Here is a 124,690-nt window from a genome sequence, read left to right as displayed (position 1 = left end):
TATCTGGGATTTGGGATCAGATATTGTCACCCAAAATACACATAAATAGGACTTATAAAATCCTAATCCCAGATCCGTAACTGCTGTCAACACGACATCTCCTAATTTTCGGCACCTATATGAACTGGTAATGTCAATTAATGGAGCACAAAGACCACGCCTGTTAAGGTATTGATTTGTTATTTTTTTTCATCGCTGGGTAACATAGCACAGTGATATAGATAATACGTCTAATTAAATGAACTGTTTCATTATTTCATTTACTAAAACTATTTTACTTCCAGGCCCAGGTGAACTCTCCACACAACTTAGAATTGAATAGTAAATAACAATCACAGATATGAACTCACCGACAAATGCATATGGGTATATTTTTTACACAAAACCATATTCTGTGGTTGCTCCTGGGCAGTCAACCCTGTCTCGCCTGCAGCTGGTCCAAAACACAGTGGCTAGGTTGGTACCAGAAAAAAGGAAGCATTTTCCACTCCTTTTTAAATTAGAGGTCCTCTGTTTACCAGTTTTAGCTACCGGATACAGTTGAATGATTTAATCAGGGGTGGCATCATAAAGCAGCCTGGGATTTGGATACACCAAATTCAAAGCGGTCCCTGCAGAGACTTTCTGAACACTTCCCTGCCTGACTTAGGAGAATCCCTTTTGTTAAAACAAATGCATAACACAAACATCATTAATCTTACATAAGCATCAATTTTCGTTGCATTTCTGAAATTCATGATTGCATATGAGGTGTTTTATGTTACTTGCCATTCATTTTTTTTCTTGCAATGCAGCAATAAATATCTTGAACGAAATAATCCAAGCTGATCTTCTGGCTTGTTGTTCAGAGGATAGGAAAAGGGCTATTTTGTGGAACCTACTCAATGTTTCTATGCTAATTAACTGTCCAAACTCATACCTACCTCTACTTCTAATTTACCAACACTCTCCTCTCGCTACCCAACATGCATCGCTGCCTTTTCGTTAACTTTACGCGGACTTTTCTAAATGAATGCTCGCAGTGTTGATTTGCACATTACTTTGGTTAAAAAGCTTCACCTGTTGTGTAGTCCCCTTGTTTAGTGGTTTGAGAGGGTTTTAAGCATGATTTGGGAACACACCGTCAGTGAGGTCAGTAGCGCAGACCCTAAAGTCTTCAACTCCACGGAACGTGAAGTCAGCTTTGCGCAGTGGCAGTATCGTAGCCTATGAGGTTTATCCGAGGCGCGATTATTGCTAGTTGAAAACTTTACCCAATACCCCGCCGTAACGACTTGCAATATAGTCGGTACTGGCAATTTTTGACAGTCTCTACGGGGACTGACAAGTCTGGTTAAAAATAGGTTTGTTAGAGTGCTTTTTGGTTGGCGTCATTAGGGATGAAGTACATGCAATGCAGTGTTTTATATACTTTCGGACTTAAAATAGAAGCGAGGTCTTTGAGTCTAATAAGCACGCAACCACAAGGGGGGAATCTGTTGTTGACCAGTTCATAGCTTGATCCTGTACAGCTAAAACTTAATGAAATAAGACTTTTACAATAGCATTGCTTTTTAAGACTCATATACATCGACTTCCAGTAATATCGAAGTGCATCACTAGGATTATATTGTTTTTAAACATGACCTCGCGTTTGTTATTACTGGTTCGTTTCTAGGTCAAATGTACAAGATCAAAGCTGACTAGTAATGAAGTAAGGGTTAAGCAGCAAAATGTCACATTATGCTTTGTAACGAATTCTGTTAAGTGCCAAGCTGCTTAGCATTAGCACCAAACTTACTCATTCATCTTACTTTCTGTTTCTTCCCGCTCGGAGTCACGGTGGGACCGGAGCCTATCCAAAATTATTGCACGTATGGCAGGAGAACCCCCTTGACAGGGCACGAGTCACAGGGTTACTGGATCAGTCAACTGCTGGAATCATCGCAGATTTCCTAATGTTTTCTTTTTGACCCAATAATAAAATTCAGTTTCAGTTGGATCAGTTTGTTTGCTTTCATTTGTTCTTTTTTTTTCGATTTAAATTCTCTTTACGGTTTCCCTCTGAATATTAAACCATCCATCTTCTCTGCGTTTTTTGTAGTTTACTGCAAGACAACCCTTTGTTATTTTTGCTCAATAGCGTGCAGGCTGCTGCTCTCTGTCGCTTTCTGTCCCGGGGTGTGCGCGACCGCCTCTGTGATGACGTCACAGAGAAACCCGTCTATACCCAGGGTCAAGTCAGGCAAATACAACAAATGAGTCACATAAACACCGAGGTTTATAAGAAGGACTAGGAAACCACGAATTATCTACAGTGGGGTGTCCACGTGTAGAACCCGCTAAGCCATTACAGCGACATTTGTTTTGATTGGATGTGGAAAGCTGTTAAACTCAGTGTTCACTATAGAAAGTACAGCGACAGCTCTTTTGATTATCGGAACAAGCTTCTGCGAAAACCTGTTACAGTCAGTGTTCACAATAGAAAGTATCCTAGCCTACAACAGCGTATATAAAACTCCCGTGCTTAACCCTCAGAAAGTTTCACTGCGTCACATTTCAAAAGGATAAAACATAAGCAAAAAGAAACCTATGAAGCGGATCTGGGATTTGGGATCAGATATTGTCACCCAAAATACACATAAATAGGACTTATAAAATCCTAATCCCAGATCCGTAACTGCTGTTAACACGACATCTCCTAATTTTCGGCACCTATATGAACTGGTAATGTCAATTAATGGAGCACAAAGACCACGCCTGTTAAGGTATTGATTTGTTATTTTTTTTCATCGCTGGTTAACATAGCACAGTAATATAGATAATACGTCTAATTAAATGAACTGTTTCATTATTTCATTTACTAAAACTATTTTACTTCCAGGCCCAGGTGAACTCTCCACACAACTTAGAATTGAATAGTAAATAACAATCACAGATATGAACTCACCGACAAATGCATATGGGTATATTTTTTACACAAAACCATATTCTGTGGTTGCTCCTGGGCAGTCAACCCTGTCTCGCCTGCAGCTGGTCCAAAACACAGTGGCTAGGTTGGTACCAGAAAAAAGGAAGCATTTTCCACTCCTTTTTAAATTAGAGGTCCTCTGTTTACCAGTTTTAGCTACCGGATACAGTTTAATGATTTAATCAGGGGTGGCATCATAAAGCAGCCTGGGATTTGGATACACCAAATTCAAAGCGGTCCCTGCAGAGACTTTCTGAACACTTCCCCTGCCTGACTTAGGAGAATCCCTTTTGTTAAAACAAATGCATAACACAAACATCATTAATCTTACATAAGCATCAATTTTCGTTGCATTTCTGAAATTCATGATTGCATATGAGGTGTTTTATGTTACTTGCCATTCATTTTTTTCTTGCAATGCAGCAATAAATATCTTGAACGAAATAATCCAAGCTGATCTTCTGGCTGGTTGTTCAGAGGATAGGAAAAGGGCTATTTTGTGGAACCTACTCAATGTTTCTATGCTAATTAAGTGTCCAAACTCATACCTACCTCTACTTCTAATTTACCAACACTCTCCTCTCGCTACCCAACATGCATCGCTGCCTTTTCGTTAACTTTACGCGGACTTTTCTAAATGAATGCTCGCAGTGTTGATTTGCACATTACTTTGGTTAAAAAGCTTCACCTGTTGTGTAGTCCCCTTGTTTAGTGGTTTGAGAGGGTTTTAAGCATGATTTGGGAACACACCGTCAGTGAGGTCAGTAGCGCAGACCCTAAAGTCTTCAACTCCACGGAACGTGAAGTCAGCTTTGCGCAGAGGCAGTATCGTAGCCTATGAGGTTTATCCGAGGCGCGATTATTGCTAGTTGAAAACTTTACCAAATACCCCGCCGTAACGACTTGCAATATAGTCGGTACTGGCAATTTTTGACAGTCTCTACGGGGACTGACAAGTCTGGTTAAAAATAGGTTTGTTAGAGTGCTTTTTGGTTGGCGTCATTAGGGATGAAGTACATGCAATGCAGTGTTTTATATACTTTCGGACTGAAAATAGAAGCGAGGTCTTTGAGTCTAATAAGCATGCAACCACAAGGGGGGAATCTGTTGTTGACCAGTTCATAGCTTGATCCTGTACAGCTAAAATTTAATGAAATAAGACTTTTACAATAGCATTGCTTTTTAAGACTCATATACATCGACTTCCAGTAATATCGAAGTGCATCACTAGGATTATATTGTTTTTAAACATGACCTCGCGTTTGTTATTACTGGTTCGTTTCTAGGTCAAATGTACAAGATCAAAGCTGACTAGTAATGAAGTAAGGGTTAAGCAGCAAAATGTCACATTATGCTTTGTAACGAATTCTGTTAAGTGCCAAGCTGCTTAGCATTAGCACCAAACTTACTCATTCATCTTACTTTCTGTTTCTTCCCGCTCGGAGTCACGGTGGGACCGGAGCCTATCCAAAATTATTGCACGTATGGCAGGAGAACCCCCTTGACAGGGCACGAGTCACAGGGTTACTGGATCAGTCAACTGCTGGAATCATCGCAGATTTCCTAATGTTTTCTTTTTGACCCAATAATAAAATTCAGTTTCAGTTGGATCAGTTTGTTTGCTTTCATTTGTTCTTTTTTTTTCGATTTAAATTCTCTTTACGGTTTCCCTCTGAATATTAAACCATCCATCTTCTCTGCGTTTTTTGTAGTTTACTGCAAGACAACCCTTTGTTATTTTTGCTCAATAGCGTGCAGGCTGCTGCTCTCTGTCGCTTTCTGTCCCGGGGGTGCGCGACCGCCTCTGTGATGACGTCACAGAGAAACCCGTCTATACCCAGGGTCAAGTCAGGCAAATACAACAAATGAGTCACATAAACACCGAGGTTTATAAGAAGGACTAGGAAACCACGAATTATCTACAGTGGGGTGTCCACGTGTAGAACCCGCTAAGCCATTACAGCGACATTTGTTTTGATTGGATGTGGAAAGCTGTTAAACTCAGTGTTCACTATAGAAAGTACAGCGACAGCTCTTTTGATTATCGGAACAAGCTTCTGCGAAAACCTGTTACAGTCAGTGTTCACAATAGAAAGTATCCTAGCCTACAACAGCGTATATAAAACTCCCGTGCTTAACCCTCAGAAAGTTTCACTGCGTCACATTTCAAAAGGATAAAACATAAGCAAAAAGAAACCTATGAAGCGGATCTGGGATTTGGGATCAGATATTGTCACCCAAAATACACATAAATAGGACTTATAAAATCCTAATCCCAGATCCGTAACTGCTGTTAACACGACATCTCCTAATTTTCGGCACCTATATGAACTGGTAATGTCAATTAATGGAGCACAAAGACCACGCCTGTTAAGGTATTGATTTGTTATTTTTTTTCATCGCTGGTTAACATAGCACAGTAATATAGATAATACGTCTAATTAAATGAACTGTTTCATTATTTCATTTACTAAAACTATTTTACTTCCAGGCCCAGGTGAACTCTCCACACAACTTAGAATTGAATAGTAAATAACAATCACAGATATGAACTCACCGACAAATGCATATGGGTATATTTTTTACACAAAACCATATTCTGTGGTTGCTCCTGGGCAGTCAACCCTGTCTCGCCTGCAGCTGGTCCAAAACACAGTGGCTAGGTTGGTACCAGAAAAAAGGAAGCATTTTCCACTCCTTTTTAAATTAGAGGTCCTCTGTTTACCAGTTTTACCTACCGGATACAGTTTAATGATTTAATCAGGGGTGGCATCATAAAGCAGCCTGGGATTTGGATACACCAAATTCAAAGCGGTCCCTGCAGAGACTTTCTGAACACTTCCCCTGCCTGACTTAGGAGAATCCCTTTTGTTAAAACAAATGCATAACACAAACATCATTAATCTTACATAAGCATCAATTTTCGTTGCATTTCTGAAATTCATGATTGCATATGAGGTGTTTTATGTTACTTGCCATTCATTTTTTTTCTTGCAATGCAGCAATAAATATCTTGAACGAAATAATCCAAGCTGATCTTCTGGCTGGTTGTTCAGAGGATAGGAAAAGGGCTATTTTGTGGAACCTACTCAATGTTTCTATGCTAATTAACTGTCCAAACTCATACCTACCTCTACTTCTAATTTACCAACACTCTCCTCTCGCTACCCAACATGCATCGCTGCCTTTTCGTTAACTTTACGCGGACTTTTCTAAATGAATGCTCGCAGTGTTGATTTGCACATTACTTTGGTTAAAAAGCTTCACCTGTTGTGTAGTCCCCTTGTTTAGTGGTTTGAGAGGGTTTTAAGCATGATTTGGGAACACACCGTCAGTGAGGTCAGTAGCGCAGACCCTAAAGTCTTCAACTCCACGGAACGTGAAGTCAGCTTTGCGCAGTGGCAGTATCGTAGCCTATGAGGTTTATCCGAGGCGCGATTATTGCTAGTTGAAAACTTTACCCAATACCCCGCCGTAACGACTTGCAATATAGTCGGTACTGGCAATTTTTGACAGTCTCTACGGGGACTGACAAGTCTGGTTAAAAATAGGTTTGTTAGAGTGCTTTTTGGTTGGCGTCATTAGGGATGAAGTACATGCAATGCAGTGTTTTATATACTTTCGGACTTAAAATAGAAGCGAGGTCTTTGAGTCTAATAAGCACGCAACCACAAGGGGGGAATCTGTTGTTGACCAGTTCATAGCTTGATCCTGTACAGCTAAAACTTAATGAAATAAGACTTTTACAATAGCATTGCTTTTTAAGACTCATATACATCGACTTCCAGTAATATCGAAGTGCATCACTAGGATTATATTGTTTTTAAACATGACCTCGCGTTTGTTATTACTGGTTCGTTTCTAGGTCAAATGTACAAGATCAAAGCTGACTAGTAATGAAGTAAGGGTTAAGCAGCAAAATGTCACATTATGCTTTGTAACGAATTCTGTTAAGTGCCAAGCTGCTTAGCATTAGCACCAAACTTACTCATTCATCTTACTTTCTGTTTCTTCCCGCTCGGAGTCACGGTGGGACCGGAGCCTATCCAAAATTATTGCACGTATGGCAGGAGAACCCCCTTGACAGGGCACGAGTCACAGGGTTACTGGATCAGTCAACTGCTGGAATCATCGCAGATTTCCTAATGTTTTCTTTTTGACCCAATAATAAAATTCAGTTTCAGTTGGATCAGTTTGTTTGCTTTCATTTGTTCTTTTTTTTCGATTTAAATTCTCTTTACGGTTTCCCTCTGAATATTAAACCATCCATCTTCTCTGCGTTTTTTGTAGTTTACTGCAAGACAACCCTTTGTTATTTTTGCTCAATAGCGTGCAGGCTGCTGCTCTCTGTCGCTTTCTGTCCCGGGGGTGCGCGACCGCCTCTGTGATGACGTCACAGAGAAACCCGTCTATACCCAGGGTCAAGTCAGGCAAATACAACAAATGAGTCACATAAACACCGAGGTTTATAAGAAGGACTAGGAAACCACGAATTATCTACAGTGGGGTGTCCACGTGTAGAACCCGCTAAGCCATTACAGCGACATTTGTTTTGATTGGATGTGGAAAGCTGTTAAACTCAGTGTTCACTATAGAAAGTACAGCGACAGCTCTTTTGATTATCGGAACAAGCTTCTGCGAAAACCTGTTACAGTCAGTGTTCACAATAGAAAGTATCCTAGCCTACAACAGCGTATATAAAACTCCCGTGCTTAACCCTCAGAAAGTTTCACTGCGTCACATTTCAAAAGGATAAAACATAAGCAAAAAGAAACCTATGAAGCGGATCTGGGATTTGGGATCAGATATTGTCACCCAAAATACACATAAATAGGACTTATAAAATCCTAATCCCAGATCCGTAACTGCTGTTAACACGACATCTCCTAATTTTCGGCACCTATATGAACTGGTAATGTCAATTAATGGAGCACAAAGACCACGCCTGTTAAGGTATTGATTTGTTATTTTTTTTCATCGCTGGTTAACATAGCACAGTAATATAGATAATACGTCTAATTAAATGAACTGTTTCATTATTTCATTTACTAAAACTATTTTACTTCCAGGCCCAGGTGAACTCTCCACACAACTTAGAATTGAATAGTAAATAACAATCACAGATATGAACTCACCGACAAATGCATATGGGTATATTTTTTACACAAAACCATATTCTGTGGTTGCTCCTGGGCAGTCAACCCTGTCTCGCCTGCAGCTGGTCCAAAACACAGTGGCTAGGTTGGTACCAGAAAAAAGGAAGCATTTTCCACTCCTTTTTAAATTAGAGGTCCTCTGTTTACCAGTTTTACCTACCGGATACAGTTTAATGATTTAATCAGGGGTGGCATCATAAAGCAGCCTGGGATTTGGATACACCAAATTCAAAGCGGTCCCTGCAGAGACTTTCTGAACACTTCCCCTGCCTGACTTAGGAGAATCCCTTTTGTTAAAACAAATGCATAACACAAACATCATTAATCTTACATAAGCATCAATTTTCGTTGCATTTCTGAAATTCATGATTGCATATGAGGTGTTTTATGTTACTTGCCATTCATTTTTTTTCTTGCAATGCAGCAATAAATATCTTGAACGAAATAATCCAAGCTGATCTTCTGGCTGGTTGTTCAGAGGATAGGAAAAGGGCTATTTTGTGGAACCTACTCAATGTTTCTATGCTAATTAACTGTCCAAACTCATACCTACCTCTACTTCTAATTTACCAACACTCTCCTCTCGCTACCCAACATGCATCGCTGCCTTTTCGTTAACTTTACGCGGACTTTTCTAAATGAATGCTCGCAGTGTTGATTTGCACATTACTTTGGTTAAAAAGCTTCACCTGTTGTGTAGTCCCCTTGTTTAGTGGTTTGAGAGGGTTTTAAGCATGATTTGGGAACACACCGTCAGTGAGGTCAGTAGCGCAGACCCTAAAGTCTTCAACTCCACGGAACGTGAAGTCAGCTTTGCGCAGTGGCAGTATCGTAGCCTATGAGGTTTATCCGAGGCGCGATTATTGCTAGTTGAAAACTTTACCCAATACCCCGCCGTAACGACTTGCAATATAGTCGGTACTGGCAATTTTTGACAGTCTCTACGGGGACTGACAAGTCTGGTTAAAAATAGGTTTGTTAGAGTGCTTTTTGGTTGGCGTCATTAGGGATGAAGTACATGCAATGCAGTGTTTTATATACTTTCGGACTTAAAATAGAAGCGAGGTCTTTGAGTCTAATAAGCACGCAACCACAAGGGGGGAATCTGTTGTTGACCAGTTCATAGCTTGATCCTGTACAGCTAAAACTTAATGAAATAAGACTTTTACAATAGCATTGCTTTTTAAGACTCATATACATCGACTTCCAGTAATATCGAAGTGCATCACTAGGATTATATTGTTTTTAAACATGACCTCGCGTTTGTTATTACTGGTTCGTTTCTAGGTCAAATGTACAAGATCAAAGCTGACTAGTAATGAAGTAAGGGTTAAGCAGCAAAATGTCACATTATGCTTTGTAACGAATTCTGTTAAGTGCCAAGCTGCTTAGCATTAGCACCAAACTTACTCATTCATCTTACTTTCTGTTTCTTCCCGCTCGGAGTCACGGTGGGACCGGAGCCTATCCAAAATTATTGCACGTATGGCAGGAGAACCCCCTTGACAGGGCACGAGTCACAGGGTTACTGGATCAGTCAACTGCTGGAATCATCGCAGATTTCCTAATGTTTTCTTTTTGACCCAATAATAAAATTCAGTTTCAGTTGGATCAGTTTGTTTGCTTTCATTTGTTCTTTTTTTTCGATTTAAATTCTCTTTACGGTTTCCCTCTGAATATTAAACCATCCATCTTCTCTGCGTTTTTTGTAGTTTACTGCAAGACAACCCTTTGTTATTTTTGCTCAATAGCGTGCAGGCTGCTGCTCTCTGTCGCTTTCTGTCCCGGGGGTGCGCGACCGCCTCTGTGATGACGTCACAGAGAAACCCGTCTATACCCAGGGTCAAGTCAGGCAAATACAACAAATGAGTCACATAAACACCGAGGTTTATAAGAAGGACTAGGAAACCACGAATTATCTACAGTGGGGTGTCCACGTGTAGAACCCGCTAAGCCATTACAGCGACATTTGTTTTGATTGGATGTGGAAAGCTGTTAAACTCAGTGTTCACTATAGAAAGTACAGCGACAGCTCTTTTGATTATCGGAACAAGCTTCTGCGAAAACCTGTTACAGTCAGTGTTCACAATAGAAAGTATCCTAGCCTACAACAGCGTATATAAAACTCCCGTGCTTAACCCTCAGAAAGTTTCACTGCGTCACATTTCAAAAGGATAAAACATAAGCAAAAAGAAACCTATGAAGCGGATCTGGGATTTGGGATCAGATATTGTCACCCAAAATACACATAAATAGGACTTATAAAATCCTAATCCCAGATCCGTAACTGCTGTTAACACGACATCTCCTAATTTTCGGCACCTATATGAACTGGTAATGTCAATTAATGGAGCACAAAGACCACGCCTGTTAAGGTATTGATTTGTTATTTTTTTTCATCGCTGGTTAACATAGCACAGTAATATAGATAATACGTCTAATTAAATGAACTGTTTCATTATTTCATTTACTAAAACTATTTTACTTCCAGGCCCAGGTGAACTCTCCACACAACTTAGAATTGAATAGTAAATAACAATCACAGATATGAACTCACCGACAAATGCATATGGGTATATTTTTTACACAAAACCATATTCTGTGGTTGCTCCTGGGCAGTCAACCCTGTCTCGCCTGCAGCTGGTCCAAAACACAGTGGCTAGGTTGGTACCAGAAAAAAGGAAGCATTTTCCACTCCTTTTTAAATTAGAGGTCCTCTGTTTACCAGTTTTACCTACCGGATACAGTTTAATGATTTAATCAGGGGTGGCATCATAAAGCAGCCTGGGATTTGGATACACCAAATTCAAAGCGGTCCCTGCAGAGACTTTCTGAACACTTCCCCTGCCTGACTTAGGAGAATCCCTTTTGTTAAAACAAATGCATAACACAAACATCATTAATCTTACATAAGCATCAATTTTCGTTGCATTTCTGAAATTCATGATTGCATATGAGGTGTTTTATGTTACTTGCCATTCATTTTTTTTCTTGCAATGCAGCAATAAATATCTTGAACGAAATAATCCAAGCTGATCTTCTGGCTGGTTGTTCAGAGGATAGGAAAAGGGCTATTTTGTGGAACCTACTCAATGTTTCTATGCTAATTAACTGTCCAAACTCATACCTACCTCTACTTCTAATTTACCAACACTCTCCTCTCGCTACCCAACATGCATCGCTGCCTTTTCGTTAACTTTACGCGGACTTTTCTAAATGAATGCTCGCAGTGTTGATTTGCACATTACTTTGGTTAAAAAGCTTCACCTGTTGTGTAGTCCCCTTGTTTAGTGGTTTGAGAGGGTTTTAAGCATGATTTGGGAACACACCGTCAGTGAGGTCAGTAGCGCAGACCCTAAAGTCTTCAACTCCACGGAACGTGAAGTCAGCTTTGCGCAGTGGCAGTATCGTAGCCTATGAGGTTTATCCGAGGCGCGATTATTGCTAGTTGAAAACTTTACCCAATACCCCGCCGTAACGACTTGCAATATAGTCGGTACTGGCAATTTTTGACAGTCTCTACGGGGACTGACAAGTCTGGTTAAAAATAGGTTTGTTAGAGTGCTTTTTGGTTGGCGTCATTAGGGATGAAGTACATGCAATGCAGTGTTTTATATACTTTCGGACTTAAAATAGAAGCGAGGTCTTTGAGTCTAATAAGCACGCAACCACAAGGGGGGAATCTGTTGTTGACCAGTTCATAGCTTGATCCTGTACAGCTAAAACTTAATGAAATAAGACTTTTACAATAGCATTGCTTTTTAAGACTCATATACATCGACTTCCAGTAATATCGAAGTGCATCACTAGGATTATATTGTTTTTAAACATGACCTCGCGTTTGTTATTACTGGTTCGTTTCTAGGTCAAATGTACAAGATCAAAGCTGACTAGTAATGAAGTAAGGGTTAAGCAGCAAAATGTCACATTATGCTTTGTAACGAATTCTGTTAAGTGCCAAGCTGCTTAGCATTAGCACCAAACTTACTCATTCATCTTACTTTCTGTTTCTTCCCGCTCGGAGTCACGGTGGGACCGGAGCCTATCCAAAATTATTGCACGTATGGCAGGAGAACCCCCTTGACAGGGCACGAGTCACAGGGTTACTGGATCAGTCAACTGCTGGAATCATCGCAGATTTCCTAATGTTTTCTTTTTGACCCAATAATAAAATTCAGTTTCAGTTGGATCAGTTTGTTTGCTTTCATTTGTTCTTTTTTTTCGATTTAAATTCTCTTTACGGTTTCCCTCTGAATATTAAACCATCCATCTTCTCTGCGTTTTTTGTAGTTTACTGCAAGACAACCCTTTGTTATTTTTGCTCAATAGCGTGCAGGCTGCTGCTCTCTGTCGCTTTCTGTCCCGGGGGTGCGCGACCGCCTCTGTGATGACGTCACAGAGAAACCCGTCTATACCCAGGGTCAAGTCAGGCAAATACAACAAATGAGTCACATAAACACCGAGGTTTATAAGAAGGACTAGGAAACCACGAATTATCTACAGTGGGGTGTCCACGTGTAGAACCCGCTAAGCCATTACAGCGACATTTGTTTTGATTGGATGTGGAAAGCTGTTAAACTCAGTGTTCACTATAGAAAGTACAGCGACAGCTCTTTTGATTATCGGAACAAGCTTCTGCGAAAACCTGTTACAGTCAGTGTTCACAATAGAAAGTATCCTAGCCTACAACAGCGTATATAAAACTCCCGTGCTTAACCCTCAGAAAGTTTCACTGCGTCACATTTCAAAAGGATAAAACATAAGCAAAAAGAAACCTATGAAGCGGATCTGGGATTTGGGATCAGATATTGTCACCCAAAATACACATAAATAGGACTTATAAAATCCTAATCCCAGATCCGTAACTGCTGTTAACACGACATCTCCTAATTTTCGGCACCTATATGAACTGGTAATGTCAATTAATGGAGCACAAAGACCACGCCTGTTAAGGTATTGATTTGTTATTTTTTTTCATCGCTGGTTAACATAGCACAGTAATATAGATAATACGTCTAATTAAATGAACTGTTTCATTATTTCATTTACTAAAACTATTTTACTTCCAGGCCCAGGTGAACTCTCCACACAACTTAGAATTGAATAGTAAATAACAATCACAGATATGAACTCACCGACAAATGCATATGGGTATATTTTTTACACAAAACCATATTCTGTGGTTGCTCCTGGGCAGTCAACCCTGTCTCGCCTGCAGCTGGTCCAAAACACAGTGGCTAGGTTGGTACCAGAAAAAAGGAAGCATTTTCCACTCCTTTTTAAATTAGAGGTCCTCTGTTTACCAGTTTTACCTACCGGATACAGTTTAATGATTTAATCAGGGGTGGCATCATAAAGCAGCCTGGGATTTGGATACACCAAATTCAAAGCGGTCCCTGCAGAGACTTTCTGAACACTTCCCCTGCCTGACTTAGGAGAATCCCTTTTGTTAAAACAAATGCATAACACAAACATCATTAATCTTACATAAGCATCAATTTTCGTTGCATTTCTGAAATTCATGATTGCATATGAGGTGTTTTATGTTACTTGCCATTCATTTTTTTTCTTGCAATGCAGCAATAAATATCTTGAACGAAATAATCCAAGCTGATCTTCTGGCTGGTTGTTCAGAGGATAGGAAAAGGGCTATTTTGTGGAACCTACTCAATGTTTCTATGCTAATTAACTGTCCAAACTCATACCTACCTCTACTTCTAATTTACCAACACTCTCCTCTCGCTACCCAACATGCATCGCTGCCTTTTCGTTAACTTTACGCGGACTTTTCTAAATGAATGCTCGCAGTGTTGATTTGCACATTACTTTGGTTAAAAAGCTTCACCTGTTGTGTAGTCCCCTTGTTTAGTGGTTTGAGAGGGTTTTAAGCATGATTTGGGAACACACCGTCAGTGAGGTCAGTAGCGCAGACCCTAAAGTCTTCAACTCCACGGAACGTGAAGTCAGCTTTGCGCAGTGGCAGTATCGTAGCCTATGAGGTTTATCCGAGGCGCGATTATTGCTAGTTGAAAACTTTACCCAATACCCCGCCGTAACGACTTGCAATATAGTCGGTACTGGCAATTTTTGACAGTCTCTACGGGGACTGACAAGTCTGGTTAAAAATAGGTTTGTTAGAGTGCTTTTTGGTTGGCGTCATTAGGGATGAAGTACATGCAATGCAGTGTTTTATATACTTTCGGACTTAAAATAGAAGCGAGGTCTTTGAGTCTAATAAGCACGCAACCACAAGGGGGGAATCTGTTGTTGACCAGTTCATAGCTTGATCCTGTACAGCTAAAACTTAATGAAATAAGACTTTTACAATAGCATTGCTTTTTAAGACTCATATACATCGACTTCCAGTAATATCGAAGTGCATCACTAGGATTATATTGTTTTTAAACATGACCTCGCGTTTGTTATTACTGGTTCGTTTCTAGGTCAAATGTACAAGATCAAAGCTGACTAGTAATGAAGTAAGGGTTAAGCAGCAAAATGTCACATTATGCTTTGTAACGAATTCTGTTAAGTGCCAAGCTGCTTAGCATTAGCACCAAACTTACTCATTCATCTTACTTTCTGTTTCTTCCCGCTCGGAGTCACGGTGGGACCGGAGCCTATCCAAAATTATTGCACGTATGGCAGGAGAACCCCCTTGACAGGGCACGAGTCACAGGGTTACTGGATCAGTCAACTGCTGGAATCATCGCAGATTTCCTAATGTTTTCTTTTTGACCCAATAATAAAATTCAGTTTCAGTTGGATCAGTTTGTTTGCTTTCATTTGTTCTTTTTTTTCGATTTAAATTCTCTTTACGGTTTCCCTCTGAATATTAAACCATCCATCTTCTCTGCGTTTTTTGTAGTTTACTGCAAGACAACCCTTTGTTATTTTTGCTCAATAGCGTGCAGGCTGCTGCTCTCTGTCGCTTTCTGTCCCGGGGGTGCGCGACCGCCTCTGTGATGACGTCACAGAGAAACCCGTCTATACCCAGGGTCAAGTCAGGCAAATACAACAAATGAGTCACATAAACACCGAGGTTTATAAGAAGGACTAGGAAACCACGAATTATCTACAGTGGGGTGTCCACGTGTAGAACCCGCTAAGCCATTACAGCGACATTTGTTTTGATTGGATGTGGAAAGCTGTTAAACTCAGTGTTCACTATAGAAAGTACAGCGACAGCTCTTTTGATTATCGGAACAAGCTTCTGCGAAAACCTGTTACAGTCAGTGTTCACAATAGAAAGTATCCTAGCCTACAACAGCGTATATAAAACTCCCGTGCTTAACCCTCAGAAAGTTTCACTGCGTCACATTTCAAAAGGATAAAACATAAGCAAAAAGAAACCTATGAAGCGGATCTGGGATTTGGGATCAGATATTGTCACCCAAAATACACATAAATAGGACTTATAAAATCCTAATCCCAGATCCGTAACTGCTGTTAACACGACATCTCCTAATTTTCGGCACCTATATGAACTGGTAATGTCAATTAATGGAGCACAAAGACCACGCCTGTTAAGGTATTGATTTGTTATTTTTTTTCATCGCTGGTTAACATAGCACAGTAATATAGATAATACGTCTAATTAAATGAACTGTTTCATTATTTCATTTACTAAAACTATTTTACTTCCAGGCCCAGGTGAACTCTCCACACAACTTAGAATTGAATAGTAAATAACAATCACAGATATGAACTCACCGACAAATGCATATGGGTATATTTTTTACACAAAACCATATTCTGTGGTTGCTCCTGGGCAGTCAACCCTGTCTCGCCTGCAGCTGGTCCAAAACACAGTGGCTAGGTTGGTACCAGAAAAAAGGAAGCATTTTCCACTCCTTTTTAAATTAGAGGTCCTCTGTTTACCAGTTTTACCTACCGGATACAGTTTAATGATTTAATCAGGGGTGGCATCATAAAGCAGCCTGGGATTTGGATACACCAAATTCAAAGCGGTCCCTGCAGAGACTTTCTGAACACTTCCCCTGCCTGACTTAGGAGAATCCCTTTTGTTAAAACAAATGCATAACACAAACATCATTAATCTTACATAAGCATCAATTTTCGTTGCATTTCTGAAATTCATGATTGCATATGAGGTGTTTTATGTTACTTGCCATTCATTTTTTTTCTTGCAATGCAGCAATAAATATCTTGAACGAAATAATCCAAGCTGATCTTCTGGCTGGTTGTTCAGAGGATAGGAAAAGGGCTATTTTGTGGAACCTACTCAATGTTTCTATGCTAATTAACTGTCCAAACTCATACCTACCTCTACTTCTAATTTACCAACACTCTCCTCTCGCTACCCAACATGCATCGCTGCCTTTTCGTTAACTTTACGCGGACTTTTCTAAATGAATGCTCGCAGTGTTGATTTGCACATTACTTTGGTTAAAAAGCTTCACCTGTTGTGTAGTCCCCTTGTTTAGTGGTTTGAGAGGGTTTTAAGCATGATTTGGGAACACACCGTCAGTGAGGTCAGTAGCGCAGACCCTAAAGTCTTCAACTCCACGGAACGTGAAGTCAGCTTTGCGCAGTGGCAGTATCGTAGCCTATGAGGTTTATCCGAGGCGCGATTATTGCTAGTTGAAAACTTTACCCAATACCCCGCCGTAACGACTTGCAATATAGTCGGTACTGGCAATTTTTGACAGTCTCTACGGGGACTGACAAGTCTGGTTAAAAATAGGTTTGTTAGAGTGCTTTTTGGTTGGCGTCATTAGGGATGAAGTACATGCAATGCAGTGTTTTATATACTTTCGGACTTAAAATAGAAGCGAGGTCTTTGAGTCTAATAAGCACGCAACCACAAGGGGGGAATCTGTTGTTGACCAGTTCATAGCTTGATCCTGTACAGCTAAAACTTAATGAAATAAGACTTTTACAATAGCATTGCTTTCTAAGACTCATATACATCGACTTCCAGTAATATCGAAGTGCATCACTAGGATTATATTGTTTTTAAACATGACCTCGCGTTTGTTATTACTGGTTCGTTTCTAGGTCAAATGTACAAGATCAAAGCTGACTAGTAATGAAGTAAGGGTTAAGCAGCAAAATGTCACATTATGCTTTGTAACGAATTCTGTTAAGTGCCAAGCTGCTTAGCATTAGCACCAAACTTACTCATTCATCTTACTTTCTGTTTCTTCCCGCTCGGAGTCACGGTGGGACCGGAGCCTATCCAAAATTATTGCACGTATGGCAGGAGAACCCCCTTGACAGGGCACGAGTCACAGGGTTACTGGATCAGTCAACTGCTGGAATCATCGCAGATTTCCTAATGTTTTCTTTTTGACCCAATAATAAAATTCAGTTTCAGTTGGATCAGTTTGTTTGCTTTCATTTGTTCTTTTTTTTTCGATTTAAATTCTCTTTACGGTTTCCCTCTGAATATTAAACCATCCATCTTCTCTGCGTTTTTTGTAGTTTACTGCAAGACAACCCTTTGTTATTTTTGCTCAATAGCGTGCAGGCTGCTGCTCTCTGTCGCTTTCTGTCCCGGGGGTGCGCGACCGCCTCTGTGATGACGTCACAGAGAAACCCGTCTATACCCAGGGTCAAGTCAGGCAAATACAACAAATGAGTCACATAAACACCGAGGTTTATAAGAAGGACTAGGAAACCACGAATTATCTACAGTGGGGTGTCCACGTGTAGAACCCGCTAAGCCATTACAGCGACATTTGTTTTGATTGGATGTGGAAAGCTGTTAAACTCAGTGTTCACTATAGAAAGTACAGCGACAGCTCTTTTGATTATCGGAACAAGCTTCTGCGAAAACCTGTTACAGTCAGTGTTCACAATAGAAAGTATCCTAGCCTACAACAGCGTATATAAAACTCCCGTGCTTAACCCTCAGAAAGTTTCACTGCGTCACATTTCAAAAGGATAAAACATAAGCAAAAAGAAACCTATGAAGCGGATCTGGGATTTGGGATCAGATATTGTCACCCAAAATACACATAAATAGGACTTATAAAATCCTAATCCCAGATCCGTAACTGCTGTTAACACGACATCTCCTAATTTTCGGCACCTATATGAACTGGTAATGTCAATTAATGGAGCACAAAGACCACGCCTGTTAAGGTATTGATTTGTTATTTTTTTTCATCGCTGGTTAACATAGCACAGTAATATAGATAATACGTCTAATTAAATGAACTGTTTCATTATTTCATTTACTAAAACTATTTTACTTCCAGGCCCAGGTGAACTCTCCACACAACTTAGAATTGAATAGTAAATAACAATCACAGATATGAACTCACCGACAAATGCATATGGGTATATTTTTTACACAAAACCATATTCTGTGGTTGCTCCTGGGCAGTCAACCCTGTCTCGCCTGCAGCTGGTCCAAAACACAGTGGCTAGGTTGGTACCAGAAAAAAGGAAGCATTTTCCACTCCTTTTTAAATTAGAGGTCCTCTGTTTACCAGTTTTACCTACCGGATACAGTTTAATGATTTAATCAGGGGTGGCATCATAAAGCAGCCTGGGATTTGGATACACCAAATTCAAAGCGGTCCCTGCAGAGACTTTCTGAACACTTCCCCTGCCTGACTTAGGAGAATCCCTTTTGTTAAAACAAATGCATAACACAAACATCATTAATCTTACATAAGCATCAATTTTTGTTGCATTTCTGAAATTCATGATTGCATATGAGGTGTTTTATGTTACTTGCCATTCATTTTTTTTCTTGCAATGCAGCAATAAATATCTTGAACGAAATAATCCAAGCTGATCTTCTGGCTGGTTGTTCAGAGGATAGGAAAAGGGCTATTTTGTGGAACCTACTCAATGTTTCTATGCTAATTAACTGTCCAAACTCATACCTACCTCTACTTCTAATTTACCAACACTCTCCTCTCGCTACCCAACATGCATCGCTGCCTTTTCGTTAACTTTACGCGGACTTTTCTAAATGAATGCTCGCAGTGTTGATTTGCACATTACTTTGGTTAAAAAGCTTCACCTGTTGTGTAGTCCCCTTGTTTAGTGGTTTGAGAGGGTTTTAAGCATGATTTGGGAACACACCGTCAGTGAGGTCAGTAGCGCAGACCCTAAAGTCTTCAACTCCACGGAACGTGAAGTCAGCTTTGCGCAGTGGCAGTATCGTAGCCTATGAGGTTTATCCGAGGCGCGATTATTGCTAGTTGAAAACTTTACCCAATACCCCGCCGTAACGACTTGCAATATAGTCGGTACTGGCAATTTTTGACAGTCTCTACGGGGACTGACAAGTCTGGTTAAAAATAGGTTTGTTAGAGTGCTTTTTGGTTGTCGTCATTAGGGATGAAGTACATGCAATGCAGTGTTTTATATACTTTCGGACTTAAAATAGAAGCGAGGTCTTTGAGTCTAATAAGCACGCAACCACAAGGGGGGAATCTGTTGTTGACCAGTTCATAGCTTGATCCTGTACAGCTAAAACTTAATGAAATAAGACTTTTACAATAGCATTGCTTTTTAAGACTCATATACATCGACTTCCAGTAATATCGAAGTGCATCACTAGGATTATATTGTTTTTAAACATGACCTCGCGTTTGTTATTACTGGTTCGTTTCTAGATCAAATGTACAAGATCAAAGCTGACTAGTAATGAAGTAAGGGTTAAGCAGCAAAATGTCACATTATGCTTTGTAACGAATTCTGTTAAGTGCCAAGCTGCTTAGCATTAGCACCAAACTTACTCATTCATCTTACTTTCTGTTTCTTCCCGCTCGGAGTCACGGTGGGACCGGAGCCTATCCAAAATTATTGCACGTATGGCAGGAGAACCCCCTTGACAGGGCACGAGTCACAGGGTTACTGGATCAGTCAACTGCTGGAATCATCGCAGATTTCCTAATGTTTTCTTTTTGACCCAATAATAAAATTCAGTTTCAGTTGGATCAGTTTGTTTGCTTTCATTTGTTCTTTTTTTTCGATTTAAATTCTCTTTACGGTTTCCCTCTGAATATTAAACCATCCATCTTCTCTGCGTTTTTTGTAGTTTACTGCAAGACAACCCTTTGTTATTTTTGCTCAATAGCGTGCAGGCTGCTGCTCTCTGTCGCTTTCTGTCCCGGGGGTGCGCGACCGCCTCTGTGATGACGTCACAGAGAAACCCGTCTATACCCAGGGTCAAGTCAGGCAAATACAACAAATGAGTCACATAAACACCGAGGTTTATAAGAAGGACTAGGAAACCACGAATTATCTACAGTGGGGTGTCCACGTGTAGAACCCGCTAAGCCATTACAGCGACATTTGTTTTGATTGGATGTGGAAAGGTGTTAAACTCAGTGTTCACTATAGAAAGTACAGCGACAGCTCTTTTGATTATCGGAACAAGCTTCTACGAAAACCTGTTACAGTCAGTGTTCACAATAGAAAGTATCCTAGCCTAAAACAGCGTATATAAAACTCCCGTGCTTAACCCTCAGAAAGTTTCACTGCGTCACATTTCAAAAGGATAAAACATAAGCAAAAAGAAACCTATGAAGCGGATCTGGGATTTGGGATCAGATATTGTCACCCAAAATACACATAAATAGGACTTATAAAATCCTAATCCCAGATCCGTAACTGCTGTCAACACGACATCTCCTAATTTTCGGCACCTATATGAACTGGTAATGTCAATTAATGGAGCACAAAGACCACGCCTGTTAAGGTATTGATTTGTTATTTTTTTTCATCGCTGGGTAACATAGCACAGTGATATAGATAATACGTCTAATTAAATGAACTGTTTCATTATTTCATTTACTAAAACTATTTTACTTCCAGGCCCAGGTGAACTCTCCACACAACTTAGAATTGAATAGTAAATAACAATCACAGATATGAACTCACCGACAAATGCATATGGGTATATTTTTTACACAAAACCATATTCTGTGGTTGCTCCTGGGCAGTCAACCCTGTCTCGCCTGCAGCTGGTCCAAAACACAGTGGCTAGGTTGGTACCAGAAAAAAGGAAGCATTTTCCACTCCTTTTTAAATTAGAGGTCCTCTGTTTACCAGTTTTAGCTACCGGATACAGTTTAATGATTTAATCAGGGGTGGCATCATAAAGCAGCCTGGGATTTGGATACACCAAATTCAAAGCGGTCCCTGCAGAGACTTTCTGAACACTTCCCCTGCCTGACTTAGGAGAATCCCTTTTGTTAAAACAAATGCATAACACAAACATCATTAATCTTACATAAGCATCAATTTTCGTTGCATTTCTGAAATTCATGATTGCATATGAGGTGTTTTATGTTACTTGCCATTCATTTTTTTTCTTGCAATGCAGCAATAAATATCTTGAACGAAATAATCCAAGCTGATCTTCTGGCTTGTTGTTCAGAGGATAGGAAAAGGGCTATTTTGTGGAACCTACTCAATGTTTCTATGCTAATTAACTGTCCAAACTCATACCTACCTCTACTTCTAATTTACCAACACTCTCCTCTCGCTACCCAACATGCATCGCTGCCTTTTCGTTAACTTTACGCGGACTTTTCTAAATGAATGCTCGCAGTGTTGATTTGCACATTACTTTGGTTAAAAAGCTTCACCTGTTGTGTAGTCCCCTTGTTTAGTGGTTTGAGAGGGTTTTAAGCATGATTTGGGAACACACCGTCAGTGAGGTCAGTAGCGCAGACCCTAAAGTCTTCAACTCCACGGAACGTGAAGTCAGCTTTGCGCAGTGGCAGTATCGTAGCCTATGAGGTTTATCCGAGGCGCGATTATTGCTAGTTGAAAACTTTACCCAATACCCCGCCGTAACGACTTGCAATATAGTCGGTACTGGCAATTTTTGACAGTCTCTACGGGGACTGACGAGTCTGGTTAAAAATAGGTTTGTTAGAGTGCTTTTTGGTTGTCGTCATTAGGGATGAAGTACATGCAATGCAGTGTTTTATATACTTTCGGACTTAAAATAGAAGCGAGGTCTTTGAGTCTAATAAGCACGCAACCACAAGGGGGGAATCTGTTGTTGACCAGTTCATAGCTTGATCCTGTACAGCTAAAACTTAATGAAATAAGACTTTTACAATAGCATTGCTTTTTAAGACTCATATACATCGACTTCCAGTAATATCGAAGTGCATCACTAGGATTATATTGTTTTTAAACATGACCTCGCGTTTGTTATTACTGGTTCGTTTCTAGGTCAAATGTACAAGATCAAAGCTGACTAGTAATGAAGTAAGGGTTAAGCAGCAAAATGTCACATTATGCTTTGTAACGAATTCTGTTAAGTGCCAAGCTGCTTAGCATTAGCACCAAACTTACTCATTCATCTTACTTTCTGTTTCTTCCCGCTCGGAGTCACGGTGGGACCGGAGCCTATCCAAAATTATTGCACGTATGGCAGGAGAACCCCCTTGACAGGGCACGAGTCACAGGGTTACTGGATCAGTCAACTGCTGGAATCATCGCAGATTTCCTAATGTTTTCTTTTTGACCCAATAATAAAATTCAGTTTCAGTTGGATCAGTTTGTTTGCTTTCATTTGTTCATTTTTTTTTTCGATTTAAATTCTCTTTACGGTTTCCCTCTGAATATTAAACCATCCATCTTCTCTGCGTTTTTTGTAGTTTACTGCAAGACAACCCTTTGTTATTTTTGCTCAATAGCGTGCAGGCTGCTGCTCTCTGTCGCTTTCTGTCCCGGGGGTGCGCGACCGCCTCTGTGATGACGTCACAGAGAAACCCGTCTATACCCAGGGTCAAGTCAGGCAAATACAACAAATGAGTCACATAAACACCGAGGTTTATAAGAAGGACTAGGAAACCACGAATTATCTACAGTGGGGTGTCCACGTGTAGAACCCGCTAAGCCATTACAGCGACATTTGTTTTGAAAGCTGTTAAACTCAGTGTTCACTATAGAAAGTACAGCGACAGCTCTTTTGATTATCGGAACAAGCTTCTGCGAAAACCTGTTACAGTCAGTGTTCACAATAGAAAGTATCCTAGCCTACAACAGCGTATATAAAACTCCCGTGCTTAACCCTCAGAAAGTTTCACTGCGTCACATTTCAAAAGGATAAAACATAAGCAAAAAGAAACCTATGAAGCGGATCTGGGATTTGGGATCAGATATTGTCACCCAAAATACACATAAATAGGACTTATAAAATCCTAATCCCAGATCCGTAACTGCTGTTAACACGACATCTCCTAATTTTCGGCACCTATATGAACTGGTAATGTCAATTAATGGAGCACAAAGACCACGCCTGTTAAGGTATTGATTTGCTATTTTTTTTAATCGCTGGTTAACATAGCACAGTGATATAGATAATACGTCTAATTAAATGAACTGTTTCATTATTTCATTTACTAAAACTATTTTACTTCCAAGCCCAGGTGAACTCTCCACACAACTTAGAATTGAATAGTAAATAACAATCACAGATATGAACTCACCGACAAATGCATATGGGTATATTTTTTACACAAAACCATATTCTGTGGTTGCTCCTGGGCAGTCAACCCTGTCTCGCCTGCAGCTGGTCCAAAACACAGTGGCTAGGTTGGTACCAGAAAAAAGGAAGCATTTTCCACTCCTTTTTAAATTAGAGGTCCTCTGTTTACCAGTTTTAGCTACCGGATACAGTTTAATGATTTAATCAGGGGTGGCATCATAAAGCAGCCTGGGATTTGGATACACCAAATTCAAAGCGGTCCCTGCAGAGACTTTCTGAACACTTCCCCTGCCTGACTTAGGAGAATCCCTCTTGTTAAAACAAATGCATAACACAAACATCATTAATCTTACATAAGCATCAATTTTCGTTGCATTTCTGAAATTCATGATTGCATATGAGGTGTTTTATGTTACTTGCCATTCATTTTTTTTCTTGCAATGCAGCAATAAATATCTTGAACGAAATAATCCAAGCTGATCTTCTGGCTTGTTGTTCAGAGGATAGGAAAAGGGCTATTTTGTGGAACCTACTCAATGTTTCTATGCTAATTAACTGTCCAAACTCATACCTACCTCTACTTCTAATTTACCAACACTCTCCTCTCGCTACCCAACATGCATCGCTGCCTTTTCGTTAACTTTACGCGGACTTTTCTAAATGAATGCTCGCAGTGTTGATTTGCACATTACTTTGGTTAAAAAGCTTCACCTGTTGTGTAGTCCCCTTGTTTAGTGGTTTGAGAGGGTTTTAAGCATGATTTGGGAACACACCGTCAGTGAGGTCAGTAGCGCAGACCCTAAAGTCTTCAACTCCACGGAACGTGAAGTCAGCTTTGCGCAGTGGCAGTATCGTAGCCTATGAGGTTTATCCGAGGCGCGATTATTGCTAGTTGAAAACTTTACCCAATACCCCGCCGTAACGACTTGCAATATAGTCGGTACTGGCAATTTTTGACAGTCTCTACGGGGACTGATGAGTCTGGTTAAAAATAGGTTTGTTAGAGTGTTTTTTGGTTGGCGTCATTAGGGATGTGGTACATGCAATGCAGTGTTTTATATACTTTCGGGCTGAAAATAGAAGCGAGGTCTTTGAGTCTAATAAGCACGCAACCACAAGGGGGGAATCTGTTGTTGACCAGTTCATAGCTTGATCCTGTACAGCTAAAACTTAATGAAATAAGACTTTTACAATAGCATTGCTTTTTAAGACTCATATACATCGACTTCCAGTAATATCGAAGTGCATCACTAGGATTATATTGTTTTTAAACATGACCTCGCGTTTGTTATTACTGGTTCGTTTCTAGGTCAAATGTACAAGATCAAAGCTGACTAGTAATGAAGTAAGGGTTAAGCAGCAAAATGTCACATTATGCTTTGTAACGAATTCTGTTAAGTGCCAAGCTGCTTAGCATTAGCACCAAACTTACTCATTCATCTTACTTTCTGTTTCTTCCCGCTCGGAGTCACGGTGGGACCGGAGCCTATCCAAAATTATTGCACGTATGGCAGGAGAACCCCCTTGACAGGGCACGAGTCACAGGGTTACTGGATCAGTCAACTGCTGGAATCATCGCAGATTTCCTAATGTTTTCTTTTTGACCCAATAATAAAATTCAGTTTCAGTTGGATCAGTTTGTTTGCTTTCATTTGTTCTTTTTTTCGATTTAAATTCTCTTTACGGTTTCCCTCTGAATATTAAACCATCCATCTTCTCTGCGTTTTTTGTAGTTTACTGCAAGACAACCCTTTGTTATTTTTGCTCAATAGCGTGCAGGCTGCTGCTCTCTGTCGCTTTCTGTCCCGGGGGTGCGCGACCGCCTCTGTGATGACGTCACAGAGAAACCCGTCTATACCCAGGGTCAAGTCAGGCAAATACAACAAATGAGTCACATAAACACCGAGGTTTATAAGAAGGACTAGGAAACCACGAATTATCTACAGTGGGGTGTCCACGTGTAGAACCCGCTAAGCCATTACAGCGACATTTGTTTTGATTGGATGTGGAAAGCTGTTAAACTCAGTGTTCACTATAGAAAGTACAGCGACAGCTCTTTTGATTATCGGAACAAGCTTCTGCGAAAACCTGTTACAGTCAGTGTTCACAATAGAAAGTATCCTAGCCTAAAACAGCGTATATAAAACTCCCGTGCTTAACCCTCAGAAAGTTTCACTGCGTCACATTTCAAAAGGATAAAACATAAGCAAAAAGAAACCTATGAAGCGGATCTGGGATTTGGGATCAGATATTGTCACCCAAAATACACATAAATAGGACTTATAAAATCCTAATCCCAGATCCGTAAGTGCTGTCAACACGACATCTCCTAATTTTCGGCACCTATATGAACTGGTAATGTCAATTAATGGAGCACAAAGACCACGCCTGTTAAGGTATTGATTTGTTATTTTTTTTCATCGCTGGTTAACATAGCACAGTGATATAGATAATACGTCTAATTAAATGAACTGTTTCATTATTTCATTTACTAAAACTATTTTACTTCCAGGCCCAGGTGAACTCTCCACACAACTTAGAATTGAATAGTAAATAACAATCACAGATATGAACTCACCGACAAATGCATATGGGTATATTTTTTACACAAAACCATATTCTGTGGTTGCTCCTGGGCAGTCAACCCTGTCTCGCCTGCAGCTGGTCCAAAACACAGTGGCTAGGTTGGTACCAGAAAAAAGGAAGCATTTTCCACTCCTTTTTAAATTAGAGGTCCTCTGTTTACCAGTTTTAGCTACCGGATACAGTTTAATGATTTAATCAGGGGTGGCATCATAAAGCAGCCTGGGATTTGGATACACCAAATTCAAAAATATTGGGGCAGTGGTGGCTCAGCGGTTAGAGCACCGGGATATTGATAACAGGGTTGTGGGTTCGATTCCCGGGCTCGGCAACCTTGAGCAAGGCCCTTTACCCTCTCTGCTCCCCGGGCGCTGGAGTTGGCTGCCCACCGCTCTGGGTGTGTGTGTGTGTGTACTCACTGCCCCTAACACATGTGTGTGTGTGAGTGTGTGTTCACTACCAGATGGGTTAAATGCGGAGGACACATTTCGCTGTACAGTCCACACTGTACAGTGACAAATACGTGCACCTTTACCTTTACCTTTAAAGCGGTCCCTGCAGAGACTTTCTGAACACTTCCCCTGCCTGACTTAGGAGAATCCCTTTTGTTAAAACAAATGCATAACACAAACATCATTAATCTTACATAAGCATCAATTTTCGTTGCATTTCTGAAATTCATGATTGCATATGAGGTGTTTTATGTTACTTGCCATTCATTTTTTTTCTTGCAATGCAGCAATAAATATCTTGAACGAAATAATCCAAGCTGATCTTCTGGCTTGTTGTTCAGAGGATAGGAAAATGGCTATTTTGTGGAACCTACTCAATGTTTCTATGCTAATTAACTGTCCAAACTCATACCTACCTCTACTTCTAATTTACCAACACTCTCCTCTCGCTACCCAACATGCATCGCTGCCTTTTCGTTAACTTTACGCGGACTTTTCTAAATGAATGCTCGCAGTGTTGATTTGCACATTACTTTGGTTAAAAAGCTTCACCTGTTGTGTAGTCCCCTTGTTTAGTGGTTTGAGAGGGTTTTAAGCATGATTTGGGAACACACCGTCAGTGAGGTCAGTAGCGCAGACCCTAAAGTCTTCAACTCCACGGAACGTGAAGTCAGCTTTGCGCAGTGGCAGTATCGTAGCCTATGAGGTTTATCCGAGGCGCGATTATTGCTAGTTGAAAACTTTACCCAATACCCCGCCGTAACGACTTGCAATATAGTCGGTACTGGCAATTTTTGACAGTCTCTACGGGGACTGATGAGTCTGGTTAAAAATAGGTTTGTTAGAGTGTTTTTTGGTTGGCGTCATTAGGGATGTGGTACATGCAATGCAGTGTTTTATATACTTTCGGACTTAAAATAGAAGCGAGGTCTTTGAGTCTAATAAGCACGCAACCACAAGGGGGGAATCTGTTGTTGACCAGTTCATAGCTTGATCCTGTACAGCTAAAACTTAATGAAATAAGACTTTTACAATAGCATTGCTTTTTAAGACTCATATACATCGACTTCCAGTAATATCGAAGTGCATCACTAGGATTATATTGTTTTTAAACATGACCTCGCGTTTGTTATTACTGGTTCGTTTCTAGGTCAAATGTACAAGATCAAAGCTGACTAGTAATGAAGTAAGGGTTAAGCAGCAAAATGTCACATTATGCTTTGTAACGAATTCTGTTAAGTGCCAAGCTGCTTAGCATTAGCACCAAACTTACTCATTCATCTTACTTTCTGTTTCTTCCCGCTCGGAGTCACGGTGGGACCGGAGCCTATCCAAAATTATTGCACGTATGGCAGGAGAACCCCCTTGACAGGGCACGAGTCACAGGGTTACTGGATCAGTCAACTGCTGGAATCATCGCAGATTTCCTAATGTTTTCTTTTTGACCCAATAATAAAATTCAGTTTCAGTTGGATCAGTTTGTTTGCTTTCATTTGTTCTTTTTTTTTCGATTTAAATTCTCTTTACGGTTTCCCTCGGAATATTAAACCATCCATCTTCTCTGCGTTTTTTGTAGTTTACTGCAAGACAACCCTTTGTTATTTTTGCTCAATAGCGTGCAGGCTGCTGCTCTCTGTCGCTTTCTGTCCCGGGGGTGCGCGACCGCCTCTGTGATGACGTCACAGAGAAACCCGTCTATACCCAGGGTCAAGTCAGGCAAATACAACAAATGAGTCACATAAACACCGAGGTTTATAAGAAGGACTAGGAAACCACGAATTATCTACAGTGGGGTGTCCACGTGTAGAACCCGCTAAGCCATTACAGCGACATTTGTTTTGATTGGATGTGGAAAGCTGTTAAACTCAGTGTTCACTATAGAAAGTACAGCGACAGCTCTTTTGATTATCGGAACAAGCTTCTGCGAAAACCTGTTACAGTCAGTGTTCACAATAGAAAGTATCCTAGCCTACAACAGCGTATATAAAACTCCCGTGCTTAACCCTCAGAACGTTTCACTGCGTCACATTTCAAAAGGATAAAACATAAGCAAAAAGAAACCTATGAAGCGGATCTGGGATTTGGGATCAGATATTGTCACCCAAAATACACATAAATAGGACTTATAAAATCCTAATCCCAGATCCGTAACTGCTGTTAACACGACATCTCCTAATTTTCGGCACCTATATGAACTGGTAATGTCAATTAATGGAGCACAAAGACCACGCCTGTTAAGGTATTGATTTGTTATTTTTTTTAATCGCTGGTTAACATAGCACAGTGATATAGATAATACGTCTAATTAAATGAACTGTTTCATTATTTCATTTACTAAAACTATTTTACTTCCAAGCCCAGGTGAACTCTCCACACAACTTAGAATTGAATAGTAAATAACAATCACAGATATGAACTCACCGACAAATGCATATGGGTATATTTTTTACACAAAACCATATTCTATAGTTGCTCCTGGGCAGTCAACCCTGTCTCGCCTGCAGCTGGTCCAAAACACAGTGGCTAGGTTGGTACCAGAAAAAAGGAAGCATTTTCCACTCCTTTTTAAATTAGAGGTCCTCTGTTTACCAGTTTTAGCTACCGATACAGTTTAATGATTTAATCAGGGGTGGCATCATAAAGCAGCCTGGGATTTGGATACACCAAATTCAAAGCGGTCCCTGCAGAGACTTTCTGAACACTTCCCCTGCCTGACTTAGGAGAATCCCTTTTGTTAAAACAAATGCATAACACAAACATCATTAATCTTACATAAGCATCAATTTTCGTTGCATTTCTGAAATTCATGATTGCATATGAGGTGTTTTATGTTACTTGCCATTCATTTTTTTTTTCTTGCAATGCAGCAATAAATATCTTGAACGAAATAATCCAAGCTGATCTTCTGGCTTGTTGTTCAGAGGATAGGAAAAGGGCTATTTTGTGGAACCTACTCAATGTTTCTATGCTAATTAACTGTCCAAACTCATACCTACCTCTACTTCTAATTTACCAACACTCTCCTCTCGCTACCCAACATGCATCGCTGCCTTTTCGTTAACTTTACGCGGACTTTTCTAAATGAATGCTCGCAGTGTTGATTTACACATTACTTTGGTTAAAAAGCTTCACCTGTTGTGTAGTCCCCTTGTTTAGTGGTTTTAGAGGGTTTTAAGCATGATTTGGGAACACACCGTCAGTGAGGTCAGTAGCGCAGGCCCTAAAGTCTTCAACTCCACGGAACGTGGAGTCAGCTTTGCGCAGTGGCAGTATCGTAGCCTATGAGGTTTATCCGAGGCGCGATTATTGCTAGTTGAAAACTTTACCCAATACCCCGCTGTAACGATTTGAAATATAGTCGGTACTGGCAATTTTTGACAGTCTCTACGGGGACTGACAAGTCTGGTTAAAAATAGGTTTGTTAGAGTGTTTTTTGGTTGGCGTCATTAGGGATATGGTACATGCAATGCAGTGTTTTAGATACTTTCGGACTTAAAATAGAAGCGAGGTCTTTGAGTCTAATAAGCACGCAACCACAAGGGGGGAATCTGTTGTTGACCAGTTCATAGCTTGATCCTGTACAGCTAAAACTTAATGAAATAAGACTTTTACAATAGCATTGCTTTTTAAGACTCATATACATCGACTTCCAGTAATATCGAAGTGCATCACTAGGATTATATTGTTTTTAAACATGACCTCGCGTTTGTTATTACTGGTTCGTTTCTAGGTCAAATGTACAAGATCAAAGCTGACTAGTAATGAAGTAAGGGTTAAGCAGCAAAATGTCACATTATGCTTTGTAACGAATTCTGTTAAGTGCCAAGCTGCTTAGCATTAGCACCAAACTTACTCATTCATCTTACTTTCTGTTTCTTCCCGCTCGGAGTCACGGTGGGACCGGAGCCTATCCAAAATTATTGCACGTATGGCAGGAGAACCCCCTTGACAGGGCACGAGTCACAGGGTTACTGGATCAGTCAACTGCTGGAATCATCGCAGATTTCCTAATGTTTTCTTTTTGACCCAATAATAAAATTCAGTTTCAGTTGGATCAGTTTGTTTGCTTTCATTTGTTCTTTTTTTTTCGATTTAAATTCTCTTTACGGTTTCCCTCGGAATATTAAACCATCCATCTTCTCTGCGTTTTTTGTAGTTTACTGCAAGACAACCCTTTGTTATTTTTGCTCAATAGCGTGCAGGCTGCTGCTCTCTGTCGCTTTCTGTCCCGGGGGTGCGCGACCGCCTCTGTGATGACGTCACAGAGAAACCCGTCTATACCCAGGGTCAAGTCAGGCAAATACAACAAATGAGTCACATAAACACCGAGGTTTATAAGAAGGACTAGGAAACCACGAATTATCTACAGTGGGGTGTCCACGTGTAGAACCCGCTAAGCCATTACAGCGACATTTGTTTTGATTGGATGTGGAAAGCTGTTAAACTCAGTGTTCACTATAGAAAGTACAGCGACAGCTCTTTTGATTATCGGAACAAGCTTCTGCGAAAACCTGTTACAGTCAGTGTTCACAATAGAAAGTATCCTAGCCTAAAACAGCGTATATAAAACTCCCGTGCTTAACCCTCAGAAAGTTTCACTGCGTCACATTTCAAAAGGATAAAACATAAGCAAAAAGAAACCTATGAAGCGGATCTGGGATTTGGGATCAGATATTGTCACCCAAAATACACATAAATAGGACTTATAAAATCCTAATCCCAGATCCGTAACTGCTGTCAACACGACATCTCCTAATTTTCGGCACCTATATGAACTGGTAATGTCAATTAATGGAGCACAAAGACCACGCCTGTTAAGGTATTGATTTGTTATTTTTTTTCATCGCTGGTTAACATAGCACAGTGATATAGATAATACGTCTAATTAAATGAACTGTTTCATTATTTCATTTACTAAAACTATTTTACTTCCAAGCCCAGGTGAACTCTCCACACAACTTAGAATTGAATAGTAAATAACAATCACAGATATGAACTCACCGACAAATGCATATGGGTATATTTTTTACACAAAACCATATTCTGTAGTTGCTCCTGGGCAGTCAACCCTGTCTCGCCTGCAGCTGGTCCAAAACACAGTGGCTAGGTTGGTACCAGAAAAAAGGAAGCATTTTCCACTCCTTTTTAAATTAGAGGTCCTCTGTTTACCAGTTTTAGCTACCGGATACAGTTTAATGATTTAATCAGGGGTGGCATCATAAAGCAGCCTGGGATTTGGATACACCAAATTCAAAGCGGTCCCTGCAGAGACTTTCTGAACACTTCCCCTGCCTGACTTAGGAGAATCCCTTTTGTTAAAACAAATGCATAACACAAACATCATTAATCTTACATAAGCATCAATTTTCGTTGCATTTCTGAAATTCATGATTGCATATGAGGTGTTTTATGTTACTTGCCATTCATTTTTTTTCTTGCAATGCAGCAATAAATATCTTGAACGAAATAATCCAAGCTGATCTTCTGGCTTGTTGTTCAGAGGATAGGAAAAGGGCTATTTTGTGGAACCTACTCAATGTTTCTATGCTAATTAACTGTCCAAACTCATACCTACCTCTACTGCTAATTTACCAACACTCTCCTCTCGCTACCCAACTTGCATCGCTGCCTTTTCGTTAACTTTACGCGGACTTTTCTAAATGAATGCTCGCAGTGTTGATTTGCACATTACTTTGGTTAAAAAGCTTCACCTGTTGTGTAGTCCCCTTGTTTAGTGGTTTGAGAGGGTTTTAAGCATGATTTGGGAACACACCGTCAGTGAGGTCAGTAGCGCAGACCCTAAAGTCTTCAACTCCACGGAACGTGAAGTCAGCTTTGCGCAGTGGCAGTATCGTAGCCTATGAGGTTTATCCGAGGCGCGATTATTGCTAGTTGAAAACTTTACCCAATACCCCGCCGTAACGACTTGCAATATAGTCGGTACTGGCAATTTTTGACAGTCTCTACGGGGACTGATGAGTCTGGTTAGAAATAGGTTTGTTAGAGTGTTTTTTGGTTGGTGTCATTAGGGATGTGGTACATGCAATGCAGTGTTTTATATACTTTCGGACTTAAAATAGAAGCCAGGTCTTTGAGTCTAATAAGCACGCAACCACAAGGGAGGAATCTGTTGTTGACCAGTTCATAGCTTGATCCTGTACAGCTAAAACTTAATGAAATAAGACTTTTACAATAGCATTGCTTTCTAAGACTCATATACATCGACTTCCAGTAATATCGAAGTGCACCACTAGGATTATATTGTTTTTAAACATGACCTCGCGTTTGTTATTACTGGTTCGTTTCTAGGTCAAATGTACAAGATCAAAGCTGACTAGTAATGAAGTAAGGGTTAAGCAGCAAAATGTCACATTATGCTTTGTAACGAATTCTGTTAAGTGCCAAGCTGCTTAGCATTAGCACCAAACTTACTCATTCATCTTACTTTCTGTTTCTTCCCGCTCGGAGTCACGGTGGGACCGGAGCCTATCCAAAATTATTGCACGTATGGCAGGAGAACCCCCTTGACAGGGCACGAGTCACAGGGTTACTGGATCAGTCAACTGCTGGAATCATCGCAGATTTCCTAATGTTTTCTTTTTGACCCAATAATAAAATTCAGTTTCAGTTGGATCAGTTTGTTTGCTTTCATTTGTTCTTTTTTTTCGATTTAAATTCTCTTTACGGTTTCCCTCTGAATATTAAACCATCCATCTTCTCTGCGTTTTTTGTAGTTTACTGCAAGACAACCCTTTGTTATTTTTGCTCAATAGCGTGCAGGCTGCTGCTCTCTGTCGCTTTCTGTCCCGGGGGTGCGCGACCGCCTCTGTGATGACGTCACAGAGAAACCCGTCTATACCCAGGGTCAAGTCAGGCAAATACAACAAATGAGTCACATAAACACCGAGGTTTATAAGAAGGACTAGGAAACCACGAATTATCTACAGTGGGGTGTCCACGTGTAGAACCCGCTAAGCCATTACAGCGACATTTGTTTTGATTGGATGTGGAAAGCTGTTAAACTCAGTGTTCACTATAGAAAGTACAGCGACAGCTCTTTTGATTATCGGAACAAGCTTCTGCGAAAACCTGTTACAGTCAGTGTTCACAATAGAAAGTATCCTAGCCTAAAACAGCGTATATAAAACTCCCGTGCTTAACCCTCAGAAAGTTTCACTGCGTCACATTTCAAAAGGATAAAACATAAGCAAAAAGAAACCTATGAAGCGGATCTGGGATTTGGGATCAGATATTGTCACCCAAAATACACATAAATAGGACTTATAAAATCCTAATCCCAGATCCGTAACTGCTGTCAACACGACATCTCCTAATTTTCGGCACCTATATGAACTGGTAATGTCAATTAATGGAGCACAAAGACCACGCCTGTTAAGGTATTGATTTGTTATTTTTTTTCATCGCTGGTTAACATAGCACAGTGATATAGATAATACGTCTAATTAAATGAACTGTTTCATTATTTCATTTACTAAAACTATTTTACTTCCAAGCCCAGGTGAACTCTCCACACAACTTAGAATTGAATAGTAAATAACAATCACAGATATGAACTCACCGACAAATGCATATGGGTATATTTTTTACACAAAACCATATTCTGTAGTTGCTCCTGGGCAGTCAACCCTGTCTCGCCTGCAGCTGGTCCAAAACACAGTGGCTAGGTTGGTACCAGAAAAAAGGAAGCATTTTCCACTCCTTTTTAAATTAGAGGTCCTCTGTTTACCAGTTTTAGCTACCGGATACAGTTGAATGATTTAATCAGGGGTGGCATCATAAAGCAGCCTGGGATTTGGATACACCAAATTCAAAGCGGTCCCTGCAGAGACTTTCTGAACACTTCCCCTGCCTGACTTAGGAGAATCCCTTTTGTTAAAACAAATGCATAACACAAACATCATTAATCTTACATAAGCATCAATTTTCGTTGCATTTCTGAAATTCATGATTGCATATGAGGTGTTTTATGTTACTTGCCATTCATTTTTTTTCTTGTAATGCAGCAATAAATATCTTGAACGAAATAATCCAAGCTGATCTTCTGGCTTGTTGTTCAGAGGATAGGAAAAGGGCTATTTTGTGGAACCTACTCAATGTTTCTATGCTAATTAACTGTCCAAACTCATATCTACCTCTACTTCTAATTTACCAACACTCTCCTCTCGCTACCCAACATGCATCGCTGCCTTTTCGTTAACTTTACGCGGACTTTTCTAAATGAATGCTCGCAGTGTTGATTTGCACATTACTTTGGTTAAAAAGCTTCACCTGTTGTGTAGTCCCCTTGTTTAGTGGTTTGAGAGGGTTTTAAGCATGATTTGGGAACACACCGTCAGTGAGGTCAGTAGCGCAGACCCTAAAGTCTTCAACTCCACGGAACGTGAAGTCAGCTTTGCGCAGTGGCAGTATCGTAGCCTATGAGGTTTATTCGAGGCGCGACTAATGCTCGTTGAAAATTTTACCCGATACCCCACCGTAACGACTTGAATTGGCAATTTTTGACGTTCTCTACGGGGACTGACAATTCTGGTTAAAAGTAGGTTTCTTAAAGTTGTTTTAATTGGTGTAATTAGAGAAGTATTACATGCAATGCAGTGTTTTAGATAACTTCGGACTTAAAATGGAGGCGTTGTCTTTGAGACTAATAAGCACGCAACCACAAGGGGGGGATCTGTTGTTTACCAGTTCATGGTTTGATCCTGTACCAAAAATCATTGGACGTATGGCAGGAGAACCCCCTTGACAGGGCACGAATCCATCACAAGGTTACTGGATCAGTCAACTGCTGGAATCAAGGCAGATTTCCCAATGTTTTTCTCTTTGACTCAATAATAAAATTCAATTTCAGTTGGATCTGTTTGTTTGCTTTAATTTTTTTAATTTAATTTTTTCTTTTGACATTTTTAAAGATTTTTCTAAAGGTATGCGATCTACTCTGAATATTAAATCATCCATCTTCTCTGCGGTTTTTGTAGTTTACTGCAGGACAACCCCTTGTTATTTTTGTTCATTAGCGTGTAGGTTGGTGCACTGTTGCTTTCTGTCCCGTGGTTGCGCATGCGTCTCATTGATGCTATCCATTATGGGGCACAAAGACGACGCCTGTTGAGGTATTAATTTTTTATTTCTTTATCACTCGTTAACACAACACAGTGATATACATTGGGGAAAAAAGTATTTAGTCAGTCACCAATTCTGCAAGTTCTCCCACTTAAAAAGATGAGAGAGGCCTGTAATTGACATCCTAGGTAGACCTCAACTATGAGAGAAAAAATGAGAAAAAAAATCTGCAAATCACATTGTCTGATTTTTAAAGAATTTGTTTGCAAATAATGGTGGGAAATAAGTATTTGGTCAATAACAAAAGTTTGTTATATATCCTTTGTTGGCAATGACAGAGGTCAAACGTTTTCTGTAAGTCTTCACAAGGTTGGCACACACCGTTGCTGGAATGTTGGCCTATTCCTCCATGCAGATCTCCTCTAGAGCAGTGATGTTTTGGGGCTGTCGGCAGGCAACACAGACTTTCAACTCCCTCCAAAAGTTTTCTATGGGGTTGAGATCTGGAGACTGGCTAGGCCACTCCAGGACCTTGAAATGCTTCTTACGAAGCCACTCCTTTGTTGCCCTGGCAGTGTGCTTGGGATCATTGTCATGCTGGAAGACCCAGCCACGTTTCATCTTCAATGCCCTTGCTCATGGAAGGAGGTTTGCACTCAAAATCTCACAATACGTGGCCCCATTCATTCTTTCATGTACACGGACCAGTCATCCTAGTCCCTTTGCAGAGAAACAGCCCCAAAGCATGATGTTGCCACCCCCATGCTTCATAGTTGGTATGGTGTTCTTTGGATGCAATTCAGCATTCACTCTCCTCCAAACACAACGAGTTGTGTTTGTACCAAAAAGTTCTACTTTGGTTTTATCTGATCAAAAGACATTCTCCCAGTACTCTTCCAGAACATCATACGTGCCCGGATATGTACTGGCTTAAACAGGGGAACACGTCTGGCAATGCAAGATCTGAGTCCCTGGCGGCGTAGTGTGTTACTGACTTTGTAATGTTGGTTCCAGCTTTCTGCAGGTCATTTACTAGTTCCCCCCGTGTGGTTCTGGGATTTTTGTTCACCGTTCTTTTTATCATTTTGACCCCACAGGCTGAGATCTTGCGTGGAGCCCCTGATCGAAGGAGATTAGCAGTGGTCTTGTAGGTCTCCCATTTTCTGATTATTGCTCCCACAGTAGATTTCTTCACACCAAGCTGCTTGCCTATTGCAAATTCAGTCTTCCCAGCCTGGTGCAGGTCTACAATTTTGTTTCTGGTGTCCTTTGACAGCTCTTTGGTCTTCACCATAGTGGAGTTTGGAGTGTGACTGTTTGAGGTTGTGGGCAGGTGGTTTTTATACTGTTAACAAGTTCAAATAGGTGCCATTAATACAGGTAATGAGTGGAGGACAGAGAAGCCTCTTAAAGAAGAAATTACAGGTCTATGACAGCCAGAAATCTTGCTTGTTTATAGGTGACCAAATTCTCATTTTCCACCATTATTTGCAAATAAATTATTTAAAAATCAGACAATGTGATTTTTAGAATTTGTTTCTCATTTTGTCTCTCATAGTTGAGGTCTACTTATGATGTCAATTACAGGCCTCTCTCATTTTTTTAAGTGGGAGAACTTGCACAATTGGTGACTAACTAAATACTTTTTTCCCCACTGTAGATAATACGTCTAATTCAAATAACTGTTTCATTATTTTATTTACTAAAACTATTTTGCTTCCAAGCCCAGGTGAATTCTCCACACAACTTAGAATTGCGTAGTAAATTGACAACTTTCAACTGTATGTTTAGAAGTAAACAATGAGCAAAAAACTGTTGGTTGGTTTCCAGCGGGAAAAAAAAGAAGAATCTTGGGAATTCACTGCGATACAATGGGACCATGCACCAATTTAAGAAAACGAAACAAGCAGTCTTTGTCAGTAAATACCTTTTTCTTTTCCAAATGTATGGAATGTTATACTAAATACTAAACATGATGTTTATGTTAGTGCTTTCTATAAAGCTACCCGCACTGGCTTGGCTTTGTTCATTTGGACCGTAAATCTGGGATGCTTTTGTGGCAGAAACCTTCATACGAAAATGGTCATGTAAAAACAGATTATAATGCACTTAAAATGTTTGTGTATGTCTCATAAAGTCACATTTATTAGCGAGCTGTTATCGTTATTGGTTCAGGATGCTAACATTAGCTTATGTAGTTAATTTAACTAGCTAGTTAATGCTACATAGTGTTGTACGCTCATGTTTTGAAGGAGGTTTATAAAGCGATCGGGTGAGCCGGGCAAAAAGCTGAAAAACATAGCTGCCACAATGTCGGTAAGAACTTTCAACTTCTTCCATCCCATAAAGTACATATGCATTGCATTTGTTTAGTGAAAGATTGGTATACTGTAACCATTGCATTGCTTACTTGGTGTGTGATTACTGATAATCTAATCTACCTGCAGTTATAAATAAAGTAGATTGAGTGAGTGATGGAAGGAGGGAGGGACTGAGTTATGAAGGGAGGGTAGGAGGGGGTGAATGGTGGAGGGAGTGAGTGAGTGAGTGAGGGATGGATTTTTGATTTCACTGAAATAACCCTTTAATTTTTATTTTGCATTCACTGTTCCACTGTGAGACATTTATCTTTTTTATATCATCAGGACATTATAAAAAGTCCAGTCCATAATGTTCAGGTCAAATGTACAGTTTTTATATTTTGTAGATGTTAGTGTCATATGATGACACTAGAGGACAATTATATCTCACACTTGCTCTCCGTTTTGGAGGTTGAATTTTCCGATGAACAATCAGCAATTCCATAAAAGTACATTTTCTTTAGTTGTTTACATTTGAATGACACTACCTCCTTGCTGTAAAATGCCTTTTTTTTTGTTGGAACAAAACTGCTCCTGTTAGGAAAATTTGCTCTTTTGTATGTGATGTGGTCAGCTCTAGGTGAGAGTACTTCTAAGTCTCAAACTTGCTCTCCTATGTTTTGGAGGTTGAATTTTTTTTTTTTTTTTTTTTTTTTTTTTTGGTGAATAATCAGCTAATCACAACAAATCAGAGTTCCTTGTTAGGAACTTGTATTAAAGTTTATTCAACTCTGTAACTGCCATGTTGATGGGGCCATTCCTCCCCCTGCCTCCTTTTTGTACAAGTTTTCTGATAGGCAGCACTTTTCAATTTCAGTTTATATTTTTCTTTAAAAGTGAAGAGCTGTAGAGTTTGGCAGTCTAGTCCCATCAGGACCATGTGAAGTGACATGTTTGGTTAAATTCAATTGGAGTGAAGAGTTTTGAACTTATGTCACAATATTGTTGCCATTTTTGACCCTGTATTTCTGTTTATAAATAAAGGTGTTGACATGCAACTGCTAATTTTTATTATTAACAGAGGTAAAATGGGTAATAATTGTTTACGAAAGTTATCAGGGTGTTCCTAGTAGTGTTTATTGTGTAGTAATAGTTTATTTGAATGTTAATGGCTACTAATGTCTGCATTTTAAATCAGTCCAGTAATTGCACTGAATTGTTTACAGTTGTAATATTTTCATTTAATCTAGACAATAGGGGTCTTAAGCAGAGGGTTTGTGTTGATTTTCCAAGATGGTTGCCTAAAAGAAAATGTCTAACTTCTGTGCTGCGACTGAGTCAAAACACTGTAAAACAGAAATTACTTCTTAATTGTTGATTTTTATCTCAGTGGAGCAGTAATGTTAGTTCAATTCTTTACCTATGGTCACTGCAGTGAAAATAGACATTTTGTTTTGAAAGATTACTAAGAGTTACTGGCAACCATCTTTGAAGAGAACAATACAATCTGTTGTAAGACCTCTATTTGTAAAATTTAGTATTTGACACTTGAATATAATATCAGCATTTAAAATGAAGATAACATGTAGTATTTAAGTGACCAGTAGTATTTAAGTAAAAGTTATCGAATAGGGTTGGAATAAAGTGAGAAAATTGCAACGGATTAAAGTGTTCTAGGAGCTCAAATCACTTCATCATAACATGTTTCAATCACACGTTATCAACACAAAATATACATGTTTATTAAATGTGAAAAACTTGTGTTCATTTAACTTATATGTTTAAGTTGCTGCTGAAGCAAAACAAATGTGTGCAACCAATGTCCACTATTGAATTAAGTAAATCCAACAAGTTCTTTTTTTCAGTGTATGGGCTCCTAGTATTGTAGTATTGTAGGCTTTATGAAAAATTTCAGTAAGATTTTTTTTGCAGATTTTGTGACATTTACCGAGATATGTCACATCCATGTTCAACTGGTACAAGAACTGTCCAGTCCTATCAAGAGAATCTGCAGGATAGAGAAGTGAATGGCAAGGACAGTGCAATTGGCATACAGTTTAAGTCAGTTTTCAACCAACTTAGATATTTTCATGCGTGTCAGCCTAGTTTACCTCTGTGTCTGGGTCATTATCTCTTTGAGGGTGTCGTATCATTTTACTTGGCACTGTTTATTAATCATTTAGTAACTCAGTAATGCATTTTACCTATGCAGAGTTAAACAAATGCATCAGTCGGTTTAAATATTTTGATGCTGATACTAATGACAAACCTCCTGAAATCAGCCATGAGAAGTTGTCTGGACATACTGTGCAACTGGTGTCCTTTAAGAGTACTACCTCTCTTAATTGGGGACAGAATTGAAAATCCAGAAGGTACAGTACAGTATGGCAGTTGCAACAAATAGTGGGTTACATATGTGCACCTGTTATTGCTTCAGATCAAGTGACCTATTTGAAAGTGCTCATTAATGAATATATTGATTTCAGAGCTCACACCTTTCCAGAGCGTCCACTAAAGCCAAAACAGAACTATCTGTGTTCATACCCTGCGCTCATCATTAAGTTTGGGCCTCTTATACGTTTGTGGACTTATTTTAAACAAAGTGCACAATTTTAAAAACCTATGTGCAACCCTGGCAGAGAGGCATCAGCTCCTCCAGGCATATTTGAATGCTGGCAGAATGTTTCCTCCTGTAATTCAGATTGATAAGGGAACTGAACTTTATTCCAGTGACGAGATAGCAGCTTCTCCATTTGAGTTTGTGTCTAGCAATATAATTGTTGTTAATTACATAACTGTGAAAGGCACAAAGTACAAACGGGGGATGCATGTAGTCATTGGGAGGGATGAGAAAGGATTGCTTGTTGGAAATATCAAGTTGATCTTGGTGCATTGTGATTTGCAAGTGTATTTTGTTGTAGAAAGACGGCAGGCTGTTCATCTTGTTCCTTTGGGTGTCTATTCACTGAAAGTAGCAGCTCAGACCTACTTTAATTTGCCTGAAATTGTGCCTTTAATTAACTTGTAGCTGAGAAATAAAATGTTTGTAGATTAGATTACTACAGTTACTTGTATATTTGAACAACGTGTCAGTAATATATCTTCTGAAAACATCATAACAATGCAGAAACAACAAGTGTCACAGGCTTGCAGTCAGAGACCAGCAGTTCATCACCTGTAGACATATTAAGGAGTCCATCTTTTCCGCCTTTAGCACACTAAGTCCAGCCAGCACAAACAGCAGGTCCAGCACAGTAGACCTCAATACATGGCCTGACAGCTTCAAGGTCCCATGGAGCAAGATGCCCCATGGAATAAAAATCACTATAACCATAGAGCAGCGCCCTACTCCTAGAGATTGTCAGGAGATGAAATGTGTCTTTATGAGCTCAATCCAACAAGATCAGATTGCTTTACTGTTGCCAAGGTGATAGTTAAGCAGTATCCCAAAAAAATGCTGAAATTCTGAAGGATGCCACCAGGATTGGGAGTGGTTCTGCCTCTCTTGTAAACCAGCTTAAAACTCGTGTTGAACACCTTTACCGTGACAGCATTATAGCAAGAGGCAGAAGGGTCAAAGGGGTCTCTGGTTTATCAGCTAAGAACAGTGCAAGAGGGCCATCAGACCAGTATGGATGCTTTAGATGGCAACCTGATTGTCCTCAAGCTGTCGACAAACTGAAGCCAGTCTAGAAGAGAAGCAAAAGGAAATGAAAGAGCTTTATGCTCGTGAGGGTCCAGCGGGAGCAGACAGAGGGCACCTTGCACAGCTCATGGCGTAAAGCCATCAATGCACGTCCAGCACCATCAGTAGTAGACTGAGAAGTGGCTGGCCTTATCTTTTCACACAGAATGAACTTTACAATCATTTCAAGTTACTTACAGATATCTCCATCCTTGAAAAAATGGATGAAGCAATTGAGGACAGAGGAAGAAGTTGCATGAATCTTTTCAAGGATTGATGCCATTGGTTCGACTATACTGGGCCCATGTGTGCTAATGGCACACTTCAAAGAGAAATCGAATGCACTGATTTTACAAGTTGATGTAAGTGTTCATTTGATTTGCGTTTACAATGTTAGGATTTAATTTGTTCAGAGTGAATCTCAAATTGTGTCAGTAATGTTATTCTATATACATTGATCAGCCATATCATTAAAACCAACATTGCCCTGAACGGATGTATTAAGAATGCACAAATGTTTTGGTAAGTGGTATGTATCAAAGTAACACCAACATGAATACCAGGACCCCAGGTTTCCCAGCACAACATTGTCCAGAGCATCACACTGCCTCTCCCAGCATCTTGTGGCCGTCTCTTCCCCAGTTCCTCATGATGCACACACACCTGACCGTCCACACAATGTAAAAGAAAACATGATTCACCAGACTAGGCCACCCTCTTATACTGTTCCATGGTCATGTTCTGATGTTCAAATTCCCATTGTAGGCCACTTCAGTGTTGAACAAGTGTTAGGATGGGCACTCCGGCCGGTCTGTGATAATGCAGGCCCATACGCAGCAAGCTGTGATGCAACATTTTGACACCTTTCTAGACGGCATTCACTTTTCCAGCAGCTCTTCTATGAGATCCAAATAGGCCGGCTAGCCTTCACTTCCCATGCACATCAGCGAGCCTTGAACACCTGGATATATAACCCTGTTATGGGTTAACTTGCTGTCCTTCCTTGGACCACCTTTGGTATATACTAACCACTGTATGTCTGGAACACTCCAAAAGATCTTTTTTTTAGGGGGTGGGGGGAGGGGTGTTGGTGCTCTGACCCAGTCGTTTATCCATCACAATTTGACCCTTGTCACGGTCACTCAGATTCTTACACTTGATCATTTTTACTATTTCTAACACATCAACTTGCAAAACTGACTTTTCACATGCTACCTAATGTATTCCATCTTTTGACAGGTCCCACTGTAACAAGATTGTCAACGTTATTCATGCCACCCTGTCAGTGGTTTTAATGTTTGTTTGGTGTAATAAATATATTTGTCCATGAATATTTATTGACTTAAGGTGAGAAACTCACTTTCAATCTTTCTTTAAGGTGCATTGTTTTTAAACATTTCAGTAATTTTCTCACATTTTTATTGATAAACTCGAGATCCTCTTGCCATCTTTGCTACTTTTGTACCAAACCATGATTACAATTACCTGTTTGGAATCACGCCATTATTAAGGTTTTTTTATGTTATTACTAGCCATAAATTGCCCTATCCCAACTTTTTTGAAATGTGTTGCAGGCCTGAAATGCAGGAATTGAGGTATATTAACAAATGAAATGAAGTTGACCAGACTTCATTCAGACACAGGTTATACTGTCTACAGTCAAATAAAAGTCAAAGTCAGTGTAAGGGAGACTGCATTTTAATTTTATTTGCATTTTTCATACTCTCAACTTTTTCTGCGCTACTATATGGTCAGTAGAGCTGATAAAATTGACAGTGAGTGTAGAAACAAGGAGGAGTACTTCATGAAATGACTGGTCATAATATAATGAATAAAATGGGGGGTTACAGTAAACTTATAATCATCTGATATTGTCAATGATTCACAAGTAACCCAATGACAATGTTTTAAAGGTTATAAAACCCATGTTGGGAAATTGACAGAGCTACAGCTGACCAATTTACGTTTTAAAAAACAGCTAAATAAGTATTTAGCCAGCCACTGATTGTACAAGTTCTCCTACTTAGAAAGAAGAGAGAGTTCTGTAATTTTCATCATAGGTACAAGAAAAAGAGACAAAAAAATAAGAAAAAAATCTAGGAAATCACATTGTAGGATTTTTTTAAGAATATTTTTTTGTAAATTATCGTGGAAAATAAGTATTTTGTCACCAACAAACAAACAAGATTTCTGGCTCTCACAGACCTGTAACTTGGTGTGAATAAATCTAGTGTGGGAGCAATTTTAAGAAAATGGAAGACATACAAGACCATTGATAATCACCCTCGATCTGGGGCCCCATGCAAAATCTCATCCCGTGGGGTCAAAATTGTCATGAGACCGGTGAACAAAAATCCCAGAACTACATGGACGGACCTGATGAATGACCTGCAGAAAGCTGGGACCAATATAACAAAGGCTACCATCAGTAACACACTACGCCGAGAGGGACTCAAATCCTGCAGTGCCAGGCGTGTCCCCCTGCTTAATCCAGTACATGTCCAGGCCCATCTGAAGTTTGCCAGAGAGCATATGGATGATCCAGAAGAAGATTGGGAGAATATTATGTGGTCATATGAAACCAAAATAGAACTCAACTTGTCGTGCTTGGAGGAAGAAGAATGCTGAGTTGCATCCCAAAAACACCATAACTGCTGTGAAGCATGGGGGTGGAAACATCATGGGGATTGGACGACTGATCCGTGTTAAGGGAAGAAATCACTTGATTATATTAAGAAATATGATATTAATTATTACTCTTGATAGTGTCTACATCTCTAATTTACTTTGTTGTGGAACATCATGTTCAATATTTTCTTCAAACCAACATTTTATGTTTTTTTTTATATTAGATATCAACTAAATAACAATAACCACAGCAAAAGAGAACCAGGATTCCAAAACACCAAGCAGTTACACAGTGACTGTCCACAGTACAACAGCTGCCATTTTTTCCTCAGAGGACTGATGACTGAACCAATACAATACAGAGCTCTACTTTGCCTTTTAATAGCTCACTGATTAGTGACTGAACAGCAGGAATGTTCAAGAATGAAATTAAAGTTTATTTGGAAAATAAACTAAAATAGCTTGAACTTCCTTTTAAAATTCCTTATAAAAACATTAGACATTAATGTTCTATCACCATCTCACTTTTTAAAGGAGACATTTTCTTCCATGTTACCTTACAAGTTTACTTTCTTCATTTTCAATCTCCAGGTAAAAATAAGCTTCACAGTGGTGGTCCTACTTTGATAGACACTTGGCACTCTTTTTCAGTTGCAGAATGTGCTCAATGAATTCCCGGAGTGCTCCACGGCCCGCTGGGCTCTGGCATGTGTAATTAGCAGCATTTAGCGCCACCATAGGAGCGTCTAAAGGCACTGCACTCAGACCAGCCAGGTTCAGGCAGTCCACATCTGGCACATCATTTCCTACAGGGTAAGAGTACAGAGAGAGGAGACAGGTCACAGCAGAAAAACATTTGAATTGTCTTTAATGATAGCTGTAGGCATATCCTAAAGTCTACACTTATATTACCAAGTCTCATTAATCAATTTAAATTTTCCATTTTCAGATCAGATTTAGCTAATGGTTCACAGTCAGAAAATCACAGTAAGGGATCTGTCTAATGTAACCAAATCTGTCTCTGAAATGGCATGCATACACACACTGTTTGAGTAACTGAATAAAATTACTTATTCATGAACAGAAACAACAGCAATGTGATAATCATAATCCGTTGTGCCCATACTGCTGCATGACCCACATGAACAAAAAGGAGAGTCCGAATTTGGCAGATTTGTCTCACATTAAGGCAAAGAGCATAGCATAACATTTTGTTTATTCTCATTTATTTTACATATGCATGTTTCAAGATGTTTGCCCAAAGTAAACATGATTCTTATTGGTCAAGAAAAGGCTGGCTGTTCCACTCACCTAGATAAGCCACCTCTTTCCACACCAGCTTTTTCTCCTTAATCAGTCTCTCCACCTCCACTTGTTTTTGCTCCTTCAAATGCCTCAGCTCACAGCCTGTCTTCTGGGACAATTTATCTACCAGGGCTGCTGGTAGTTGGTTCTCACTCGAGGAGATTAGAATCACCTGAGGAGGGGTAAGAAAATGATATAACACACCTGTTTTCCCCTTTTTATCCCCATTAATGTTGCAGTTAGTTGTACATATATATATATATATATATATATATATATATATATATATATATATATATATATATATATATATGCAGGGATCATAATGTACCAGTACATGATAGATTAGATGTTTTATTTGCCTTGAAATTATCTTTACAGAGTCTTTTGGCAAAAAATAATCAACAAGTTCGGCTCCAAGATGTCTGCACATCTCACAAATCCACATCACACAGCACACATTCTACACATACACTATTTCACACTTTTCATCTCAAAGTACTTTTTTTTAATGTATGTTCTATTTTTCCCTTATAAGAGACTTGAGTGTGTGGTGGCGAATGCTGATTGGGCCATTTCAGATACGTTAGGGTGTTATAAATTCCTAGGTTGGTTCGGGCTAGAGGAAGGTTGGGATGTGTAGACTTTGAGAGATAAATGGGGAAGTTGGGAGTAAGAAGCTGGGAAGACACTTTTTTACTGGGGGGGACAGGCTCTTTAATTTATCTTTAATTTTCTTTATTTTCTTTTACCTTGTTTAAACTTTCTTATATTTAGCATTACTTTTGTCTTGATTTATATTTTTCGGCCCTATCCTAAAATTGTTTTGTCCAGCGGTTTCATCCAATAAACTGCCAAAACTACCTTTACCCCAACAAAATGAACCCATTTTTAATTACTTAGCTCCCCCACAAGGGAAGAAAATTGCAACTTCTGTGTTTAAGGTGGTAGTAACTTCAGTCTCCTGCAGACGGCATTACAGAAGGATGATTAGGCTATAAATACCTGTAGGGTGTGTGGCAGATTAGGAAGAGATGGCACAGTGCAGTGATTGTCTGGTTCAATGTGTGGAAAAACATGCCGGTGGTCCTGGTCTGTCAGTTTCATCTTTTGGCCGCTAGAATTTCATGTAGAGTGATTTCTGTCACTGCTGGCAGACCCGTATGCCCATACACTTCGGTACACCACCAAATTCAGCCACTTCTTTCACACTATGGTGTTTGGCACACACTCAAATGCAATCACTCCTGTTTGTTAATCATCAACATAGACTTTTAGCAGACGCTCTTATCCAGAGCGACTTACAAAGTGCTTTGCTATTTACAGTTTCCACACACTGAACAAGACATTTACTGCACTGTGCCACCTATTATCAATATATGAATCCTGTCGCACACCCTGCAGGTATTTATAGCCTGATCATCCTCATGTAACCCCACCTGCAATAAACATTTAATTTGTCATTTTTCTCATCAGTGTTGAATTTGACAAATAATTTCATATTTGATTTTGACAGCCCTATATACTTCCATGTGCATTTTGAGAAATTAAGGTTTATACTTGAATGTTTGGAGCAATACATTTTTTACAAGTTACCTCCGTAATTAGTGCTGAGAAAAGAAACCTATATTGTTTATCTTAATTCTATTTACAGATTCATCATATGCATCAACAATTTTGTGACAGACAAAATACACATCCACCGTAACTTTTTTTTTTAAAGCTCTACCTCCATTCCTTCTCCCTTCAACATGCGGATACCAGCCAAATCCCTGCTGTTAATGGACACCATCTCCTCTCCACCCACAGACATATAGAGTTGTCCATCAGTCAGACAGCCTGATACGTTGCACAGAAGAAGCCGCACCATATCCGGCTGATCCTTGCCAAAGTAACCGAACCTGAAAACAATAAAATACACAGACACTCCCAAGCATGTTGATCTTTAGGGTTGTGTTAGCCCATCAATCAAAGAATGTGTCTCTATGTAAACAGAGCAGCAGACTATGCAATGTGCATGCTGGAAGGAGATAGGAAGGGTTAAGAAAGGGTTAATATGGTTTACCTCAGAACTCTTTGTTCTGCTACAGGCCAGTCTATGTCAACATCAATATCAACACTAAACTCAGGCAGCATCTCAAAGTAAGTCATCTTCCCTCCCTACAAAATAAAAATGTACAACATTTAGTGATTAATGGGAACAGTGTGGGGTCTTTATAATAATTTTCAAACATGATAAAAAATAAGTTATTAACCACTGTTAGGACTCTTGATCTCAGCAGATGTTCAGGATGGAATTTAAAACCAACATCACATATACAAAACAGCAGCTTTTCTTATTCAGTTAAACTATTACACCCACAAAAAAAAAAAACACTGCCACTTAGTTACAATTTATACAATAATTCTTGTACATGCCCAGCAATTCTGGGATGTTTTAGGTTAGTTTCAGATCTCAGATTCTCACCCCCATCCCCTCTTTACATTTACATTTACCGCATTTAGCTGACGCTCTTATCCAGAGCAACTTACATGGTTACTTTTATTACAGAGGTGGGCCAATGCAGTGTTAGGAGTCTTGCCCAGGGACTCTTATTGGTGTAGCACACCCAGAGTGGGAATCAAACCCTGGTCTCCCACATGCTGTAATAGCTCACTGGCAGCTAGTGGTTTTTATCTGTTGCGCCACACCAACCACCGTGGTTGGATATTGAATGAATGAAGACTTCAACTGTTGTTAAGCTTTGCTGCCATTCTGCCTGCAATATGTAATCATCAAATCATTTGAATATTCTTTAGATTTATTTGAGTCAAGTCAGTCTCCCTGGTTTGTCATCTGAGTTTTGGAGGATTAAAACTTCGAAAGTTCTAGAATCAAGCCATGGCTCACCTGCAAGAGTCCTTCACCGACAAGCTCTTTGGTGGCAAAATAAAAGGATCCATTCTCACAGAGTTCTCCATCCCAGTCTTGACGCCGGGGTCTCTTGGATGGGTCCAGGTTCAGAGCCACAGTGCTGGTGCCTTCTAGGGAAGGAGGGGACATTTAAATTGATTTTAATTCTATTAAAGCTGTTGTGCAAGCCCATGAATGCAATGTACATGATGTTAAAAAAAAAAAAGAAAAAAACCTTGCCAAAGGAAAAACACTTGCATCACAGTTGGACTGAAAGGCTACTTAAAAGATCAAACGAATCTGTTAGGACACTGTTTATAACAAAGAGTCATAGTGAATTCTGTTATCTGTTTTCCCACACATGTTTAATGTTGACTAAATTATTTCAGATACGTTAGGATGTTATAAATTCCTAGGTTGGTTCGGGCTGGAGGAAGGTTGGGATGTGCAGACTTTAAGAGATAAGCTTATTTTGATAGCCGGGGAAATTGGGAGTAAGAGCAAAGCTCTTTTTACTGGGCTCTTTAATTCATCTTTAATTTCCTTTATTTTCTTTTACTTTCTTATATTTTTTCATATTTTTGTCTTGATTTATATTTTTTCATCACTATCCTAAAATTGTTTTGTCCAGCAGTTTTATCCAATACACTGTCAAAACTAAACTAAAACTAGCCTGGATTGTTTCCACACCATAACGAACCTTTTCCATTTTTTCAATATCTTACACCATTTTTAATTACATAGCTCCCCCACGGGAGGAGAAAATTGCATCTTTCATGTTTAAGGTGGTAGTAACTTCAGTCTCCTGCAGATGTCATTACGGAGGGATGATCAGGCTATAAATACCTGTATGGTATGTGGCAGGATTCATAGATTAAGAAGAGATGGCGCAGTGCAGTGATTGTCTGATTCGATGTGTGGAAAAACATGCAGGCGGTCCTGGTCTGTCAGCTTCATCTTTTGGCCACTGGAATTTCATGGAGACTGGGATTTCTTCCACTGCTGGTAGACCCGTATGCCCATACACTTCGATACATCATGAAATTTAGCCACTTCTTTCACACTATGGTGTTTGGCACACACTGCAAAAATGCAATCACTCCTGTTTGCCGATCATTAATATTGACTTTTCCACACACTTAACTGAACAAAGAGTCATAGTGAATTCTGTCAGCTGTTTTCCCACACATTTATTTGTTGACTGAATTAAAAAGTCAATCCTGACTCACCACTTCACTGTTTGAGTTTTTTGCAGTTCAGATTACAGGAAATGTATCCACTCAGATCAGATTTGAGCAGCCTGTCTAACCAAAGCCTAACATCCATGGTTCGTCATCACAGTACTTGGGAACCCTTGCTTTACAGCACTGAACATAGTATATCCAATCCAATATATGGCAATCCCTGACTTAAATGTCTGTCTGTTCATCTTTTACAAACCTCCTTTCTTGACTTCTTTCCAGCGGAAGTTATGTCGGCGGACGACTGAGAAGACAGACTCGTAGCCTTGTTTGGTAATCATCTCCACAGCATGCTTCAGGTGGTGCGGATGAAGGCATGGAGAGGTAGCCTGGATGTTGCAGATGACATCTACCTCTGCATGGGGGGGGTGTAAATAAATAAATAAATAAAAACAAACAAAAAAAACACACACCCCTGGTTTAACAATAAGGCAATACAATAAGTATAACACAGAAGTTCAGATAAAGCAGATAAGCAGAACAGGATAAAGAGGTCATTATTACAACAAACCAGTTCACCATGAGACATACTGACCACATATATGAAGAGGACAAAGACAAATAGAAAATGGTCAGTGAGGAAGACAGCTGTGGGCTTGAATGAATCAATAACAATAAAAAGGCAGAATGAATGGGAATTATGATTGAGCAAATTAATTAAATCAATGAACCAACCTGGGTTAAGTCTGGAGAACTCTTGAAGAGTTTCCAGGGAGGTTGTTTTGTCTTTGGACACTTCTGGACTCCTTCTGTGTACTTGTGCCCCCCACTTTTTTGCGACCCTCTCAATCTCATCATGGTCCGTGGACACCCAAATACTGTGGAAACACATGGAAACATTAGCGCAAGGCCAGCACACTGAAGAACTTTGTTGAAATTCACAAGATCATTTAAACACTTTAAAATACCGTCACTACATTTCAAACAGGGCTCAGAGTGGCTCAGCAGTCTAAAGTGCTGCCACTATGGCCTGGGGTTTTCGAATCCTGAGCCATACCTCTTTGCCATCAGTAGCCAGAATCTGAGAGAGCACAATTGGCTGTGCTCACTCTGTGTTGGTGCTGATTTTCTCTGAGCATTAGGAGCACTGCTAGTGCTAAAAGGAGTTATATATGGGTGGGTAAATTGGGAAAAAAAAAAAGAAACAAATAAAGTTGCTATGTTGTTATATATAATTTCATTAGGTAAGTTTATTATTGTTAGAGGTTATTATAAGGAATATAATACATATATCAATCCAATGTTAGACACAGTACACAGATCATGGTCCCCCTACACAAATTCTGAAAACTTGTCAGGTGCCTGAACCTTGTTACAGCTGCTAAGTGATGACTGGACATTGGACAGTCGTATCAATGTGTAATTAAGGGTTTAGCGAAAAGTGCGCTGTTTGACTCCAAGTTTCCCTGAAAAGTGCATGGCATTATTTTAGAAAATTCTTGTTTTTTCCACTTCAATACAAAAGACCAGTACCGTTATCTAGACGCCACAATTTGTGTTGTCATTGTTGTGCTGTTTATATTTAAGCATGCACATACCTCTAACTAGCTGAGCACCCACACTGGGCCCTTTCTTGTACTTTCCCTAAACTAGCACCCATGAAACGCCTGGATAAGGTGTTTCAGCAGGGAACACACAACCATTCGTGTAGGGCTGTGCTACAGTTCGCCACTGTCTTTACATCCTCTGCAGACTGGTCTCATTCATTTACCTATCGAACACTTCAGAGTCCACAGCTGCTCTTATCACCCATCCGATCAGAGGCACTCCAGCGAGCATCTTGATGTTCTTCAGAGGAATACCTTTACTGCCTCCTCGGGCCAGGATCACCGCGGCTATGTGTCTCCTACCATTGCCGTCCAGTCTCATTCGTTTAGAGTGATTGCTGGTGTCCACAGCAGTCTGCTCGCGTCTCTTTGCCGAAGCCATTCCGCTCACAAGGGATCTGGGGACGTTTTGACAACCTGAAACCTACGTTATGACCCACTTCTGTTATGTATAGTATGCACTCTATACAGTCCTGAAAAGCGGTGCGCTGGGTCAGCTTAAAAACCCCGAGAAGCCACGGAAGACTAGAGAAGGAATACAATGCTGCGTCACCACAGCGTTGACCGTAATGTCGTTACTACACAATCACCCATAACACTGGCAGCGTCAGTCTAGATAGTTTGTAAACAATAGTTTCGTGTAGCTCGACTGGGAGAGAAACATCTTAGAAAACGGAGGAAACATACATAGTGCTGTTAGCGTCGGTTTTAAGGTATTAACGTGTGTTAGAAAACCTTATTCTGAGCACATATTTAGTTACTTACGGTAGTTGTAAAGCCCACGCAGCACGACGCGTTTCGATCTCATGCGTTAAGTCGTTTATATACATTTAGATTAATTATTCATACATTTACATCAATACTAAAAGAAAATAATGTCTGTTACTGGGACCTCATAAGCATCTCAAACAGCCCCGTTAAAGAAAAGAAAACACCTAAAACAACATACGCTGGTCAAAAAGCCCCCATATGTCCATTTTCCAAAACATGGCTACAGAGGTAGTAACAATTTTCGCTTGCTCCGTTTCTCCACTACAATTTAACCAATTTAGTTTTTTATCCACTCGTCCCCCACATATAAGACAACAGGGCTCGTACAGCTCAGAGAAGAGTTGGAGGGCTGATCCAGGATCAGATTCCGCAGATGTTTACGACGACCGTCATGAGGTATACAGGTCCTAGATCAGCATTTAAGGACCCTACAGCAAAAATTCTCCAGGGCTAACGTCGAAAAAGCCCTGAGTGAGAGTGGATCTCCATGAAGCCTTTAAGAAGACATGGTGGGTATTTTTTAATGAAGGTGTAGCAACAAGACAACATAAAGTCACAAAGTAATATATATATATATATATATATATATATATATATATATATATAGTTAAGCTTAATAGTTTTAGTTTAATTCTTGTGGATTAATTAACGATTACTAGAAACCTAATTTGTGACTTCAGAAAAATGATCTTGTTGTAATTTCTTCTCACAAACAACCAACATATTACTACGGGGCTCCAAGATCTCAGATCAGATTCCTTAAAGTTTATGGATCACAGTCACACAAATCTGCAACAAGGCCACAACTTTGGGTTGAAATGTTAAGGATTAACAGTATTTTTTGAACATGTACACAACTTTAAAATGATCTGTCTTTTTGTGATCACATTCAGGCTGGTTAAATATTATATACGAATTATATATTTTGAATATAATATATATATATATTTTTTAAGTGCGATATACAAAAATGTCAGGCGATTTTTACACGTTTGGTAAAACAGCGAGTTACAGTTTAATCATGAAATTCCCTCATAGGTCGATGCAAGTCCATTTGCTTTCAGACGGTAACCTATAACACACACAAACTTATATTAATATATACATACATTCCTTACTATAAAGTCTGCTGGCGTTTTATTCAGCAGTTGTTCATTCTTCTGACTAATTATTCTATTTTTCAACCAGCGTTATCAGTCTCCTTAGAGACCGTCAAAAATTGCCAGTGCCGACTATATTTCAAGTCGTCACGGCGGGGTATTGGGTAAAGTTTTCAACTAGCAATAATCGCGCCTCGGATAAACCTCATAGGCTACGATACTGCCACTGCGCAAAGCTAAAGAACAGATCAGCGAGGAAGTAGTTTTAGCGGAGAGCATTAATATCACTACGACGGTTACCAACAATATGACCCAAACGCTTATAAGGTAATTCGAGACACAACATATAGAAGCCATGGGCATTCAGTAAACTGTACTACATTTACTTTTTTTGTTGGTATTTGAGACAAAACACTTAAAAACGGCAACATCGATGTTCAGCAATGCATCATGGGAAGCGCAAACGTCATCAAGGTCTTGATATTCGTGAACTAAATGCAGTATCGTTCAGATTTATGAGCCTTACCTATGAAGTAAAAATTGCTTCTTCATGAAACGTTAATAAAATCTGTTTGATAATTATTTGACTGCTTCTTTAAACTGTATGCCACGTTAGACCATTGAAACTGTGTGCCACCAGATGGCAGTGTTTAGTCGTTTACAAGCCTGCCCACTCCAGAGCCGGTTCTTTTTTCTTTCTCTTTTAAGTCAATATATTTAAGTCAGTTAATGGGGAGCCTGGGTCGCTCGTATTCCTGTAGAGATGTTATAAGTAGAGACTGGGACTGGCTGGAAAATGAATGCTTAAATAATATGTAGTGACGAGACGTACCACTTCACGACGCATTTTGCTTATTCAGGCAGGGGGCGCTCCTGATCCGAGTCTAAAATAAATAGGTTCACATTTTGTTTTTAAAAAATGTAATTAGCAAACGATTTCATATTGTTTATACAGGCAACTGCGCGTTTTTTAAGATTTATAACTCAGTTTTATAACTTTTTTATAACTGTTTACTTAAAACAGGTAGAGCGAAACACCAACTAGAGAGATGTAACATTAGAGAGATGTAACATTCTTCTACTTTACAAAATTAAAGAAAAATCCCATAAAAAACAATAAACAAATTTGTATTAAGATTTTTAAATGCTGTTTAGTTTCACTTACCCTAGTTTCCTAGACTTATTGATGAATGGGAGGAATATCGTAAAGTCAGACTCCTCGTAAACTGACCGTGGTAACAGCTCGTAAACGCAAGTTCAAGATGGGGACTGTGGAAAGTCTCATCTTTCAATAACAAAAGCCAGTGTCTTTGCAAAGCACGACTCCGGATTTCCCTGTGTCGACTGCAATTCATCTTAAATGAATCATCTATATCATCGTCATTGTACTGTGTGTAAGCGCTGCTTAGTTGAACCTTAAGGAATATTAGATAGAGGTCTGATCTGTAGACTGTGTTTGGGAATTGCGTGGTTGAGTAATGGCTCAAGTCCAGTCACCTGCTGAGGGCAGTACTTAAACCAAACCATACTAAACAGAAACCACTCAGTTCCACACTTCCTTGTCCTTTGCCTGCTTTGTCCCCTAGCAAGCAAATAAAAACACACTAAATAGAACTAAGTAGAACTACAAATGAACTTTGAATAACTTCTTCTGATTATTATTATTATTTATTTATTTATTTATTTTTTTGCCTTTGAAATAGGCCGTCACTCCTCAAAATTACTTAATGACTTTAATGCTTCGGTTAGACTCACATTACATAAATCATTTTTGCATACATTACAAAATTACATAAATACATTTTGTCCTCTGCTGTTAAATGTTAGCATATCAAATGTAATCAAAGACTGTTATGTGGGGTGGAAGTGCTACTCTACGTTCAACCCTCCTCCTTTATCCGGGCTTGGGACCAAAGCAAAGAGTTACTTTGTTTTTCTTTTATAAATATAGTTTTGAGGTTAGTGAGTGACTGAGACAAGTGTAAGTTAAATGTCGTGATTTAGTTTCGTGTCACTCTAAAGACACATTTATATTTACATCCCGCTCTGTGACTGAAGAACATGTGTGTTCAGCTCAGAATCTCCAAAAGTCTCAAATAACACCAGAAAAAGTTGCTAGAATTGTCGCTAGTCGATAAACCTAGTCTGAAAAGTCGCTAAGTTGGCAACACTGGCGAAGAATCGACTCATCACTAGCGCGTGTGGAGATGTGCACATGCGTAGTAGCGAGAACGACCCGGGGGAAAAACACTTTTCTAAGTTGTTTGACTTCAACGCTGCAAACTGTTTATGCAGTTGGTGTCAGACTTTACCAGTGATTTAATATATGTGTTTGAAACGTGGATGTGGCTTTTAATAACTTATTGAATTATAGCCCTTTCTCCATTCAAAAGCAGGGGCCTGGTCTTATATGAAGAAAAATAACCACCCAAGGCCTTACAAAGCCTAAATGTTAATGAAATACCTATAAACCTACATGGATCCATTTATTTTGAACTTCCTTGGGAGCAAAATAATGGCTTTTTAGATCTAGAATTAATTAATAAATAATAATAAAAAAAAAACGTTGGTTGGGTCACGCTCCGGAAATGACATCACATCTACGCAGATCGAAACATTTTACCAAAAGATGAACTAAACAGTAGCTTTTCACCAGTAAAGCACATCTACATTTAGATACTGAACATCGAGCGTAGGTGTCCCACTTTACCAACGTTTATCCAAATATTTGGTAGAAAGAATTAAGTCATTATTTAGACCCATTTAAAACAGACCAAATTTAAAACCTTCCGAAACACCTCACACCTTATTTGCGCGTGCATGCTTAAGTGCGCAGGTCTGTCAGATGTGCAGTTTCTTTCATTTTCGTAAACGGCGCGCTCAGGAGCGACTCCTATGGACACCTACTCCACCCCCTCCTCGCTTATTCCGTTATTCCATGAAGTTTGTCACATCAACCAATTGCCTAGACTGCTTGAATCAGGGAGCAAACGAAATCCTTTCAGTGTAAGTAGAACCTTATCTTTTTAAAACGAAACTACAGCATAGCAATCAGATGTAATAGATACCAAGGACGGCAGAAGGAGATTTTATATTATGTATATTAAACAAAACACTTGACACAAAGCATCTGTTAAACCTATGTAAGTGTGTACCTCAAGGAGGGCCTTAGGCCTGGTATTTAAAAACGTTTTCTAAATTTCTGCGAAATCTTATGAATATTTTAGCAAACATTTTAACTGAGCTCTATTTGCCACCATTAAATGAGGCCTCGATCTTGGGGGTCTAGTATGCCTCCTTTCCTGTGTCTTTGCAATAATAAAATGGCCACCAGGTATCAGTGTTTACCCGATTACAAATCTGTCCAGGCCACGTAGCAACAGTCATATGCACAGAATTAGCCACAGTCGGGGAGCTACATGCTTACATTAATGGTACACCATAATAGAAACCAAGCTAATGAGAATTTTGAGATTATTTATCATAATATATTAATGTTTTGGGATCTGCTGAGCTGGTTGAAACTTCACTTGTAATTTGTAAAAAGACAAAGCACTTAGTTACTGAAACCATACAGAAAACTGACAAATGACAAAATACTCAAGACAAACACATAAGCACACAAATTGTGGTACATTATTACATAACACTTCTTGTTAATAATGTTTGACAACAGCATTAAAAACTTCAGTTGGCTATTTTAAACAATAGCCTTTACAATGATCTACAGTTAGCATGCTAACCTCCTGAGACACTGAAAGCTGTAAAATGCTCATTCATCTATAATAACAAATATGATGCTCTGTGTTTATATAGATACAGAGGCACTGGCTGTTTACTTTTTGCTAAAGTAATTTAAAATGTAAAAATATATAGAGTGCTGAATATAATTTACATTCTATTGTTATGATGCAGAATAATTGAGTGGGTTGAAGAGTTCAGGTGACATCATGAACAAAACAATCAGCAGATTCTGAACTTAAATTAATTCAATCCTCTTTAAAATAAAACAAGCTACTATTTTTAAGGTATGTACATACTTCCATACTTCTACATATATATATATATATATATATATATATATATATATATATATATATATATATGTAGGTGTGTGTGTGTGTGTGTGTGTGTATTTGTACACTACTGTATGTAATTAGCTTGATTTGTATATATGATACGTTGTGTAGACATTTTATTCAAAAAGAAAATTGTTGCACTGTGTGGGACAACATATAGGGGGAAAGGTAAATGTAGGCAGCGGTGAACAATGTATGGTTCACTTTAAATTTAAAGGCTATGAAAATGAATATGACAAAGTTGTGTGAGATGATCATCAAGAAAGGGGGAAGATCTATGCAATTCTGCAAGACACGTCTTGCTGCCAAGTACCATTGTGAAGATTACTGTTCAGTTGGCTTAGTTCAGTAACTATGATGAATTTACTTTTATCATGATATAAAGCCATTCCAAGTTTGGACAACAAATGACACAGAACAGATGAAATCACTTTATTTGCTTTTCAACACTTTCATTTCTTATATTTCCAAAACAATAAATGTGTGTGCAACAGTATGTAGCCTTTAGCACAGTGACAATAACCTAGGTTCAGGTCGAGCCCTTTGAATTATGTTCAACATTAGTGCTCCAATCTACTGAACTTGTGACGTACCATGGTAAAAGACAAAATAATGTATTTTACAAAATTATCCTCTTATTTTAGCTGATTTTGTGCAACTCACAAACAGACAAGTGAAAAAAATAGAGTAGCAGTTGCTCCATCACGATAGATGCACCAGAGAGAGGAGCAGGGTGAGGCCCAGGAGAGGGGAATAGAGTGCCCCTGAACCTTCTAAAACGAGGAGCATGGCCCAGGGTAGCCATGCCTCGTGTCATGTCACAGCCACATTCATCGCGCCCTCAGGGGCGAGGAACTGCACCTTGGGCATGGCCATTGCCAAGTTGTTGCGGCGCATGGAGTTGCCCTTGCGCATTGAGTTATTGCGGCGCATGGAGTTTCTCTTGCGCAGCGAGTTCTGGTGTGAGAGCTCACTCTTCTGCAGCGTCTGGATGAGGATGGATGGCTTTTCATCCAGCTCTCGGGCGCTACAGCGCGGTGTGGCCACCTTCACTGTGTTGCCGAACTTGGAGTAGTCCACAGAGTAGACGCCCTCCTCTTCCGTGACAATGGGCACAAAGCGATGGCCCCACTGGATCTCCTCGCTCACATAGGAGGTCCGGGCCTGGGTGGTGATTCCTGTGGTCTCCACCACACCTTCTAAGATGACAATGACCTCCAGGTCGCTGCACTGCAGTTCCATGGCGGACAGATCGTACAGGGGACTGTCTTTGTCTATGACATGGCAGATGATGAGAGGAGCCAAAAGGAAGATGCTGTTGCTGGCCACAGCACTCTCCGTCTGGACATCGATCTGGTGAATGGGTATGACCTCACCTTCTGGGGTGACAGTCTTACGGACAACCTGAAGACGCACAACAGCACCGATGATCATGCTTTTGCGCAAGTCGCCAATGCGGATCATGAAGCAAAGGCGGTTGTTGCGCACAGCGATGCAGGCCTGGCGGCTGAAGATGAGCGTCTCGGCACGCCGGTGGGACTGTGCTGTCTTCATGAAGATGCAGCCCAACATGACAGCGTTGATGATTAGACCGGCGATGTTCTGCAAGATCAGCACAGTGATTGCAGTTGGACACTGCTCTGTGATCATGCGGCCGCCAAAGCCAATGGTGACCTGCACCTCGATGGAGAATAGGAAGGCAGAGGTGAAGGACCTGAAAGGAAGAGATATTCAAGGTTTGAAGGGTGGATTTACTGAAAATAGCCATCATGGGGCATCGTTACATAGCATTTAGTTATCATGGTCTCACCAGGTCTCACATGGTCTCCAATCTATCTCAAACAGTATTTATCTCATCAATGACAACTGAAGATAGTCATGGCCAGATCAGGCATTGTATCGGGGTTGCAGAAAGTTCCATATAGTACTTAAAAAGGTCAGAGTTCCCAATGTTTTTTCAAAAGTGGACAACAAGCAAGACCTAGACTGTTTTACTTCTTGGGGATTCACACAGCCTGGTTTAATGCTGGTTTGGGCTGCACTTCTCCCTATTGCCCAGAAACCATAGCATCTTAAGTCAGTTTTGTTAGCAAACTATATTGTTTTGGTACATACATGCAGAGCGTTTCACTCACTACTGTTAACCAGCAAACTTGGTGCTGCTAGCAAAAACAAACTGGACTAAAATGAATGTAATCCATCCAGGACAGCAGCCTCTGTAACGGTCCACCATTACAGCTCACTGAGAGCCCGCCTTTGTTTTCATCTGATTGGTCAGCACACAAAATAATCATGGCATTGCTTTGTATTTTTTTTTACTTGGGGAGTTTGTAATGCTTTGTCCAAAACTAAGCTGGGTGCAAAATTCGTTCTTAAATGAAATTATGCACATATGTTTACAACAAAAAGTGCACTGATACTACGACCATCATCAGACAGTGTTACTGTGTACTATTTCATGCTAGATTTGTTACAAGATAGAATCAGATTCATTCCTTTTTCCCTCTGATTGCCAAACCGCCATTTCCTGCTGATATCCATACCCATAGATGTACATACCCTCTCTTTACTTACAGCACAGATAACTTAAAATAAGGTGGATTATATAATAAAACCTAGCAAACACACAACATTGCCACAATGTTGCATACTTTCTTACAGTGTTGTCAAAAGGTGGCCTTTATGTTGCCATAACCTATCTAGAACATTATCAGATAAGGTCACAACTTACCAAAACAATAGATTATCATAACATTCTCACATGTAACCATGTTTGCTGGGAAGTGTCTATGTACAGCACAATGTACCAGTGGGTAATATGACCATATTTTATTAATATTGTAATGCATTTTGTTGTTTTTTATGTTGATCATACTAATGTGGATGTCATTCGTTATTAAAGAAGAACTGAATGTTAAATATAGAGCTGTGGATTACAGAGATGTCGATAGCAAAATATTAAAATATCAAGATTCTGTGTATCAATAAATCCCACAACCTTAATGTACTGTCCAGCTAGGCAGGCCATGCTCAGGTGCAACAAACCACACTTCAGTAAACCTCCCTTTCTCAGCACCCAACTTACTTCACGTTAGTGACGCACTGCTCTATGCCGGACTGCCTGTTGGGGTCCAGGTCCCCGTGAGCAAAAGCCACCAGCCACCAGCCCATGGCAAAGAGCAGCCAGCTGCAGAGGAACGTCATGGTGAAGATGACTAGGGTGAAGCGCCACTTCAGGTCCACGAGCGTGGTGAAGACGTCCTGCAGAAAGCGCCCCTGCTCGCGGATGTTTTTGTGGGCGAGGTTGCACGCGCCGCTCTTGGCGATGAAACGGGCTTTGTTCACCCGGTCCCGGAACACGGGCTTCCTGGGGATCCGCGACACCAGGGCCGGTAGGGAGAACTCCTCGGGGATGATACTCTTCCTCGCCAGCATCTTTCCCACGCTTCACTCAGGAGCAACGATGCATCCAAACCACGGTCAGAAGCATGAGTGCGCGCGCTCTCTCCAGTGCAGCACCATGTTAACCACGTTAACCCCGTCTCTGAAGTTCAGGCGCAGTCGAGCCAGGCGACACGTGTTAGGAGCTTTCCGTGTGTGTCTCCGGCTCGCACGGAGGCGCCTTTTAAGATCTTACAGAGGGGTCTCGACCAGCCTGGGGCGCGTTGCGCACAGCTGTACGCACGGTCTGGAAAAAAGTTCCTTCTTGGACATAAAGAGTCCAGCAGCGCTGCTGCTGCCCAAACCCCGCTGACGTCCCTCTCATGGGCGGTCGCGAAATCCCTGCCTGGGAGAGGCTTGTGGGCTCCAAAGACATCTGTTCTAATCAGCAGCGTCGAATCTAGACGTGAAGGCAGATGTGAAAACAGCTGGAAACTATGGGTCCTCTCGCTTCCTAAGTGTAAAGGGTTTAGAAGTGTTCGCCACGTGGTGCGCGTTATTACATTTCTAGTGCAATTCTGTGATTCGAGGTATTTGGCGTTTTTTTCAGGATTTGGCCTAATTTTGTATGAATGTTTTACTATAAATGATCTACCATCCATATTATACTACCATATGGTTAAAATCCGGACCAGGCTTAGAGCTTAGAATTACATTTCCCGGAATGAAACGTTCTTAAGAAATTGGTTGGGTGCTTCTTTAGTGGTTCATTAGGAAAGGCAACAGTTCCACACAGAACCAAGACATATAAAAGAACAATTTGACAACGCAAAAGTCGTTCTAGGTGGTTCTTTATATAACTTTTTAAAAATGTTCCATTATTGTTATAATAGAAAGAACTCCTTTTTCAGTACCATATAGATAACTTTTTATATAATAGTATAGAGTTTGGTTAGCACTATAATCAGAAGCAGCATTGGGTTTATGGTTTTAAATGTAGATAAAGGAAAGTTCAGATGATATTTAGCTGGAATGCAAGTTCAAGGCCAGACAAGCACCTAAAGTGAACAATCCTGAAGAAGTATTATTCAGCATTGAAGTTACATTAGTAAACCTTTAAAACAGGGGTTCTTCAGTGAAGGCAATAGTTGAAAATCATAAGGAATCCTTTTTGGTCAGAGTGTAGTCTAAAGCGTTTGAATAGATAAGTGGTTATTTGCCCAGTTAAAGGGTTCTTTACTAGATGGGCAGCCTCTTGTAGATGTGGCTTTAAAGAACCATCTCAAAGTGGTTCTGTATAGCGCCTAAATTCAGTCATAATGCTGACACAAGTGTAACGGAATAAAATTCAACATATATATGAATAAGTTAAGTCATTATGTAGCTAAATGACTAAAATATAAAATGTGACTTTTACCACATGAATATATGTATGAGTACATCTCTGAAATAGACACACAAATGTGCTAAAGTATCAAATAAAAAGTGTGGTATGAAAAAAAAACGAATGAATAGGAGGCTGATGTTCAGTTTAGTCCAAGGTGAACAGGAGGGGGCATCATGTAGCAATGTGTTCTGTGCCTCTGCTTGTTTTCTCCAGGCTTTGCCTTTTTTCCTTTTTTTCCAAGCTTGCCAGATTTGGTATTTTAAAGAAATAGTATTAGACACAGTGACTGCTCAAGCCTCTAACATCAACAGCTTAATTTTGTTGTAGAAAACAGTTCATACCTCTATTGTGGAAATATATATATATAGCAAATAGTACTAGTTTGTAAAATATGTAGCTTACTTTCACAGATTTCAAACATTTTGACCAGTGCTGCCCAAATCTTTACATAAAACTCAAATTTGGACATTTAGAAAAAAGCTACTGATAAGTAACAAAGGATACAAATTCCATCTATGAGAGAAAGGCTCCAATTTATTCAGTTCAAGTGTAAAAAAGTAGGCACACAGTATAATGACATGATACATGTTTATGCTACTGACAGTACTTACATATGTACATTTAAGACAAACTATCATCCAACACAAAAGGCATGAAAAAGGTTATTGCATTAAACTGTATCCTTTCACACACTGCAGGAAATACAAATTCTCTGGCATACTGAAGCACTTTCCCATACAGTATAGAAGTGTGGAGAAGGATTACGGCCTAAAGAGGGTTGTGCTCCTTTGCTTTAAAGAAGACGATGCGGTGCTGCTCACAGGTCATATAAAAAGCAACTGCTGGCTGTAACAAGTCCCAGAGAGTAGAGTGATAAACATCCTATCTGCTTAACACAGTAGAGCAGCCCTTGTGATTAGACCCCAGTTTTCTCAGCTCTGATTTTCAGTATTAAAACATGAAGAGTTAAACTGAGCTCATGCTTTCCTGCCAGGCTGAGCAAAAACAGGCTCAATTCATCAATGGTTTTAGGTCAGCCTACAGTAAAACAAACAAACAAACAAAAGAACACAGAATTTACTTAATTAAAATGTGTATCATTTCTACATGACCAAAATACAGCACATCATCAGAATTTTTGGCTTTAATAATTAACACTTTGTTGGTGCTATTTAGAACCATTTTTTGAAAATCAACCACCTGGTTTGCACAGTTTTTTGATAACTAGCAGAATCAGGTGTTGATGTGCTGCTCTCCAGCATTACAAGTATCAGCAACACCATATTCTCCTGAAGTGGCTGTTGTGTTTTACCAAGATTTTCTTTAGAAAGAGGACACAACAGGGTTTAGATTTTATGGTATGTTACTTCTAGGGCATCTATGAGGGCATAGACCAGTTGGTAATGACATAGTAATGGTATTAACATCAGGCTACATGGTCATTTACATTATCGTCCAAGCTTAGTGGAAATGATGGAAATGTAGACATTCAAATAAGATAAATTGGGTTCATGAGCTTTTGTTTTTTCAGTGGCCATCTTCAGACACAGACATGGAGAATAACAGAATAAAAGCAAAGACGAATGTAACACAAATTTTACACGTGCCACTGGAAAAGTATGAGCAGCACAAACAAAAAAAGCAAATCTAAAGCTGAAAGCTAGGACAATAATTTGGCTTTAGCAAGAGAAGCAGCAGAGTACAACATAGATATAAAAGAATTAAAAACAAGTTCTCTAACATACAGGTCTGTGGTGTAAATGAAAATGCTCGGTGGTGAAGAGTCTGCCTTCACCTTATCAGGAAGCACAAGCTGTTGCTAAAAGAGGCCAGTCCGAAGACATCACAGGACCATTGGTTTGGGGTATATATATAATAACTCTTTGCATAGTTATTTGTGCCTCTGCGGTGCGGGCAGTCTTTCTCCATCGCCCCGAGGACTAGTCAGCAATGCACATCAGACAGACAGACAGTTTGCCAGCTTTTTTCATGTGCTGACAACCCTATACAGTGTTGGTACCAGTCAATACAGTATATTGATGTCATCATTAGGAAACATCGTAACCCCCATTTGCTTCACTCCGCTGAAGGTTTGGAGATACAAGGGTTTCAAATGACGATATAATAGCTGCTGATTTAACGTACAGATTATTAACATAACATAATAACAAGTAAGCATGAACAAAAAAAAAGAAAAGAAAGAAAAGTAAACAAGAAGAACAAAGGAGAGCGCCGGCTGGACAGCGCATCTGATTGTAAATCAGTCCTTTCAGGTTTGAACTTGGCAGACTGTACTTCTTTAAGGCGGAGGACGGTGTGTGCAAGGTGTGGGTGTGTGTGGATGGATTGTGGGAAGGGGTCAGTGCCTCTACATGTCCGCTTTGACAAAAGACGCGAACATGCCGTCCTCCTGCTCCATCAGCGTCTCTGGTTTACCATACTCTAGGATGTTCCCTCTCTTCATCACAATCACGAGGTCGGCTGTCAGGATAGTGTGTACTCGGTGCTGGCAGGAAAAAAAAAACACACACAGGCGAACAGATATATAAACACACAGATATTGCCAACTACTGATTTACACACCATTTAAATGAATGGAATCAACATTTCTAATAACATAAATGATTAAAAATGATCTTGTGACTGCGAATAGATACTTAAAATACTAAATTAATTTAATTATTATTTTAAAGCTATATTTCGCTCTTTATTGTATGAATGATTCTACATAGAATACTGAAGAAAATAAGTGCTATACTATAGTGTTCCTTACATTCTAACACATGGTCAGCTTATGGGTGAGATATCGTAATTAAGCTAGTATACATGCATCTCAGTTTACATCACAGAGCGGAGCCATGTGTCACGGGGAGAACAAGCCTCCTGTTTATGGAAACAATAGGGTCCAGCTCTGAAAAGTAATACACTATTCTACCATTTATATAAACTCCTGCAGAACAGCAGAGGCAAACAGTAGCAAGTGCTGCCAGCTGAGTCCTCCGTGCTGCCAGATACAACAGCAGCAATACAAAACCATTCTACACAAATGTTAAGCAGCAATGCCTTGAACTTTATAGAAGTGCAAATTCTGTGCACTACACTTTAAGCAAAGGGGGAGTTTTGATTTGTAAAAAAATGTTGGTGCTATACATTCATTATCTGAATGAATATTGTATATAATAAATACAATAATATAATATATATAAAATAATATAGAATACAATAAAATAATATATTATTAGTTAAATATTGCCTTAAATATTTTAAGTTACATAAATTTAACAGGGTTTACTGTGTGTAGGGGTATTTGCTACATCCTTTACAATGGCTCTTCAAGGGTTATTTAGTAAAGAAACCTTCATATTCAAGGAAACCCCTCTGTAGATGGTTTATTATAGAATTGTTTAATAGGGGTTCTACACAAAAATGGTTCCACTATTGTTAGACCTTAAAGAACCCTTTTCAGTTCAATATAAAGCCTTTTTGCTTAGAGTGTAGACAGGGAGAGAAGACAATTAATCAGTTAACTACCTAGTAGTTTTATAGCTGCTGCATTTATAGGCTTTTTTTTTAATCTGCTTTTTTGGTTTTCTTCTTCAAGTTTCATGTTAAAGTCAGACCTACGATTACATGCACATACCAGAAACTGCTAATTATAATTATGTAAACATATGGCAAAATATATCTTAATCTTTTGTGCATTACATGGAGTAGATAGGACTCAAAAAGGCACACATGACGGTTATGGGATTACCAACCGGGATGCCGGGTGGGGCTGTGGGCGAGGTTACTTGTGCGTGCGAACGAGAATGCTGAAGAGGCTGTCCTCCTGCGCTAACAGGTTAGCAGCACTGTCGCACTCGACCAGAATTCCAGAGGAAAACACCAGCACCTGCTCCGCCTCCAGGATGGAGGAGACCAGATGCTGTGCCACAGAAAGAAAGAGAGAGAATGACAGAGAGAAACAGGAGAGAAGAATGTGACCAGAGAGAGAGAGAGAGAGAGAGAGAGAGAGAGAGAGAGAGAGAGAGACATACAAAGATAAGGAGTAAAAAGAATTGGGAAAAGCAGATGAGGGCAGGTAAAATGGGAATGTAGAAAAGTGAAGAAAGCATAAGAATAGAGACCAGGGCCTTGTAAATAGGTCCAAGGCTTAGTAAAAGACCTTTTCACAGAGAGGACTTTGATAACCTTGTTAAAGTGGTATCTGTCAAGGGGTGGGGTATAAATATTAGACAGCTAGTGAGCAGTCAGTTCTTACAGGTGATGTGTTGGAAGCAGGACAAATTGGCAACCTTAAGGATTTGAGACAATTTGACAAGATACAAACTTGGATGGCTAGGCCACTGGGTCACTCCAAAACATCTGGCAGGGCTTGTGTTACTGGTATGCAGTGGTCAGTACTCACTAAAAGTGGTCCAAGGAAGGACAACCGGTGAATTGGCAGCAGGGTCATGGGCACCAAAGGCTTATTGATACGTGGGAAGTTAACTCTAGGCCTTTTGGACTAATCACAGAGAAGAGCTACTGTAGTGCAAATTTTTGGAAAAGTTATTGTCGGCTAGGATAAGGAGAGGAAACAGCTTGCTATGTATCCCCAGACCAGTCAGAGTGCTCATGCTGACCCTTGTCAATGGCCACCAGTAAGTAAGTAAGTGTACGTGTGTCACTTGCTTTTGAAAGAGCTTGCACCATGATTCACTATTTGATGAAGACAAGTTGATTGAGAAAGTGTGATGTTTTGGGCAATGCTTTGCTAGGAAACTTTGGGTCCTGGCATTATTGTGTGTGTTACTGTTACATGTCACATAAACATCACTGCAGACCTTCATGGTGACAGTATTACTTAATGGTAGTGGTCCCTTTTATGGACAGAGCTACTCTGGCAGCACAAGCAGAACCTACACAATGTTCGGCAGGTGGTTTTAAATGTTATGGCTGATCAGTATGTGTGAATATATGCAAATTCTATTGTTGATTCTGTAACTTTCAACAACTGAGAACCCTCTTACCAATTGTATAATTAACCAAGAAAAATGTCACTTCGCCAGTCCAAAGCCACATCTTGAAATCCATTGTTTTTACCCTACTAACCTAAATCCAGGTTATCCAACAAGAATGGAAGCCTTGTAGTCATTAATTCTACAGCAATCAAAATTGTAGTAGCAAAGCATTGATTCTAGAAGATGGTCCATTTACTACACTAGCTGCAACTTCTCTGCTAGCAGTAACTATTCAGTAACTATTATCATTCAATAAGTCATTCCGTTAAGTACATCTTCATAACATAAAGCTGGTTCGTCTATGGCAAGGACATCAGAACCTTCCAGCAATACTACTTTAGGCAAGAGGACATCTTAAAGTCTGGCAAGAATTACAGATCCCTTACACCATTTTAAGAGTCCTTTTTGGATTTGAGTCTAAGACATTCATTACTAACTTTCCCACAGTGCAGCGATGAGTAACTTATGGTGTTTAGTGTAAGGCGAAACTTACTGCGATGGTAACAACAGTGCGGTCAGCAAACGCTGTCATCACCACCTTCTGTAAAATGTTCTCCTGAGAAGACAAATGCACAGAGAAGAGACTCAGCAACTGCTATTTTAAAATTTGATGGCTCCATGTAAACTATCTGATGAAGAACACTCAGTTATCACCGCCTGTGAAATTCAAGGTCCAAAAAAGCCTGCACACCAAAGCCAGGCGGAATAAATCTATGCTCTGCTCAACTGGCCGAATAAAATGTTAGGAGGGAAATGGAATTTGTTGTCATCATGCATCCGCAGGCTTGGCTCAGGGCTAGAGGAGTAAAAGAAACAGAGCAGACAGCTTTTACCGTGGCCATGTCAATGGAGGCTGTGGCTTCATCCATGATGAGGATGCTGCTCTTGCGGACAAAGGCTCGGGCAAGGCAGAAGAGCTGACGCTGACCCACACTGAAGTTCTCCCCTCCCTCTGTTATTACAGCATCTACAGACACATTGGGATAGGGTTTTAAGGAAGGGGTAATCATAAATGAGACGTTGCAGCTGTCATAGCGTAGTGAAGCGTAGTAACCACATACACACATAGACAGAATTGTTGGTAGCCTTCGGTTAATGAAAGAAAAACCACAATGGTCAAAGAAATAACTTAAATCTGATAAAAGTAATAATAAATAAAAATGCTATGAAAATTAAACAATACAAGATGAAGATGCTTTTCAACCATGCTTCAACAGAATTATAAAAAATAAAAATAAAAAACTCCTGGATAGAAATGATGCTACCCTTAACATTTTGTTGCACAACCTTTTGAGGCAATCACTGCAATCAAACAATTCCTGTAACTGTCAATGAGACTTCTGCACCTCTCAGCTGGTATTTTGGCCCACTCCTCATGAGCAAACTGCTCCAGTTGTCTCAGGTTTGTCTCAGAGTTGTCCCAGACTGCATGTTTCAGCTTCTTCCAAAGATGCTCAATAGGATTTAGATCAGGGCTCATAGAAGGCCACATCAGAATAGAGCTGATGTGCCTTGGCAAAAAGTTCAATTTTTGTCCATAGGAAATTCTCCCAGAAGCTTTGGGGCTACTTGCCCCAAACTACATATTGACAAGCCCCAAAGCTTCTGGGAGAATTTCCTATGGACAAAAAATTAACTTTTTGCCAAGGCACATCAGCTCTATTCTGAATCCAGTCTGGCTTTTTTATGATTTTTTTTCAACGATAGTGTCCTCCTTGGTTGTCTCCCATGAAGTCCACTTTGGCTCAAACAACGACGGATGGTGCAATCTGACACTGGTGTTTCCTGAGCTTGAAGTTCACCTTTAATCTCTTTAGAAGTTTTTCTGTGCTCTTTTGTTACCATTCGTATTATCTGTCTCTTTGATTTGTCATCAATTTTCCTCCTGCGGTTACGGAGGGAGGTTGTCTACAGTCCCATGGATCTTAAATAATAATAATAATATGTATATATAATAATAATAATATATAATAACAATAATATGTGCAATTGTAGTCACAGGAACATCAAGCTGCTTGGAGATGATCTTATAACCTTTACCTTTAACATGCTTGTCTATAATTTTCTATCTAATCTCCTGAGGCAACTCTTTCCTTCGCTTCCTCTGGTCCATGTTGAGTGTGGTACATACCATGTCACCAAACAGCACAGGGACTACCTGTAGCCCTACATTACATGCCCACTGACTGATTACAAGATTGTAGACACCTGTGATGCTAATTAGTGGACACACCTTGATTTAACATGTCCCTTTGGTCCCATTATTTTCAGGGGTACCATCATTTTTGTCCAGGCCTGTTTAATGAGTTTATTTTTTTAAATAATTATCTTGAAGCATGGTTCAAAATCAATGTCGGATTTTCATTTGTTAATTTTCATAGAATTTGCATTTATTATTACATTTGTCAGATTCAAGTTATTTCTGTGACCATTGTGGATTTTTCTTTTATTAACCGAGGGGTACCAACAATTTTGTCCACGTGTGTATATTCCTAGGGTAATTATAAATGTATTCAAATGTCCTCAAAACCCTTTAACCTTTACAAATGAAAGTTTTTGCTGGCTAAAACAAAAGCATGGTGTCGTTTAAGGACATCTGCAGTATTGAATGAATTTCTATTAGCGTACCCAGCCCTCCTGGGAGTGCTTTGACCATATTCTTCAACTGGGCAATTTCCAGAGCCTCCCACAGCCTGTCATCAGTGCAGGTGCGCTCTGGGTCGAGGTTAAATCTGGGAAGGAATGCACATGGAAAAACTCAAAAAGATTAGGAAACACAAGCAAAAAAGCACCAATACATAAACACACAAATGCTCTATCTAAACATGCTGACAGTGTACATCTAGTGCATCTAGAACGCTTGAAAGAAGCACAATACATGACCATAAGAGGCAAAGGCAACGAGTCTGGCTTCACTCCACCAACTTTCAAGTTCCTTTAGTTCCACTGGGGAAAGCTCTACCACAATAGATGTCTTTATCACTGCGCTGCATTTCCCACTGAGTGCACTGCGAAAAAGCCTGCCATGCTGTCCTGGGTCTTGGCCCTCCGTGTCTCTGAGCCACCAGACCTTTGCTATATTAGCACAGATTCTCCAGGGACCAACAAGCTATTAACTCTGCTTCATGTAAACCATCACTGTGGCAACAGGCTGCCCTAAACCCTCCCCCAAATGATGCAACAAGGATGAGCTTTCATACGCCCTTTCTCTTTAAACAAGCTTTCCGTCTTCTGCAACTGGGTTGTCTGCGAGTTGTTTAGAAAAAAAAACGAAAAAAAGAAAAACGTATGATGCTGGGCATCAGTGCATGCAACATACAACACCACCCCAAGATATTTTCAAAGAGGTTCTTTCATGAACTGCAGTTGGCAGTGACATGTAATAATACCAAAGCTTTCAAGCTGCCTGTTTGTTTTTGTCAGGGTAGAGGAGTAGAAGAAGCGGGTGAGACTGCTTTGACTGTGGCCATGTCGATGGAGGCCTTGGATCCTCTCAGCAAAGTCTGTCATGGCATTGGTAATTACACTGTGCATTTAAGAGGTTTATGCAACTCTCAAAAAGTAAAACATCCTCAGGCCGTTTCTCATTAAGTGATGAGGAAGTGGGTGTTTGTTATCACTGGCCTTGTCTGTTTGGGTTAGAATTGATCCTTAGCTTTCTCCTTCAGAAGAGAGATAGCGCGAGAGAGGATGCACGTGTGTGATTGTTAATACCGGATGGAGCCACTGAAGAGGACTGGATCCTGAAGAATGATGGACAGACGGGATCTCAGGGTCTGCAGGGGCAGTTTGCAAATATCAATGCCATCGATGATGATCTTTCCTGGTGGAAAAAAAGAAAAGAAAAAAGGTTCAGTTCAAGCAAAAACATTTTTTGTTCTCTATAGAACTTATTTCTGAACAGAAAGATCTCAAAATGAATCACAGGGGGAAAAATATTCTGTTTAAAAATGAAATGGAAAAACAAAAGCGTGGAAAGGAAAACAGTGTGTCTTTCCAGCACAGCTGATCATTCCCTAATCATAACCATCAGGATTTGGAACAGCAAAACCTAATCCTAGATCATCACCCTGCTTTTGCACAAAGTCAACTTTTAGCACATGAACAAAAAAACAGATCCAATACTAAACCCTTCAGGCTTCTCACTTTAGCTTTATATGGACACAGTGCAAGTGTGTGTTTACTCAATCCCAACTTTAAGAGATTTTACTGAACACAAGTCATGTTCAGAAAATGATTGTGCACATTGTTGAGTTTGGCCACATTAGCAGCCTCAACTCACTGACCTGAGAAGGGGGGGGGAAATGAGTATTCTACAGTTACATGCAGTTAAATAATGCCAGAATGTTGTCAAATGATAAATTACATGTGACTGAATGACTGTTTTAATCTATTAAGATACATAAATAATAGATCACATTGTAAAAAACAAAAAACACTGCATACATATTATTACGTACTAATGTACTAATGTATAATACATCATGTAACTTTGTTCTGTTTGCCCCATTGCTTCTATCCATAGCTATCTAAGTGTCTGGTTTTAAAATGTAGCTGTGTCCCAAGCACAAAAACCTCAAGTTACAGGGTGTATGAATCGCACTGGAGGTAATGTTGAGCATGAGTTTAAGTCTCAACAAGCCTGGACCAAAGTGCTGGAGTGCTCTAAAAGCTAATGCCTCCACATGACATCAGCATCGCTTGTCAAAGTGACAGGAACCATAAGCAGCGCAGCATAAACAAAGGAAGCAAAAGACTAGCCGGAGTTGGGCACAGAGTGTTCTCTATCAGTGAGATTCTCTCAAGAAGTAACAGTTTAAACAAAACAAAACAAACAAAAGAAAAAAAAAATCATCTTTCTACTTTAGGACCATTTACTTTTAAGTCCATTTACTATGGACAAAGCATGCAGGCCTAGTTCCTCTGGAGCTGAACGTGTGGGAAAAGGACAGGTGCTGCTACACTCAGCCCTGAATTCACCTAAGCTTAACGAGAGAGTTATGCCATATTCAAAATGACAGTGCACTACAGCTTCCCTCTGAAGTCAAGCTACTGTAAGCACAGGCTGTGGCAGACACTCTTGAAGCAGCAGGAGTAAAAAAAAAAATATATATATACCTTCAAACACATCCACCATGTTGAAGAAGGCCAGAGACAGTGAGGACTTTCCACTGCCTGTTCTACCACAAATGCCCACCTGGGGGGGGAGAGAGAGAGTGAGAGAGTGAGAGAATGTGAGAGAAAACAACAGACCAATGGTTAGATTTAAGCCGACCAAATACTCTCTTTGTTTAGAGCCAGGATGATAACGATGAAGTGAAGCCTTTCTCGAAAAAGTGAAGACTGAGTTGGTCTGCTTTGATTTGAATGAAGGTTACAAATGTTCTCAGTGTGCCTCAGGTAGAGTCTGTAGGCAGTACTTGTGAAGAGTCATGGTGAGGAGAACGTTTGGATGTGAAAGACGTGAGAAAATAAACACTGCTGTGACAAAACCGCCAGCTGGGTGACACTGAGGAGCCTGCTTGTGGCACTGCTGTGATGTGAACTGAATGTGGCGTTTGTTCTCTGTGTTTGAACAGCACCACTACAACATAGATCTTTATCCGCAAGGATGATGGATTGTCTATTTGTTTGTAAAAAAACCCCCAGAAAAACAGCAATATTACCAGAGCAGGATTTGCACATCGCGTTCTACAGGTGTTTTGACCAGGGTCTCTTGGTCAATCCTACCTTCTGTCCCGGGTTGATGAAGGCATTAACGTGTTTCAGAACAGGTTTCAGCATGGGGTCATATCTCACACACAGGTCCTGGATCTTAATCTCACCATGCTGAGGCCAGTCCTCTGGAACCTGGGACACATCTAGAGACAGAGAACACATAAAAAGCACAATAACCTTTTAATCTGACTGTAATGCCACTTTTCATTCTCCATTCTATTATTGACTTTTAAGATGTAGTGATTATTATGGTTAGATGGTTATGATTTTCCTTAAAAATGTACATTTTCAATTAAATTCCACATCCTTGTGTCCTCTTATACTTTGTAATGTGTATTTATATCTGTGGGTTGTGTGCTGCCAATGAGATAGATCACTACACTCTAGATGGGGGAAAAAAAATTGAGCTGTGATGAAAATGTTAATTTCTCACTCATTACATTACGGTACTGTGCAAAAAATATATATATTTATATATTTTCAGTAGACGAACATCACTTCTTAAGTAAGAAGTACGAATAAAAATCGAGCTTCACTCTCAGTTCAGATCTGAAAACATCCACAGGTGTTTCTGTCTACCCTTCCATTGTAAGAAGATGAATCAACACTATGGGTCTGAAAAGATGCAGAGCTTATCAAGATGCTCCTACTGAGAAAAGCAGACAGATACAAAAAGAAGAAAATGTAACCAAATCAAACTGGTGAAGCTGCAGCTGTTTACAGAAATGTGGACTAACTACTTTTAACTGGGATTATTTGGATGGTGAAAATTTCTATGGAAAACATTTCCTGAAATGGAGTGTTTTGAAGAGAATGGAAGGTATGCATGCTTTCTGCCTTTTTTCCTAAATCTGAAAATTAACTTACTTAATGGGTGTTTTGACTGGAAACAAAATAAATGATTGGTGATGTGAGGTCGAACAGTACTGTACATATAAGTTTTGTAACACTCTTCTTTAGGGCTGTTTAGTAAAGGCAAAGGTTCCACATAAATTTGGATGCTTAAATGGTTCTTTGTCATGGTAAATGATTCTTCACATTAGCTGAAAACCCTTTGTTGATGTTTTTATGTATCTTTAAAAAATGGTTCTATATATCAGCAAAAAAAGGATTCCATTGTGGACAAAAGTCAAATAGCACTTTTAGTTACTTACCGAATTATTCCTAAGCTATAAGATAAATAAATAATGAATAAGTCTGCAGTTCAAATGGTTACAAAAACAGATTCCTAGAAATGCTACAATTTAGGACTAAAAATAGCCAGCTTTTTTCCCTTTTCCTTTTTTTCCTAGCCCGCACAATGACTGGTAATATAACTCCAGATATACAATAAAAAAAGAAACAGTACTCAAACTAGCCAAAGATCTAAGTGCAGCCTAAGACCTCTTTATCTGAATAGAGTGTATAGATAAGACCTTTAAGAAGTGTTTAGACTGCTAACATTAGTAGTCAAGTGTTCAGTAAGGTTTGTAGGAGAAGCAAAGTGTCGCCTCAGAAATAACTGTCTGTGTGTTGCACTTACTGTCCTCTAGACTAAAGCGATCTCAGTCTCAACAATTGCTCTCGTGAGCCAAAGCGCTTTGACTGCAGGCAACAAAGGAGCATGAATCACCACGGTGGAGAGGAAAAATACAGCAGATGACAAGCAAAGTGCTTTTACGACCTGCAATCATCACGACTATCTAACACTGGGTCCGGATTCCAGAGTTTAGTCTCTGAGTTTAGTGATTTCTTTCCATTGCGTCATTGAGGAGGAGGGAAGGCCTTTCTTTGGCAGTGGGGAGTCTTTGTGTTATCACCAAAGCTCCAGCGATGCTCCTGCTGCAGCATCTCCCTCTCTTCTCCTCATCCTCCCCTCTAAGCCCTCCGTCACTCCCTAGAGAGATGAGTGTTTACAGTCGCGAACGAGTCTGCGTCTCTGATCATGCTACTATGGAAACTGCATCTGCAAAACTGGGAGCTCTCTGATCGGGAAATGTGAGGAGTGTCACGCATTCCCACATGCGAACAGTAGGACAGGAAACAGGAAATGTGGGGATTTCTGTGGTTGGGGTCAGCCTGTCCTGTCCCAGACCCACCGAAAACAATTACCGCACTAGGAATGAGGGCGGACAGATTAAACGTATGAGATTACGAGACAAGCTCACATTCACAAAGCTTGGCAGAGAAAGAGTTCTGATCTCAGATCAAATTCCTCTCTTATTTATGACGACCTTACTGACAGGGACAGATCCTAGATCAGCACCCCTACTCTGACAAGCTTAATGAATACCAGCCCAGATCTGGATCAGTATTTGTCTTTCACATCCCAATGAATGTGTTTATGAGAAACTCATCCTTAATTACTCTAAAAGATCAGATATGAGTGCAGGGTATACATTGAATGACCTTATTTATATGTGTCTTTCATTTCCATATTATTGGCAAAAGTATGTAAACTAAAAGAACCAGAAATGTGGTACCTATGGAACCTTCATAGTTCTCCGACTCTGTGCTCAGGAAGCTATTGACCTTCTTAACTGCAGCCATCTGAACCTCCAAATCTGCCAGGTTTCTCACCACCCAGTTCAGGTAGTTAGTGACCTGCTCACAACAACACAGAAGCACAGCAAATACCAAATGAACTAAAAACCTTTAAACTGATCAATTATGGTGGATAATTTTAGCACAATATTAAAAGTCCATTTAAAAGGGCCATGACATGCAGACCTACCTGTCATTTGCTTTTTTTAACATAACATATCAACATCTTTAAGGTTAAAATGTACCATTCACCCCCACCTAATTTTTAAATTTTTTTTTCATTTTTTTTTTGTTTTGTTTTGTTTATTTTGGTACTAACAATTAATCCCCTAGCATTAGCAACTTAACAAGTACATGCAAAGTCAGCCACCGCCTCTTTTTGAACTTCCGACGACATCGCTCTGAGGAAAGCGCTGGGTCCCCAGCTCCACCTCATCAGCTAACAGACACCTGTGCCGGTTGCGTCAAGAGTGATGAGGGGAGAGGGAGCGCCATCTACCCACCCGGAGATGGCACAACCAATTGTGCTCTTTCAGACTCCGGCCGCTGATGGCAAAGCAGCATGGGGCTATGCAACTATACTTGGGACTATACATTTAAACTCGCGACCCATGGGCCATAGTGGCAGCGCATTAGGCCGCTGAACCACTCAGAGCCCTCACCACGACCTAATTTGAACAAAAGAAATCAATTGTTTTACGATACGTTGTGATTATACATCTGCTCATATGTGCTCATAGTTGTATAAATGCATTAAGGCTGTGATATCGCAACCATGAGCACATATGAGCAGAGATTATCACAACGTATCATTTGGAAGACATCCCAAAGAATTCTGGTCTGAACTTTTCCACATTTCAGCCCGGACAGTTTTTGTGAATGAAGCACATCACAGGGCAGCCATTCAGAAGCATTTACATATTTAAGTCTTTAAGGTACAGTAAAAAAAATAAAGTTATACAAAACAATACTATAAAATATAAAATCATATGTCCCCTTTAAAAATGATCCAAGAGTTATCATTACATAAAGAGAGAAAAATGTTTTTCACTCACAGTGAGGGCGTATGTTAGGCCCAGCCCAACCAGACCAGGCGGGAGTCTATAGAAAGGCATCCAGATGGCAGCCACAGCAGCCGTAAGTACAATCACAGCACCCAAGTAATCCTGACAGGGAAAAAAAACCCACAAAGCTCATTTACACTATATTTCTATTACTGGTATCATTACCATGTTCTACTAAAAGCACTAGCTTTTAAAAGCTGTACTGGCTCACATACAGTGTGTGCAGAATTATTAGGCAAGTTGTATTTGAGAGGATTCTTTTTATTATTGAACAACAACTATGTTCTCAATCAACCCAAAAGACTCATAAATATCAAAGCTTAATATTTTTGGAAGTTGGAGTGGGTTTTTTTTAGATTTGGCTCTTAGGAGGATATCTCTTTGTGCAGGTAACTATTACTGTGCAGAATTATTAGGCAACTTAATAAAAAACAAATATATACCCATCCCACTTGTTTATTTTCACCAGGTAAACCAATATAACAACACAAAATTTAGAAATAAACATTTCTGACATTCAAAAACAAAACCAAAAACAAATCAGTGACCAATATAGCCACCTTTCTTTACGATGACACTCAAAAGCCTTCCATCCATAGATTCTGTCAGCTGCTTGATCTGTTTACGATCAACATTGCGTGCAGCAGACACCAAAGCCTCCCAGACACTGTTCAGAGAGGTGTACTGTTTTCCCTCCCTGTAGATCTCACATTTCATGAGGGACCACAGGTTCTCTATGGGGTTCAGATCAGGTGAACAAGGGGGCCATGTCATCATTTTTTCTTCTTTTAGACCCTTACTGGCCAGTGGAGTATTTGGATGCATGTGATGGAGCATTGTCCTGCATGAAAATCATGTTTTTCTTGAACGATACCGACTTCTTTCTGTACCACTGCTTGAAGAAGGTGTCTTCCAGAAACTGGCAGTAGGTCTGGGAGTTGAGCTTCACTCCATCTTCAACCCAAAAAGGTCCCACAAGTTCATCTTTGATGATACCAGCCCATACCAGTATCCCACCTCCACCTTGCTGGCGTCTGAGTTGGAGTGGAGCTCTCTGCCCTTTACTGATCCAGCCTTAAGATATTTCTTGGCCCAGTCTTGATGTTTTATCTTATGTTTCTTGTTCAAAGGTGGTCGTTTTTCAGCCTTCCTTACCTTGGCCATGTCCCTGAGTATCGCACACCTTGTGCTTTTTGATACTCCAGTAATGTTGCAGCTCTGAAATATGGCAAAACTGGTGGCAAATGGCATCTTGGCAGCGTCACACTTGATTTTCCTCAATTCATGGGCACTTATTTTGCGCCTTTTTTTTCAACACGTTTCTTGCGACCCTGTTGGCTATTTGCCATGAAACGCTTGATTGTTCGGTGATCACGCTTCAAAAGTTTGGCAATTTCAAGACTGCTGCATCCCTCTGCAAGACATCTCACAATTTTTGACTTTTCAGAGTCTGTCAAATCGCTCTTCTGACCCATTTTGCCAAAAGAAAGGAAGTTGCCTAATAATTGAGCACACCTTATATTGGGTGTTGATGTTATTAGACCACACCCCTTCTCATTACAGAGATGCACATCACCTGATTTACTTGATTGGTAGTTGGCTCAAGCCTATAGAGCTTGGAGTAGGACAACATGTATAAAAAGGATGATGTGATCAAAATAGTCATTTGCCTAATAATTCTGCACACAGTGTAGCTGTACTTACAGTTCTGACCTCCAGCCACCGGTTGGCAGCAGAGAGGAAGAGGTACGCTGTGTTGTTGGTGTCAGTCAGCTCCAGCATTCGCTGCTTAAAGCGAGCCTCATGCCTGAGGAAAGAGCCAGCAAAGTGACATGAAACGGACCCATCAGCTACGTGACACAACACCACGGCTCAGACGACTTTGACCTCATAGTGACGGAGGAATACATGAGTAACTTCAGTAAGTTTGTATGTGGAGTCTTAGCTTAGCTTTTAATGCTCTATAACTGAGATGACAAAAGTGTGAGAGCTGTTTGGATTACTGGTCTTTTGTGAAAAGAGACAAACATGGGAAAAATTTTTTTAGGATTAGTAGTAGATCCATAAGGCTTTTATCACCGGCTGGATGGTTTGTGATATGCTTCATAAGAGGATTTTGTATCATAACAACAACTAGAGCTTCTTGATCTGACACCTTGTTCACACTGATCTCGCAGACAGTTGGATCTCAGTGTAAAGACTTTACTAAGTCCATGCATGGCAGTCCACCACCTGCAGCTGAATCTCAGCAAGACTAAGATTACTGTCGACACGATCTTGTCCACAATCATTCACATCTCATTTAAGAACTTCTTGGTCATGATGTTCTAAGATGCACAATCCCTTGATGTAATTCAGGATGTCTGTTTACCATTCTCAGGTCATGTTGCAAGTCTGAAACGATCATTCAGGTTTCACCTGAGGCCTCTGTCTATTCCCTCTAGGGAATTTATATCTCCAGTCTAGACTCCTACAACTCACTATTGGCTGGTTCTTTTTTATGTGCCATCAGGCCACTGCAACCTAGCCAGAATACTACTGTTGAACTCCCCTTAGTTTCTGTGGATGCCTACCTGATGGCAAATTTCAAAGCTCCTCAAACTTTAAGTATGACTTTTGATCTCTTCTCTCAAAATTTGGCCCATGTGATGGAATTAACTTATACTGACTGTTTGGACAGCAGAGGTTCATGTTGTCTTCAAGCGTTAACTAAAGAGACTAAGGACTTTAATGAACCATGCACTTGTTAATGTATGCATTGGTCTTATGTAATGGTTTATTTCTGTATTTCTCTATCAGTCCTGGCATTGTCTTAGATCAGGTATAGTCCTAAAACTCTGCATCTAAAAAGATTTCCAAAAGAATCAGAATACTAACCTGAAAGCTCGAATGGTAGTGAGGCCTTCTGCAGTCTCTGAGAAATGGCAGAGCAAGGGGAGCTGAGTGGAGTCATCCAGGTCTTGCAGATCTCTAAAATAGATATAAAAAAGACAGACAGAAAATGAAATACTGCAAAGCACTTTATGTGTTTGAAATGTTTGAACTGTTACTGTGTTTTGCATCATTTTAATTAAATAAAACAGGCAGTTCCAGTTTTAAGCCTACATTTTGTTTACTTGAGCCTAAGCAATACATTTTGTCTAAGCTATAAAAACTTGGACTTGCCCATAACTGACTTGTCCCTAATCTGACTAACTCATGCTTCCGATTACAGACTAAATGAACTTTCAGTCTGAGAAAACGAACTAAACATTTCAAGCTGAACTATCGATCTCAACAGAGTAAATATAACCTTTACTTTCCTTTGTGTACATGACTGTAGCATTGCAGTGGTGGCAGGTTCTAATATTGAGCATCTCATTGTAATTTTTGGCTGAAAAAACATACTATTCATAGTACTACATGCAATACATGTAGAAATGTCTTTGCAACACACCCAGAAATATTGTTTAGATTGAAGCTTGAATAGCATGTATGCTAGCTGGCCATATAGCAAACCAAAAAAATGGGGTACTAATTTTCTTTAGTAAGTTCCAGATGTTTAGCAACTAGCTGATATAATGTACTTGTTGTTCGTGTACAGGTTTATTAATTATGCAAAATCAAAGTGGTTAGAAAGCAACAGAACAAATCCGTCTCCTTTTGTCATGCCACTTATACAAGCATACAGTTCTTTCCCAAACAGAACTAAGGCCACAAATCAGTGTGCAGTGACTTCTGTAGAAATAATATAGCTTAAAATAATTGCTAAACTACTAATTATAGTACACAAGAAAAGACTCAAGAGCTGCATAGTCATTTCTGAATATCTCTGCTCTGTACACACATGACACCACACATCCCTTAAATTCTGTATTAATGTGCTATGTTATTACATGACAAAAGAAAATGTTGTATTTTTTGTTAATTTGCATGTTAAGTTTTAACCGATCAGATATTTTTAAAAATGAAGGCAAAACATGTCAGCTGTGAAATCGAATTATGGAAGGACTCCCCAGACCAGGACTCACTTGGAAGCGACCCGGAAATACTTTTGGATGAAGTAGAAGGCCACAGCGAGGGGCACCAGTGCAATAAGGAAGACCGGTGTAACAAATGCGATGATGCCAATGGCTGAGAGACAAAGGAGAGTGGAGCGTGTGAGAGACTCCAGCGTTGGAGGAATGTGCTGGATGGAGGGAGGGGTGATAGGAAGAGAGAACAAGAAAAAAACATTAGCATAGCGCTGTTACATTTGTGATGTTTCAGCTTACTGACGTTCAGAGTTTAAGCCAGTAGTGGCATCTCAGTGTGAGAACACAAGCCCTTTTCTCAGCTGAGCTTAAATGACTTTGAAAGGCCAAAGCAAGAAGAGGACCGGAGAGATGCTGGCACTTTCTTACCTGATCGATAATGTTGGTGTCTGCTGAAAAGCGGTTGAGGATTTGACCAAGTGGAGTGACGTCAAAGAATCTGACATGGTGAATGTATACAGACCAATATGAGTGTCTTGTAACATGTTACACTACTAAAACAAATGTAAGAAACCTTATTAAACATTAAGGTATATTATGTTACAGTACCTAATACAGTTATCAAAAGCAATATTGAAGCCTTGTTTATTGGTCGATACTGATCAGATTGACCATGAACTATTTTTTTTATGTGAATAACTACTTAAGGTGAGGAACTAAAAGTGCTCGATGTTAACAACATCCCTTCACACAGCGTTAGTGTGTGTAGTTTCAGATTTAATACAGGTCAGTAATGTCTGTTTAAAATCATATATTCAAAAAGAGATGTATGTCAAATGTCTAGACTGTTTCTGTTCGCATTCTGCTAATGTATCACACTTAGTAGGAGACTAACACCAGTCAAAGAGAGAGAATGTAAGTGTGTGTGTGTATGCAAATACCTAAGAGGAGCGTGGATGATCTTGTTGAGCAAGTTATGGTGCAGATTAGTGGCAGCAGAAAGCCCCAGAAACTCTACAGTCAAAGAAGTGATGAGACACAGGACTATTCCTGCTCCACAGAGGAGGATAAACACCTGCAAGTAGGGTTGGTGCTGTAGAATGAACAAACATAACAAAATCCACTGAAAAGTTAAAACGACTATAGATCAACTTTACAAATATACACAAATGAATCATACAATAAATATTACTAAAAGAGACAACAGGACAACAGTACTGATCACCTCAGTTTTCTGTGTTGCCTCGTACTCCTGCGTGTAGTTGGTGGCATTAGTGTCCGGGCTCAATGATCTCATGGCTTTGCTCTGAGCTGAGGAGGTCCAGTCTGCTAGCCAGTAGTCAATGGCCACCATCACTGAGTGCTTGGCCAGCTTGGAGGTGACCATCAAGAAGACTAAGAAAAAGCCACCAGAGGACAAGTAACGCCAGCACACCTTCCATGGAATCTTGGAGCGGCGGCTGGTGGTGGTGGACAAGTTATCGTCTTCGTCCTCCTCCTCTTCTTCCTCTGTCAAATACCATTACAAGAAAGAAAGGTTTATCAAGTCTACTAGGGCTGCACAATGTAATGTTTGCTAATCAACTTCTACCTAATTTCATCATGCCAATTCTTACTCACTAGCTATGACTCACATAATGCCACCAGGACTGGGAGGCAGAAGGCCTCCTCTAGGACTCATGTAGCCAGTCAAACGTATCCATTTTTAAAGCTGCCATTATCACTATACCATCATGCAGCTCAACATGCTTGCAGGAGAGCACTAACTGCAAATTCTGTTATATCTCTAACAGATGCCCGTCCTGGCTAGCATTACAGAGAGGGAGGGCCATCCTATCCACCAAGAGACAGAGAAGCCAATTGTGCCCTCTGACTCTCAGCTACAAATAGGGACCATCACTGAGCTGAACTGGGGACTGAACTCAGATGGCTGCGACACCCGGGAGCCCCCCTCTGTAAGCATCCTGACTGTTCACAGTAACGGATAAATCAATATATTTCAAGTACAGGTAATTTGGTTGGGCCGCCCTAGTGTCTACTTGCAAATATCACATGTGGCAAAATGCAAGGAGAAAAATCACCCTCGTCTTCATCATCTATTTGGTTCTTGGCTTCTCTGGAGTAGAATGCTCTTCTCAGAGTCTTCCTCTCGAGCGTGGTCTGACTCTCAATGTCTGTGTCCTGAAATGTACAACACTCGCATCACATTTCAAAGCCCTGAGCAGCGAAGAAACAAGAAGTTGCAATTGAAAATGCTCTGTAAACAGATCAGTACTGGAGTTCCGAATTTACAACAAAAAAACATTGCTCATTATTTATCACAATAACCATTCATCACCTGGACATGTACTTGGACTACAGTGAAACAAGACTGCTGTTGTTGCTGTTGTTTGGCTGAGCTGAAGTGGAAGTGGGATGTGGTGAAGAAGTCTGACCTTTTCCAGCTCCTGATCTTGTCTGTTCATTAGAGTCTTCCAGTGTTCATACAGCTCCACATCGTGAGTCTGGATGTCCTTCAGCGTTCCCTCTCTCAAGACGGTGCCACCCTTCATGGCTATGATCTGAGAGGCAGAAAAGAGACAGACGCTCGTGTTCGGCCACAAAAATAAACACTGTTCAAAACAGACTGCACTTGCTAACATGGTGATCACTTAAGTGACACTTATATGGTCTTTGCTCTGAAAACTTGGAAAAAAGACAGTTAAATACAATATCCCTATTAGCCCAAATGTAGCACTAACCCAGTCAGCATGAATGAGGTACTGCAGTTTGTGAGTGACCAGGACCACAGTCCGTTTATCATCCTGCAGGAATTTCAGAATGCCCTCCTGCATCAGGTGGTCACTGAGATGGATGTCCAGAGCGGAGAATGGGTCATCCTGTGGGCGGACGTACACACAAAACCATGCAAGTGGCTACCAGTAAGTTCCCCTCTAAAGTATACAAAAACTGATAAAAAAACATGATAAAATATCAACTAAATACCAATCAATTCAATGTCATTCTATTGCTCAAGGAAAGCTGATTATTTATGTATGACATTTTAAATCCTATCCTCAGTGGACTTCTGACACAGTTTCAGGCCTCAGGAGAAGCTTAGTAATGTTTCCCAGCGGGAGTGCGTCTGTGTAGCTGTTCTTCAACCATAACAACCTTCTTCTTTCGGGGGAGATGTGTTATGTGTTGTTGTACTTCCTTGACACCCATCGAACATGTAATTTTACGTAATTCAAGATGTATTATCTGGGCGTAACCAAGATTGAATTAAAAGTCTATAGTCATCTGTGGGCGGACTGGGGAGACAGCAGGAGAGAGGACCACCCCTTCATTCATTCAAATGTTCATCTTTCCGCTTATTATCTCACTCTGTTGGCATGACTGTCACTACACAAGTTCTACTTGTAATAGTTTTCATATTTTCTTAGTGAGATTTTATTAAATTTCTCACCAGGAAAACAATGTTGGTGTTCTGGTAGAGAGCTCTGGCCACACATATCCTCTGTCTCTGGCCTCCGCTAAGATTTATTCCCTAAAACACATCACAAACACAAACACACAAAAGCTCTTTACTAATCAAATCAGTCAGTATCCTAGTCTTTATGACCGATATGGTGGTTTGTCCTCATATTCATTAATAGCCCATCAGTTGAGGTTCCAGCCTTGGTCTAATATGTAGAGGAACAATATGAACTGAAGTAAAGTGAGGGAGCTTCTGTCTCTTACCCTTTCTCCGATTTCAGTCTGGTCTCCGAAAGGAAGAAGGTCGATATCTGGCTGCAGAGAGCAAGCATCAATTACAGCCTTGTATCTGTAGAATCACGGCAGGAGAAAGTAATTGAGACATGAAAGAGGTGACATTAAAACAAAACAAAAAAAAACAGTCCCCTTTAGCGAGATCTGGCAGTATCGTTTCTATCAGGAAATTTTTGTGTTTTTTTACTGAACATAATTCAGTAGCCCTAGAGTAGCCCAGCTAATTGTTGTCTATGTATTTAGTTAATTTAACGTTACGTTACTTCTGTAAGTCATGTCCAAAACATGTTGCTTACCGTACCAAGATCAAAAGGTTTGTGCAAAATTTCAAAAGATATTGATTTTTTTGAGACCTCAAAGCTGTAATAATTATAGACTCAAAAACTCAAAAAAAGTCCAATCACCCGAACTCTACTAGTTTAATAATTGGCAGTTTTGATTTGGCTATCTAAAGAGTCTACGAGCAGTTTTCTTGTCATTCCAGCGAGGGGTTGATCTGAACAGTTTTAAAAGGAGGGTCTCTCACCTCTGCTTGCTAAAAGGACTTCCAAACGTGATGTTTTCCTCTACTGTAGCATTCAGCAGCCATGACTTCTGAGCTGCATAAGCCACAGAGTACCTGTTCTTACTGAGAAAAACAAAGGGATAAGTGCGGAATGGCTCTATTGTATTTATATACCAGCCAATGTGATTACAACACACCAAGCCACAAGTTAATAATGATCTAAAAGGGGAGAAAATGAGTCACATTAATGACTACCATGCATCCAGCTTGGGGACAACAGAATGATACATACAATCAGGTTGGAACCATGAAAATATGTTGGAAAAAACTGTTGGGAAAGCACTTTGAATTCTGTAGATATGAAATCACGTTTCTAAATGTAGACATTAAATGTGTGACATACTGAGGATGACTTATTTACATTTTCTTTTCTGAAGGTTTTGAACATTTTCTATGCCACCAGTGTGTCTTTCTAGATATACCTGGCTGCAAGATATTCCACCGGCCAGGTCAGGAGCAACTTAATGTTTTGAAGAAGCAGCCAAGGTGACATTTCATATCACAGAATTAAGCTGATTTAAAAACTAAATTAAAACAGTGAGTGCAGGTTTACAGTGTTTTATTAAATAGTTGCTTAAACAAAACCAAAAATGAGCCTAAGCTTCAGTTAAAACTGAACACCCAAGCTAAACTGTGTAAAAAAAAAGAAACCTGCTGGACCTGTATGTTCTTCTCTAAAACAGTGATTTGGTGATTTCTGCATCAAAGACTCCCAACATTTTATGTACACTCACACACATCCCACACCAGAACAGGACAAGCTCAGGAAGGCAGATTATTCTGAGAGGATTAACACATACAAAACAAAGGGAACTCCTTCAAGTATAAAGGGTGAAAGGATGGATAAATGGATGAATAGACATATGAATGGATGGACAGGTGGATGGATAGATGAATGAATAGATGGATGGAAAGATGAACCACTGCACTTCTGTTGTAGAAGTCTGCAAATAAGTACCTCCGTTCTTCGTGGGAAAAATCAGAGTCATACTCGCTGTCGACAGGGGTCAAAACATCATTTGTAAGTTATGTACATTGTAGAATATCACACATGAGAAGAGCATTTTTACGCAACCTCATGCTATCATGCAGGGGCAGCCTTCTCTTACTTTTCAATTGATGCTCAGCCCAAGATGCGTCCTTCTGTAGTTACTGTTAGCCAAGCTTTACAGAACACTTAGAAATCCCATTCAAACTAAAGCAACCGTACCACAAAAATTTTTTTTCACAAAAAAGTTATTTATTTCATACTACATTTATTTTGTATAAATGTGAAATTAGGTTCAAAAAAGTTCAAATGTATTCATATAGCGCTTTTCACAACAAATGTCACAAAGCAGCTTTGGCAAGGAAAAACTTGCTCAGATCAACAGGAAGAAAATTTGAGAGGAACCAAGACTCAAAAGGGGAGCCCATCCTCCTCTTGTCATATGTGTGTGGTTCTTCAACGAAACCTTTGGAATAGATCTATATAGAACCAGATAGATCACCGTACAAATAATTTCCTCAGAAGCCTTAGATTTACACTCTTAGCAAAAAGGGTTGCTTCTATACAGAACTGCTGCATTTACCTAAAAAACCCTTATTAACTGCGTAGTAGTATACCAATAAAATCAAGATCAAAGTCTTTGGCTTACAACAGAAACATGACATATCATTTAGTAAAATATCAATAATTTATTTAGAAATGGGATTTTGCCAGCGTTCTGTATAGCTTGTCAAACTTCACTATGGTAGCTCCAACAAAATGGATTTGTAAGATCAGTACGGATAGATCAATTAATCTTTCTCACTAATGTTCTTACAGCAAGGGGTTAAATGCCAACAAGTACAGATACCAATTACCAGCTACATACAAAGCTTTTCAAATCAACAGCAATATTGCAGTTCTGTGGTGAAGGCTATAACAGTGTAACAGTGTAGTGTAACATCATATTTAGTGGAATTTTGAATAGGTTCGTCAGAAATAATGTGTGAATACATATGTGTGTGTGTGAACACCCTTTATGAAATACCTTATATAGTCGGGGAGCATCTCACAATCAGGCAGTCTGATTGAGCGTAGTGCATAAAGTAGACACAGAGAGAGAGAGACAGAACACACGCGTGACCAGGGTTAGTTCACAGCCTACTTGGATAGAGAGCACTCTGCAAGGACATTGACACACTCTCGTCTTCACTCCGCTACTAAATTACCCCAACAGTTCCTTAGCTTTAACTGGAGAGTGTTGTCATTGTCCTGAGAGACAAAAAACATCAGAGAAGTGTTTGCAAGGACAGCAAAGCCTGACAAACAAAGAAACAAACCATGACACGACTTACACCAAAATATGAAACCCTTCTGTGATCTACTGTACCTTAAAGCCCCAATCAGCAACTGCAGAAATGGCATAATTACTTCCATAAGACTAGTTCTAGGAATGGTAAGTGTTTGATTTACATACATAATTTCCACATTAATAATAATATATCACACTAACACGATTATTGCCAAAAGTAAGTTATTTGAGATGGTAAAATATTAGACTATTAGAAACATCTACCTTGTTGGTTTACGGTTAAGGAGTACAGTTAGAGACTATATGGCAGCTAAATACGTCTATACAGATGCAACATATTTATATATACTAATTATCATGTGAGCATATTTTTGAATTGTCTGTGTTGGATAGGACAGGATTAAAAAGTTTTAGGTTGAACCTTCCCTGTTTTACATATTAGATCTGAATAATGACTTCTTTAGATTTTGACTTAAGAAAACAACTTGGTGTAAAATACTCTAAGTATTTGGTCATTTTGACAATGTCATTACTTATATGGGCAACATTGCGTTAGGCATGTTAGAGCTAAAATGTAAAAACAATTCATTTTATTTATTTTTAAAAAGTTTAATAAATTGTGTGCTGCCCCAAGAGCCTGAGTAGTGCTGCCCTATTTGGGAGCAGCAACATGTTGCGGCTCCCTTTTAGTGGCCTCTCAGAGGAATCTGTAGTGATGCAAACAAAAAAAGCCATGCAGTACAGAGTACTTCCTTAGACCCAAAGTAGTGGCAGCTGGTATCGAGGCCCGAACAGGTAGAAAATAGAGATAGAGAGCTTGATGTGGCAGAGTCAAGACTGAGGCAAAAGGCTTTAATGGGGATGCTGCCAACAGGGCATGTGAGCCTAGGATAGTTCCCAAGCAGCCAAGCAACAAGAATAGGTAGAAGAACATATGACTTCTGTCAAGCCGATTACCACCAAGTTCGATTTTTGGTCCAAACTGTCAACAATACCAAGCACTGCTAACCTCCACACCTGGGGCAAGAATGAGTCACATTCCTTTGCTCTTTGGACATAATCTGATTGAACTGTCCTAAAGCTCTTGGTGAAGGACACTACCACTTGCACCCACACAAGGTCCTCAAGTCATCACAGCCATCCACTCCAGCAAACAGCATCACACTAGGATAAACACAATTTACATCTGCCTGGTACAAGATCTAGCCTCCTCACTAAAGCTTTAGAAGGCCAACTGAGAGTGAATCTGGGCAAACAGCTGAAGCTCCTAGATCCCAAGTATAGATTGCATCTATACTTCACCCAGAAATGGTCATCTTTTCAGACACCACCAAGCAAGTGATCATATGAGAGCTTACAGCCCACTGGGAAGAGCGCATGTAGGAAGCCAGTAAGCAGAAGCTTGACAAGTACAAGGAGCTAGTGGAGCAGTGCTCGGCGCAAGGCTGGCTGGCCCACTGTGAACCTATAGAAGTGGGTTGCTCTGACGAGGCTTGGAATATCAGGGGCAGCGACAAAAAGCACCATATGATTCATATTTTAAGCTGCAGAGAAAGCTTCTAGGTGGCTTTGGATACAGAGGAAGGATTTGTGGCCAGCTGCTGCTGGGGTGTAAGCTGGGACTTGATCAACTGTAGTTGGGTCACCAGGAAGAGGGGGTCTGATTTTGACCTATTACCCAAGACCCATTACTAAAGATTCAACAAAGAGGATCTGATAGATGAATCGTTCCCCCTTTTCTTAGAAATGTCAGAGCCAAGCAGTATTAACTATCAGCCCAGTAGCTGCTTCAGTCAGTATTTTGTGCTTTGGGGTAAATACCTATAAATGCATATGCAATGGAGCAATGTTAGTAAATAAAATAAGTAAGTCACTCCCAAGCCATTTATGAGTTTCTGACTACATAACCATTGAATTTCGCTTGTCAGATTTCTTGCAACACAGCAGTGACACTGAGGTGTGCAAAAAAAAAACACAACACAGCACCACTGCTGTGGCTGATACATTCTTACCAGAACAACACACACTACCTTGCTTCTACCACGTTAGTGTCACTGCTGTGCTGAAAATGATCCCGCCTCTAGGTCAGAGGTGGTCCAATTGTGGTCTTTTTCTATTGATGGATGGGCTAGAGGGGGGCCGATAAATTGTGTGTCAACAGATGGGCTGCAGTCAATAATTGCAACCCCAAAGTGCATTTGCAGGCAGGCAAATTAAATGAAAAAACAATATAAAAGTGTCCTAGTAAGATGTAGTGCCACCACAAGATGCCAGATGTTTTTGCTGACGGTGGTGGAGAGCATGAGGGTTTCCAGTTAGGTTGAGATCTGGTGACTGTGGAGGCCACAGCATCTGATTTCATAATTATACTCAGTCACCTGAGGAGCAGCTGCTCTTCTCAGTTCTTCCTTACAGCTCACACTAATGCACGAGAATCTCAATTTCAAGCTGTGTTTACTGATGTCTTTCCCACAGATCTAATTGCAGATGTTCACTATTCCAGTTTAATCACTTGCCACTTAAGCAGACTTTGTAACTGAAGCACCTGCCATCCATACCAAAGGATTGAATCCTCTTTAAAAGTAAATGAGATCTGTTCTTCTTGCCATCTTGATCCATAATAGTTTGAGCAGAGTTTGACAGGATATCAATTGCTAAATTGTATGAAAAAGCACCTGTATTTAAGAATCTTATTATATTTCTTGGCTTGTTTGTTTAGTTGTATATAATTTGGCAGCTGTTTATATATGGTAGGTGTTTCTGATAAAACTCTGTATATTTTATTCAGGTGGAAATTATTTAAATTCAATGTATCACTACAGCAGTGCATTTCGTTTTGTCAGATGAGGTCATGTACCAGCTTGTGTTGTGCTAGCTCCAGTAATTTCTGATTAGGGCTTTAGTGTAATGAAAACGCCTCAAAAGCACAGAAAGCATTCTCAATAACCCAGACATTAAACAAATAAATGATTAAAGTGATACATTTAAGTGGATATAAAATGCACAAAGACACTGGAAAACTACTACAAGCTTAATGTCACACTGTTGGACTTGTCGGCAAATGCTAATCAGAGACCATCTTCAGTAAGGACTGAAAGATGGAGACATGAGCAGTTCAACATAATTACCAGTGACAGGAGATAAAGAAAGAGAGTGCAGATAGTATTAGTACTGATAATACTATTATCAGTATTAGTACTGATAGTTTTAGTACTGATAAACAGTAAACAAGCTGAAATAGAACATTTCATTTAGGCTGTTTCGACAGCTGAAACTACACAGACATGCATACACACACACACATGCACATACAGGCAGAGAAATGCATGCAGGCATGGAGAAAAGCAAGAACACTTACTATTTACCAAAGTTTTAGTCTTCATCAGCGCAATGGGCAAGATGGAGCACACACACACACTCGCACATACACACATAAGCACACACTTAAGTATGTACACGGTGGTACATACAGCAAATGAATGGTCAGACTTCATGGGTCTTGCCACATATGACAACTTTGATTAGCATTAGATGAATCAGTAGGCAAACTTCTCATCTATTGTGGTTTAATTGTGGTTTAAAATGTAGTTCTTAGCTCAAACATAAACATCTCTTACTTGCTCCAGTAGACTTTTCCACTGAGTGTCTGCATCTCTCCCAGCATGGCTAACAATAGCGAGGACTTTCCACAACCCACCTGGCCCACGATCATGGTCAGTTGACCTGCGGAGGGCAGAAGTATTCTCTTTTCAGCATCATTAATCAACTGAGCATCAAAACTAGCCTGATACATTTTGAAAACGTTATGTGGAGTGGCTACAATGAGTGAAGGTATGTTCATAGAAGAAAAGCATTAAAAAATAAAACCTTGGGCTTGTGTTAGAGCCAGTGGCATGGGGTAGAGGAACTCCCATTTCAGTAGTAGAGGGAAGAATGGATTTAATTAAATACCAGCAAAGTCAGATAGCACATATCACACTATGATAATTAAAACACCACAAAATTCACAAAGGACTATTTTAAGGGGTACACACAGAACTTTCTTGGCACCTTGTGCACCACACTTTACCAGCTTTAATCCTAGAATCACAAAAAAAATTATGTATAGTTCTTCTGAAATAAAGCTCAGTTAAGTGTGTGTGTGTGTGTCTCCCTGTCTACTGTACTATAATAAGCTGCAACAAGATGATAATAAATAGTTTAACAGTGTTTTCCACAAAAGACATTCACATTCTAATCATTTTTTGTGTAACAGCCACACTTGCCTCTTTATTTAGTGCAACTTGACAATGACAGCAAGGGTAAATGAGAGCACTTTAGGTCAACAGCAGCAATCGAACCTGAATTAATGCTTGCTCACTGTATATATGTAATTACAGCTGTATTGTTTTAGAATAAGATTCAAATGTTTTAAGCAGCTATTCAAATAAACCTGTAATACACATTCTATTGTCAGTATAATCATGGAGATGATTGTGATTAAACATCTCTTATTAATAACACCCATAGATCTACACCCTAATGCCAATGAGACATTCACTGGCAATAAAAACGCTACAACATGCTCTGGCTGCTTCTTTCTTTCTCTCCTGCAAACAGAAGCAAATAGCAAAAACAGCTCTCTGAAATGCTCAATTTACAGAAGACATTTATCTTTAACAGTGTCTTTAACATGTGTTAATGTAAAGGAATTGGGCCATATCTGTTGGACCTTTATTTGTGAAATATGAATGTTACAAATAGCAAGAGAGTTTAGTAGAGTAAAAAAGAGTTTAGTAGAGTTCTTTGCATAATAGAAATCAAATGATATAAAACAGCTCTGCAAAGGACCCAGGCCATGAGAACCACAATAAATAAATCAAGGGGGACCTAGTGGGGGTGAAGAGCTGGGGGAGGGGGGCTGTTAGTAGGAGGGAATCCTTCTACAGAGAAGCAGAAGGCAAAAACCTTTGGGGAAATCCAGATTCAGCAAGAGCCTATCTGCCTCTGGCCATTTCTGAAGCCCTGCTTCAGACATGTACTATTATGGTTAACACACTTACGATATCAGGCAGAACAAACTGTCCAGAGCAACAGTACTACAAACTTAAAAACCTGGTCAGCATGCTCAAATCCAGATGCACAGGACTTTTCCCCCATCCATAAACAGGACTGCACAGAGCTGGCCAGCAGGGAGTTGTGTTTAGTAGAATAGCTGGAATGTTTTAAAAGGCAGTAGCGTAGGGGTCACAGCCCTAGAGCGGAGCGGTGAGACAAAGAAAAGCACACCACACAGCTGGTAGACAATAACAGTTAATGGGTCAGATTACCTGTGGGGATACAGATGTTGATGTCTGACAATGTTGACATGTTGCTCCCCCATGTGAAGTATCCGTTGTTCACCTGAACAAAGCATGAAACACAGGACATACATGAGCTGACTCTTATAGTTAATACTTTCCGCACTGTGAAATCACTGTATATCAAACCATTGACTGTAGTATATTGCAGCCATTTAAATAAATGTTTTAATTTGTTATATAACAATGACAGTATCAGTGTAACAGTGTTTAATGGACAAACGTTTGCCATGCAATATTTTTGGCATTCCAAATGACCACATTCCAAATTTCCATTCATATCTCTATGCGATTTTGTTAGAGCCAAGCTAATGGTGGTAAATGTCGGTTTTCCCACACTGGGACAGAATCTCAAATGGCTCCCTTACCCCCACAGAGAGCACAACGCAAGTCTTAAAATAACTGTTCCTATACTAAATAGTGCATAATATGTCTGACAGTCAGCTCAGACTCTGAATCTGTTAATTCTCTGCTGGACATGAAGGACCATATGTTGCTGCAGAAGGCAACAATCACATAGTGCACTACATACAAAGGAATCATTTGAGAGGGGAATCAATCTCTTGGTTTATACTTTGATTATACTGAAGCTGGTGGGAGATTCACATAACATATTCTTTATATTATACATCACAGTTTTTCACTAAATCTTTTAGAAAGTAAATTCAAACCCAAACTAGTCTTTCTGAACATAATCGCTGTTGTTCAAAAACATAATATATTAACATCTTAGAAAAGAAAGTGACGCCTGAAATGGTCGCTTTTAATTATTGTTCTTGCAGCAGTGAAGGACAGCTGCCCAATGCAAGTTAGTCATAGAGGGGCATCTTTTTCTAGCAACTTTTCAATGTGTTTTTGCTGAATGGGATCAAAGCTGCAAGAACATCAGTGTCAGTGTCTACAGTCAACATTGCCATGTAAATTCTCCAGTTGCCTTCTGAAAAAATCTTTCATGGTCATATGTCAGAGGAGTAAAGGTGAGGCATACAACCCCAAGAACAGTGCTAGCTGTTAAGCATGGTGGTGGCAGCATCACTATTATGGTTAACACACTATTATGGTTAACTCAGATTCGGATTCACAGAACTTTTCCCTATCCATAAATAGGACTTCGCAGAGCTGGTCAATGAGGAGTTGTATTAGAACAATGACCCCAAACACACAACAAAGGTGGGAGTGGAATGGATAAAGCAAACGTTTATTTCTGCCAATAACACTGATCGAATTCTGCCAGAAGCTTGTTGATGCCTGCTAAACGCTTCTTGTTAATGGCTACCAAAAGATACATTTAACCAAATACTAGGTGTGCTGTATGTATAATTTACCCTTAATGTATACATTTGACCCAGTGTTGATTACAAAAACGTCCGATCACAACTGTGTGCCATGAAAGACTTATTATTATAAAACATTAGCATGCCACAGTAATCTAAATTGATCTCATCTCCCTCCAGACGAACCACCTCACAGCCACATCCAGCTCACATCTTGCAGGATGGTTATTCCCGCTCCGGGGCCGAATGTTTATTTATGACAACGATAACGCTCCGATCCATCACAGAGGCGAGCAAGGGCCAGATCTGTGCTAGGCTAAAGAGTTCACTGGGAAAAGGGCAAAGCGAACAATCAAAAGCAGCTGGGAGCGCAGCTCGAATAAGGGAGGAAAAGAGGAAGAGAGAGAGAGAGAGAGAGAGAGAGGGGAGCATTTGAAAATAGAGGAGTGTAAATGTCAGAGCAGATTAAAAGTGTAACCATAACCAAGTGAGCGGATGTGACATGGCTGAGTGTGGGAGACTGGCGAGTGCTCATAAGTGCGTTATGTACATTTCTTGCCATTGAGTTCATTAGTTAGGAGGCTCGCACTGTCCGCTGGGAGGGTTAAAGGAAGTGGACCCTACAGGGACCCAGAGCCAGAAAAACAACAAAATAAAACAAACCATAAAACAAATGACCATCCAGTTCTGGCATTGTAAATTTTTTTGGTCTTCTCATGAGAATCCCAAAAGTCTTTCTGGCCGTGGTTATAAAGAGAGCAGAACCTGAACCAACTTGTCTTAAAGTACATGGAAGTTGTATGTGACAGGGACTGAAAGATTAACAACTTTTCTTGGTTTGTTTCAATGAGCAAAGAATTAGCAAGAATTCATTAATCTCAAATGACACCATGCTTTTGTTATCACTGCCGAAAACTGTGAAGTTAAAGAAGTGCCTCAACTGGAAAACGTTGCGTAACACCTTACCGTGTCATGCGAATGTGTGAGTGTGAACGTCCTCATGTACTGTATGAGCAAACTAACCCGTCGGATGTGACACGTACGTGGGTCAAAGGTTAAAAGCAATTGCGATGAGAACAAGCAGACCCTTTTAATTCAGTGGCAGGATGTGCTCTGTGTGTGAGTGTGTGTGTGTGTGTGTGTGTGTGTGAACAGCCTGGGAATCAGAGCTGATGGGGTCGTGTGGAGGCTGGTAACCCCTGACCTTCACGGCTACATCCTCAGTCTCAGTGGGGCGCAGCTGCCTGCGCAGGGGTTGCTCGTAGTTATCCATTTGATAGCGCAGCGGCTGCTTCCTATTTCTCTGCACAAACACAAAAAGAAAAAGAGATAAAGAGAGATGATGCACAAAGGTGCAGTGAGGAATTTCTGATAGTTTGTGTCATTGTATTCCAGCCGGGGGAGGATTCTTCTAGCCATTTACTCACAACAGCACAAATCAGTGAGATGAGTAAGCTGAGTTAAACATTATTAATCCACTTACAAAGCAAAGTCACGACCTGATGCTAGCCTGAAAAAAGAGGTTTGTCCATTCAACCTAAAAAAGTTGTGGAGCAACTTAAGCAACTTAACTAGGTTTATGTAATTCAAATAAATACTTTGAAGCAAATAATGGTTCATTCAAAGTACATATGTATGAATGTACGCACGTGGACAAATTTGTTGGTACCCCTCGGTTAATGAAAGTAAACCCACAATGGTCACAGAAATAACCTGAATCTGACAAAAGTGATAATAAATAAAAATTCAACAAATGAAAATCTGACATTGATTTTAAACCATGCTTCAACAGAATTATTTTTAAAAGTAAACTCATTAAACAGGCCTGGACAAAAATGATGGTACCTCAAAGGACGCTCAAGGAAAATGTGAGACCATCTGTCTAAACACCTAAAGCTGAAACGTCACACAGTTGAAAAATTTCTGCATGGAGGAGTGGGAAACACTTTCTCCCAGTTGAGGTCAGTGACTGGTAGATCATTACACACATGGACAAAATTGTTGGTACCCCTCGGTTAATAAAAGAAAAACCCACAATGGTCACAGAAATAACTTGAATCTGACAAAAGAAATAATAAATAAACATTCTATGAAAATGAACAAATAAAAGAAATCCAACATCGATTTTGAACTGTGCTTCAACAGAATTATTTAAAAAAGTAAACTCATTAAACAGGCCTGGACAAAATTTATGGTACACCTGAAAATAATGTGACCAAAGGGACATGTTAAATCAAGGTGTGTCCACTAATTAGCATCACAGGTGTCTACAATCTTGTAATCAGTCAGTGGGCCTATATATAGGGCTACAGGTAGTCCCTGTGCTGTTTGGTGACATGGTGTGTACCACACTCAACATGGACCAGAGGAAGCAAAGGAAAGAGTTGCCTCAGGAAATTAAAAAGAAAATTATAGACAAGCATGTTAAAGGTAAAGGTTATAAGACCATCTCCAAGCAGCTTGATGTTTCTGTAACTACAGTTGCACATATTATTGTGATATTTAAGATCCATGGGACTGTATACAACCTCCCTGGATGTGGCCGCAGGAGGAAAATTGATGACAAATCAAAGAGACGGATAATACAAATGGTGTAAAAAATGAGAAAAACACAGAAAAACTTCTAAAGAGAAACAAGCTCAAGGAACATCAGTGTCAGATCGCACCATCCGTCGTTGTTTGAGCCAAAGTGGACTTCATGGGAGACCAAGGAGGACACCATTGTTTAAAACAAATCATAAAAAAGCCAGACTGGATTTTGTCAAACTACATGTTAACAAGCCCCAAAGCTTCTGGGAGAATGTCCTATTGACAGATGATACAAAAAGGAATTTTTTGCTAAGGCACATTAGCTCTATGTTCACAGATGGAAAAATGAAGCATATCAAGAAAAGAACACGGTCCCTACTGTGAAACATGGAGGAGGCTCTGTTATGTTCCAGGGCTGCTTTGCTGCATCTGGCACAGGGTGTCTTGAATCTGTGCAGGGTACAATGAAATCTCAAGACTATCAAGGGATTCTAGAGAGAAATGTGCTGCCCAGTGTCAGAAAGCTTGGTCTCAGTCACAGGTCATGGGTCTTGCAACAGGATAATGACCCAAAACACAGTGAAGTGGCCTTCAATGAGCCCTGACCTAAATCCTATTGAGCATCTTTGGAAGGAGCTGAAACATGCCGTCTGGAAAAGGCACCCTTCAAACCTGAGACAACTGGAGCAGTTTGCTCATGAGGAGTGGGCCAAAATACCTGCTGAGAGGTGCAGAAGTCTCATTGACAGTTACAGGAATCGTTTGATCGCAGTGATTGCCTCAAAAGGTTGTGCAACAAAATATTAAGTTAAGTAAAGTAAGTAAAGTCTGACTTTCAATGGTTAATTTTCATAGATTTTTTATTTATTATTACTCAGATTATTTGTCAGATTCAAGTTATTTCTGTGACCATTGTGAGTTTTTTTTTTTTTTAATCTTACAGCATCTAACTTGTTCTAGAGTCCTTGTTCTATCATCCTGAACCACAAACCATTCCTCCTTCCTTCCCGTTGCCTCTTTCTCAGCTCCCAATCCCCCTGCTCTTTCTCCCTCCTCTCCCCTTCACTCTGGCCCGTCTCCTTCTCTGAGAGAGGGCATGTGACAGAGTTTCCTTTCTCAGAGAACAGCTGAGGACATACTATCTATGGCCTAGAGGCGTTCCTCTTTAGTACGTTAATGGATTCTCACTCAGCTCAAGAATTGCACTGCGATACAGGTTTCGCCTACAGCTCGGATCAGAGCACTCCCAGCAGCACCAATTCTTTTTTGAAAGGGTTTGACATCACGTTTGAATGGTACTTAAAGCATTAAAAATCTGTATTCAAATGTTGTTTAAGACGCTACACAAAATCTGGAAATATTTGGGTTGTGTTCAGAGCAGTGGTTGTGAGCAAGACTGGGATTTGCCTCCGATTCTACAGTTCAGACTAAACTATCTAATTTCACTTATAGTGTTTTACAGTGATTTGCAAAATACATTCTATAGTTTCTTAAAAGGTGAAAATAATTAGAGTAGATCAGAAACACTGTTCAGTGGGGAATAATACACATACACTACAAAAGTATTCTGACCCCTTTTAGTTAGTAAATTTAGCCACTTTGATGTGAAGCCAAAGCTGTCACAAGGGTCTGTGCTATCTCCATAAAAAAAAGCACTGCTAGAAGAATGACACCCTCTAGAACAGCCACACGAGCCCATGTCCCCAAAACCAATGTCGTGTTTTGCCTAGAAGGATTTAATGCCCTCCATCAATGAGATGTGAGGCCGTGGAACCACTGAATACCTTCAATAAAGTTTTGGTTTAATTTGTGTTTTTGTGTACAAATATTTTCTTTATAAAGATTTGTAATTCTATACAATATAGATGTACTGTAATATATCAGAATATCGGAAGATCATAGAAGTGTTTCCCCGAAAAAAGTGCAATGTTTCATTTTGATGCACCGTTTCACAACGTTTTACACACAGGCCCACTACTTTCATTCATTCTATAGTGTATGCTCCACAAATTGAGTGGATATTGTATTCTGTTCATCACGACAAAACAGAACAAAATGTAGTTCAACATTTTTAGTATGTCACCATTTACAATATGTGTCACTATTGCGCTTATTGGACCATAAAATGGCTTGTAAACTATACTTTAGTGATGGCAGACGTGCCATTCTTTTTTAAAGGGAGTGCATATGGGTATCTTGAGCAGAGGTCATGATAAACACTGATGTGCTATCTTGGACAAAATCAACCCCTCTCTGACCTTTACTGCATTAGTTTCTGACTAAAATATGCACTCTACAGTTTTAAGATTACTATTTCAATGCACAAAAAGTTCTAAGTTCTTCCACCTGGAAGCCACAGCAGTCCTTTCGCATTCCATTTTAGACATCTCTTTTTTCCCAAGGTAAAAAACTGACCAATTCTAACTTTTAGCTGCATTACAGTAAAACAACATCATCAGAATATGCTAAACAGGATTTTACAGGAAGAAACAGAAATAAAAAAAATATTGCTTTGATAATTTTATACTAAAATTGTGCAAATCGCATGAAAAGCATACTGTATGCGAGCAGACTGGCACTCCACTGTCCCAGACTACTGCCGGAGCTGATCACAAAAAGGAGAAAGCTGTGCCACGGGACCAGATTCTGCAAACAAAACCTAAACTCAAGCTATATGAGACATATGTGTGTCGGACATATGACAGCATTGTGTGGGAGCTGTTCACTTTATGCAAAATCAAAATAACCGCCATGGCTTTTCCACTTGGCTTTCTAGTGTGTGTGTGTGTGTGTGTGTATATACACACACACACATATATATATACTAACAGCTCCTGGGTGTTTCTTGCAGGACTCCAGAGACACAGGCATATCTCCATTTCTCCAGCTGTCATCGCCAATCTCTTCGCTCTGCAGGAACTCGCCAAGCTTTTGAACACTGCAAGGAACATGCCAAGACCATTAAGGAGTAATTTTACTCTATACCACACATACACACACACACTTATATACTGTACAACAGTTCATCTGCCAGTAAAGACAGACATCTGATCTGAGCTCAACCTGATTATGACGTGAGTACCTGATCAAGGCTTTGACTGCGAATCTGACCACGGTAGACAGCAGGAAGAGCGGCGTGACCAGGATGTGGAAGAGTGCCAGAGAGGCAAACGCCTTGGCTGGGCTCAGCCTGGACTGACTGATATACGCGTGAGTAACAAACGTCTAAAAGGAAATGTATTCAGAGCTATTAGGACATTAAAGGGATTTGTGTACTAAGAGCGCAGATACGATAATAGCTGTGGCTGACTTACCGCTAACACAGCCGCAATTGGGATGGCAGCATTCATAAATACTAAAGAGAGGAACAAAGAAGGATGTGCTTTCTCTTGATATCTGTCTCTTAAGCATGTTGATGATGAGAGCCACTGAAACAATGACAGTTCTGATCTATACAACACATTTTAGGTCTGCTTACTGGACATGGAGGTGTAGAAGGCAAAGGTCCTGAGGCTAGTTAGCTCTTTGCCTCTGGTTTCCAGCACGCTGTCACAGAATATGTTCTCCCAGGCATAAAGCTTCAATAGCTTTATGCCTTTCAGGATCTCTGTGGTCTTTTTTAGACGATCTGTTGAGTAGTCCTGACAGAGAAGGAGTTCAGATCATTGTGAATCAAGCATAACCATTCCATTAGAAACACTGATTAGAACAGCACTAAGCCAATTAGAAATGCACTGAGTATGAGATGAAAACACACTACAAGACTTACCAGCGAGCTTTTCTGTGTGTCAGCCAGTTTGGTGGCGATGAGGTACTGAATGGGGGCCAGCAGCACAATGACTGCCGCACCGATCAGAGCGCTATACCCCAATAAATAATACAGCAAGATCACACCCATAATGATCTGAGTGAGGATGAGAGAGGATCATTATCAGACAATACACAACACTGGGAATCTTTTGAAACAACCTATGATATATATTTAATTAATCAAATTAATCAAATATACAAACTAGGGCTGTCCCAATCAGATCCAGTAAATCAGGGCTGATCCAGGTCTATATTAAAGGTCAGGTATCGGCTATTTTAATCCCAGTACAGTTCCGAGGCTTTGTTTTAACCACAGTGATTCGAGAGCTATTTGGTTATCATTATTGCCCAGCCAGCAGCACTGAGGAGCAACTTTGCAGCGTGGAACTATTTTACAGTGGAACATGAAACCAAAACATAATATGTGACACTTTATCAAACTTTCACTGACACGCTCTAATTTACCAGCAGGAGAACCGCATGCCTTTCTTTGTTTTTAAACCAGCACTAAAGAGCACACTCAGAAGGCTACTGCATATCCATGTCTGAGAAATCTGTTCAACCATTGCAGTGCAATCGGTTGTTGTATTCAGCATGTTGGGTGTGGAAGAAATGGGCAGGCATGAAGACCTAAGTGACTTTGTCAAGAATCAAAAATATACTGGCCAGATACAAGCAAGGCATGTGGGAGCTCCCAGTCAGCAGGGGTGAGAACCAGTGGCAGGGTTTGGAGCTACCAAAGGTCATCGATGCACAAGGGCAACAATGGCAATCCCGTCTAGGCTGAATTGACAGAAAGGCTTCTCTGGTTCTCCTCACAACTCACAACAGGGCTTAAAACATGCTGCTAAAGTATTGGTGACCGATACCACAGAACAGATTTAGAGGTCTTGTGGAGATCAAATAAACAATTAGCAACTTAACATATGTAGTAAAATCAGCCTTGGATAGCTTGTATTTTGCATATTTTTGTAATTTCCCTGCTCTAACTCTCTTGACTGAGCTAAATTTAATAAAATTTGTAGTAGTGTCTCAACAGTGTCTTTTTTATGGCATAATTATAATTCCAGCATCCTTTTTTGTGGAAAAAAACAACATTTATATAATATTTTTATAATATATAAACATTTATATACCATTTTATAAATAGCTGATGCTATTTTGCTGCACCTTTTAAACCCTGTGCCTCACAAGCAATGCTAGCCAAAACAGGCATCTGTTAGCTGATGTAACAAAATTGGATGAAAAGAATGCAATTAGAAAAGATGCAGTTGGCTGGCTTCCCATGTCTGTGAGGAAGCACATGCTAGCCTTATGGGAAGTCCTATCTAGTGGGTGGGAACTGGCAATCATTGAATTTGGGGAAAAACTAAAGGGAAAAATTAGGGAGGAGTATATTTGGCCCTCAAATACCCACAGGCACTGGTATGTATATAACATACCATCTGGACATTGTTGTCCAGTCTAATCTCTATATTACAACAGTGTATACAGAGCCTCGTAAAAGAATTCAAGTCGCCAACCACATGATTTTGGTTTACATAAGCAATGGTTATACTGTACTCACATACATCTGTACATATACATGTTTTACTGTATATTTTTTTTAAGTCACTGTGGCTTACTACATTACTGTGCTAGAGTGGACTTTACAAATTACAGCACTTCAGTTACCTGCACAGGCATCGCCCACAAATTTGGGCACAGGAAAAGAAACCACATCAACTGGTTGGTCTCTATGGCAACCAGGTTGTTGATCTGGCCCAAAGTCATTTCTCCCATGGACATGTTGGAAGTAGACAGACGCAAGATCTTATTGTAGATCATCGCCTGAAAAAGTGTAAATGTATCACAGTAACAAGCATTATTACTACTTTTGCAGGAACTGAATTGAGCATGGCAAAATTGCTTACAAGATATGAGATCATTCATTAAAGGCTCTATAAACTAGCTATTAACAGACAAAACAAGGGGATTCAAGAAGGCCACGTCTCAAACCGTCAGGCCACAGCTGCCCCAGCATGTCACCATTTACAAAATAGTATGACTCAACAAACACAAAAATAATGGAGCTTAATTAAGTTCAACATTTAGCTTAAATATGGTCTAATCAAACTAATCAAAACATGTTGTTTATGTACCTTTTTGTTAGCTAGATTTTCTTAAGCAAATGCATGAAGGTTTGGGCAGTATTTACAGAGATAGGAAAGGTCACAGTGTTTGTAAGCAATGTAAGCCTAGCATCTCCAGACACCTGACAGATATCGAGCATGTCTTTGCTGATCTGCATTTGAGATAAGTGATAAGTCATGTTCATTCAATTTAATGAAACCTCTCGCCTACTTACCAGCAGTGCTCCTCGTAGGTTAATGCCAGTTTCTATAGTGACATAGTAAGAAGCCTGCAGGAAGGTGCGCTGGAGCACCAGAGCGAGAAACAGTAGCACAGCCAGGACATATGTGTTCTCCAGCAGCTGCATGGAGGACATGAAGTACACTCCAAATGGAAGATCCTCTGTCTTACAGGCCAGCACAAAAATAAAGCATTAAAACAAAGGGTTTATATTAAGCATTAAGCATTAAGAACACACTCAGACACTGAGCTTACTGGTCGGAATGGCCAAAAAAGGTCATATTATTAGAGTATAGCCAGACTTAAAGCCAAGATACTATACTAATGTCCTCTTTATTACATTCACACACACAGACATACTACAGAACAGAGATATCTTCAGTTAGGATCTTCAGAAAAACATATTTGCGATATTTCATCAGGAGACTGTTGCACCACTGGCACAAACCAGAGTTTGTTTCCAGTGAGTATGAGAGAATGTGAAGTGAGTGGGGAATTTTCCAAGTCACACAGGCGGGTTAACCCTCTCGAACCTACTCTCCCATCTCAACAGCTAACAGAGTAAAATGACCACAGCTCATTACAATGTCCAGTATGCAATTCTGTCTGTCGCCATAGTGATGTCATTTTTTCTGTCTGCAATCATAGTCTCTATTACACTGTATCAGTATCTCCCCTCCCAGCAGAGGATGATTATTTTTATCTAATAAACCAAATAAGAGTGTTTATCTTCATCATCTATACATGATGGCAACCAGAGTGAGGACAAACCACCACACCGGACGTGTGAGGGACCTTAATATTCAAAATAACATGCCTAGACGCGTGTTATTGGCAATGCTACAAATGATACAAATGCTGGATGTGATGTCAGAACTGAATCAGGGCTAGATGACACCAGAGGAGAAGATAAGGCTCCCCCCTGATAACACGCCAGTCAATGAGATCATACATTGTCATCATCTGGATGTACTTCAACTAGGATGTGAGAGAGAGAGCTTGTCAAATACAGGAAAAATACAGCTGATAGTGTTATTTAATTACGTAAAATCAATTTTGACTAAATGGCACAATGGAAACAATGAATGGGGTATGGAGTGATGTGGAGTGTCAGTGGGTTCATATGGGCTTGGTTATACATCATATTGTTCATTCAGACAGCATTATTTGGACATTTGTCAAGTGTCATCTACAGATGATTGTAACACAGCTTCGTAAGTCATTAGATTTATTGAAATATTTTTTCAATATTTTTTTTTTTAAAGATTTGATTTTACGGCAAGGCTCTGTACATACTGCATATACAGCATATACAGAACTTGACAGAAGATGACAAAAGTAGAAGACTGCTCTTTATTGTGGCTCTCTCTCACTCTCTATTCCACACATGTGCAAAGAAACCAAACCAACACACCTTGTTCACTGTGACACCTTCCGTGGTGTTGTCCAGGTGTTCCACAATTCCAGAGATACAGAGTGGTCCCACGAAACCCAGCAGATCAGCCATGTAGCGAAAAGTGCTGCTGAGGAGGATGGGGCGGCCAAAAGCTCGGTACATGGATCTCCAAATAGACGGTGCTTTATCCAGGTCTTCTGCGTTCTGCTGCAGGCCAACACACACATACTCACACATTTTATCAACAACACCTACAATGTCATCACCAACTTTAGACCATAGTGCTACACTGTAGCCCTAACCATTGCCGCACAATTTATAAGCCCCTCTCTAGCTCGTCCATCAAAGAAAATAAAACATCAATTGGACCACTGCTGATCACATATCATTCGGAAGACAAATAGTGACACTGACATAGTGGGCATGAGAGTATCTGGTCAGTGTCACTGCTGTAAATATCTGGTCAGCGGTGGTCCTATAGTGGGCCCTTACTAATGTAGAGGGTGTTGATGAATTGTGCAGCAACAGGCTATGTTGTTAAGTGTTAAATGCTAGGTGTGCTGGCAACTCTGTGTTCACTGCATTCACACAATCTTACATTACATGCAAGATTCAAGTTTACAAATAACCGATTTGAAGAACTGCCTCACGGACCATATTCTATTTTAATAAACAACTAAACAACACTACTGCTGTGTTTAAACCCATGTGCAATCACACACAGTATTACATCATGTTGTCTGGAATTTTACATTCTCTGTGTCTCTGTGATCTCAAATCTACTCCCTCACCCTCTGCTCCTCGTAGGCGTCCTTGAGCCGCAGGTAGTTGGTTAGAGCCCTCATAGCAATAGGCAGTTTGCCAATCTTTTTCAGCTCAATGGGCCTCTTATGGGCTCCAATGATAAGGGGGTTCATCCACCAGTATGTGGCCTTAGAGAGGAGGTTAACAAAAGGCTGGAGGAATCGCACCCCAAGATCCTGCAAGTCCTCTGGGGGTTTCACTCGCTGAGGATTGGCGAAGAACACATACTTCTGCAAGGGGAAAAGACAAGAAACATGAAACCCAATGGCCAAGTTTACTGAGACGATTCATAGACAAGAGCTATTTGGCTTGTTTAATTGCAGTAGTTTTTACCATGGATTTAAGGTAAGAAACATTATACAAATTACAAATATTTCAACTGAAAATAGGATGGATACGAATTAGGATAATTTTTTTATAGTGTGTCAGTGCATGAATCATTTGAACAATTTGACCATAATATGCCAGAAAACATGTGTCAAGGAAAACATGATCAATAAAAGTTACTCCATTCTCTAGTCCACCTAATACTGCTTAAACTGTTAAAGACCAATTCTAAAAACATTGTGTGTCCAGGAAGCACGTACCCTGACTCTGATGACATTGACCTCGACAGCCATAAGCAGGCCATACAGCACCACGAGTATAGCAGTGATACAGAAGCGCAGATGTTCCACACCCACGCCTTCTTCTGCAAACTTCCACAGCTTGATGATTTTGGTGATGAAAGCCAGAACCCAGTAGATAAACAGTGCTACAAGGTGAAGGAACAGAAGCATCAGAGACATTTACAAGCACTAGAATTGCTAAGGACTGTACAGCTCAGTACAGTCTGTACAGTCTGCGACATGGAAGCAACATGGAGGAGAACTCGAGGAAATTGAGCAGCTCAAGCAACTTATGTAATCACTCATTTATCATAACAGAGGTAAAATGTTCAATTAATTGAGCGCGATATTGATTTGAGATCATATTGCCAGCACTAGGTGGTGATCATCCAACACCCTGATTTCACTAATGCCCTTGTTTATGAACGCATTTGCAATGCAATCCTCATAGCAATACTCCATAATCTAGTAGAAAGCCTTCTCTGGACAGTACAGGTGTCAAATATGTTTTTTTGACTTACAAAGATTTAATTAATTTCATCATTGGATGTAGCTACTTACCCAGAAGTAATTTGGGGAAATTGGCTGTTTCAATATTGTGGTAATACACCACTGATGTGGTAGCTGCTATGAAGCCCATGAATGCAGGAAGAAAAAGGTGCAAGTGATTTGAGTTCATCCACCTATTAGGAAATATGAATGTCCATAATCAGTACACACACTTATTTACTGTATATGTATGTGTGTCGGTGCAAATGCATGTGCATGGGTGGGGCAAAGCATACGTGTTGGAGACGATTCCCTCTGCAATCTCACACACATGCACAAACAGCAGTGTGAAGGTCAGAATCCAGCGAAGATTGTGGCCAGGGAAGTGTAGCCAGGTGTTGTGGTGAATCTGTACCTTCGAGCTCTGACTGCCCCAGCCTGGACACACACACAGTATATGCACAGTTAGGTTCTGACAGTAATTAGGCAAGACAAGTAAGATGTATTTGTGTAGCACATTTCAAGCACAAGCCCAGTTAAAATTACTTTATAAGAATAAAACAAATTGAAACATAAAAAAGAAAGAGCCTTAAAAGTCACTAAAATAGGAGATTGCTACAAATGATAAAAATATAAATACTAGCTATTAAAGGCAGGAGTCTTGGAAGCAGGGGCAATGACAGAGAAGATCCATGGAGGCCCCTGTTTTAGTATCAAATACCACAGGACCCATTGAGTGTAAAGCTGCCTCTGTTTTGTTCTGGTTCTGTTAGTCATATTATATGGCCCTATACAGTCATGTATATATACAGTGGGGAAAAAAGTATTTAGTCAGTCACCAATTGTGCAAGTTCTCCCACTTAAAAAAATGAGAGAGGCCTGTAATTGACGTCATAGGTAGACCTCAACTATGAGAGACAAGATGAGAAAAAAAATCCAGCAAATCACATTGTCTGATTTTTAAAGAATTTATTTTTAAAATCCCAGAACCACACGGGGGGGGGGGGGGGGTGAATGACCTGCAGAAAGCTGGGACCAACGTTACAAAGGCTACCGTTAGTAACACACTACACCGCCAGGGACTCTTGCAGTGCCAGACGTGTACATGTCGCCAGTACATATCCGGGCGCGTCTGAAGTTTGCTAGAGAGTATTTGGATGTTCCGGAAGAGTATTGGGATAATGTCTTATGGTCCGATGAAACCAAAAAAAGAACTGTTTGGTACAAACACAGCTCATTGTGTTTGTACCAAACAGTTCTCCTTTGGTTTCATCAACTCGTTGTGTTTGGAAGAGAGTGAATGCTGAGTTGCATCCAAAGAACACCATACCAACTGTGAAGCATGGGGGTGGTAACATCATGCTTTGGGGCTGTTTCTCTGCAAAGGGACTAGGACGACTGGTCCGTGTACATGAAAGAATGAATGAGGCCATGTATTGTGAGATTTTCCATCAGCAAGGGCAATGAAGATGAAACGTAGCTGGAAATGTGAAACGTAGCTTTCAGCATGACAATGGTCCCAAGCACACTGCCAGGGCAACAAAGGAGTGGCTTCGTAAGAAGCATTTCAAGGTCCTGGAGTGGCCTAGCCAGTCTCCAGATCTCAACCCCATAGAAAACCTTTGGAGGGAGTTGAAAGTCCAGGTTGCCCGCCGACAGCCCCAAAACATCACTGCTCTAGAGGAGATCTGCATGGAGGAATGGGCCAACATACCAGCAACGGTGTGTGCCAACCTTGTGAAGACTTACAGAAAACGTTTGACCTCTGTTATTGCCAACAAAGGATATATATTAGTATTGAGGATAAGTATTGAGATGAACTTTTGTTATTGACCAAATACTTATTTTCCACCATTATTTCCTCCATTATTTCCACCATTATTTCCACCATTTCCACCATTATATATATATATATATATATATATATATATATATATATATATATATATATATATATAATTTGTAAAAAAATAATTAACATAAATTTTGTTTTGTGAGGAAAAAGTTCCCAAACTAAGTCTGAGGTTTAAATAAGACAGGTTCCTCCAAAATCTTCTAACAATGTTCTACTCATCTGCAGCTAATGCGCTACACCTGATTCTAGTTTTAGGTTTTAGGCCTATAAGCAGCAATACATGTGGGGGTGTCATAACTTTTCCTCAATAGAAAACTGCAATTCTGTGTCTTACATTTAAAATTTTTTTAAAGAAAAACTATTTCAGTTATATGTGTATGTTTATATAAATGAAGACCACAATGTTTAAATATGTCAAAGACTTTCCATGGGGTCCTAATTGTATACCTATATCTATCTTTCTGAGGTGTCTAATTGGGCTGTATTTGTATCAGTGAGTCAGTGATCTAATTGGGTCCTCATAGTTTTTGGACATTTAAAGTTAAGTAGTTTTATTTTAAATCAATTCGTAGCTCTCCAAGAGCTGATGCGAGTTGATGAGAACAATAAGGTCCACTTTTGAGATGAAATGTACCATTAGCAGTGATCATTTATTTTTTTAAATGATCATTTGCCAATCTTTGTTATACCGGTCATTGTTTTGTATCCTTAAGACTGATATATGCAAATTAGCTTTTTTATTCAGATATGACTAAAACCTTAATATTCAAAAATTTATTCAAAACGGACTGCTTTTGCAGCTTAGCTTGCTTAAGCAACACTTCTGAAATAAGAGGTATTCCTTCTGCATGTTCATTTTATTATAACTTTATTCCTGGTCCTGTACCAATCCTCTCTCTCTCTCTCTGCTCCGTCCACCACTCTGGACCACCTCTAACCCGACTAGCAAAAGTGAACAGTAACTTCAAATTTTGAACAGTAGTGTTAATTGACAAAACCTGGGTATCGATTGACCTGTAATGGCAAAGTCAGATCAAAGTCAGATCACACCCACACATGTGCACATACACAAACACCGAAATCTCTGACCTCGCCCTCTTATGTCTTACTTGACCAATCTGAATGTCCACTGCCTGTCGACTGTGACGAGGCCTGTGTATAAGCATGAGACAATGCAATTACTGAGTAACAATGATCTCATGCACGACATGTTTACGTAATAATTAAATGTCACCACATTCTGCTATGGGAAACATCTTAATTTTCTCAGCAGGACAAGGGACAACATGCTAACAAACGGGAAAATGGGAATGGGAAACAGCCTTGGGATCTCTCACAGTAAGACATCATGTAGATATTAAAAAAAGCAAAAAAAAGAAAACAACGGGAGTCAATTAAAGGACCCTGAGGGACCAGAGTACTGGAGAATACTGGAGAGGAGAAAGAGAGAAAGAGACGTTCCCATTAAAGCCCCAGTGGAATAGACGAGGCAGCGCCGTGGCTACCCCAGGTCTAGCTCAGTGTTTACTAACAGAGAGCATGATAAATATACACTAAAAGACAACACTGTAGTTGTCTTCTTGTGCATCACAGAACGCTAGGCTGTCATTTCCTTTTTTCTGACCTTAAAGACCCTCTCCATTCATTTCTAAAAGAGCTGAAGCTGAATCATCCGTCCCCTGCTAATCTAGGGCACTGTGCAACGTTACTAGAGCCCAGCCAATACAATATCAGCTCATATCTAGGTTCCACAGATTTATCAGCAATTACACATAAAGATGTTTAATGACTTGGCCCATATTACAGCAAGCAACTTTGTTAAAGAAAACATTCAATCACATGTCTTGTTGATGAGACAGGTCAACAATGAAATGCCAGACTGGTTAGAGCTAAGAGAAAAGTGACGGTAACTTAGATACCCACTCTGTACAATGGTGTCAAGCCGAAAAGCATCTCAGAATGCACAACGCATCCAACCAAGAGGTGGATGGGTTTTAAAGGCAAAAGACCACTTCGGGTTCCAATTCTGTCAGCCAAGAACAGAAGCTAAGGCTCCAGTGGGCACAGGCTCACCAAAACGGGACAGTTGACGATTGTAAAAGTATAACCCAGTCTGATGAATCTCGATTACTGCTGGGGCACACAAACATCACGGTCAGAATTTGGTACCAACAGCATGAATCCATGGAAACAAGCTGTCTTTTGTCAACAGTCCAGGCTGGTGGAGGTGGTGTAATGGTGTGAAGAATATTTTCTTAGGCCTGTTGAATGCCACAGCTTATTTAAGTACCGTTTCTGACCATGTGTATCTTTACGTGGCACAAATTCACCATCTTCTAAAGGCTTCCAGCATGACCATGCACCATGTTCCATCATGAAACAAAGCAAACTGGTGAGTGATCACTTGACAATCAGAAGGAAATCTGACAATATTTGTTTATTTCATATTTAACCATATCAACCTTTAGACTTGAGAAGCATCCAATATGCCATATGTGTGTACTGTGTGCCATATTCCCTAGGATGTCCCAGGGCAGTTCTACACTTTAAACACATGTTTTTCTGTGTTTTGTCATCACTTGGTAGCCAATCAGGTGGCAATTACAGCATCCAGCAGATTCAGAGCAGGGATTTAGTTTTAGAGACCCTCCCACAACCGTGACTGCCAATATAGAGTTGTGGCTTCCGGCAAAACTTTTGAAAGACTTCAAAACATCTGACTTCAGACTTTCAAATAAACAAGATTTACTTTAAGACGGGTGCCGTAAACTTGCAAATGCTTTTTGGGGGCAGAGATGAGGAGGCTGAAGACAGCTGAGAAATGTCAGGAGTGTGACATGGCTTTGTACAGCTACAGCAATGCATACCACCAGTAAGAGCATAAACCAAAAACACCTGCTGACAGCGCTGCGAACCATGGTCATAGATTTGAATGTCGGTTGTTGACGTGATATGACATTTTTTACTGTCACGCAAGATGATGCATTATTTAAAATTCAGTAAATGGTTAAGGATGTCTTTTTTACATGGTCATGTTACTTATCCCCCTGTGAAGCTCTTGACATGTGCACATGGCAAGGCTGAAAATGTCCCATGGTGTGACACTTGTACTGCCATACCACATGACAAAGATGTCAACTAGTAACTAGACCTTGAATAATGCAGACCTAATTTCAACAATTTATTCACATATCTTAGTTATTATAGTTTGAGTATCCATCATATTTAGCTGTGCTGTGCAGCAGAGAGGCTCTAGAAGAGTTTTAGTAAGATACTGATTGACTGAATGGCTAACAGACTGCACATTGTTGAAAGCATTCAGGTTCACCTAGTCATGTTTAGTTAAAGTTTTAAAATAAAAACTAAAACTAAAACATTATTATTATTATTGTTTTTATTTATATTTGCTTTGTTCAAAGTTGTATTAGGGGAGACATAATCATTACTAATCTTAAATTGGTAAAAAGTTTTAAACGTTTAAAAAGATGACAGCACAGTTTTGAAAGAATCCCACAAGTTAAACAGGTCATAGGGGAATAGTGTTATTTCTAAGTTCATATTTAATAAAACAGTATGTTATAATAAGTGTGTAAAAGATAAGAAAAAAAGAAAAAGATTTTTTTCAGGCTATTATTCAGAATATTATTACTTTAAATTCTATTTTTTTTTTGTTACACCATAGGACACATTTACAGTGCAACACAGAAAATGTAGGAAAAACAAATTGTGACAGAAATGACTGACAGAAAATGTAAAAATAATTATTTAAGTTGATTCATATGTAGATAGGCGTTTTAATATTTAGTTCGATTTAGTTGTAGTTGTAGTTTATGAAATAGAAAACTGAATTCAAATATAATACCTATGTATGTATAAAAATCACAAAATGTTTAACTTTCTCGCTTGGTGCTTTTAAGTTCCCCCACTAACATGAGATTAGTTTTTGTTTGAGGTAGTTCAATGTGTTTTCCAGGGAGCAGACATGGAGAGAAGAGATAATAATTGCCAGTCAGTTAGGGATAGTTAGTATGTATCCTTGCATGGCACCTGCATGTCAAAATTTGAGTAAGTAATTAAAATGAGCAAAAACTGTTAGGAAACTGTTAGGAACTGTTAGGAAAGCTTTGGGGCTTTGAAATCGACACATTTTAAAGTTTGATTTTGGTTATGTCAGATTTGCCATATACCATACTCTCATTATTCAACTATGCCAAGATAAATATAGTTTTCCATTCAAGGGCACCATTAGGAATTTTCAATGCTGGTTGCTAGTTATGGCACAAATCCAATTTAAAAATACATTATTTATCTTTATTGTCTTCATCGTTTGTTAGCATACACATAAAACAACCTCAAGATGAATTTCAAGGCTGATAGCTAAATAGGAGTTATTTGGTAACTGAGTGATTCATAATCTGAATAACTGATTATTCATTTCAATAGTCAAGAGATTATTTGACTATCAAAATAGTCAAACATGTCATTTTTCACCAAATACGTCATTGGAACAGATTTCCAAACTTTTGCAAACGACCGCCTTAATGAAAACAAACACAAGCTCACGCCCACATAATCTAGATTATACAAGCCAGGTCACTGATTTTCTGCTTCATGAGACAAAAAGAACACACAGCTAACTGTACACATACACACACAGTGACCATGCTCACACACACACACACACAAACTCTATTCCAGTTTTCCTGTAATCCCCAATCTCATTACTTTATCTGGTTCACTCAACACAATTTCATGTGTTATTTCAATGTTATGAAGGAAAAGCTCTCTCTCAAATATAAGACATAACTATATATATCAGTTCATTCTTCATCACATTAGACTGAAAAACACATTTGCTTACCCATCATGCTATTTCCTGCTATTTGTTTTTACACAGTCTTAACCTATGTGGCCACTGGTATGATTTCTTTAACGGTCTCTGTTTCAGATATCACTAGGTTGTGCAGTTTGATGCTGCTTGATTTCCCATGCACTGGATGGCCAGACAGGCATAGAGGCACTAAACTCCCTATCCAAAAACAGGTAACTTTACAGCCAGCCTTACATTTACACTGTCAAATAAACAGTGTTGAGCATGATGCCAGTGCATCTCTCTCTCAGTCCTCAGATGCCATCCACTGCACTGCAGTGTTGTGTGTTTCCAGCAGTAGTGTTACAGTGGCTGGCAGGCCATTCCATCCTGTCCACTCCCAAATTCTGGAGGTAGTCTCTATCTTGTAGGAAAGAGTTAGGTCCCAGACTGTGGAGATATGGGATTGCCAATGGTTGCAGATTGCCTCCAATGATGACAAGTCTCTTTTTTACAGTGAGGGAGATCACACTGCCTCCACCAAAAGATGTTACTCTATCGGTGCAGCAATTAGCATAGCGTTCTCCTCGTCTTCTCCACACTTTGACCCTATGATCCAACTGCCTCATCAGACTGGCAGGCCTCCTCCGTATTGAAACCAGAAATTGGCTGCATGCAGTCTGTTCCAGATCGTCTGGGCAGAGAGCCGAAAGCCATATCGTCCTGCAAACCTTGACCCTATCCAGATCATCCAATTCTTGGAGCAGATACCTACTGACCACAGTAGCAGGGTCTATGCTCACAGGTACCAGCTGGGGGTACCAGACACTCAAAACAAGTGTCAATAGTAACAGTAAACTAAGCTGTTTGGCACTGCCACAGAGGACTTGGCAAATGTTTCATGCGCTCAACCCACATACTCAGCTCTGCTGCTCATCCCACAAATACATGTTCCTTACAAATGTGGCACCATTTAAAAGGGAAATTAACAGGCTTTCCAATAGTATAAGATTTACTGCCAAGAAGCATTGTAACAACAAAGATATACCACATCTACCAAACACATATTTCCTTTCTTTTTGTTCTAAGTTTAGATGGTATCATAACTACTGGGTTCGTATGCTTCTCAAATTAAATAATGTCTCCTATATAGCTAAATAAAGGTTCTGTGAACATACATGTTTAATGTACTACTGGGTGACTTCTGTAGTATTTGAGACTAACTTTAATGTGAAAGACTGGTACCAAATCCTGTTAATGCACCACTAATGGTGTCATCCACCTGGAAGTTGGACTGGGCGATATGGTAAAAATACTGTATCGCAATATTTAAAGACATTTTTCACAATACAGAATATTTATCACAATACCTGTAATCACAGACTAAATACATCAGTAGCAACAGATCCTTAAAATTGCTGTTCAGATACTTTTCCGTACTGAATACAGTGATTTTTATTCAACATCTGCTGCGCTTTATCTAATTAAACCCATCTCATAACACTGTTTGTAATGAAACAGTATCTTTGATCTGCTTAAAAAACCATAGTGTGCATCACTATAACAAAATATATCACGATACGATAAAAATATCATCATATTACCCAGCTCTACCAGGAAGTAGGCTAAGTTTGCTTGTATTGTGATGGGATGCTGAGTTGTCCTTGAACAACAGAATAGTAGCTATCAAGCTAACTGGTAAATGTCAAAATATAAAACAATGCTTTTACCAATACAAATATGTGAAGATGTGTGCATGAGGATATGGAAACTCTTTTTGCACCTCCATTACAGTGTACTTCATTCATTTCTAGGCATTCATTAGTAAACTGACAAGAGTCCTGATTAGCATTTCTGTGCGATGCCCCTCAAGAAAATATTGAAACTTTCATACCAATAAAGAGGATGGGGAAGGTGATGAAGAGCAGAAAGACATGTGGAACGAGGTTCAGCGCGTCCACAAAGCAGCCATTATTCAGGACTCCCTTGTCCACACTGTAGGAGTTGTTGAGATCGTTCCCACAGAACGACAAGGCCATGTTGCCTAACTGGACCAAAAGATCCTGGAGAAAGGATTAGAGAATTGTTGGTCATTAGCCATAGCATGACGTGCTGACTGGGCTTATGAAGCCTTTAAAACGCTCTGATGTGCACATGTTCCAAAAACACCAACAGCCTGGAGAATTACTGTATAAGAAACCACTGAATAGCCATGAATGTGATTTTTGTTGTCGTTGTTTTTTTAAAGAGAAAATAACAGGCAGCCATCTGAGCCTTCCTAACGTCTCTTCGTCTATAAACAGATTCATGACTGCATAATAGCAGGCCCTGTGTTTGTACTTAAGAGGCTGTTTAGTAATCACTGACTGGGGGTGGTCTAGTGTGATGTCTGCTCAATGTCCATCATACCTTTCAAAACCCCTCTTTAATGACTTACTCCAACAACTCCTGCAATTACCCTCCTGTCTATTGGAAGCACTACTGCTGCTTACTTACCCGCATATAGTACAGCATATAGATCTGCTATGACTGAAAGTAGCTTAGTTTTGGTCAATAATGGACACGAAATTCTGCACATACAAGAGAGAACCTTCAGCAGTAGTTTTATTCATCTTGGCTGAATTCAAAACAGGGAGGTTCACACCTCCATGACTTAATGGCTGTAACAAACGGTGAGGCAGCTGAGGCAGGGTCTACTGAGGTAGGTCAACTCGACCAGCTGCTTTAAAAGACAGAAAATGTCAAAAGTAATATTTCTATTATTTTGTTCGTAAAGTTCAAATCCCTTCTCACTGGGACCAAAAAGTCATGTTCAGCCTCAGGAAGCTAGCCTAACTTTACAGGTACAGTGAGCAGTCAACAGCGCATAGCAGAGCTCAGCTTCGAGGACTCTGTAAAAGCTGACAGCAAGAAGGAGGTAAAAACAAATGAAATAACGCTCACTTACTGCAAGAAATGCTCCGTATCAGCACGTTTTCATTCCCGGAGCCTGTGTTTTGGAGTCAGCGGTCTAATCACAGAGAAGAGAGAGAGAGAAAGAGAGAGTAGTAGGGACGGATTATTTTTAGCCGCGGTGCATCAGCTGTGCGCATACTCCATCCCTGCTCGCTATCGGATTTCCAAACTTGAGCAAGTGAGCCGAGAGAGACATGCCAGACACCTCCAGACACTCCGCTGCTAAATGACCATACAGGAAGGGTATTTTTCTCGTATTTTTAGAAATGAGCACATTTAAATGTTAACGCTTTTTGACATGTTCTAATGAATGAAGATGTAGCTACAAGCCTCCCTGTAGAAGGGAGCTAGTAAATAGCCTACTGTTTATCTATAGCTACCTCGCTTACCTAAAGCCAGGAGGCCGATTAGTCACATCACTTAGAAAATGCCACCATACATTAGACTACATATAGAAGGAATGTGTGATATATATATATACATACATATATAACCAGCATTGCCATCCTATTTCGGTCAGTTTAACCCTACAGCTGAGCGGTAGCTAACGCTCACTGTCGCTGAGAGGGCTGAGCCACAAAGGACACACGCTGGCTCGGTAGGAAGACGAGAACGTTACAGTGAGTCGTCGTGCAGGTGTGTAGCTTATATCTACAGTAAGACACGGTCTGCTTTTAATCATCATTATCCCCCCACACACACACATTCACACTCACCTAAACGATGCAGGCTGTCTCCCGTACCCTTCGGTTCCTCATCTCCGATGTGCTTTCCCCTCAGTGTGTCTGTGTGTGTGGGTGAGATAGATAGCTGTGCTCAGCGATGCTGCTCTCTGTTTCTGCTTCGTTTCACAGGCACGTTATGGCGGCGCCACAGCACCTCCTCACATGCAGGGCAAGGAATGAGCAGCGGGACAAATACAAGACAAAGAAGAAGTGTGCTTAACTGAGAGACTCCATTTGTAGGCGAATACACACTGTATTTTTACAGGTGCCACAGGGAGATGGTGACACTGGTGGCTCGGGGTTATAAAGGATTACTGTTTGCTGTGCCCTGCTGGTTTTGCTGGTGGTGGTTAAAATGCCATAGCATGAATAATTCCATGCCTTTAATCTGAGACGAGAGATTTGCTGTGACCCCCTGCTGCCCCAGTGAGGAAATCTGGACTCTCATGCCTTCTTTATGACCCATGCTCAAAATCAGACTCATGGGAGTTGGAGTTCCACTGTAGGTCACCCCATTCCTGTTGCACTCAGTAGGCCTACATTTGTTTTAATCACCCCCACCCTCCTTTTTGTTATTTTACTGGTTTTCAGACTGAATGCATAAAAAGCTGCTATTCATGAGAGCATGGCATGAGAGTACCATGGCTTTCGGATAGGCTGTAATGTAGGGTGAGTTTTGGGATAATTGCAAGAAAACACTCTTGTCTGAATATTAAATGTTTTCTTTATTAAACACAATGTTCACATTTTAATAGATATAAAACTTGAAGCTAGGCAAAATGCACTCTTAAATGTATTTTAAAGTGTAGAGAAATGGTGAGATTTTTGTGTTGGAAAACACTGAACTTTGGATGCTAGCAATATTTCAAGTCTGCTTACTAAGAAATTAACTTTAGGTTCAAAAGCTGTGGGATGAACAATTGAAAAGAACAACAAACAGAATGGAATATTAACTGCAAGAGGAGCATCTGTCTGCGCACTGGTGCTCAAAGTGCCTGAAACGAACTAGAGTCATCCAACAGAAGTCTCAGTCCACAAGAAGAAGGGTCCAAGTTTAACGATGGCCTGGAGACTCCAAGTCATAGGAAATACTGTAGAGACTTGCGCATGTAAGCGTGTTTGTGTGATTGGGGGAAAGTGAGGGTGCGTGTCGGGAGACACACATTCCCGAAAATGAAGCCAATGAAGAGATTTTGTTGTCGTTAAGTATTTGGTTTATGTAACGTGGATCAAGATTTTAGAAAGTATGTCTTAATGAATCAAATATCTTTATTTACATTGAAAATCCCATTTAAATGAAGGCATTGAAATATTTTAGTTTGGTTTCATCAGCAGCTGACTTTTATGTTGAGGGAACAACATCTGTTCATGCAAACTCTCGTCTCTTTGATTGAATGGAAATGTGTGGCATAATTGAATTAAGTGTGGGCTACGAGTCCTACAAGTTTTTTTTTTTTTTGAACTGCAGTGGCCCCCTGGGTCATTTGGGACCCACTGTGACTGTGTGTGTGCGGACATTCACATCCCCAGTGGGGCGAGAAGGGAGCAGCTCTGATCTCCTCTGTCCAACACACAGGAAGTAGCCCATGTGCGAACCATCAAAGCGGCCTGTGGTGACACCCCAACTGGGGGGACGCCGGGCCCAAACTGGTCCGAAGGGTTCAGGGTTCAAACTGCAAAAACTTTGAGAAAGTTCCAGATTCCCATCAGTAAGCCAGGAGTCAGTAAGCCTCTACACATGTAACATGCGTCATTCTCAGCTCAGCAAAATTAAACACAGATAAGTTGCTAAAGGTCCTGTCTCCAAAGACAAACAAACATCACTGGGGAGATTTAGCAGCATGTGATCACTTCATATAGTCCCTTTATTTCATTACTCAGGCACACTGTGTCTCTAGTCACACAGCAAAACAGCACAAGTTTTAGAATTCTTTTTTTAATTAATGGAGGTATTTGATTAGTTTGCAATAGTAGTACTAGTACTGTCTCTTAGTTGTCAAAAATAGAGGAATTGCCAAGATTCCTACAAATTGTACTTCTTGATATATTTAGTTTTTTTTTAACACTAACAACTATTTTTCTATCTTTTAATCTATCGCTTATTTTGTTGATTAATCCAAACATAATTTTCCTCCAAAAATGTGAAAATTAAGCATGTAATTGAGAATGTAGCTATCGCTTTAATAACGAGTAGGTTTTGAGGCTATAAGAAAAGTATACTTACTGGCTTTACTGTGTACAATGCGAATATTTTATTATTATTTATTTTTTAATTTAAACTTTAATAAAATATAGGTTTATATATATTTAAAAATATCCAAACAGAACAAAAATAAGAGCATTAATTAAGACATTCCAGGTTATCCAATCATAGCCTTGTCAAATGCAAGCTGATCAGTTATAGGCTAACCAATTACAACCTAACCAGTAATTCGACCCAACTATAAGCTAACCAATTACTGGCTAACCATTAGGGCTGTAGGGCTAAATAGAATGATTTTTATTCAACATCTGCTGCTCTTCATTTAATTAAACCCGTCTAATTGCACTGTTTGTAATGAAACCTGCAGCTGATCAGTGTTTGTTAAGCAAAATATTGTCATATTGCCCAGCTCTACTAGCTATCCATTTGTTTAACAATTATAAGTAAACCAACCATATGTTAACCAATTACAGCCTAACCAGTCATATGTTTACCTTTCACAGGCTAATCAATCACTAGATAATAAACCATTGGCCAACCAATCACAAGCTAACCAGTAATATGACTAATAAATCATAGGCCATCTAGTCACAGGTCTACTAATCACAGGCTAACCAAGCTAATCAATAACAATATAATTTACAATAGGCTATCCAATTATGGGCTGACAATCATGCACTCTTGCAGGCTAACCATTCACACTTAACCAATAATAGGCTAAACAATCACAGCATAGCAAGTCATAAGTTTACCAATCATGGGTTAATAATTCGCAAAAAGATAATCAATCTAGGACTGCTGCGTTTAGTCGCCGTAGTCAGTGGCGTTGGTGCTGAAAATGTGGTTTTGTCCGCAATTCTGTCACTTTGGTCTTGCGTCAACAGTAGGCATGAACGAGTCTTTATTAATAATTGGTAGTGAAGCAATGAATTATTAGTCTATAACTGGTTAGCTTGTGATTGGTTAGCCACTGATTTATTAGCTAGCGATTGGTTAGCCTGTGAATGGTAAACCTATGACTGGTTAGGCTGTAATTGGCTAACATACAGTTGGTTTACTTATAATTGTTAAACCTATGGATGGTAAGGCAGTAATTGGTTAGCTTATAGTTGGTTAGCTTTGAACTTATGACTTGTTAGGTTGTAATTGGTTAGCCTATAATTGATCAGCTTGTGTTTGACAAGGCTATGACTGGACAACCTGGGATATCTTAATGAATGCTCTTATTTTCGTTCTGTTTGGATCATTGTTATGTATAAACATATATTTGAATAAAGTTTATATTGACAAATAATAAATAAATAACAATAAAATATTTGCATTGTACACAGTATAGCCAGTAAGTATACTGTCCCCTTCCACCCTACCCAAGATTGCTGTCAGATGTGGTAGGCATCCCAAGTTCCCAGCAGAAGCAGGATCCATGCTCTGGTCTTCCCGGTGATGACAGAGCTTGAAGCTAATATATTGCAGATGAGCACGTCTTTAATGACGTGCCCTTCTTTCCCAGACAACTAACGTACAACACAGACGTCATTTTGATGAATCCATGCAGCTCTGTGATGTTTTTTTTTGTGCTACTGTGTGAGAGATTGGAGGCCAGTGAGGTGAAGTGGCTTCATGCATGAAACCAGGCTGTTTTTTTTATATATATATAAACAGACCCATCACATACACAAAGAGAGATAGAGAAAGAATGAGAGAGCACTGTTTATTTAACAGGGACATGGCTATGCAGTCATCTCTGAGTTGTGTAAACTAATCCTTAGTGACATTCAGAGTGTGGTTCTCAGGTGCTGGCACATATTCGTCAGCCTGATCACTTGTAATGCTAGTGACTAATAGGCCTGAGCATCAGTCAGTGACTGTGTACCCAACCATATACTGTGTGTAGGATGTTTTATATATTTGGGCCAAGTTCTCATGTCTCTCTGTTTGTTAATCATAATAGTATGCAAATGAGCCCTTCAACCAATTTATTGTGTATCGTGAGCATCGTAGCCGAGTCATAAGTAATGATCAGTGCTGTGTTTTTACAAATAGAGAAATTCACACAAACCAATACAAATCAAATACAAATATGGTCAGAACAACACAGATGAGTCTTTAACTTTGTCATATCAAGGCATCAAGGATTCACAACCACTGCAAATTTGGTTTGTTAGCAAAATGTACAAACTTTCAGCTGTTCGCTATAAACCAATCAAACAAGAACAATTTAAATAGTTCAACCCAGCTTAACAAATATAACAAGTGCTTTCTCCACATTCAGCACTAAATGACACTAGTCAACCCCTTCAGGACAAGTGTCTTTGGTACTTAGTAGAGCACCCTTTTACTGTTATGACCTGCTGCAAATGTAATGCATTGCCAGACACCAGCTTCTGGCAGCTCTCCTGAGAATCTTGGCCCGTTCCTCATGGGCAGTGACATCCAGTTAACTAATGTCCTTGGATTTGCTGCTGCAACTGCCTTTTTCAAATCCCACCAAAGATTTCTATGGAGTTTGAGTCAGGCGATTGTGACGGCCACTCCAGAATCTTCCAGGACTTCCGAATCCAAGTCTTTGTGGACTTTGAGGTATGTTTGGGATAATTGTCTTGTTGGAAGGTCCGATGTCGTACAAGCTTCAGCTTCCTCACTGAAGATATGACGTTTTTTCCTAGCTGCTTTGCTTTCTGTGAGGATGCTGAAGCTTGGGTGTCACTGGACCTCTCAACAGGAAAATGCTCTCAAGCATATGTCAAAGTCCACCAAAACTTGGTTTCAGAACACCATAGAAAATCTTTGGAGGAATTTGAAGAAGGTGGTAGCAGCACGCAAAACTCAAGAATATGAGTGAACTGGAGGCCACTGCCCGTGAGGAATGGGCTAATATTCCTCAGAAACGCTGCCAGTAGCTGGTGTCTGGCTATGCATCATGTTTGCAGCAGGTCATAACAGCAAAAGGTTGCTCTAAAGTACTAAAGATGCTTGTCATTAAGGGGTTGAATAATTCTGAGATATAATTGAATTGGATTTGAAAAAAACATTTGTTATATGAGTTGTCTTGAGCTGTTTAAATTGTTCTTGTTTAATCCAACACCTGGTTTGGAAAATCAGTGGTTATAGTTGTTAATTTAGGTAAGCTACTGGTGAAATTAAACAAATCTAGATGCTGGCTGGGACCATCCAGAATTTTTTTCAAAATGAGAAATTCTTGTTCGTTTTTGATGTTTTAAAATTTATACTGTATCTGTTCTAAAGTGCCTAGACGTCTGCACAGTTCTGTATATGAGCCCTGCTCAACACCATTGGTCTGCAGTTGAATCTGTAGGTGTGTACTATTCTTCAAATGTGAATATACACAATAGCATCATTCGTGTGTCACTGCATTTCTGTTTAACATGTCTGTTAAACGTGTTTTGAGTGCCTTACATGTGAGGCAAGCAGTGAGAATGACAGAGGGAAAGAGAGACAGGTCAACGGAGGGAGAGAAAGGAAAGGAGAAAATGTTTTGACGTCCTGTCAAACAAGGACGAAGAAAAGTAACATAATGATTTCATTGAACAGTACGGACCACATTAAGTGCCATATGTGGGCAAAGACCTCGGTCAACAGCATGAATCTATATAAACACAGACGGCCCAGTTTGAGCATGCAGACAGGCGTTGCTATCGGTGAGCTGAACACTTTTATGGAATAGATTTATAGGACAATGGTCAGACTTGCATACAGAACCACACTAACAGTTGTAAGTCACTGAGCTACTGGATCAGAAGGGCAATTGGACGGATGGACAGTGACAGTGAGAAATCCAAGGCATAGTAATCTCATTCACTGTACTGCACTGTGTTTTTTCTAATATCCTTCATGAGCTGGGTCACCATACATTGAGTACCTGATGAATGGAAAAACATACACTGAAAAAAAGTGGCCAGTGCATGTGGTCAGAAGGACTGGGTTTGAGAGTTAGCGAATCTGAGTTAGCGAATCAAATGTTTAACTGTAGTGGCATCTGGTGGTAAGTAGCTGTAACTACAAACAGCACTCTATTAATAGGCTCTTTCAGTCAGTGTACAAAATAATTGGTCTGCCTCTGCATTGCAGGTACATTATATGTCCAAAAGTATCCAGACACCTCATCAAATCAGTGAATTCAGACACCTGAAGGTGCACCCATTGCTGACACAGGTGTTGAATTGTGCTTACACAGCTTGCATAAGGTCCACAAAAAGTGTTGTCAATAGAATGAGATAAATGGGAGCCACACCATCATGCCCAATGTCAATTGTTGGCCCACAAGCATTGAGCTGTGGAGCAGTGGAGCTGCATCCATTACCTTTGGGATGAACTGGCACTGGCGTTTATAGTCTCTTTTTATGCTGTACTGTAGCAAAGGGGGACAAACCCCCAATTAATGCCCTTGATTTTAGAAAAAAATACTGGATGAACAGCTTTTGGACATATGGATTAGTATGTCAGATTAACATTTCTATAAAAGAATGTGATGATTCTGACTTTTCTCTGCACCATCCTTAATAAATACAGTTGAACGTTGTTTAATATTGGCACATATCAAGCCAATGTCAACAAACTAGCACCAATCCAGGCTGTCTGATGTGCCAAAAGGAAACATCTCCCAAGTTTCCTTGTTTTTCCTTAAGAAGAAAACTTAAGAGGAGCCAAGAATTAAAAAAGAACCCATTCTCCTTTGAGCTGCACTAAATAGTGGAGTTGTGATACGAGCAGTACTGGTATAAAGAGTTATAGAGTCCTAGTAAATGCATAGAAATGTACACTTCATTTAAAACTATTTCTATATACAAAAAGGGCTTTGTGACTGGTAACAATAATGGAACCCTTTCTGGCAAGATATAGAACCGGTTTTCCTATTTCAAGCAACCTACAACAGGTTTTCCACCAATATAAAGAACCAGTAAAACCATTTAGGTAAGACTGAAGACATCATTTTTTTTTTTTGATCCAACACCAAGTTTGGTAAATCAGTGGTTAAGGATGTTAAATTAGGTGAGCCAGTGATGAAATACATAGAACCAGTTTTCCTATTTTCCTACAACAGGTTTTCCACCATTGGTAAGAACCCTGCAAACAACCATGAAGGTAAGCATTCGTAATCAAGCAAAGCAACCAATGCCTTTACTAAAACACCCTATTTTTTTTCTCTAAAGAGCATAAATGAAAAACTTTCATCCTATACCTGCAGTCCAGCAATATTGTTTTTAATATGAACTAGCCTATGACAATAACTCCCACTAGTGGGTGATGTTGCCCTGGTGATAGAGCAGTTATGCCGGGTGCAGTTCCAGTGAGAATAATGAGATGTTGTAGATGATTAGGATCTTGTATGCTGTTTTCCACTACTGTGCATAGTATACTAAAATGTATAGCCTTAAATAAGCATAAAGGTATTTAAGTAAATATTTGTCTGACTGTTTGACTCTTTCCCTGACCTCCTGTCGTTCCCTGTCGTTGCAGTGGTTCCACTAAGTGGCGTTTAAAAGCTGTAAGACTTTTAAACGCCACTTAGTGGAACCACTGCAACGACACTTTGACGACACTAGTCACTTTAAATACACTCTGCTGCTACCTTCTCCATTTACTGATGCTCTCTCTCTGTATTTTATTTTCATTTTTACATATATTTTTATATATTTATGTATATTTTATTTATTTAAGTACTGCTGTCTGGGTAAAACTGGGTCCTTGGGTACCACAATTTCGTTCCACCCCATGTACCACATGTGATGCGAATGACAATAAAGTCTCCTTGAATCCTTGAATCCTTGAATCCTCTTCAAGGGTCAAGTAAAGAGCCAAGCCACCCAAATGAATAATTTCTATCTGCAAAAAATGAGTTCTGTGCTAGAGGCTAATATGGTGTTTAAGTGTTGCTACCTTGTGCTATACATATGTTTTACTGATAAGTTTTAAAGTAAAGGCCACCCTGCAGTTCACTGTTATACACTGAAATGAGTTTCATGATATGGTTATCAACATTTATTGACAAACAGGAATCAAACATAAAACCCAGCTACATAACCCAACCCTACGAGGATCAAACTGTAGCCCAGCAGTGTTTCATGAGACTGTAACTTTATTCACAGATCAGTAGTAAGAAAAGTCAGATGCAGAAGTCTGCTCTAGGCAGAACTGTACCTGATGCTTGGTACCATTAAAAAGAAGATAGGAGGGTTCAGAGTAGCTTAGCGGTCTATTACGCTTCCACTATGGCCCAGGGGTCACGAGAATCCCTGACCATGCTGCTTTGCCATCAGCAGCCAAGGCCATGCTCTTGCCCCCAATCACTCTTGAAGCGAGGTTAGCTGGCACAGGCGTCTGTTAGCTGGTGTGGTGAGGCGGTTTGAAAAGAGGCAGTTATGCTTGGTTGGTAGCACTAGCAGGAGTTACGAAGGTGTGTTAAATGGCAGAGCCAAAATGGCTAAAAAACAACAACAAAAAAAAAAAAACAAACAAAAAAAAGATTAATACACTTTTAGCAGTATTGCATGATCTGGGCCCTTTAAGGCTCCAAAAGCTATGTGTAAGTGTAATAATCATTTCCTATTATGAACTATCACAATTACAAATTACAGGGTGCTGGCTTTTTACTAATTCCCAAAATTCAGAAAGCCTCAGCAGGGGGAAGAGCCTTTTCTTATAAAACCCCCAACTCTGGAATAACCTTCCAGATAATGTTCGGGA

General features: G+C 39.9%; 3 protein-coding genes, 1 long non-coding RNA gene, 14 other non-coding genes and 1 pseudogene across 20 annotated transcripts; 15 read left to right on the top strand and 4 right to left on the bottom strand.

Annotated features, from left to right (window-relative positions):
• Window positions 1-1,179: 1,179 nt before the first annotated feature.
• On the top strand, window positions 1,180-1,320 carry LOC140550515 (U4 spliceosomal RNA). The gene has a single exon (XR_011979210.1). It is a non-coding gene; the product is annotated as a U4 spliceosomal RNA (small nuclear RNA).
• Window positions 1,321-3,758: 2,438 nt separating this feature from the next.
• On the top strand, window positions 3,759-3,899 carry LOC140550409 (U4 spliceosomal RNA). The gene has a single exon (XR_011979112.1). It is a non-coding gene; the product is annotated as a U4 spliceosomal RNA (small nuclear RNA).
• Window positions 3,900-6,337: 2,438 nt separating this feature from the next.
• Window positions 6,338-6,478, top strand: LOC140550514 (U4 spliceosomal RNA). Its single transcript, XR_011979209.1, has one exon. It is a non-coding gene; the product is annotated as a U4 spliceosomal RNA (small nuclear RNA).
• Window positions 6,479-8,915: 2,437 nt separating this feature from the next.
• On the top strand, window positions 8,916-9,056 carry LOC140550513 (U4 spliceosomal RNA). Its single transcript, XR_011979208.1, has one exon. It is a non-coding gene; the product is annotated as a U4 spliceosomal RNA (small nuclear RNA).
• Window positions 9,057-11,493: 2,437 nt separating this feature from the next.
• LOC140550512 (U4 spliceosomal RNA) lies at window positions 11,494-11,634 on the top strand. Its single transcript, XR_011979207.1, has one exon. It is a non-coding gene; the product is annotated as a U4 spliceosomal RNA (small nuclear RNA).
• Window positions 11,635-14,071: 2,437 nt separating this feature from the next.
• LOC140550511 (U4 spliceosomal RNA) lies at window positions 14,072-14,212 on the top strand. Its single transcript, XR_011979206.1, has one exon. It is a non-coding gene; the product is annotated as a U4 spliceosomal RNA (small nuclear RNA).
• Window positions 14,213-16,649: 2,437 nt separating this feature from the next.
• LOC140550510 (U4 spliceosomal RNA) lies at window positions 16,650-16,790 on the top strand. Its single transcript, XR_011979205.1, has one exon. It is a non-coding gene; the product is annotated as a U4 spliceosomal RNA (small nuclear RNA).
• Window positions 16,791-19,228: 2,438 nt separating this feature from the next.
• LOC140550508 (U4 spliceosomal RNA) lies at window positions 19,229-19,369 on the top strand. The gene has a single exon (XR_011979203.1). It is a non-coding gene; the product is annotated as a U4 spliceosomal RNA (small nuclear RNA).
• Window positions 19,370-21,806: 2,437 nt separating this feature from the next.
• Window positions 21,807-21,947, top strand: LOC140550507 (U4 spliceosomal RNA). The gene has a single exon (XR_011979202.1). It is a non-coding gene; the product is annotated as a U4 spliceosomal RNA (small nuclear RNA).
• A 2,429-nt stretch (window positions 21,948-24,376) lies between these two features.
• LOC140550506 (U4 spliceosomal RNA) lies at window positions 24,377-24,517 on the top strand. The gene has a single exon (XR_011979201.1). It is a non-coding gene; the product is annotated as a U4 spliceosomal RNA (small nuclear RNA).
• A 2,735-nt stretch (window positions 24,518-27,252) lies between these two features.
• On the top strand, window positions 27,253-27,393 carry LOC140550505 (U4 spliceosomal RNA). Its single transcript, XR_011979200.1, has one exon. It is a non-coding gene; the product is annotated as a U4 spliceosomal RNA (small nuclear RNA).
• Window positions 27,394-29,832: 2,439 nt separating this feature from the next.
• On the top strand, window positions 29,833-29,973 carry LOC140550431 (U4 spliceosomal RNA). Its single transcript, XR_011979133.1, has one exon. It is a non-coding gene; the product is annotated as a U4 spliceosomal RNA (small nuclear RNA).
• A 2,438-nt stretch (window positions 29,974-32,411) lies between these two features.
• LOC140550504 (U4 spliceosomal RNA) lies at window positions 32,412-32,552 on the top strand. Its single transcript, XR_011979199.1, has one exon. It is a non-coding gene; the product is annotated as a U4 spliceosomal RNA (small nuclear RNA).
• A 2,437-nt stretch (window positions 32,553-34,989) lies between these two features.
• Window positions 34,990-35,118, top strand: LOC140550461 (U4 spliceosomal RNA; annotated as a pseudogene).
• An 8,210-nt stretch (window positions 35,119-43,328) lies between these two features.
• On the bottom strand, window positions 43,329-51,799 carry cmasa (cytidine monophosphate N-acetylneuraminic acid synthetase a). Its single transcript, XM_072672613.1, has 8 exons — window positions 51,425-51,799; window positions 50,389-50,531; window positions 49,913-50,068; window positions 48,470-48,603; window positions 47,645-47,739; window positions 47,309-47,480; window positions 45,586-45,751; window positions 43,329-45,080 (listed from the first exon to the last, which is right to left on the bottom strand). Exons 1-8 carry the CDS (start codon window positions 51,640-51,642, stop codon window positions 44,893-44,895), a joined length of 1,272 nt encoding a protein of 423 aa, XP_072528714.1. The 5' UTR covers window positions 51,643-51,799; the 3' UTR covers window positions 43,329-44,892.
• A 1,429-nt stretch (window positions 51,800-53,228) lies between these two features.
• LOC140550501 (U4 spliceosomal RNA) lies at window positions 53,229-53,369 on the bottom strand. Its single transcript, XR_011979196.1, has one exon. It is a non-coding gene; the product is annotated as a U4 spliceosomal RNA (small nuclear RNA).
• Window positions 53,370-57,628: 4,259 nt separating this feature from the next.
• On the bottom strand, window positions 57,629-60,920 carry kcnj8 (potassium inwardly rectifying channel subfamily J member 8). Its single transcript, XM_072673854.1, has 2 exons — window positions 60,296-60,920; window positions 57,629-58,924 (listed from the first exon to the last, which is right to left on the bottom strand). The coding sequence occupies exons 1-2, from the start codon at window positions 60,643-60,645 to the stop codon at window positions 58,024-58,026; spliced, it is 1,251 nt and encodes a 416-aa protein (XP_072529955.1). The 5' UTR covers window positions 60,646-60,920; the 3' UTR covers window positions 57,629-58,023.
• Window positions 60,921-62,492: 1,572 nt separating this feature from the next.
• Window positions 62,493-116,077, bottom strand: abcc9 (ATP-binding cassette, sub-family C (CFTR/MRP), member 9). Of its 3 annotated transcripts, XM_072672612.1 has the most exons (42): window positions 115,774-116,077; window positions 115,050-115,112; window positions 113,997-114,165; window positions 105,734-105,875; window positions 105,510-105,631; window positions 104,928-105,094; window positions 104,328-104,570; window positions 103,555-103,743; window positions 102,136-102,306; window positions 101,463-101,618; window positions 99,748-99,882; window positions 99,457-99,619; window positions 99,293-99,333; window positions 99,061-99,203; window positions 98,808-98,916; window positions 94,654-94,752; window positions 92,146-92,218; window positions 90,454-90,559; window positions 86,573-86,608; window positions 85,516-85,551; window positions 84,519-84,620; window positions 83,963-84,047; window positions 83,688-83,768; window positions 82,981-83,118; window positions 82,675-82,800; window positions 82,321-82,420; window positions 81,465-81,748; window positions 81,181-81,332; window positions 80,669-80,738; window positions 80,297-80,454; window positions 79,164-79,256; window positions 77,991-78,093; window positions 76,278-76,388; window positions 75,162-75,282; window positions 72,712-72,842; window positions 72,100-72,178; window positions 70,696-70,804; window positions 69,610-69,713; window positions 67,815-67,948; window positions 67,475-67,537; window positions 65,737-65,903; window positions 64,396-64,484 (listed from the first exon to the last, which is right to left on the bottom strand). In XM_072672612.1, the coding sequence occupies exons 3-41, from the start codon at window positions 114,139-114,141 to the stop codon at window positions 65,766-65,768; spliced, it is 4,758 nt and encodes a 1,585-aa protein (XP_072528713.1). In that variant the 5' UTR covers window positions 114,142-114,165; window positions 115,050-115,112; window positions 115,774-116,077; the 3' UTR covers window positions 64,396-64,484; window positions 65,737-65,765. The 3 variants fall into 3 exon arrangements, with proteins under 3 accessions (XP_072528710.1, XP_072528713.1, XP_072528711.1); XM_072672610.1 differs by lacking the exon at window positions 85,516-85,551; XM_072672609.1 differs by lacking the exons at window positions 65,737-65,903; window positions 85,516-85,551 and having other exon boundaries at window positions 62,493-64,484; window positions 115,774-116,074.
• LOC140549207 (uncharacterized) lies at window positions 115,201-117,982 on the top strand. Its single transcript, XR_011978966.1, has 3 exons — window positions 115,201-115,300; window positions 115,578-115,693; window positions 115,912-117,982. It is a non-coding gene; the product is annotated as an uncharacterized lncRNA (long non-coding RNA).
• The last annotated feature ends 6,708 nt before the right edge of the window (window positions 117,983-124,690 follow it).

This window comes from Salminus brasiliensis, chromosome 2 (genome assembly GCF_030463535.1).
Source record: "Salminus brasiliensis chromosome 2, fSalBra1.hap2, whole genome shotgun sequence".
NCBI lineage: Eukaryota > Metazoa > Chordata > Actinopteri > Characiformes > Bryconidae > Salminus > Salminus brasiliensis.
The sequence above is the reverse complement of the archived record's forward strand: the minus strand, read 5'-3'. Positions and strand labels throughout refer to the sequence as shown.

What these genes read in the sequence shown, in the direction of transcription:
- cmasa (XM_072672613.1), bottom strand. Translation starts at nt 51,642, where the DNA reads ATGGCTTCGGCAAAGAGACGCGAGCAGACTGCTGTGGACACCAGCAAT. An exon ending in GACTCTGAAGTGTTCGATAG is followed by an intron (nt 50,532 to 51,424) that starts GTAAATGAATGA and finishes GTGTTTCCACAG; the next exon opens with TATTTGGGTGTCCACGGACC. An exon ending in GCAGAACAAAGAGTTCTGAG is followed by an intron (nt 47,481 to 47,644) that starts GTAAACCATATT and finishes TATTGTTTTCAG; the next exon opens with GTTCGGTTACTTTGGCAAGG.
- kcnj8 (XM_072673854.1), bottom strand. Translation starts at nt 60,645, where the DNA reads ATGCTGGCGAGGAAGAGTATCATCCCCGAGGAGTTCTCCCTACCGGCC. An exon ending in CAGTGCGTCACTAACGTGAA is followed by an intron (nt 58,925 to 60,295) that starts GTAAGTTGGGTG and finishes TCTTCCTTTCAG; the next exon opens with GTCCTTCACCTCTGCCTTCC.
- abcc9 (XM_072672612.1), bottom strand. Translation starts at nt 114,141, where the DNA reads ATGGCCTTGTCGTTCTGTGGGAACGATCTCAACAACTCCTACAGTGTG. An exon ending in TGTGGGCGATGCCTGTGCAG is followed by an intron (nt 99,883 to 101,462) that starts GTAACTGAAGTG and finishes ATCCTCACTCAG; the next exon opens with ATCATTATGGGTGTGATCTT. An exon ending in GCACTGTTGTTACCATCGCA is followed by an intron (nt 65,904 to 67,474) that starts GTAAGTTTCGCC and finishes TCTGTGGCACAG; the next exon opens with CATCTGGTCTCCTCCATCCT.